General features: G+C 43.0%; 3 protein-coding genes across 6 annotated transcripts; 2 read left to right on the forward strand and 1 right to left on the reverse strand.

Moving 5' to 3' along the window:
- The first annotated feature begins 3,340 nt into the window (after positions 1–3,340).
- Positions 3,341–73,852, forward strand: myo15b (myosin XVB). Its single transcript, XM_034133125.1, has 68 exons — positions 3,341–3,948; positions 4,033–5,428; positions 5,624–5,800; positions 7,349–7,413; positions 7,673–7,736; positions 8,121–8,230; positions 8,396–8,470; positions 9,586–9,679; positions 9,774–9,877; positions 9,989–10,052; positions 10,280–10,393; positions 10,491–10,652; positions 10,818–10,931; positions 11,024–11,082; positions 17,084–17,207; positions 17,288–17,383; positions 18,017–18,148; positions 18,824–18,949; positions 19,034–19,111; positions 20,202–20,350; positions 22,234–22,279; positions 22,374–22,498; positions 24,166–24,280; positions 24,351–24,526; positions 25,124–25,217; positions 31,102–31,167; positions 31,783–31,845; positions 31,963–32,020; positions 32,128–32,252; positions 32,730–32,825; positions 32,904–33,139; positions 34,530–34,699; positions 34,786–34,858; positions 35,649–35,831; positions 35,933–36,042; positions 36,572–36,639; positions 37,025–37,097; positions 41,072–41,104; positions 41,249–41,305; positions 42,732–42,817; positions 43,132–43,347; positions 47,346–47,424; positions 47,986–48,108; positions 48,228–48,396; positions 50,191–50,281; positions 50,433–50,703; positions 50,862–50,968; positions 52,617–52,676; positions 52,784–52,859; positions 53,015–53,133; positions 55,523–55,638; positions 56,296–56,437; positions 56,576–56,687; positions 57,083–57,371; positions 57,470–57,533; positions 60,423–60,495; positions 60,589–60,665; positions 60,747–60,823; positions 61,408–61,538; positions 62,170–62,264; positions 62,361–62,438; positions 62,533–62,629; positions 63,435–63,583; positions 63,729–63,865; positions 64,916–65,049; positions 65,121–65,254; positions 72,722–72,862; positions 73,714–73,852. Exons 1-68 carry the CDS (start codon positions 3,341–3,343, stop codon positions 73,798–73,800), a joined length of 9,408 nt encoding a protein of 3,135 aa, XP_033989016.1. The 3' UTR covers positions 73,801–73,852.
- Positions 66,033–70,500, reverse strand: LOC117484706. 2 transcript variants are annotated; one of them, XM_034133133.1, is made up of 5 exons: positions 70,255–70,500; positions 67,753–68,709; positions 67,415–67,582; positions 67,155–67,250; positions 66,033–66,901 (listed from the first exon to the last, which is right to left on the reverse strand). In XM_034133133.1, the coding sequence occupies exons 2-5, from the start codon at positions 68,704–68,706 to the stop codon at positions 66,584–66,586; spliced, it is 1,536 nt and encodes a 511-aa protein (XP_033989024.1). In that variant the 5' UTR covers positions 68,707–68,709; positions 70,255–70,500; the 3' UTR covers positions 66,033–66,583. The 2 variants fall into 2 exon arrangements, with proteins under 2 accessions (XP_033989024.1, XP_033989023.1); XM_034133132.1 differs by having other exon boundaries at positions 70,250–70,500.
- A 3,726-nt stretch (positions 73,853–77,578) lies between the features above and the next one.
- tmem94 (transmembrane protein 94) lies at positions 77,579–103,748 on the forward strand. 3 transcript variants are annotated; one of them, XM_034133122.1, is made up of 32 exons: positions 77,579–77,682; positions 79,416–79,783; positions 83,706–83,828; positions 83,951–84,078; positions 84,606–84,742; positions 85,338–85,543; positions 86,301–86,452; positions 86,870–86,972; positions 87,061–87,147; positions 87,384–87,500; positions 88,654–88,710; positions 90,347–90,451; positions 90,918–91,091; positions 91,224–91,445; positions 91,809–92,115; positions 92,762–92,935; positions 93,311–93,413; positions 93,539–93,747; positions 93,847–94,028; positions 94,764–94,884; positions 95,442–95,557; positions 95,819–95,918; positions 97,096–97,204; positions 97,437–97,626; positions 97,711–97,788; positions 97,894–97,979; positions 98,068–98,149; positions 98,932–99,095; positions 99,187–99,281; positions 99,382–99,475; positions 100,297–100,467; positions 101,270–103,748. In XM_034133122.1, the coding sequence occupies exons 2-32, from the start codon at positions 79,760–79,762 to the stop codon at positions 101,340–101,342; spliced, it is 4,089 nt and encodes a 1,362-aa protein (XP_033989013.1). In that variant the 5' UTR covers positions 77,579–77,682; positions 79,416–79,759; the 3' UTR covers positions 101,343–103,748. The 3 variants fall into 3 exon arrangements, with proteins under 3 accessions (XP_033989013.1, XP_033989014.1, XP_033989015.1); XM_034133123.1 differs by having other exon boundaries at positions 83,709–83,828; XM_034133124.1 differs by lacking the exon at positions 88,654–88,710.
- The last annotated feature ends 6,967 nt before the right edge of the window (positions 103,749–110,715 follow it).

The raw sequence follows: 110,715 nt of genomic DNA on the forward strand, positions 1-110,715 counted from the left end.
TTCCCAGCGGAGTGAAGAAAACACATGAAACTCACGGGACTCACTCCTCAGTTTATACTGTGTTTTGTTTCAATTAATGTATCATTCAGTTACAAATATGTGATATATCTGAACAACAAAGTGGACAAAGATCATTTTATTCATTTATTGGAAACATTTTCATGATCGCTCTTTTCGTTTTACATTTTCATTTATTGTCATTTCCATTCAGTCAGTCATTAAGTGCTATTTAAAATGTTAATTTGCTACATATCCACACAAACAAACTAAGTGTGCAATCCAATGAATGTTAATCTAACTGGGTTTTGATAGATAACATATCTCTTTTTCTTCTCTGAATTATTTTATTTCTATTGAGCACTCTAATCAATATTAATCTAACTATTGTTCGTTTATACATTTTAAGAATGGCGTTTATCTTTTTTGAGAATGACTTATTTTATTTAATGTATTTGGGTCTACAACAGATGATACAAATGTTTATGTCAGTAAATGTGTACTAACAGAGGCGGGGGTGTTTGTGAAAATAATGGGGACAGAGCTGCTGTCAGACGAACAGCTGTGCAGCGTCATCACAAACGGACGTCGCTTCACGTGACGCTCCGGAGGAAAGGACGTCCCATTGCTCTTAAAACTCATTTCCCTGCTTCTCGTGGTTTCCTTGCGTCTCTCCATGCTTCCCTGGTGGGAGGGACTAAACGCAGGGAAACGACGCAAGTGAGGGACGCAAGGATTCCATTTAATCGAAGTGAAACGCACCCATGGCTAAAATGCATGATCTGTTTGGTATTTTGAAAAAAAAACTTCACCGACATGTTTTATATAGGTATGACCCTACAATATATTTAAGCAATAGCTCACGACAGGCCGTGGTATATGGCCATTATATCACAGTTAAGGGGCGTGGTTCGGCCCGACGCGAAGCGGAGGTCTGCCCAACTGTATACTGTTTATCTCAGACGCGGAGGGATACTGACTTGTTGTGAAAAGTAACTTACAATTCTACCCGTGGTATACGCTCAGTATATCACGGCTAAGAACCAATCAGATTGCTTGATTTGGCTTGTCCGTTTTATAATATTCAAATATAGCATGATAGGTCCACTTTAAAGTGTGTCCTTTACAAAACCTAAATGTTGTACTATTCTGGGAACCAATTATCTCCTGTTTCAGAGATGCCCCATCTTGTTATATTCTTAGAATACTGTAATACTGTACATTGCTGTCCAGGTTCAAGAGTGGGGGGGGGGGGGGGGTCTGCAAAGGCTAAAATCCCTGTGTTCCCTCCAGGGGGAGTTTCTCTCACACACACTCCCCCCTCCCCTGCCTGAAATGCCTCCATTGGACTCCTTTGTTTTACTACTCTAACATAGTGACATCACTATGTAACACTCAGGCTTCTATTGGCTAGCACTCTAACACATTGTAAGTGATAGGCTAAGAGGCGGGACATCTCTAAGTGGTTGACCAATCACAACAGAGCCGGCCAGCTAACCAATCAGAGCAGACTGGGCTCTGGTTTCAGACAGAGGGTGAAAAGAGGTGCTGCAGCACGAGAAAAATAAAGAGCTTTTTGAACATTAAAGCATGGAGACAGTCACAGTAGAGACACAACAAAACATGAAACCTGAAAATAGGCATTATAGGGCCCCTTTAACTTTGTATGGCAGATTGATCTCAACCAGTTTTTTATTTTATTTTTTTATTGGGTTTTTTCAACAGCATACAGTTATTCTATCAGAGCAATGAGCATGTATACAAAGTAGGTAAACAAATCTTCACTTTATAGAAAAATAGGTAGAGTAACAATGTAAATACTGCTTAACAGTTTATTTTAAAAAAAAATACTTGCTGGAGTACAAAGACAATTCAAAATGTTTTACTTTCAAAATACTTATGACTTCCATGGATATTTGACATGTAGTTGTAAGGCCTGTCCAGCATTCTGGCACACACTTATGGAATTTCCCTCCCAATAAACGGCAACGTAACAATCTCTCCTCTCCCTCCCCTGTCTTTCTGTCCCTCTCTCATCCATCAGCACCTTCTGTTGATCGCTCTGAGCATCTCTCCTCTCCCGTTTCCTCCGGAGTATTCAGCTGCAGCCTCATGAGCGGCAGCAGAGCAGTATGACCAGGTACAGCTGTATTATTCAGCAGGCACCTTGTGTGTTCACGAGCCAGTGCACACCAGCTCACCTTTGTCCACAGGAGCATTGTGTTTATGCAAAAACCACGCACAAACTTTTTGGGGGTGTGCATTACATATTTGGCTGCATGCCTTTTCTGTATAATGGGTGGGATATTGGTGTGTGACTTCCCTTCAGTGCTCCTGAGCTTGGGTGCATGTTTGTATCAGTGACACCAGCTCTTGAGGACAAGCCGGAGCACTTTGCAGCCCCCCAGCCATGCCTGGGTTTCACCTGAGAAGCCTGGTAAGCTATATCACACTGAAATGAGCTCTCACTGCTTTCCCCCCCAGGACGCACAGGCTATACAACTACATTTAGGCGGATCTACAGATAGCCTTTCACTGCCGTTTAGATTTAACATGCAGATAAGAGCTTCTCTTTGCTGTTAAAAGGAAACGGAGAGTCGTTATCATCCAGCATGGAAAAGAGTCATAGCTGCTGTCATATTGTTAAATGAATGTTGATGGAGATGCACTGTTGCACTCATACTTAGCTTGGCAATAACTGTCAGAATGCTTATCATTTCAGTCGTGGCTAAACTAGGTCTGACCTGGGTGTCTTTAACCTCAGAACGAGGATCAGGGACTTCAAGTGTGTAACCTGGTCTAGATGCTGATAGATTGAGCCAAGGACCTGGTTTCACTGAGTTTGACAGACGTGTTACTCAACTTACAGTCCTACATCTTTCTTTTTATTGAGTGGCTCACTTATTTATCAAAGTGTGTTGTTGATAGATTTCAACACTTGCCTTCAAATGACAAAATAAATACAATTTATATTGTGTTTGTACCCTAGGTCATTTCATCTCTGAAGAACTGATACAGTAGCATGTCACAGGTGAACTCCCAAGGTAAAAAACATGCTACGAAGCAGAAGGAAAAAAAAGAAAGTCAGCAGAAAAATGTGAGACAGAATGGTTCCAAAGCATCACATTCTCCCTCTAAAGAGCCGAGTGTGAAACAAAGAGTTAGAGGGGATTTACCAACTCTAGAAGACGGCAAGACATTGGAAGTGAAGAGCCACAGAAGTAATAAAATAGATCACAGTCAAACAAGAAGTACAGGACCAAAAGAACAAGTTGGGAGCACACTAGGAAATGGCAAAACTGCAAAAAGTATATCACAAACTCAACATGACAAAGATAGTAAGATGGGCATACAGAAGACCACCAAACTCAAGCCCTTACCAAAAGCAACTATACAAGGAAGGATCAACAAGAAACTCCCCCCTAAGCCTGATAACAAGAGAAGTGTGAAAGTGTCAGCGAGTGAGGAGGAGGACTCTGAAAGTGATACAGAAGACTCAGCGGAGGTCACTGAAGAGGAAATGAGTAACGATGAGAAAGAGGAGGAGCAGGGAAGTGACGAAGAGCCATCTGAGACACTTGGGAGTGAGGACAGCATTGAGGAGGAGGCTGAGGCGTTAGATACTCAAAGAAATAAAGACCGGACAGAGACCGAAGAATCGGACAAAGATCTTTCAAGTCAACCGGCCACATCCAGCGAAGAAGAAGAGGAGAGAGAGAAGGAAGTTAAAGTATGTCCGAAGGCTATCCATGATGAGAGCGAGGAAGACGAGATAACCCATGAGGACAAGTCTGAAAAGCCAACAGCTGATAAAGGCGGCAGACGACGCAGACAGGCTCCACATCCCTCGAAGCTTGCTCAAGGACCGAAAAACAAGATGTACAAAAAAACAAAGGCAGATAAGCAGGCGGAGAAGGCGGAGAAACAGAGAGCCAGCGCAGAGAAGAAGAGGTTAGCAAAGGAAGCCAAGCAAAAGGCTAAGGAAGAAAAGAAGAAAAAGAAAAAGACTAAAACACAGAAAGAGGAAAAACACAGTTCTGCAACGGAGGAGATTGAATCACCAAAAGGTAAAAGAAAAAGTACTCATGAGAAAGATGCTCCTGAAGAAACTGACCCAGATGAGGAAGAGGAGGAGGAGGAGGCTGAATCGACATTGACCAAAGCCATCAAAGGCCAAAACCGAATGATGCTTCTCAAAGAAAAAGGTAAAGACCTCAAGAACATTCTGAAGGTGGAAGAACAGCAGGACGCTGGACGTGTCGTCAAAGGGCTTCCACAGAGCTTGCTCTTGGGCAAAGTCAAGATGTCATCTCTCCAGCATAAAGCAAATAAGATGTTATCCAAACCGGAAGAGGATTCATCCGAGAGTGAGGCCATTGATGTGGGGTCCAGCAGACCCATGGAACGTTTGATAGCACGAAGAAAAGGTATGACCACTCTTCACCGAATGTCTGGTTGGCTTCAGAAAAACATGCCCCGGGGGTTAAACATGAAAAAGAAGCTTTCCGCTTGGACTAAAGCCATCGGTGTTTCCCATTGGCTATCTTTTCGGACCATAAAACAGAAGCAAGGGCCCAGAAAAGCTAAGGGCAATATTCTCAAACATAGGATGGCCATGAGAGTTGCCAGTAAAACCAGCCTGGCCAGTCAGAAAAAAAAGAGTTCCTCTGTGGACAAAATGGGTAAAGAGAGTTCCAGCCTTGTGGAAAATGCAGGAGACGGAGGGGAGGATGCGGTCCTAGCTGGGGAGAAAGAAGTAGAAGCCAAATACGCGGTGGTATTCCCCAGGATGAACAAACTGGGCAAGGCAAAGACAGCCAACGTGCCCCAGGCAGCTGCTGGACCCGCTACTGCCTCAAGTGCCACTGGACCACCAGGGGAACCCACTACATCACTGCCAAAACCCCCAAAACCAGGTGCCAGGCTGGTGCTCCCTGTTAAACCAGATCTCAGCCTCCTGAAGTCCATCAAGAAGACCTTGCCAGGAGCCTTACTGGCAGGTACAGATGTGTCAGAGAGGAGCCCTGGGTCCAGTGGTGCACCGGAGGCATCATCCAACACTGAGGATAGAAACAGGAGAGCAGTCCTTGACAATCAAGATGGAGTGAATGTGCTACAGGCTGCAAGAGGAAAACTGAACCCCTCCAAGATCAACCTGACTAAGATGTCCTTGTCAGGGGGAACAATCAATGGTGGTCCGACTCGGGTCAAGGGGCCAGACCCAGAGAGAGAAGCTGCAGCTGGGATTCCCAGGTCCACCACTCAATTTCAAAATGGGGAGGCAGGTGCTGTGATATCAGGTGTCCGGTCCTTGTATGAAGAAGAGGCAGACAGGGAAGTGGCCCAGCTGATGGGTGAGGGTGGTATATATACGATCGCCCAATCAGAGGTGCACTGGGCAGGTAACCCGCGGATGAGTGGGGACCCTCAGGTACGTGTCACTTTTCTGGTGGTAGGCTTTTCATTAGAACTCTGTTATGACATTTTGAATATAAAACCTCACTATGCCACTTGTACAAGTCATAGAGAATTAACAAAAGAGGGTGTGTGACAACATTTAGTACAATCTGCGTGATTCAAGACTCTTTTGAGATCAGTTTTCTTTCTTTGCTGTGTGTGGGATCAGAATTGGCTGCGTGCTGAGAACCTGTTGCCCCACCAAACAGTGGAGAAGCTAACCAAGTGGACAGTTTATGATGATATGGGCCAGGCCAGGACCGTCCCTGCTCACAATGGCAGGGGCCCCTGGGAATCAGAGGACCCCACCCAGGACATGCTGGAGAGTCGATTGAACAACACACAGGTATTGATACCGCATTATGAAAAAGAGCCATCACCTGTAGCAATGTTTATATTGCTTGGACTCTGACTTAACTGAAAACCTGTGAAATCCGGGGCTTTCTGTCATTTATTTCCATGTTCCGCTTCTTCTTTTAGCGGGACACTTTTGGAGTCATAAAGTCTTGAACTTCCCAATAGTCAAATCCAAACCTCAAAATCTGTTTTATACTAAAACATTTTCCACTCAGACACATCTGTGTTTCAGTTTGTGTCTTTTGCTAGGATAATTCCTTACGTGTTATTACCGTCTGTCAGTGAGTCCTTTGTGCAGAATCTAAAGAGCAGGCGTCCTGATCGTGGTAAACTCATTGGATTACTAAAAACAGCAATGAATCACTTTTTGCAGAAATGTAATTGAAGCAAAGACATATAAACTCATAACCTTAACCCAGGGTTTATAATAGTTAGACCTTGAACAAAGAACGTTGTAAGACTTTGGTAGGTGGCTCTTCTCTTGTTTTCCCACTGTAGCTAGCACTAGCTAAACTAGCTTAGTTAGATAGATGCATCAGTAGTTTGTGTAACATTAATTGGGAAAACTTTAGCAGCCTTATTTAAAAATGTATTCACCGGACAAAAAAGAACAGCCAACTTAGAGTTTGTAGTACAATGTGTGAAGCTAACAAGCCAAGTTACGAGCCCTGCTAGGCTACATGCTAATTAGTGCTAACATAAATAAGATGACATTAGAATTGTACTCATTGGGCTGTAAACATGTTTATTTCTGCTGTAAAGTTGGGCATTTTAAAGATCTATTGAAAGGACAGTTTAAAGGCTTGTCCTGATTGATATACGTTTAGTTGTAAACTGTTGTAGTCTATTTTATTGTTATACTACAATACATCAGCCTAACCAATCCTTATTGACAGCACTGCCGGCAACCCTTACCTGGAACTCCCAGTTAGTATCAGCTCTTGAGCAATGCCCTAGTAGCCTATAGCTTTGGGAGCTTTTTACCAAAACAGCCAGTTAACAGCGAAAAGGAAAAAAGAAACTGAATGATAAAATGAATCTAACAAAAAAGATTTTGTGTAAAAATAAATAAATAAGACAACATTCTTATGTCAGAATGTCAGCATATCAGTTCTACCTCATCACTTTTAGGCGGTGTGCAGAGAAGACAAAAGGACATAAAAGACTTGCTGGTTAATTTATTTCCTGGTCTGTGCTGATACAATAGAGCATAACACACACCTATGAGATTGCAGTATATCAGCTATCACTGCTCAACTGCTGCGAGAAGATTGGTTACCTGCTGTGGAAAAGTCAGGTGTGGAGAGGACCATAGGCAGAACAAACAAAACACTTCTTAAACCATAAAGGACCCTCTCTGGTGAAGGATCATTTACTTCATTTCATTTCATTTAATCCAGTCTAGAAGATGGCTGTGGACAGAAGGTAAGGGCGAAGTTATCTGAAGTTCATGGTACTGACTGAAGGGAGGGTTCAAATGGACGTGGTGAGCTTTAATATGTATATCCTCAGTGCTTCTCATGTCTGCATTTTCTAGGTGGTGATGCCTGGCAGCAAAACCTCTGTAGAGGTGGATGAGGTGGAGGACCTGTCCCAGCTAGAGTGAGTTTCTCCCTCCCCCCCTCTCTCTCTCACACACACACACACACACACACACACACACACACACACACACACACACACACACACACACACACACACACACACACACACACACACACACACACACACACACACACACACACACACACACACACACACACACACACACACACACACACACACACACACACACACACACACACACACACACACACAGTTCCTTCAGTATAAATATGCACTGTTTGAACCTGTCTCTTAGGGAGGTGTGTGAGAGCTCCGTGCTTCTCAATCTGAAGAAGAGGTTCCACCGTGACTGTATCTATGTGAGTTACTGTCCTCACACTATGATCTCAAACACCTCAAAGGCTTAATGCTATATTATATGTGTGAAATACCTTCATACTGCAACAACACATTTAGAATAAAGAGGTTTTTCAAAATAATAGTTTAAATATATTAGAAATACACAGAATAAAGTGAGCTAAAAAACCAAACCAATTCCATCAACTGAGAAGGTCAATGAGACATAGTGGAAATCTGCACAAAAAACTAGTGAGGGGGATAAGATATTGTAGATACATAAAAAGCAACAACCAAATTAAATCAGAGATAAATATCTGTTTCAGACTGTTTCCCCCCCGCCCTAAAACGGTACAACAATAATGCTTTTAGTGTTTATTATCTGAATGTCCTTTTCTTTTCCCCAGACTTATATTGGCAACATGATGCTGTCCATTAACCCCTTCAAGGCCCTTAACATCTACACAGAGGAGCTGAGACTCAAGTACGAGGGCAAAGAGCAGCAGAGAAACCCCCCGTGAGCAGACCCTTCCCACACTGTGTGCATCCACTTTCTTTGTTTCATTTTCATTTCAATTAGAGCTATCAGAATGTTTCTCCTCAAAGGTTTAAACCCATCGGAACGTCTCTGCCTGACGTTATTCTGTCCTAATGTTTGACCCTGTGTTGTTCTATGCTTCAGCCATGTGTATGCCATAGCTGACGCTGCTTTCAGTCAGTCTCAGGCCTCCACACAGGAGCAGTGCATCATCATCAGGTACTGACGAGGACACCAATATCATAATGTATCATTTATTTCAATGAGGTTTACACACAATTCTCGGTTTGACCTTACCGGCCTGGGGTTTAAACTTTAAAACCTGCTCTTTCCGAACCTCTATAATACAGAGACATATTATAAATATTTAGGCTGTTTATGTTTGATAGTTTTCTTATGGCCCTCATGCAATACAAATACCAAAACATCAATGAATGCATGTAATAACATGAGACTATCCAACTAAGGGATCCTATACCACAGACATGGCCAAATCAGGCCAGGGATGTATGGAAGCCAATGGCCCCTTCCCTGCTACCTACACCCCCCCCCCCCCTCCTTCTGGCAGCCTTGCTGAAACCTCACCCATCTGCAAACTCATTTTGTCTTCATTTTGATCTCAAATACACACCTGTACAGCATGGTGACGATTGACTTTGATGTAGATGCACTGAGGTCACAAAATGTCCACAGACACACACATACACACACACATATACTGTACACTGTCCAGGCTGGTAGCAAGTATTCTTTTTCTCTGTGCCACAGAGCTCTATTGTTGTTAAAACATCTTTTAAACACATCAATGAGCCACTCTGATTTACAAGGTGACATCTCCCTTCATCCCCATGAGCACACACTGTACACTGTCCTACTGCCAAATGAACCAAATGTGGATTTACCCACCACTGAAAACAGTCCCACACAAATGCTCTATATCCTCCTGTTCCAGTTATCATTACCCTAGATATACAGTGGCCATCTGTTTAAGGAAATGACTTAGCGTTTTGAAAAATGAAACTATATGCCTGTTTAAATTGTAATATAAAGATGTGCATGTTCATTCCTTCCTTAAAGGCAGAGATATAATACATGAAGAAGGATTCCACCATACACACCAAGAGGTTTTTTTTAACCCCTGCTCAACATCAGCATGCTAATGTTAAAGTCATTGTGATCATGTTCATGTCAGGATTTAGCTCAGCACTGATCTGCCAGCATCGCTGTACACTTTGAGTCATATTTCATGGTACATAGTATACAATAAACAATTAGCCGATTTCACCTAATTTTTAAGCTGTGACATATTCATGGTAATCTTAATTCTTGTGCAGTGGCCAGAGTGGTTCAGGGAAGACTGAAGCTACCAAGCTGATAGTACACTACCTCAGCTCCATGTACCAGGGCAGGAACAACAACCTGCGACAGGTACGAATCTGAGGAAAACTAGAAAAGAAAACAATTTAATTAAATGTAAAGTCTTCCACCCATTTTGTATTTGATATATTTCTATCTCCTCCAGCCCATGGAGGTCTTTCCCATCCTGGAGAGTTTCGGGAATGCCAAGACGATCCTCAACAACAACTCCAGCCGCTTCGGCAAGTACCTCCACATCCACATTCTCCAGTGAGTTCCCCTGATGGTAGACATATCTTTTCATGTTCCTTTGTTGCCCCCCTGAAGACATTGGGTGAGTTCTTTTTTTATGTGTCGTCTGTCTCTCATCTTGGTTGACAGTGGCGTTGTTGTGGGAACCTCGTTGTCCAAATATCTCCTGGAGAAGTCCAGGGTTGTGTTTCAGGTGAGGACATTGACTGATGTGTGCTGTGTGCTCAAACAGACAGACTTTCTGGTTGTTTTCAGAAAGCATAGGGCATATGGTTACCTTTTCTCTCATTTCATTTCATTTCAACATTCTTTCCAATGGGTTGGAGTGTAAATAAGTAAACAACACAACCACAGATTTGTATGTGTGGTTTACTGCTGTTGTTTATTGAAGGTCCTCCGTTCTGTTACCCTCCCCTGCAGGCCCATGAGGAGAGGAACTTCCACGTGTTCTATGAGCTGCTGGCGGGGATGAACGACTGGGACAAACAGGAGCTCTACCTGCAAGGAGCCGAGACCTACTACTACCTGAACCAAGTACCACACTCCTCCTCCTACTATTCTCCATCTCTGCTGTTTGTAATGTCATGTTTTCCTATCGATATACATGTCCCATATATAATTTCTCCTCCAGGGTGGTGCATGTGAGCTGAAGGGTAAGCAGGACAAGCAGGACTTCCAGCTGATGCTTCAGTGCTTTGAGACCATCGGCCTGCACGCTGACCAGATCTCCACCATCTGGGCCATCCTGTCCTCCATCCTGCAGCTCGGCAACGTCTGCTTTAGCTCCTACGAGGTGTGTGTGTGTGTGTGTGTGTGTGTGTGTGTGTGTGTGTGTGTGTGTGTGTGTGTGTGTGTGTGTGTGTGTGTGTGTGTGTGTGTGTGTGTGTGGGGGGGGGGGGGGGAGGCAATGAGAATTACACAGATAGGATATTGACATCATACATCATTTCTGCTTCAGAGCGAGTCGTTTGAGGTGGCGCGGATCTTCAGCGAGGCGGAGGCCAGGAGGGTCGGCTCTCTGTTGCAGATTTCTTCTGAGGCCTTGCAGACTGTCATCACTCACAGAGTCACAGTGAGTCTCCCTCATGGATCAGGCATGCCTCATGTTGAGTTGACATCCATATTTCTGAATGTGAGAACACTGATTAACTTTCTGGTCCACAGGAGACGACCTACGACAGGATCTACTGCCCTCTGTCTGTGGAAAGTGCCATAGAATCCAGGTGAGGACATTTCCTCAGATGTGCATACAGACTGGATGTGAGCACAAATAGCAGTCACGTTTCCCAAACCAAAATTGAAGTTAATTACCTGGACAAAGTGTTCCTGTCATTTGTTGATCCAGCTTCTTCCATACATTTTCAGAAGGTCCTTTTGGTTATTACCTAAAGTTCACCATTATAGGTGATTTGTGAAATGTAGATACATCAAGAACTTCCTCTACGGACTCCCCTCCCTCTCATGTCGCACCAATCGTCCTATTTATCATCTACCTCCTACCTCTCTGCCATATCATCAGAAAATACGCAATCCAATTTCACTGTTACGCGGATGACACCCAGCTCTATTTTTCCACCAAACCCACTTCCACTCTCCCCCCCACTACCCTTTCCGACTGCTTACTGGAAATCAAATCCTGGTTCTCATCCAACTTTCTCAAACTAAACAATGATAAAACCGAGGTTCTTTTAGTTGGCTCCAAGTCCACTCCAAAACTGACAAATTCGTCCTTACCATTGACAACTCCACAGTCCCCCCCTCCCCCCAAGTTAAGAGTCTGGGTGTCATCCTCGACAGCACTCTATCTTTTGAAGCTCACATCAACAACATTACTCGATCTGCCTACTTCCACCTCCGCAATATTAACCGTCTCCGCCCGTCACTCAAACCCAACAGCACCGCCATTCTCATCCACGCCCTCCTTACATCCCGTATTGATTATTGCAACTCCATCCTCTCCACAAATCTCTGCGTAAGCTCCAACTGGTCCAAAACTCAGCCGCCCGTATCATTACCAGAACTCCTTCCATTGATCATTCATATCACTCCGGTTCTTCAATAACTCCATTGGCTCCCCGTTAAATACCGCATTGACTTCAAAATGTTGCTCCTCACCTTCAAGGCCCTTCACACTCTTGAACCTCCATATCTCTCTGAACTCCTTCACACCTACACTCCCTCTCGTGCTCTCCGATCCTCCTCTGCCTTCCAACTCACTGTACCTTCTGCCCGCCTGACCACCATGGGGTCAAGAGCCTTCAGCCACTCTGCCCCCCATCTCTGGAACTCTCTCCCACAAGACATCCGCAATATGGACTCACTCTCAACCTTCAAATCCTGCCTGAAAACCCACCTTTTTAAACTGGCGTATTCTATATCATAATTCCTCTAAACTGATTGTTGTTTTTAAGTCTTTGCTTTTTAAGTCTTTGCTTTTTAAGTCTCGAATTACTGTTTGACCTTCTTTGTTGCTTGTTTTTAATTATGCTCTGTAAGGTGTCCTTGAGAGCTTTGAAAGGCGCCCAGTGGCGGCTCCAGAGTATTTGTGTTGGGTAATCTATGGTAGGGCTAACCTATACAGTGGTGGGGCTCAAGTCAGTATTTGCAATGTAATTACATACACGCTATATCGCCCCCCTTGACAGTGAAACGCCACGCGTGAGGTTTAGATTATTTCCCTGTCTCAATCCAAATTGAACTGTATGAAATAAAAAGGCACATTTGTCTTGTAGTAAATAAAAAGGGCGAACTGGAGCCAATCCTACAATTTCCCCACATGTGAAAAAGTTGACTTGCTGAAAACCCAACCCCTGCAGGGGGGTCTGGAGGGATACACATTCTGATTCTGGTACTAAAAAATAATGAATTAATGCCTTTTTTGTTACTTTGTTCTGAAAGCTGAACCTGCTGCTCCTCACAGAGAGAAGAGGGAAGAGGCTGTGTGAATTACTTTACATTGTGGATAAGGGTGGATATCCCCCATTGTTCTGTGTGTCAAAATGAAAGACACAGACACACCTATCAATCATCAAACCGTGGGGTCTTATTTCATTACATGTTGATTTCTATCAACACGTAATGTTGTATCCATGCATGGATATATAAAGAGAAGTTCTACCGCAAAATTATTCTCCGTCGGGACTTCCTGCAACAACACCATGCCGTTATCGTGATTCTGATTGGCCAGAAGACATTATCAAAGATGTTTTATTGAGAAGACGATCACTACGTGACAAACGTTTTCAAAACCGTTTCTAGTCTTCGGCATTTCCAGACAAGTGGCTGCCGAAATCAATCTTACTAGCTGCTGTCTGTGAAATGTACTCGGCGCGAGTTGGTGAACTTTTTTTTGCTTACTTTAACATAATTGTTCATGGTGGGGCTAAGCCATTTCTTGGTATGGCTGTAAGGCAAGGCAAGGCAGGTTTAGCACCTTTCAACACAAGGCAAGTGCTTTACAAAAATGAAAGACATTAAGAGCATTAAGAAACATATTATAAAATGATCTAAAAACACTCATTTAAAAGCAATGATATAAAATGACATTTAAAAACACTCATTTAAAAGCAAAGATAAAAAGCAAAGATAATAAAAGTTACAGTGCAGTTTAAGATATGAATATATCAATTAAAAGCCACGGCAAAAAGAAAAGTCTTCAGCCTGGATTTAAAAGTAGTCAGAGTTGCAGCGGACCGGCAGGTTTCTGGGAGTTTGGACAGATATTTGGAGCATAATAACTGAACGCTGCTTCTCCATGTTTAGTTCTGACTCTGGGGACCAGAGCTGACCAGTCCCTGAAGACCTGAGAGATCTGGATGGTTCACAATTTAGCAGCAGGTCAGAACTGTATTTTGGGCCTAAACCATTCAGTGCTTTATAAACCAGCAGCAATATTTTGAAATCAATTCTTTGACACACAGGAAGCCAGTGTAAAGACTTCAGAACAGGAGTGATGTGATCCACTTTCTTAGTGTTAGTGAGGACTCGAGCAGCAGCGTTCTGAATTAGCTGCAGCTTTCTAATAGATTTTTTAGTGAGACCTGCAGTGACACTATTACAGTAGTCGAGTCTACTGAAGATAAAAGCATGGACAAGTTTTTCCAAATCCTGCTGTGACATAAGTCTTTTAATCCTAGATATATTCTTTAGGTGATAGTAGGCTGATTTAGTAATTGTTTTAATGTGACTGTTGAAACTCAGGTCAGAGTCCATGACTATACCTAGAGTTCTGGCTTTATCTGTTGTTTTGAACATTGCAGACTGAAGCTCAGCGCTAACTTTTAAACGTTCTGCCTTGGCTCCAAAAACCATTACCTCAGTTTTATCTTTGTTTAATTGGAGAAAGTTCTGACACATCCAGTCATTGATTTGTTTAATGCACTTACTTAGTGTTTGAATTGGATCATAGTCTCCTGGTGAAATGGTTACGTACCTTTGTGTGTCATCCGCATAGCTATGGTAACTTATTTTGTTGTTTTTCATTATCTGAGCCAGTGGGAGCATGTAGATGTTAAAGAGAAGAGGCCCCTAGATGGAGCCTTGAGGAATCCCACATGTCATATTTGTCAACTCAGATGTGTATTTACCTATAGAAACAACGTTTTTTCTGTCCTTTAAGTAGGATTCAAACCAATTTAGAACTGTTGCCGAAAGTCCCACCCAGTTTTCCAGTCGGTCTAGTAATATGTTGTGGTCAACAGTGTCAAACGCAGCACTGAGATCTAATAATACTAACACTGAAGTTCTGCCACTGTCTGTGTTTAAGTGGATGTCATTGAAGACCTTTACAAGAGCAGTCTCAGTGCTGTGGTTTGGACAAAAGCCTGACTGGAACACATCAAAACAGTTATTTAAATGCAAGAAATTACTACTTTTTCAATGATTTTACCTAGAAATGGCAGGTTTGATATGGGCCTGTAATTGTTCATTACTGAAGCATTACCGTTTTTAGGAAAAACACCTGAGTGAAGAGACTTGTTTACTATATGAAGTAGATCTCAGGCCATGCAATGACATTTTTTTTTTTAAATCCTGTTGGAATAATATCAAGGCAGCAGGAGGAGGATTTCAGAAGTTGAATAATGTCCTCTAGGTTTTTATCATTAATCCGATGGAATTGTGTCATGGTGATTTTAAGTGGACACAGGGACAACACATTTGCTGTACCTGATACAGAGGCACTGACTGCTTGTCTAATTTTCTGAATTTTGTCAGTGAAGGAGGAAAGCAAATTCATTGCAGGCCCTGGTGGATAGAAATTCAGAGGCTACTGACACAGGGGGGTTTGTTAGTCTGTCAACGGTAGCAAACAAGGCACGTGCGTTGTTTTTGTTTTTGGCAATGATGTCAGAGAAGAAAGACTGTCGTGCATTTTTCAATTCCAAATGATAAAAGCCAAGTCTCTCTTTATAGATTTCAAAATGAACCTGGAGATTTGTTTTTCGCCACCTGCGTTCAGCTTTTCGACACTCTCTTTTTTCTGTTCTCACGGTCATGGCCTTTCTACATGGAGATATTTTCTTCCCAGTCACTTCCTTTACCTAAGTTGGAGCAATGGCCTCTATAACATTTTACATTTTTTAATTAAAATGATCTACTAGCTCATTTACTGAGATGTTAGCAGGGGCAAGTGTGGAAGAAAAATTCTGAGTAAACATTTCCCTAGTATTTTCAGTTAAATATTGCTTTGTGGTTACCTCTTTTTGAACATTTTTGTGAACAGAAATAGAGCTCTCAAAGAAAACACATGAATGATCAGAGAGTGCAACATCAGTCACCTCAACCCTTTGAGATAATTAAGTCCAGAGTGTGCCCCTTATTGTGCGTGGGCTCCGCCACATGCTGAGTCAGTCCATGGTTATCAAGAACACAAAACAGTTCTTTAGCCCCTCTGTCCTGGGGGTTGTCAACATGGATGTTAAAATCACCAACAATGACTAGACGGTCAAAGTCAATACGCACTATAGACAGCAGTTCAGTAAGTCATCAAAAAAGCTTGCACAGTATTTGGGTGGTCTGTAGATGTTTAGGAACAGAGCTCGAGAGGAGCATTTCAGCTGAAGGGCCACATATTCAAAAGAAGCAAAGTTCCCATAAGATGTCTTCCTGCATTGAATGGAATCATTGAACAAAATAGCAACTCCACCTCCTTTCTTATGCATTCTTTCCTGACTCATAAAACTGAAGTTGGGAGCGATTGATTCGATAAGAACAGCTGCACTGTTATTTTGTTCAATCCAAGTTTCCATTAAAAACATAAAATCGAGATTGTGCTCAGTGATAAAATCATTGATTAGAAACGTTTTTCCTGCCAAAGACCTGACATTTAATAAAGCTAGTTTAAGTTCGTTAAATACACTATCAGTCAGATTGTTTGTGACAAGCTGTGGCTGACATGGAATCACTGCTAAATTTGATAACCTCACACAAACGTTTGAGCGCTTCCTGTTTCTAAGCTGAGTCACCGCTCTCAATCTATTTCCTATCAACACAGATATCGGCAACGCTACTGGCAGGCAGGGCCCCGGCTTGTCCTGGAAAGAGTTGAGAGTGCCATATGCCCTTGAGCCTGGACCCAGCACATATCAGTTAGAGTTTGCTGCGTTTTGTACACACACATTCTTATCAGGCTTCGGAGACCGCAGATGCTGTCTTGAAGGGGGGGGGGCTGTAGCCTACCCCAGCCATACCCTGGAGCCGCCACTGTCTCCAGAGTACCATGGCAACCCATAAAGTAACCGAAGAGACACACTCCTAAGTCTTCTCAAAGACCGTAAAGCAGATCCTCACAGCTTCTTTTTAGGAGTGAAGAACTGTTCCACTCTTCTAGTACCACAACACACATCTCAACAATCGCCAGAGTGATAACGATATGATCGCACTCTACTTTTTCAACCTTAAAAGTAGACAAGTGGAATAAACGTGGATTCATTTCTCAAATTTAATTGAAGACCGTAAAATCAAAAGAAAATAGCTCATGGATTTTTATGCGTCCATAGAAATGTTTGCAGCAGAGGCTGAGATCAGATATTTAGTCATATGTAAAGGTCAAGCCTACAAATTCTGGATATTACTTCTCTTATAGTGAAGCTCGATAAAGTGTCTATTTTTTGTTACTCTACTCAGTTCTTCCAAACTCCACTCCCACAGTTTTTAAGGCAGGTTTTTCTGTAAAGCCTTTGCATTAAAGCTCCCCCCCCTCTCTCATCCCGGTCCTCTTTGCAGAGATGCCATTGCCAAAGCCTTGTACTCTGTGCTGTTTGACTGGCTGCTGGAGCAGATCAATGATTGGCTGAGCCCCTCGGAGATGGACAGCACGGTGGGCATAGTGGACATCTATGGGTTTGAGGTTGGTATTCACCCTGCACACCATCAGGAGAAGTATCTGAGCGTTGCCTGTGGTGATGCTGTGATCCCTCTCCTCTGCAGGACCTGGCAGTGAACAGCTTCGAGCAGCTGTGCATCAACTTCGCCAACGAGCAGCTGCAGCACTTTGTCAACAAGGCGGTGATCTCCCAGGAGCAGGTCAGTGTCCGGACAGGTCCATGAAGAACACCTGACCCTATATACGACACTGTTAAATAAATCATCCTTTACATACTAATAATCTGAGAGTAATGACTTTATCAATAGTGGATGAGTCATTTAGTTATGCCCTATATATCAGTTAAAAGCCATTACTAACAAACCTTTGGTTTGGTTGGAGAAAGTCCTTTTGACTGCACCCTCCTCCAGACACTCTTTGTCTTTTTAACTAGTAAGCTGGCTAGAAAAACTCCACACATTGACAAAACTCCAGCTTGGTGCTGTGACTGTGTAGTCATCACATAACAACAAATACCTGAACCGATTATACAAAATAGTTCCAACACCACCCACAAGATATGTTTTCTTCTTTTTTTATGCATTCAACTTTGAAATGTGTTGTATGTCGTACACTAAATAAAAAGGCGCAGATAACTGTTAATAATTCCATAATAAAGGATTTATTAACATTAAGAGGACGTAGTTTTAGCTTCGGATCCAGTCCCTGCGAAAGGCATTGTTAAATGTTAAGAAGTGCACGGTTAACAAATCAGGGAGAGCAAACCTTTTCTTTACACTGTGTGCTAGTGTGTTAGCAAGGAGCCTGAGAGCCAGTGTCTGTGTGTTCCTCAGGAGGAGTACAGTGCAGAGCAGATCCAGTGGTACCCCATGCCTCTGAAGGACTTCCACTCCTGTCTGGAGCTCATCTCCTCCAGACCCCACGGCATCCTGCGCATACTGGACGATCAGACCTGCCTGCCCCAGGTACGCACGCACGCACGCACACACGCACACACGCACACACGTGCACACACACACACGCATACACACACACACACACACACACACACGCACACACACACACACGCATGCACACACACGGACACACACACACACACGCACGCACGCACATACACACACACGCATGCACACACATGGACACACACACACACACGCATGCACGCACACACGTGCACACACACACACACGCACGCACACACACACACACACGTGCACACACACACACACACGTGCACACACACACACACACGCATGCACACACACGCACACACACACACACACACACACACACACACGCATGCACACACAGACTAACACAAACACGCATGCACACACACGAAAACGAACAGGAAAACCATAGAAAGACTAATGTTTGTGGCCGAGATACTCACCTGTTACTTTGCCAGGTACTGTGATCTGTTTTTATGACGTTATATTTTGTTTGTGACAGTATATTGTTTTCTCACTTTTTATATCCCCTATAAACACCTCGATGAGTTAAGGAAATGCCCTATATTCAATAACACTGCTTTGCTTGTATGGCAGTATGCCGTGGTTATTACATCTGATCTGGAAGAATTATAAACATTTAAGTGAATTTGTATATGTTTTTAAGTATTGTTCCCCTTTTTCAATCAGGCCACTGACCACACCTTCCTCCAGAAGTGCCACTATCACCATGGGAACAGCCCCTACTATGCCAAGCCTAAGAACCCCCTGCCAGTCTTTACTGTGTATCACTACGCCGGAGCTGTCACCTATCAGGTATCAGGCACAGCACACTGTACTAAATATGCAGCACATCTGCTGCAACAACCTTTGTCTCATAAACATATACTCTGTTTCCAGGTTCATAATTTCCTGAATAAGAACCACGACCAGTTCAGGACAGAGGTGGTGGAGCTTTTTGCCAGGAGCCGGTTAAAGGTGCACCATCGGGCATTAGACCCAAATAGAGTGCTTTGGGTCTTATTGTGTAGCTTAGCAACATGTGCAACAGCTGGCTTAAATTTCAAGTTTTTTAAAATAATATTATTTAATTGGATTACACAAGTTTGTAAATCAAACATTTAAACTATATAACACCTGTAGTTGTGAAAGTGCCACCAAGAAGCTAATAAAATATCTATATTTTATAAGCAATGTGTTTCTCTGTGGCAACATTTGTGAAGTTCAGAGTTTATAAAAGAATATCACAAATCTCTCCAAAATACCACATCAAGAACACTATAGGAAGAAATAGAAAGTCACGATGTGACCTGGTATCAAAGGTTTTTTGACATTTGACATGTATTGGATATTGGATAGTGAGTGCTGCTTTCCTGAAAACTGATCAGAAAAGCCCCTTATTGTCAATTTATATAGGAAAGCCGTTTATCATCTGAACGATTCCAGTCTGTAGTTTGTTGTTGTAAAGTTGTATGAGGCTGTGGTTATCCTAGAGGTCACAGCAGCTCATCTCATATTGAGGTCAAGTTTCAATGAATGGTCTTACTACAATGAAATGACTGCTATGGTGACTGGCGTCATTACACATGAAATCAATCGTGCGCATTGAATCCACTAGAGTCTCATATTTCAAGTCATTCCCAACTCTTGCAATACCAGGGACTCATGCTGCAGAAATAATAAAGTCATTTTTAGAGTTTGCATTAATAACACATTTATATGTAAAACCGCATGATTTGTAGAGAGGAGCCTTTTGTTCAGATACTGTAAAGTGAGAGGTTAAGATACTCCTGTAAATATGGCGACGTGACATTGGATTCCTTTAGTCTTAGTAGCTTCATTCCAGCTGTTAAATTGAGCCTGTGACAGTAGGGTCCCCTGGGTGGATCCCAAAGGTCTCAGATGGTTAGAACCTTTTCTTGTAATAATGCTTAATATAGGTTTTACTAGAAAATGCCTCTGTTTCTTCTTCTACTAAATACAAACGTGATCAGTTTAAAGATATAGATATTGAAGAAATCATAAAAAAAATCTATTTTTACAGTTTCCCTGTGATTGTGTGTGTCAGACGGTGTCGGAGCTCTTCCGGAAGCTTCAGGACGGTTACATCCAGCAGAGAGAGCTGGGCTGGAGGGGGAAGGGTCTCCGGCAGCAGCCCTCCACCGCTGCCTCTCACTTCCTGCAGTCCCTGACAGAACTCACCACCCGCCTGGAGAGGTACCAACACACGACACACACACTGACACACACACTGACACACACTCTGACACACACACTGACACACACTCTGACACACACTCTGACACACACTCTGACACACACACTGACACACACACTGACACACACTCTGACACACACACTGACACACACTCTGACACACACACTGACACACACTCTGACACACACACTGACACACACTCTGACACACACTCTGACACACACACTGACACACACACTGACACACACACTGACACACACACTGACACACACACTGACACACACTCTGACACACACACTGACACACACACTGACACACACTCTGACACACACACTGACACACACTCTGACACACACACTGACACACACTCTGACACACACACTGACACACACTCTGACACACACACTGACACACACTCTGACACACACACTGACACACACTCTGACACACACTCTGACACACACACTGACACACACTCTTACACACACACTGATCCAGAGCTGTGGAGCAGTGTGAGAACCTCTGAGCACACATGTCAAACTCAAGGCCCGCAAACTCAAACTCAATTTTTAAGGGTAGGGTTTCCTCAACTCAGAGCCTGAGCCCAAACATTGATGAACTTGCACCCGAGATGAGATGCCAAGTATCTGGCTTGAACTAGCATCACAGAGCAGCAACCTGAGTTTCAATGGAAGTTTCCTTCTGCACTTGTTTTCTCACGACAACAGGGCATGTTTGGTTTTTCTTTGAGGGAAATAGTTTTTTCGAAGCTGTTGTTGGCCTGTGGAGAAATGTAATCATAAGAAATGACTCTGGAAAAGCTGCAGATAGAGCCATAAGAAATGAATGCAACTGATTATTTCATTTTTAATGTTGTTTTTATAGGCAATAATTTAAGTTTAGTTAGTTCCAGGTTTAATATGTGCAATAGGTTCATTTCAATAAGTTCTGCAATAAACATTGAACCAGTCCGGCCCTCCACTAGTTTTTAATCTTGGCCCACTGTGTATTTGAGTTTGACACCCCTGCTCCAGAGCATCACCTAAAGTAATACTGTTCCTCTGAATTTGTGAAATATCAGATAGCTGTGGTCTGTGGAGAATGTGGGTTTAATAAATGTCATGGAAAGAAATATGGGGATTAGGAGAGCTGGTTAGTTCATCATATTGTCATGGTATGAATCCTCACTGAAATATGCCTGGTATTTGCAGTGCCTCTTGTTTGTGCTTTTTAAATATTCTTCTTTCAAATATCTGTATGATGCACAAAACTTTGACTGTGAGATATATGTTTATTTGTACTGTTTAGTTAATTATGTTTTCTGCTACTACTTTAAAACAGTATGAACCCAACATAAAAAGGGATAGTGGTGGTCTAATGGATAGTGAGGTGGGCTGAAGATTGGAAGGTTGTGAGTTCAAATCCCGCCTGGAACCCCACCATTAGTGTGCCCATGAGTAAGGCACTTAGCCCTTAGTTACTCCAGGGAGGATGTCCCTGTAAATGGTCATTGTAAGTCGCTTTGGATAAAAGCGTCAGCTAAATGAAATGTAATGTAATAAAAAGATTTGACAGTTGTTTTATTACAATATATGGATTGACAGTCTGCTGAAATAACTAAATGGTGATGCTGATTTATAAAATGTCTAAAATAAGATTTGTCCTCAAGACAGGGCACTTTTCAAATGCTTGTTTTATGGATGGAGTGATGTGACAGTATATTGTTTTCAGCGCCATTTCTGATTCAGCATTTCAGACATGAAATTCGTTTTTAATGAAGTGTCATCAGCTACGCACATTGCATTGTTAGCTTTTGTTATGAGTGTGTTATGAATAATGTTTGCTGAGGAATAACATGTGTGTTTTGTCCTTTAACTATTAGATGCAAAACCACTTTTATTCGTTGTCTGAAGCCAAACTACGTCAAGGTAACACCAGATTCTTTATACTGATGCTAACTTATATCCTAACACCTGCAACCACTGTATAACCGTGTACTTCAACTGTCATGTCATCGGTCAGCTCCCTGGGATTTTTGACGTGGACTATGTGTCGGCCCAGCTGAGGCATGCTGGGATAATGGAGACCATCCACATCAGGAAAGAAGGGTTCCCCATACGCATACAGTACTCCTTATTCATCGAGAGGTGCTGCTAACATACAGAGCATCACACCAGCATGATGTGTTTATCATTTTACCCCTTTTAGAAATACCAGTGTCTAATTTGTATTCCCCTTCTCTTATTTATTCTTCTTTTCTCCTGTATAGTTGCAAGATGTTCAGTACTGAGATGTGGCAATTCAGATTACCTTATTTCAAATTAAATTGGCAAAAAATGACAATTTGTGTTTGGCACCGGCAAATCAAACCACACTCCCCATACTCAGCAAACGGTTGTGTCTCCTGCCCATTGGGACTTTCAGTCTGATGGCAGCAGCTGGAAGGCTGGGTTGAGATGATGGGTGGGGTCATTGTATATCTGGATTGCCTTTTTGGTTTTGGATTGATAGAATAGGTCCTGGAGTTGTGTCTTCTCTTGTGTAATTGTATAGCGAGAATTGAGACGGTGATTCTTCTTTGAGTTTTTCAGTCCATGCATAGTTGAGTCATTTTTCATCAATTATATAATCTTTTTTTAGAGTGAAATGCTGCCTTTTTTGATTCATTAAACACATTTAAACTAAAGGCACAGACACCAAACCAACATCAAACAACAATCGTCGATGGAGACAGACTGTTGAATTGCCCTTCATAGACTGTCTTGCCCAAAAACTGGAGGCGAACAGCAAAGACTACAGTGAACTAGCATGCAAGCTAGCAGTGTTTGTCATTACTAAATATTTCAAAGTAAAGGTCTTGATGTATGATCCTGTGTACTGTTCTACTGTGCACCGTATGTTGTGGGTGGCAGAGTGGTGCATTTTATATCAGGGCTCAGTTTTGTCATTGTCTTCAAAACCCTCCACTGAATAAATGGCAGTTGATGAAGGGAGGGCAGCAGTGCTCAGTCTGTAGGGAATTGGCTTGATCACCAGTTTGAGTCCCAGGACTAAAAAAACGTTGTGTGGACTGGTAGCTGGAGAGTTGTCCGTCCACTTCCCGGGCATTGCAAAGGTGTCCTTGAGCAAGGCTCTGAGCCCCCAACTGCTTCCGGGCGCTGAAACATGGAAGCCCCTTTGCTCGGACACCTCTTTATACAAATGCATGTGTTTGTGCATGTGTGTATTTCACGCCATAATGTGTAGCAGTCAGTGGAGCAAGAAGTACTCGGATGATTTAAGTAGCAATCCTAGTCACAGTCCTGCATTCAAAATTGTACTTCTGGTACTCATCATGCGGAATAACACAAATAAGCACCATATATTTAAATGATTGTATTATAATGATTAATGTGGTTATAACTTCAATGTTGGACATGGTAAAGGTGTTTTTAAAAATATATATTTTAGCCTCTAATCAAATATAATAATGTATTTTATATTCATATTTTAATCTGCAATGTGACCAGTAACTTAATCTGTAAAATAAATGTAGTGAGTACAAAGTACAACAAAATGCCTACAAAATGTAATGGAGTATAAACTAGCAAACTGTGAAAATACTAAAGTAAAGTACAATTACCTCTATCTTTTTTTTCCAGTACTTAGTTTCATTCCACCATCGGTAGCGGTCCTGTTGGAGTGTATTTGTTCTGTATTTACTACATTTGTGAAAACTGAATTCCCCCTTGTGGGATTCTTCTTCTTGAGTAGTAAGATGAATTCAGCAATAAATCAAGACTAGATTAAGGTCATCCTCAGCTTGTGTTGACAGGTACGGAGTTCTGCTGAGTCAGCGTCAGAGCGAGGTGTCGGACAGGGAGCAGCTGCTGGCCCTGCTGGAGCTGGTGGGGGCCGAGGAGGGGCAGTACCAGCTGGGACTCACCAAGGTAACCAACTGCCTGTCATCACACTGGTTCAAGTCTGTACTGTACACATCAACATGTGTGTGTCTGTCAGCTGTTCCTCAAGGAGCTGCTCTACCAGCAGCTGGAGGAGAAGTGGAGCAGCACTCAGACGTGGGCGGCCGTCACCATCCAGAGAAACATCCGAGGCTTCATCTGTAGGAGGAACTTCAGGTTCTTCAGACAGAAGGCCATCGTCATCCAGAGCCACATCCGAGGACACCAGGCCAGGTGCAGAGGAGCAGCCATGCCTTATCAGTGTAGACAGTGAGGGACCTTATGATAGGCTCTTCAACTCTAGGGACACAATGAGGAATACAATGAAGGATATATTGTTTTACAAATGAAAAGTACTTGGACAAGAGTTTAGTTTTGCTTTAATATTTTTGTAATATTATATTTCAGTTTACAGTCAGTATTCTTCTTTTGTTTTTGTTAAAGTGTGAAGAAAGAAAGAAGGAAAGATTATTTTTTTATGATTAATAATGAAAACATGTAACGCAATTAATTCATGAACTATATAAATAAATACATTATAAAAGAGGGAGCTTAAGAAAATGGTGAAGGAAAGTGTAACAATAAATGACCGAAATATAGAAAATGATAAACATGGAAATATGGATAGAAGGAGAAAAAGATAAGAGAGTCTAGAAGAAAGGAAACTCAAATAAAAAACTGCACTGAAATGAAACAGTTAAGAGACCATGTACAGTCACACTCACTTCTCCCGACAGACGGAGGTAACTGAGGAATGCATCAGGCTGAATGAGGTCATGTGATACACCAACATGAGGCTCATTGTGTGTTGCTGCCTCCTCTCTTCTCTAGGAAGCACTACAAGCGTCTGAGGCAGTGCTTCACCCAGTTCTGGGCGGTGATGATGATCACCAGGGACACCATCAAGAGACGCCATTGGAGGAAGGTAGACAGACCCTGGCTGATGTTTCCTGGCAACCTTATGTTTGCTGACTTTATTACGCTATAAATCTTTGCTGCAAATCTCTTGCACAACAGCAGCAGCTTATCACCGCAGCCTGAGTGGTAATTGGAAAAATATGTCAGTGTCCTCTGAGTGACAACGCCCTGACATCCATGTTCAGGGTCAAAGTGTAACAACCATAAACTCTGTTTTTCATTTCCTCCCAAATGACTTTAACATTAGTGCTGCTTTTATTGTTGTTTCAGTGGTCTATTTATGATTTTTCTTTATTTCATAGAATGGCGTCAGGTTCTTCACCCAATAATTATTTTGTTTAAAAAAAAAGGTATTTTAATGTCTAGTTGTATCTACAAATTCAATGCAATATATATCCATCAAATAGTTTGTGGTACTCAAAACATCCAAAATAGGGTATTTAAAGCTCCTCATCAAAATGTTGAATGTGAAAAAAATGACAAACTCTTTACGCCTTTGCACTTTAGAAAATGGTGCTTTTATATTGTTCATCATTTCCTGTAGCAGACAGACACAGTTAGAGACCAGCTGCTGAACATAGTGGAGCATAAAACAGCTAAAAAGACAGATACGTTTTTAAAAATAAATAAATATATTTAAAAAGACTGAATATGTTCAGGTAACAGGTTTTCTCACCACATGGCAGAGACCACACCAGAGTTAACCTGTTAAACCCCACGGACCCGCCGAAGGGTCCGAAAATGCTACATCTGCTAGCACCAGTGTGATCTCTGAAGTGTCATTTATGAAACTATTAATGTTCCACACCCAGCTGACGGGAAGAAACTCGGCTAACTGACTATACAAAAAAAAATACAAAAATAATAATAATAATTCCCACAAGAAGCCTTTCAATGAGCCCTTAGCAAATACGGACTAATGCTATTTCTGCTCATAACTCACAAAAATGATCATTTATAATTATACTTTCTGCACAAACAACACATCATCTGAAAGCTGAGATTCCACAGATTCCATGGGTATACACCCCATCACTGCAGGCAAAAATTCACTGAGCTAGCAGCCAGAACATAGCAAATAAACAACATCAGTTTTCAAATCCATGACAATAATTAGCAGGTTAAATTTTACAATAATTTTTTTTTCTTTTTTTTTTTTTTTTTATGGAATGAATACCTATAGTGATGATTCAATGTTATAAAATGATTTTTACAGTCTGGTACCTGAAAAAGGTCAAATGGCACTGATGGAACCAGATGTGCCCATATGTGCCCAAAGCTTAGTCCGCCTGGACTTTTTTCCCCTAAATATCTCTAAAATATCAATTTTCACTTGTTTTGCCTCAATCTTGATACAGGGTACTTATTATATGTTATACTTTGGATTCCTAAAGCTTTTAGGCTACTAACCCATCATTCAAGGGTGGTTTTCACTATAAGTAATGGTTTTTTGTTAGGCGGAGGTAAGAATTTACACTTTTTTACTATGTTCCATCTGAATTCACTCTGACACAGAAACATCTATATTGATTCTGACACGTCTACATCCATCTCACAGATGTAACCTTGCTTTGAGAAAAAAGATTATTAATTTAACCCTTTTAGAAGTGAAGTTATAGTCATTTGTTCTGGGCATGTCATTTTCGAGCCTGAAACCTGAAAAACAGGCTTGGGGTCTAGGAGACTCAATGTTAGACCTACTTACTACAAAGTAAATGCACACAAACACATGCTAATAGTGTTCTGTCTACTCTATTTGAATAGGCAACTTAAAACAATAAGATGATGAGTTACTCTTTTCTTCAATTATGTAAATATATTGAAATGTTGGGTTTCTTTTATATAAGGGAGATCTGGAACTAGATTTCCAAAAGAAAATTAGAATGTAAATCATATAATCCAAGTCCTCCAGAGGATTTCCTTTCTAAAGTAATTGGATTGTTTTATCTGAAATGAAAACTGAAAGCTATCTAGGTAAATGTATTGAGGACTGCTGGGCCCTTTGTGTATGGGGTGTGTTCATTTACACGTTTACACATTTGCAGATACTTCCTTTAAAAGATCTGATCCCTTTCCTTTAACCAGCTTTCTTATCTTGCATTAATCATGTATCTTGGACACACACACACACACACACACACACACACACACACACACACACACACACACACACACACACACACACACACACACACACACACACACACACACACACACACACACACACACACACACCCCCTCTGGTCTTGGACTTCAACCCTCTGAGTGTAATTTGAAGCAGCAGCACATCTCTCCTTCCACCTTCTCTACCTGTCTCTCTCTCTGCTTCCAGTTCAGCCCAACAGGTAGGCTGCCTTCTTAACCCTTTACATCAGATCTCTGCTCAAATATTTTCAAGCATTCAGTTCATTTATACTAAACCGATCTTAGGGTCTGCTTCAGGTTTCCGAACACACAGAGACTCTACTATACTTTCAGCTGGTGTTCAGCTTCTGTGCCTTTTTGCCTTTCTCTGTGAACTAAATGTTGGTTATTTTGGCTTCAGTGTATCACAGCTCCATTCTATTTGGTGTTATTGTTTTATGGGGATTGGACTATGAACAGTGGAAACTGCCTCTGTCAGCTGTTAGCCTAGTTTGATTCAGTTAGTGTAAGTTACTAAAAAGCAAGATGACGTTGGGCTTAAGGTGACATCACATCTACTTCTGATCACTGTTAATGAGCATGGTGATTACTAGGAAAATAGAAAAGTGTTGACTAGGTTATCTTGGTTAAAAACAATCATTAATGTCAGAAGAGTATTTTCTGTGGAGTTGCAAATCACTGACAGGCACACATTTTCAATATGAAGAGCAATAACACACCAATATTTGCTTGGGTTTAAATGTGTGCAAACTAACCCTGATGATGACATAGTGACAGATTCATTCAATACAGTACAATACAATAGTCACTATTTGATCAGACAGTCCACAGACTGAAAGACAGTTACACAACTGTGCATGTGGAATTGGAAAGAGGGTATCCTCAACCAGGCTTAAGATGCTTTACAGTTGAGTTGCATTGTGGGAAATGTAGTCCAGGACTTTGGACCACAACTTTTTGTGCAGAACATAGTATTTGACTGATGTATCTGGTCCAGTTGGAACTAATCTGTACCACTTAATGTACAGTTTGATAACATATTCACTAATACTGTGAGTAAAAACTACGATATTCATCTCTGAAGTATATGAGTGCTTAGTTAGTATATAAGTGCTTTGTTAGTAATTCTATCGCTCGAAGTGGAGTTGAAAGAGATGAGTTTTTAGTCTGCGCCGGAAGATGTGTAAGCTTTCTGCTGTCCTGATGTCAATGGGGAGCTCATTCCACCATTTTGGAGCCAGGATAGCAAACCGACGTGTTTTTGCTGATGGGAACTTGGGTCCCCCTCGCAGTGCTGGTGCAGCGAGCCGTTTGGCTCGTGCTGGGGTGTATGGTTTAACCATGTCCTGGATGTAGGAAGGGCCAGATCCATTCACAGCATGGTACGCAAGTACCAGTGTCTTGAAGTGGATTCTAGCAGTTACTGGAAGCCAGTGAAGTGAGCGGAGGAGCGGCGTGGTGTGGGAAAGTGTTGGAAGGTTGAAGACCAGACGAGCCGCTGCATTCTGGATGAGCTGCAGAGGTCGGATGGCACATGCAGGTAGAGCAGCCAGGAGGGAGATGCAGTAGTCTAGGCGTGAGATGACGAGAGCCTGGACCAGAAGCTGCGTCGCTTTCTGGGTCAGGAGGGGACGTCCAGAAGCATGATGACAGAGGAGAGGGAGGCTGCTTTAGCAGTGTGCAGTTCCTCAGAGACAGCATGGAGACCAGTTTCTGTTGAGTGACCTGCCTTGAAACCAGACTGGTGCGGATCCAGAAGGTTGTTCTGATGGAGATAACAGGAGAGTTGTTTAAAGACAGCGCGTTCAAGTGTTTTAGACAGGAACGGGAGGAGAGAGACAGGCCTGTAGTTTATAACATTGGACGGGTTGAGAGTGGGTTTCAAACTTTCTTTAGGAGAGGGTTTACTCTTGCCTCCTTGAGACTGTTTGGAAAGTGACCAGAAGTTAGAGAAGTGTTGATGAAATGGGTGAGAAACGGTAGAATATCAGGAGCAATAGTCTGAAGGAGGTTTGAGGGGATAGGGTCCAGAGGACAGGTGGTAGGACGGGCAGAGGTAATGAGGGTAAGAACCTCACTTGGAGAGAGAGGGGAAAAGGAGGTTAGTGTGTGGGTGAAAGGAGGGTCTGGTGACCCAGCGGTGAGTAAAGGTGAGTCAGAAAAAGAAGAGCGAATATCATCAACCTTTTTTTCAAAGTAGTTAACAAAGTCGCTTGACAGAAGGGAGGAGGGGGAAGGGGCTCTGGGGGGGTTCGAGGAGGGTGGAGAAGATAGAAAATAGTTTTTTGGGATTGGAATAGGAAGAATGGATCTTATCTTGAAAGAAAGTGCTTTTTGCCTGAGAGATCGAAGCAGAGAAAGAGGAGAGGAGAGCCTGGTAGGTTAGGAGGTCGTCACGGTGTTTGGATTTCCACCGTTTCCGCTCTGCTGCCCTAAGGATGGTTCTATTAGCACGCAGTGAGTCATTTAGCCAGGGAGCAGGAGGGGACTGACGAGCCTGCCGAGATGTGAGAGGACAGAGAGAGTCCAGAGAGGATGAAAGAGTCCAGAGGAGAGTTTCTGCAGCAGAGTTTGGAGGCAGGAGTTGGAATGAGTCAGAGGAAGGGAGGGCTGAGAGCACCGATGAGGTCAGAGTAGAGGGGGAGAGGGAACGAAGGTTATGGCGGACAGGTGCAGAGTTAGAAGAGAATAGTTTGTTATGTTTGGAAAGGGGTAGAGCGAATGAAATGAATGGTTGCTGAAGATAGAAAACAGTGGCCCTCAAACCAATATATATTGAGACCCCATTTGGAGCCCAATGAATATGACCCCCATGAACATGTCAGTCTTTAAGAGCGGTGCATGCTACTGATAAATTAACAATGTATTACTCATATTGTTGAAGTACCCTGTTCATTTAAACAGAAAGCAATAGGTTTGTGTCAACAGTTGTGATCCAACCATAATTAAGGCTGACCAACATAGTGAAACACAGGATATACAATTGCGTATATGAGTCACTTTTTCCTAATGAGAATGACATTCTGCTTTAACACTGTTATCTCTGGGGGGGCACTTATCATTTATGTGTGCTGCCTCAAAATATTGCATCGCAGCGCCTGGCATCTAAATGATGACATGACATTTATCTGTCACATCTATACTCCTGATATGAGTTCCAAATGACATCGTTCTTACATGACACGTTTATAAAACAATGATTAAACTGATAAATTGGTAACATATTGTCAGGGTGTAGTGAGCCTCACGGTGCGTTTGGGTCCCTTCTGATTTGTGCCACACTTGTTTGGTTTGGGTGGGTGGGTCATTGTGGAGGTAAGGCAGGGTGGGGCTCTGTGTGTTTGAACAGACCCATTCTCTTTATTTAAGTGTATGAATACAAAATGGCATAAAAGAGGAGTATTTTCTGTATGAGTATGTCTGCACGCACATGTGTAATCTGAAATGCATACTTCAGGTTTGAGGCATTTGTCCGATACCTACTTTAAACAAACTACTCACCCTGTAAATACTGGGAATGACAGAGATGTGTTCATCATATGAATCACATCTGAGTGACGCTGCCCTGCTGCATTGATGGAACTCCTCTCTGTGAGCTGTAAAGCTCCTGATAAAAACACACTTTCTGGACTCTTGGAACTGCGTGCCCTGCTGTATGAGGCGGGGCCACCGCCTGTGGGAGGGGCAGAAGTATAAAACAGGACGTGTGTCTAAGAATAGGTCTGATTGAACACACTTCTCAGCAGAGAGGAGGGAGGGTTGAGTTTACCTGGATATCAAGAGGATTACTCAGTGAAACAAATAAGCTTCAGGTGAAGGACGCCAAAAATAGAACTATATAACTGTGGGGGAAACTTCTGTAGCAATGGAGAGTCAGGACTCAGAGAGGCACGAGGAGAGCTGGAGCTTTGATGGCAAACACTGACGGTTTATTTGGAGTTACGGCCGGAGAATTGACAAGACAGGTGGTGTGTCACGAGTTGACACAGCGGTTGCCAAACCAATTCTGAAGAACTCTTTCTGCAGCTCCAGGTTTTAACTAGTTCGGAGTGTAATAATCAACATTCTTCATCAGTGAGACTAAACAATGATGGACCTGAATCTAACTAGAGCCCTCGTCCATAGAAAAGTATGTGCGCCAGGGAACCTACGTCCCTGAACAGTAAACTACCTCAGGCGGCTTGTGCTCTGTCATAGACTGGCAACAACAATGCGCCCAAGCTGCCCCTCCTTAAGAGAGATAGCAGCAATACCCCAGGCCGTAGACCTATGCCATGAGAAAGGAGACAGTGAGAAGAGAACATGATGAACTGTGTCAAAGTTTGAATACCTAAGCAAATTATTCCCTAACAATAACTTTAAGATTATGAGAGGAAATCCTGCTGGTCACAGTGTGATGGACTGACTTTGCTGCGTGTCAATTTCAGGAATTTCATGAGAAGAATAAAGTGAAGGCAGTGACAAAGACTAAGAGTGTATCTCCAGGAATGGTAAGCAAATCAAAAGTATCCCATATCGTAGAGAGAGAGCCTGCTGTCCCAGAAATCTAAGGGCCAGCCCTCTGGATTCTCCTGAGGTCATCTTTGCTTTATGTGTGTTTCCCTCAGGATGTGGGGATGTTGGAGATCCCTGCTGAGCTGTCAGCCAGACTCCGCAGTGCAGCAGGTACGCTTTTAATAATCATCACATTGTATCAGATAACACATCACGTTAATCCTCCTGTCCTGCCACAGCGCTCAGTTTGTGATTGTTGTTCCCTCTCTGTCCACCAGGGCAGCAGCATGGCTCGGGGGTCACAGAGGTGGCCCCCCCTCAGGTGAAGGCCCAACACAAGCTCAGCCTGCCTCTGGATGTAGACAGATACCCATTCTCTCGCTATGCCAAGTCCATCTTAAAGGTGAGCAAAGGGCATGCACATACTACAAAAACATGTCTATTTAGAACATATTCAGGTATTTATTGCACAGCATTGTGTCATAAGTGTTAGCTAATGATCTACCAGGGACTTTGTTGACACTGTGTTGTTGTTGTTGTTGTTGTTGTGTTTTGGAAAGTATTTCAACATTTCAATCCACTCCCTTTATGTAAAAATGTAATAAATAAATGTCTTACAGAGATTTATGGAGATTCCTTCCTGGTTCAAGAAAACAAGGATTTTTATAAAAACATATAATAACAAGAATAATCTTGTACCAATTTATTTCTGTTTGATTGAGGCTTGAATATCAAACTCAATCTCAGATTACATTTACGTTGAAAGATGTATTATTCTAAACAAAGTTTATACAGGAACAGCCCTACACCTGAATGAATGAAAGGAGTGGGATTGTGTTTCCTGTCTTTGTGAGATGTCCTCATATGTTGTCCTCCTCAGGATACATGGTGCCAGCCTCAGGGACGCCCCCTCCAGAGATCCCTCACCCCCCTGGAACCTGAAGATAACAGAACTGCCCTGGACATCTACAAACTGGTACAGACTGATTACTTTAGTTTATATTTGTTTCATTCTCATTTGTCCGTTTATTATTTCCGACCCTTCTCTCCTCAGATCCTGCGGTTTACGGGTGAGTCGGAGCTGAGTGGCTGGCAGGAGCAGCTGCTGGGTAACTACATCGTGGAGAGGGGTCAGAGCCGGCCCCCCCTGAGGGACGAGATCCTGGCCCAGCTGGCCTACCACACCTGGGGCCTGCAGGAGGATCTGAGCAGCCTGAGGGGCTGGCTGCTGCTGACCTGCTGTCTCAGCGCCTTCACCCCCTCCCCCACGCTGGACAAGCCCCTGCTCAAGTAGGTGTTCCCCTTCTCTACCTACAGGGGTCAGTGGAGAGCACAGTGTAGTGCTACAGGGTGACCGTACTGCCACCATAGTCTCCAGCTACATGCGTTAGAACAGAAAGTACCCCCCCACTCATCTGTGATGATTGGCCTACATGTTTTCTTTTATTATACTCTTTGTATTTGTATTCAACCCAACTTTCTACTGACACTCCCGGCCTGTTTGGTGCACTGGTGCCGCCGCTGCAGATAGGTTGGCGTCATAGAATTATTCCTTTTAAATAAATCCATGAGAAATGTATTTCTCACTGAACTGCCGGTTGTAGCTGTGTGTTTATCCCTGCCTAACAATGCATCCATTCTTACCGCCACTTTACAGCTAATGTTAGCTTATTGCTATGTACGCTACTGTAGCGTGAACTTGAACTACAGTAGTGTTACAATCAACACCATCCTGGGAGGAACTGTTACTAGCGACACCAGGCTTATGAGAATGTATTTTGAAATGATTTTTGCTTTTGAAATGTTTTGCAATACCTAATCTTTCTTGCAATTATCTTAAGTACCCCTAGGGTTCCCCGTACCCCCGGTTGGAAACCACTGCGTTAGAAGACATTACAGCGCAACTACGTCACTTTACAAAGAAGGAATAACACCATTTTTGTATTATACATTTAAATGTTAGCTGCTGTTTCATGTACTGGGTCCCAGTCCAGTTTTGGTCCACTATGAGCAGTAGCTAATAGCAAACTGTATGGCTGTGAAACTAACATTTAGTCTTGTCCCTTTGGCCCATAGTTACATAGGCTCACTTAAAGCTGCACTTATTAATACATTTACAGTAGATGAACAATGGAACGACTTAGTTTAATGTGAAAGGGTTCTTTTATAGCAATCATTTACAGTATGCCGTTTCACAAAGCTCTGTGGGGCCTTTTTAGTTTCTTTCAACTGATAAGCACTTTTACGATTTTGCTTTCTGCAAAACAGCTTTCATAAACCCAGAGCACAACAGCAGCGACACACAGTCACTCGCCCACGAAGATAGTTGAGCATTTAAACTTTGGTTAAAGAGACAGATATTTCTCAGGAGTTGATGGACACCCAGTTTAAAGTGACAGTGATGCTAATGTTGCTCCAGGTCTGCTTTGCAAACAGGAAATGATTATGATGATGATTTGCTGAACATGTTCGCCTTTAACTTTGAAAATGTTGAGATTCTTGAAAGTGACTAGTGCTTTTCAAAATGCAGTCTCTTCTATTGTTAGTCTGACTCTTGCACTGGATTTTGTAGAAACCTTTTAAATCATGTTATGGATGTTCTCTTTTTGACCATGCCATTCCTTAAACCACTTTGAAACACTGTGTCTGCCATGACTCAGTCTGCTCTCTCTCTCTTCAGGTATGTTTCTGACCACGGTCCGGGGGAGTACCGCTCTCTGTGCCAACACAAGCTGCTGACCTCTCTGCAGCTCCCGGCCCCTGCTGCCCGCGTCTACCCCCCCACCCAGCTGGAGTGGACTGCCAACCAGAGGAAAGGCACCATGCTGCTGGATGTACACACCTACAACGGTAAGAAAGAAAACATTAGCATCATGAAACCTGACACATGATATCGGCAGCACAGTGTGAACCTAAACAAGCTTTGTTGTTTTCAGATGAGAAGCTGACCACTGAAGTGGAGTCATGGACCACAGGAGAAGAGCTGGCTGCATGGCTCCTGCATTATAGGTACTTCTGAACAAGCAGTGGATCTACCTCCATTTAAAGGTCCCATGACATGGCCATTTCTACGGATCATAATTCCATTGTTGAGGTCTACTAGAATAGATTTACATTATGCAATGTTCCAAACTCACATTGGTTTCTCATACAGCATCTCTGTATAGTATGTGTATTCACTCTCTGTCCTACATGGCTTGTTGGAGCTCCTGCCCCCCCTCCCTATGAGCCCACTGTGCTCTGATTGGTCAGCTCGCCCACTCTGTTCTGATGAGTCCACCACCGTTATAGCTGAACATCAGTGATTATGTGTTACAATGGCGTTTGTTAGCAACCAGGAAATGACACCAGTAATGACAAACAGATGAGAATGCTGCGTGGGGTCTGGGTGCCGTGTTGGCGGGACGTTGCGGGGCTCGCTGCTCCGCCCTTTGAGGTGCGAGGAGCGGACAGTGTGAGCTGGGTTACTGGTGTCGTTTCCTGGTTGCTGCGTGGGGTCTGCGAGACAGCGCATTGGTCCATTTGGACCTGGGTATCGTTACGTCACTATACTCAGGAAGAAAAAAATTGAAAAATAAAAATCTCCAACGAGGCGTTCTAGAGTTTTACTCGCTACAGGGTGTACTTTGAGGGTTTGTGACTTTGCAGACCGTTTACATGCAGAAAAAGCTACATAACACACAAGGGGACGGGTAATAACCAGAAAAGCATGACATGGGACCTTTAAGATTTATATGTATATTATTCCCTGTTCATCCTCCTCTGTGTGGTGTAACCCCCCCCCCCGTGCTGTTCTCAGAGGCGTGTCGGAGGCAGTGCAGGGCTGGTCGGTGTCTCTCCTGACGGATGAAGGCTGGTCAGATCTGGCCGGCTCAGACTTCGTCCTGGATCTCCTGGCTGGAGCTGAAGCTGAGGTGCTGCCCCCCCCAGGGACGCCCTCCTCTACACACTCCGACTACCTGTTCAGCAGCCAGGGGGACAGGTAGAGACTGAACTAACAGATGGTTTTTGGGTTTATCCGGGTTTTTTTTAAAGAGTGTGTTCTCGTAATGTGCTGCTCTCCCCCCCCCCCCCCCCCTGCAGGATGCCAGCTACAGACCTGGATGACTTTATTCCACCAGCACCCCCGATGCAAGCTCCTGGGCTGCCTGCTTTTGAGGGGACCTCCTGGGGGAGAGATTATCCACAGGAAGGTAAGAGGGATAACATGCTTCAGAACAAATGATGGCTAAAAGTATGGCCATTCTGTTCTTTTGCTTTAGAAGTTTTCAGATAACACTTTGCACAGTTTAGTTGTTTCAGGCAAACTCAAGCCCTTGTGGAATATCAAAGATGTTATCAATGGCCCCCACATGTCATTAGTACACGTACTATACTCCAGTGTACAGTAGATCAGTGCCCTGTGGCTTTATCACAGCTTGTGTGCTGAAACAGCTTTCTGATTCAAAGAGAGCCAGAAGCATGGCTAACCTGAACATGAGGTCAGCTGAATGGATGGACTGAAACCAAATGGATATTCAGACTGATCATTATGCTACTGGATCAAAAACAAGATTTAATACCTTTTAAATCGTTACGTTTATATCGTGTTCATACAGTGCATATTGCGATATAGATATATGTTATGTGTTTAGTTGAAGGTGATAGGGCACATAAACAGTAGTGTTGAGTTCAGTTTTTTTTTTCTGTCTTACCTTCTGATCTCTCTCCACCTGTCTGCAGGCCGTGGAAGACAGATGGATGCTTACGTTGATGACCTGTTTGACCCTGTACTGGACCAAGGACCTCCGGTTAGTGGTCATCAGACTGTGTCTGTCTGTCTGTGTCTGTCTGTCTGTCTGTCTGTCTGTCTGTCTGTGTGTGTGTGTGTGTGTGTGTGTGTGTGTGTGTGTGTGTGTGTGTGTGTGTGTGTGTGTGTGTGTGTGTGTGTGTGTGTGTGTGTGTGTGTCTGTGTGTCTGTGTGTCTGTGTGTCTGTCTGTCTGTCACAAACTGTAACTAATGTAAATGTTATAATTACGTTAGATTCTCCAGAGAGTGTTACGTTTTATACTCAGGGGGGATCGTGTGTCTGGCTGTATCTTATTACTGAGCGTGTGAAGTCTGAAGTCACTGGGTTCTGTTTCCTGCTTTCTTTCCAGTAACTACAGTCACTATGTGTGTGTGTGTGTGTGTAGGACATGGAAAGAGTAGCCATGCTGAACCGCAGGATGAAAGGAGGAGGAGGGATTGGACCCATGTATGGAGCTGGTAGGAAAACATCACATTACAGGTCAATTGTTAGACGCTTCTACATACATTCTGTGGGCAATCCCCACTGGAGCAATTTGGGGTGAAGTGTGTGTACACAGGACACAGGTACATGCTGACTGCAGAGGGGATGGAACCAGTGGAAAACCGTATTATTCTTCACATTATATCCACACGGTGTGGATCATACTCACTCTGCGTACTGTAGAGAAACGGTATACAACCTAGAACATTAAGTAGCCATATTGAAAGAGTAGCAATAATACTGCAGGTGCAAAGAAACACAGGCGGAGCCCTCTACTGGACTCTATGGGTACTATTCTCATCAATGATACACGAGCGTTCACACACTGAATTTGTATAAACGTAGCCGGCCAATCGGGGCGAGCCTACCTGAATGTGCACGCAGGCTCACAGTATATAAGGCAGCTACACCTCCTGACTGTCATCCTACATCCTCTTCAGCGAGCGGCATAGGAAAGACAGGGCCCCTAGGTAGAGGGCTCCGCCTGTGTTTATAGAACTAGGGTTACAATACGTAACCTATCGTTCTATCTCACACAGGCTCCGCCCTCTACTGGACTCTATGGGTACAGTGGGTGGAGCCCCGATGAATAAACGCCCTGTCGCCCCACAACATCGACCCACCACACTGCCCCTGACCGGCCTTTGGTTGACAGCCATCGCACCCCAACTTCCCATCACCCGGTCGTGACCGTGGAGAAGTCGGGGCCGCAGCTTACCTGGCTGGGTAGAGCTTAATCGATCTGAATAAGCCCATAGCTCCGCCCTGCAGGTGCCAGCGCAAGTGTCTACATACTGCGCACCCCGTTTCCAGGTCCCTAAGGAGCATGGGAAAACGTAAGTGTACTATGTCTTCCACACTCACGCCGTCGAACAAGGCTGTCTACACAGCCATACCTCGTGTAGAGTGTGAATGGACCTCAGTGGCCGTCTAGCTGTATAACCCTCGACCTGGAAGAACTCCTTAGGTTCTTGGGAACAGAGGAGGGGTTCGGTCTGAGTGTCGCCCCGCTACGGTCAACACGAACCAGAAGGCAACTCGGGTGCACCGATAGAGCGGTCAGTTTGCATACTCTCTTGGCAGAAGTCAAAGCAAGCAGCAAAGCTGTTTCTTTTTGCTTCTCTCTCTCTCTCTCAATGATAGCGCCTTCAGGGAGGAGAGCTCCAGAGGCTCAAACGGTTCTGTAACCAAAGCCTCGAGCACCAATGGCAGTTCTCATTGCGGGGTGGAGACATGCACCACTGGGCGCTGTCTCCTGATCCCCTGCAAAAAACGCTTCATAAGCGGTTGACTAAAGACTGGTCTGCCGCCAAATCCCTCATGACAGGACGAGATGGCTGCTGCATACACCTTGACTGTGGCATGAGCAAGCCCCTTGTCCACCAGTAGCTATAGCTAGAATAGAATAGAGCCCAATGTACCGGACAGAGGCTCTAGACTCCTTTCCTCGCACCAACGTTCAGTCTGCAAGCTGCCTGAAGCAGGGACGTCTGTCTGTTCGCTGACAGAGTGGCACGTAGCCTGCCCTCCTTCTCGATGGGGCATACACCTCTCTCTCGATGGAGGCGTACCCCTCGCTCTCGATGGGGGCTGCATTGAGCAAACTCCCCAGATACCCCACCTGCTGGTGAGGTATGGGACTGCTCTTCTTCGAATTGACCGCAAACCCCCAACTTGGTTAGGTGTAAGATCAATTGGGCTGTGTGGAACATTTACAAATTCCCTGGACCTGGCCATGACTATGAGGTCGTTGAGATAATATAAAACCCTCATGCCATGGTCGCGAAGCGGCTGAAGCGCTGTGGCCACACATTTGCTGAACGTGCGTGGGGACAGGGAGTAGTCGAACGATAGTCTGTTGTACTCAGAATGAGACGCAGCGGTGGAAAGGCGTAGAGCAGCTATCTTGGCCATGGCTCGTGTGCAAACGTGTCCACCCCGAAGGGTGGATTGTCCTGCCGAGCCAGGGAGAACCACCATTCATCTGGCAGGGGCCCGCCTCTTGACATGAGGCCGGCCCCACTGTTCTCCAGTCCCGGAATGTGGGGGGCCTTTAGAGATAAAAACATTCTCTGAGGCCCACAACCACAGGTTCTCCGCTGCGCTCAACAAGGCGGCGGAGCTGACTCCGTCCTGCCTGTTGATGTAAGCCACTGTGGTGCGGTTGTCGCTCCTCACAAGCACATGTTTTCCCTGTGGTAAGGGTTTGAAGTGCTGTAGGACCAGTACTACTGCCTGTAGCTCGAGAAGGTTGATGTGCCGGGTCTCTGTCAGAGGCCAGCCACCACCTATAGCTATCTCTAGGCAGGTCCCTCCCCTTCAGTAAATGCTTTGGGGACCCCCATTATCCAAGGTTGCCTTCAACTGAAGGGGGGGATGGTCACCAGACGTCGTTTGTGCCTCTTGGGATCTAAACGAAGGCTGACAAACCACCTCTGTAGGCGATGCACGTGGTGAGCAGCCGCCATGAGACCCAAGGTCTGCATGATGGTCAGGGCTGTTACCGTCGCCCCCCGTCACAGTCTGAAAACTGCCTGAAGTAGGGACGTCTGTCTGTTCCCTGACAGAGTGGCACGTAGCCTGCCCTCTTTCTCGATGGGGGCATACACCTCTCCCTCGATGTGGGCGTACACCTCGCTCTCAATGGGGGCGTACACTGAACATGCGTGGGGACCGGGAGTAGCCAAACGGTAGTCTGTTGTACTCGTAGGCTATCCCCTGGAAGGCAAAACGCAAATACTTTCTGTGCTTTGGAGCAATTTTGACATGAAAGTAAGCGTCCTTCAGGTCGATGGTTGTGAACCAATCGCCCGGCTGCTCCAGTTCCCGTAATTGTTTTATGGTTAACATATGGAACTTTTTGCAGGCAATGAGCTGATTCAGGTCTCTCTGGAGAATGCCGGGAGTCCCAGCCAGCCGTGGCGTCCACTGTGGCCAGGGACATCACCCGGCCAGCAGTGGCTGCCACACCATGGATCAGATTATTAATTTGGCTGATGTTGCGGTCCAAATAATCGCTCTGATCCGGTGAGGTGGGGGCATCTTGCGGAGGAGTAATCAGCGAGACGCCCAACACATCTGTGTCATTTGCAGCCGCGGCCATCCGCTCCAAGCCGGAATATTCTATCAAAATATTCCAGCGCTTTCCCTGTCATGCGGCAGCGGGGGCAGAGGTTCTCCGTGCGGCCCCGCACCCTCAGAATACCTACCATTCCTGCCACCGGAGCTCTCGTTTTCAGTGGCTGTTGCCACGACGCCTCCACACACTGCCAGATATCTGGCAACGGGGGCGAGACGAAAGCTGGTTGCGCCGGGCGGGCCGGACCGCAAAACCCCTGGCGGAGGCGGCCGGCTTCAGCGGCAGTGGTGGGGGGACAAAGTCATCTTCTTCCTCCTCAGCAAACTGAGCCATAACCCGCACGGCTAGGATGGCGAACGTTGGTGGCGTCGCCTCGGCCATATCCTGGTCTCCCACGTCCACCATCTCGAGCTCGTCTTCGGCGTGGCCTGGTCCCAGGCACTCGAAACAGAGCTGGTGGGGATCGGCGCCCGCTATTAAGCCGGGCATGAGTGACAGGCACGGGTTTCCTGCAGTGGCAACTCCATTTGCTTGCATTTTAACATGGGGGTCTATAGAAATTGCTCCTTTCTGCAGCCATCCCCTATCGGCCAATAGATGAACTGCAGTTTGTGGCACTTCCTTATGGGCTTCCCGGCTCTGCCCCAGAGTTTGCCGCTTGGTGTGAACGCTCGCGTATCATTGATGAGAGTAGTACCCATAGAGTCCAGTAGAGGGCGGAGCCTGTGTGAGATAGAACAGAGTTTGACGCTGGTAGTTTCACTTATAAAAACGTTTTCCTCTGTTTGTCAAATAATCAGATTTGAAGTCTCATTTGGGATTCATGTGTCTCTGCAAACTGTATTTATAACGGATCATTCTGTTTTTCAGGTATACCCATGACAATGCCAACTTATCCTATGGGTAAGTTTGAAGATTGATTTGAAGAATGACACTTTTTGTGTCCTATCGGAGTCTTCAAGCTTTGAATCCTTTTGAGTGGCAGAAAAGTGACTGCATGAGTTTTCTAAACTATGTTTCTTTGTTGCCTCTGCTCACAAACACCAGTTAACCCTTCCATTCAGAGCTATGGGGCTCCCATGATGCCAACCATGACAATGCCAGGTAATACACACACCTTTCATTCAAGTACTTGAGTAAATGAGAATACAACTGTAAATATTACGTCAAGTTTACATAATCCCATCAAAATGAAAGAAAAATTATTAATTGAAAAACACTTTCAACACATTCGATCACAATAAACTGGAAAATACAGAAAAAGGACCACTGGCTCCAAACATATATTTTAACAAAGCTGTTCTGGACAAATACATTTGATATAGGTATATATTATATACTGTATATATATATATTTGATAGACATTATGGAAATTAAATCCCCCACCCCTCAAAACTGTTTATTAGATATACTTTATTGTACCTATATTCGGATGTTTTTTTGTTACAGCAGCCTGTTAAAAGGCATTATATATATATATATATATATATATATATATATATATATATATATATATATATATATATATATATATACACATATATATGTATATAATACCAAATACCAAACACATCATTGTAGCTTCCCATAATCCCCTCTGTTTCAGCCCTGTTTCAAAAGCGCTGATTCTCTGTCTGTTAAAAAGAATACTGGTGCTCTAGGAGGAGATTCAGGTGATAAGGGGGGGGTGGGGGGGCGGGGTTACCTTGGTTGGTGATTGGCTAATGGTTACACAAGCCAAAACATCGTTATGATGACATCATAAAGTGATCTGATCAGCTCATTTTCAGACAGGTTTTTATAGAAATGGATCAGGACAAAAAGAGAGAGAATCTTTGTTCCTGAAACTTTCAGAGTCTCTTTACACATGTTGATGTAGAAGAGACATGAAGAAGAGGGGACACATGTTGATGTAGAAGAGACATGAAGAAGAGGGGACACATGTTGATGTAGAAGAGACATGAAGAAGAGGGGACACATGTTGATGTAGAAGAGACATGAAGAAGAGGGGACACATGTTGATGTAGAAGAGACATGAAGAAGAGGGGACACATGTTGATGTAAAAGAGACATGAAGAAGAGGGGACACATGTTGATGTAGAAGAGACATGAAGAAGAGGGGACACATGTTGATGTAGAAGAGACATGAAGAAGAGGGGACACATGTTGATATAGAAGAGACATGAAGAAGAGGGGACACATGTTGATGTAGAAGAGACATGGAGAAGAGGGGACACATGTTGATGTAGAAGAGACATGAAGAAGAGGGGACACATGTTGATGTAGAAGAGACATGAAGAAGAGGGGACACATGTTGATGTAGAAGAGACATGAAGAAGAGGGGACACATGTTGATGTAGAAGAGACATGAAGAAGAGGGGACACATGTTGATGTAGAAGAGACATGAAGAAGAGGGGACACATGTTGATGTAGAAGAGACATGAAGAAGTGTTTTTTGCATAATAAGTGACCTTTAAATCCATCTGATTCCTACCTGAATAACAGTTTGTCATGTCCCCTCTACCCAGCCATGATGCATGGGGCCCCTGTGGCTGACCCCCTGCAGATGGCAGCTTCTCAGCAGGCCCTCATCAACCAGCAGGCCTTCCTCATGGTGAGCACAGGCACACGATACTATTGTTACAACACTCTCCCTTTCCTTGCTCCTTCTCTGACCTCCTCTCCAACTCTTGTCTTCTTCCTCCTCCTCCTCTCCTCCTCCTCCTCCTCTCCTCCTCCTCCTCCTCTCCAACCCTTGTTCTTCTCCTCCACCTCCTCTCCCCCTCCTTCTCCTCCTCTCCCCCTCCTCCTCCTCCTCCTCCTCCTCTCCAACCCTTGTTCTTCTCCTCCACCTCCTCTCCCCCTCCTTCTCCCCCTCCTTCTCCTCCTCCTCCTCCCCCTCCTTCTCCTCCTCCTCCTCCTCCTCAGGCGCAGCAGATGACCATGCAGGCCATGACTCTGTCTCAGCAGCAGACCCAGGAGCAGCAGAGGAAGCAGAAGGAGAAGGAGAAGGAGAAGCATTGGAAACGTCAGTCCCAGCGACGCTCCGACTCACCCTCTCCTCCCCCTCGATCTCCCTCACCCCCACCTGCACGGCCCAAAGCCTTCAAACCCCCCCCCAGGCGCAAGCAGCCTGTACCAGAGGTGGGTTAATCAGCTGTGAATGTGTTGAGCTGTGCCTTCCAGTCCAGCCTGGTGGGGGTCCCACACTCCTCGAGTCTGTGTGGGTCTGGGTCTCAGCTTTCAAATAAAAGATGCCAGGGATTTCCATTTGGGAAAAACAGTTTGGTCCTCTGAAGACCTCTACCACGAGCCTCACCTCACTGAAAGACAGAGTGGGAGAAGTACTCAGATCTCGTGCTTAAGTAGAAGTAGAAGTACCATAATGTATGAATACAAGTTACAAGTAAAAGTCCTGCATTACTCAAGTAAAAGCATCAAAATATAGTTAAAGTACCAAAAGTAAAAGTAGTGATTGGTCCATTTCAGAATAATATATATGATATGTTTTATAATGATTGATCATTAAAGTGTTCTCAAAGCTGGTAAAGGTGCAGCTAGTCTGAATGACTTTGTATACTGCAGGGTAGCTTGTGAATTTACTCCAGGTGGAACTAAAGTCTGATTTAACACTTGATTATATTTCACATCATTCATCCACATCTGTAAAGGTATTAAATACATGTAGTGGAGTAAAAGTACACCATGTATCTCTGAATTGTAGTGGTGTAGAAGTACAAAGTAGCAGAAAATGAAAATACTCAAGTAAAGTACAAATACCTAAACATTGTACTTCAGTACAGTACTTGAATAAATGTACTTAGTTACTTTACACCTCTGCTGAAAGACCTAGCCCTAGCCCAGGTTCTTATCCTAAAACCAAAGAGATATATACTGCATTATTTATTACGTAAACGTAAACGTAAACAATTTAGGATGGATGAGACATGAAGCCTGACATAACCTTAACTTTAACGCACTCGTTTATAACTTTTCAGTAATCAATTAAATATGTCTACACACAATTTGCCCCTTCTAAAAATACAATTAAAGGCAGCTACATCAATCTGTGAATAACCATCACTAAGTCAGATGACCAGCGTAGACACTCGATAAGGTGAGGAGTCTCCTTAACTCTTACATTGTTGGTATCTAAGCTGGGAGATGTCAAATTCGGTTTGCTACTGCTCTAGTACACCTACTCAAGTATCTGCAAGATGGCGTATGTGAGATTGAGTCAAAATATACTTCGGTGTATATATTCTCGCTACAGTATATATTTTTTAGAAACATGTGTTGTTCTTTTGGCTCTGCACATTATATTTGTTGACAGTACAGAAAGAAAGTAAATCTGCAACCTTATTGTTTAACTCTCTTAATGTGAGGCAGTGCTATTAGTGGGCAGTGGTGGAATGTAACAAGTACCGTTACTTAAAGGGCCCATGTCATGGCCATTTCCACTGATCATAATTACATTGTTGAGGTATACTAAAATAGATTTATACTGTGCAATATTCCAAACTCACATTGGTTTCGCATACAGCATCTCTGTAAAGTATGTGTATTCAGCAGTATTCACTCTCTCCACTAAACGACTCGTTGGAGCTCTTGCCCCCCCCTCCCTGTGAGCCTAGTGTGCTCCGATTGGTCAGCTCGGCCACTCTGTTCTGATTAGTCAACCACCAGAGAGGCTTCGCCCATGTCTAACAGTGCTTTTTTCGGCTCGCTCTCGGAACATCAGTCTTATAATGGCGTCGGTACAGCGGTATATTTTATACGCTAACTAACCGAACTGTACCTACAACTGTTGTTATAGAAGAGTAAGTTATTTTTACCTGTAATAAACTACTACTGTTTGATGAGAAATCAAATCATGGTTTGCCATATATGAATGATATGTTATAGGAGCAAATAATTCAGGGAAGAAAGGATAGGCCTACTAAGTATTTCCATCAAACTTTATTTTTAGAAATGTACAAAATGAACATGCGTAAATATACATATATACACTGTATATCATCCATTCCTCCCCTTATAGGCGTTTTCGGCATCTTGCCTATCGCAGCTTTGTAAGCGGCTGCCGGGGCTTTTTAGGATGAGGCATCAGAGTGGGTCATCCCGTGTGTGTGTTGTCCACCAGATACGCCAGGAGTTTCCTGATCTGGCTGGACGAAATCAAATGCAAATCACAAAATATTAGAGAAACTTAGTTGTTTTAGATTCGTTAGTAGTAGTTGTGGTAGGAGTGTGGATCTATCTAATCCATCTATCTAATCAACACAGTAAGCTTGCCAGCTAATATGCTAACCTAGCTTTCTTGTTTACCTTGGTAGCAAACACGATATGAACGTTAGCTCGGAGGAACGGCAACTATAATGTAGTGTAATAAAACTACTATGAACAAAAGCTAGTGGTTCATATTAGGCTAGCAATAACGTGTTTATAATTGCAATCTTATACGGGTAGTCTGCTACGTTCGGTCATTCATTGTAACTGGCATGAATACGATGTTTTCCGCTAGCATGTATAGCTAGCCTCGTTAGCTAGCCAACTGTAATGTACTGACCGTACGGTAAATCACCCGGAGTATACTGTATGAGTATTCCGTGTGTGAATGCAGACATTCTCCTGCCATGACAAACATGTAAGGCCATCTGCTGACATTGTAGTTGATATATTTAAACGTTAGCAACGTCGTTAGCCCAGTAAGCACTGTGTCAAGTGTTTTCCCGAGCAAACCCATGTCTAGCTCCGTTGGTTAGCTCGGTAGCATACACGCTAGGAACGTCAGCTATAATGTAATTACGTTTCGCGACTGACCGTACGGTAAATCACCCGGAGTATACTGTCTATGCGTATTTCGTGTGTGAATGCAGACATTCTCCTGCTATGAGATACATGTATGTAAGGCCATCTGCTGATATTAGAGTTGATATATGGAAACGCTAGCAGTCCGACACACGTTTACACATTTAAACAGTCGTGGTAGATACCTTGTTTGATAAATACACAAATAACAATGCAAACTTACAGGTTGTGTACCCGAATCTTCCCCTGCTCAAAACGGTCCAAACAAACTAGGAATAGCATCGTCCTTCAGTTTCAAATGCTGTGCATATCCGGCCTCAAACTGGGCAATGTTTTGGAAGCTTTCGTCTGTGAAATGCCGCGCACACAGTAACTTTCTTCGAACCTCTGAAGGAACAGTGTTAAACAGAAATTTTCAACCACTGACTTCGTCGTGGTTCTTCCGTCGGTAGGACAAACAGCTCAGATTTCTCCTCACATTTCAGGAAACAGGTCCTTGGCATTGGCATGACTGGATCGATTGTGAACTGAACCAGAGCTTCCAACAGTAAATGTTAGGCTGGCAGAGGGTGCGGCCAGCGCCGCTGGGTGTGGCCATAGCTCTTCGGGATTGGTCCATTTCGTTCCGGGTACCGCATGACATCATGCCGTACCCGGAACTAAATGGAAGACTCAAATGGGCAGTGACGTATCTCCAACGAGGCATTTGGGGAGGTATTTGAGGGTTTTGAGTCTGCACACCGTTTACATGCATAAAAACCTTCATAACACACAAGGGGACGGGTAATAACCGGAAAAGCATGACATGGGCCCTTTAAGTATTGTACTTTAGGACCTTTTTGACATATTTGTACTTTACTTGAGTATTTCCATTTAATGCCACTTTATAATTCTATTCCGCTTAATTTCAGAGGCAAATATTGTACTTTTTACTCCACCTTATTTATTTAACACTCACAGTTACTATTTATATATTATACACATGATATACTGATATCATTCTAATTCTATAATGCAGTAATGTATGCTAAGAGTAGTTCAAGTATCTACATCTACTTTTTCACAACAAGTACATTTAGCTGATAATATGACTGTACTTGATATTATTCTGTAATGAACCATTATGCAGAGTGAGTACTAACTTTTTGTACTATATTTTGATGCTAATACTTTTGTACTTTACTTAAGTAACATTTAGAATTCAGGACATAACTTGTAGTGGATGATTTTAAGACCATAGTATTTGTACTTTAACTTAAGTAAAGGATCTGAGAACTTCTTCCAACACTGTCTCCCCCCATGTGTTAACACGTTGTGTGCCATGTGTTCTCCAGCCAGAGCGAGTGGTGGACCCCCCAGAGCCAGAGGACCTGCAGTCCTTCAGAGACAAGAGGAGGTACTTCCAGAAGATCGGTGAGTGGAGCTGAGCAACCTATACAAACACCTGGAGCTGAGCGACCTGTACACACACCTGGAGCTGAGCGACCTGTACACACACCTGGAGCTGAGCGACCTGTACAAACACCTGGAGCTTCTTTTTCTGCTTTTTACTGAACTATCTTTCAAACTGGCACATTTTCTGTCACACCCACACAAACTCTGATGTATCTCTTCTTGTGGATCTGACTTTGAGAAGAGTCGAACATCATAGTGGAAGAGATTTGTGTTCATCCTGTCATAAAACACAAACACTTATTTATTTATTTATGTATTAGTTTATTCCACTAATGGCAATTATTAAAAAACAAAAGATGTACACTTTATGCAGTTTTTGTAGCCCACGATGGACAGGAGCAGGGAGAATAAAATCGTATTGGACCTGCCCCTTATTCAAAAAATGTAAATAAAAGTAAATCAATTAAAATAAGGACACACTTATTAAGTGTCCTATAATCCAGGAGACTTTCTACGATATCTGAAAGAATATAAATGCAATTATTTTGTGTATATCCTCCATTCTCTGCTGTCCTCCAGGTGATCAGCCCTATGAAGAAATCCCAAAGCCTCGTTCACCCCCCCCCAGCACATCCAGGCGGCAGCAGCGCCCCCCATCACCGCCACAACCATCACCCCCCCCTTCAGCACCAAAGCCTGCAGGTAATAAGATGAAACAAGTTCAATGGACACGATAACATTTAGTAGAATGTAGACATATTGAGGAGAGCTGTCCCTGCTTTCTGTTGGCTTCTGAATCCTATATATCATATCTCCCACAGTGAAGCGTCTCGACACCCCTCCGGTCGCAAAAGCGGACCCCCCAAAAGAAACACCCACCCCAGCTCCTCTAGCTAGGCCTAAGCCTGAACCCACCTCCAACATCCGGGAAATCATCAAAATGTACAACAGCCGACCCGAACCAGAGGCCAAACCCTTCGAGCCCGTCAGGTCAGTCTCTCTCCTACAAAGTTTGATCTGACCTAATATCCTGCTGGATGCTGATTGATCCCTTTTGTCCCACATGTTGAATGGGTGTCACATCAGGCTTTGCTCAAGAAACATCAGAAGGCATACTGTCTGACCTTTTGAACTTTTGTGTGTTTGTTGAGGCTGGAGCCACACGAGGACGATAACGCAAACTGACCGCAATCGTTATCAAAAAAGTCTTCCGTCCACACGCAACAGGCACCAGAAACGTGTCCGTTCACACAAGACCGCTCGAAAGCACTGGAGACGCTGTAGTACATATGCCAGGCCTGTAAGTGGCGCTGTACTCCTACCACAAAAGCAGCGAAGAAGACTTCCCGCGCATGGTTGCCATGGTTGCCATGGTTGCCCTTCTGTTTATTCTCCGCTGTGGACGCTCTGGCTCTCCCTCCCCGAGGCAAGCGTTTGCTCCTGCTGTAATTCTCTCCGGTAGTCCACCAGCAGATGACAAACACCCACCTCTCCGCCTCTTCCAAGGATCGAGGGGACCGTGCAGCAGAGTTTCAGTTAGATTTTTTTTCGCCGTTCAACATGTCCGTTAAAGTTGAAATCTTCCGGACAAAATTAGAAAAGTGCCGGTCAAAGGTCTTCTTTGTTATTTATTGAGCTTTAAAACAAATGAATAACGACTCTATATAATAATATAAGAATAAAACACGGAGCCTCTCTTTTCCTCCCCCTCTTCTGAGAGCCCAGCAGCTGATCTCTGAGCAGGAGAGGTGGGAGAGGCGGGGCTATTGCTTCAACGTTATCAGGAAATGATCGTATAGGCGTAAACACGGAGCCGTTTTCCCCCCCAGAGCGTTTCGTTTGCAGATCTACCCACCTTGGGACCGTTATCGTTATCGTTTTCTGCGTTTCCATGTCGGCCTCGTGTGGCCGAACCGTCTATCTGATAGAGAACTGTAGCGGATATGACCGTTATCGTCATCGTGTGGCCGGGGCCTAAATTTGGCAACATTTGAGCAACTCTGCAAACATGCCACTGCAAACTCTGAGTGCAAAAACGTAATAATAGACACTAACAATCCAAGAGGAGATTCATGATTTGAGAATGTGATTTCACGTCATACTGGTTTAGTGTAAATATATATGGAGCGTTTTGGTGATGTCATCCTGCATCATCCGTGCTACATGAACCTTGTATCTTTCTGTATTTCTTTATCTTCTATGGTGTCACAAAGAGCTTGTTAGGAGATAACATTATGGTTATCAGGAGACTGCAGCTGGGCCCATATTGTAAAATATTTACACAGAGTAGGACACAAGCTCAACAAACCTCTGTTTATGGTGGTTACCAAATGATGTAGGATTATTATGTATGACATATATAAATAACTTTTACAGATTTCCTGACAGTTCATGAAAGGGCTGCAACAATAAGTCTATGGACAAAAATATTGATAATGGATTCGTAGCTACAGTAATTTTTAGTGTCAGAACATGTCGTTTTCAGCCTCTGAAATATTGAGATTGGCTGCTTCTCTCTCTTTTTGACACATCTGTTTATCCATTTATTGAAAAAACAATCGTCAGAATAATCAATAATTCAATAAATAATTCTTAGATGCAGCTCAGTTCCTCATCGGCAGATTTATAAATGTTTAATCTCTTGTAATACTTTGAATGACATTTTCTTACAACTTTCAGCCCCTGACATTACCAGGACTCCTTGAAGTTCCACAGTAACCAAAATGCACTACAAATAATAACTTGTGTAATGTTGGTGATTCACAGTTTTTATTCTCTTCACAGACCTCCGGCACGGAATTTTAAGAAGCAGAATGACCCCAAAGAGGAAGCTCTGGCCAAACTCAGAAGTAAAGCTCCAGTGCCACAGCAGCAGGTCAGGGGGGGGGGGGGGGGGGGAGGGGGGTCAGGAAGTCTGAAAACGTGTTGAAATGTGTTTTATCTATGATGTTGTCTCGTAATAAGTATCTTCATCTTTAATATATGTTTGCTCTATCCTCACATGTTCTATATCTTCCTGCTATCAGAGACAGTGGGTGCCTCCACCAGTCAAGCCTAAAAGGGAGCTGCCCCCCCCCATGAGCCTGTCCCCCCCGCCCTCCCCTCCCTCCATCAGGGAGGCCCGTGTCATCTCCAACAGCATGAGGCAGAAGCAGCGCTCCCTGGGGGACCTGTTCGGCTCGCAAAGCGCCAAGAACCCCCCACCTGCTCCCCCCGAGTCCCCCCCACCTCCCCCACGCCCTGCACTCAACATTCAGCACATCCCCGACCCGCCTCCCATGGCGGCCCCGTCTCTCGGTGGGTGCTGCTCTCTACATGTTCTCCAGATATTAAAGGCCTCTTATATGATGCATTTTAGCTGACTAGCTGCTAACTAGCATTAAACTGTGTTATAGAATGTAAGGTTAACATCAGTCAGTGACCCCCCCCCCCCCCCCCCTGTGAATATCCTGCAGATGTGATGCCAGATGGGGACGGCATCCGCTCACAGCTGCACCGCTTCTCTGCTGGGGTTTACTTCTCCTACTCCTATGTGCCGGGAAAACTGTTCCTGCGCAAAGAAGTAAGACACACACACACACACACACACACACACACACACACACACACACACACACACACACACACACACACACACGCACACACACACACACACACACACACACACAAAAATGACACTGTGTTGTGAAAGGTGTATTTGTTGAGGACAACTGTCACCAACTCCGCAGTTCCTCTCATCTCTTTGCATCATTGATCCATCTTCCCCATTGGGATGTGTGCTCAAGTTGTATGCTGATGACGTTTCATATTCCCTCTCTTGTTGTCCTGATCCATCTATATATAAAGGTAAAGGTATTCTGATTCTGATTCTGATTCTGATAAAAACCTGTCTGAAAATCAGCTGATCCGATTTTGGCCACTTTGTGATGTCACAAAGTTTTTTTGGGTTGTGCAACCATTAGCCAATCACCAACCAAGGTAACCCCCGCCCGGTGGCTGATATTGATATGTGCGACATGGCCGGTTGCCAAATTGGGTTGTCAAAACATTTTTCTATCGCAATATGCACGTAATTTCTTATAGTGTATTGTTGTTGGTGTTGGTAGAAGGCGGACGCCCTTATGACAGCAGGCAGCTGGGAGGGAAGGTCTCACACTCAAAGAAGGGCGGGGGGGATCTCAGGTCGCCTCATATGGGGGAGAGAGAGGGGGGCGGCGGGTACACTATCTCTATCAAATAAACACTTTCGATGTTTATAAAGTTAGCTAAATGTATCTCACGCCTCGAAATGCCACCAAAGTCATTCATACAATATAAATAAAGATTTATTTTTCTCCTGGCCTGGGTTGTGTGAAACAACAATGCGATGGGAGGTGCACCACCCAGGGCACCATATTAGCTAGAACCACCGCTGCCCCCGCCCACCTTATCACCTGAATCTCCTCCTAGAGCACCGTTGTGTGTTTTTTTTTTTTTTTTAAACCAATCACTTCTCAGAGGGGCATGGCCAGCAGCAGCTCATTCGCATTTAAAGCTACAGACACAGAATCAGCACTATGGGATGCTACAATGATCTGTTTGGTGTTTCAGCCAAACACTTCAGAGACATGTTCTGTATATCTATAGGACCTATAATATATTGTTGAAAAATAGTATAATACAGGACCTTTAAAGCTTACTTCCAGGTTTATTTTCCAGAGCCGTTTCTATATATCTGTCCTCGAAAATGTGTTCCTATTGTCAACAAATCCCATAAATTGACCTTAGCATAACTGGCAATTTTAGTTGGTGTATTACAGTTTGTTGGCCAGAACTTTGGTGTTTTGGATCAGTATCACAGCTCTCATTAAACTCATGTCCAGCAGCAGGCAGCTGTTAACAGCAGCTATGGGCTACTTACATAACACCAAGTCGGAGAGCAAAGACCTCAGCCGAGGCCAATTATGCATACTCCTCAAAAGGTTCATATTCCAAAGTTTGAAAACGATTATTCCAGCTTCCGTGTGTTTATGAGCTTTATGTTATGTGGAAACAACATGGGTACTACACGAAGACTTATTATATTTTATTGCTGACTGTTTCTGAGTTAAAATTAAAGCCCAAATGTCCTTTTTCCAATTATTTCGACACAACATGAATGCAGCAAATACTGTATGCCCTACTAGGACTCGAAATCTTGTGAGTAAAATCTATCATGTGTTTGTGTGCAGGTGTTTTACCCCAGAGAGATGTTCAACCGGCCCTACATCCTCAATCTGTTATGTGAACAGGTCAGTGTCCCATCGTGTTTAACCTGATATACAAGCCATCCTATTAGATTTCTCTACAGTAGCCTCGGATTGTTTGATAGTGTGCAATTATTGTTACATTTGTTCAGATCATGAAGGACACATACTCGGACAGCTGTGTGAGGATCAGCAGAGAGGAGAGGAGGAAGATGAAGGACCTGCTGGGTGAGAGGGACACATCGTCTTATAACTGATAACTGCTTTGTAAATGCATTCACAAGGGGCTGTTATAAATGATCACTGAATATACACTGTATCAATTCTAATTGGTTTCTGCATTAGTTTGCTCATCATCATCCAATTTTTCACATTTCTTCTAGCAAATTTCAACGTAGGAATGACTATAAGCACCATCCAGAACGACAACATGAAGAAGAGGATTGTGATGGCTGCTCGGGACAACTGGGAGAACTACTTCACTCGCCTGTTCCCTGTGAAGGTGAGACCGGAATGTAAAGCATCTCACTGTCCTATAGCTTTACCAGAATAAAGAATACATTGTGATTAAAACGGTTCAATAATTGCAGTAGAGGAATCCAACCAATCACTGGCCCAGAACAGCTTCTGTCTTTATTGAGATTTGAAGGTGGCTAGTGTTGGGGATCATTTCAGATCATCAGTTGGTTCAGCTAACAGCTAACAGCATACATTTGATTTATTTTAAAATATGTTCAACAAGAGACTGGAAAACAGTGTAAACATTTTAGAACAGCTGTGATTTTTAGAGTTCTATTGGATGCCAAATGTTAAAAGAAGCTCTGATAGGCAGCAGTGTTCTGAATATGTCCATCCTGCTGGGTTAAAGGAAACCTATCATGCTATATTTAAATGATATATTGTAGGGCCATACCTATATAAGGTATATTTATACGTTTCTGTTTTCAAAATACCAAACAGATCATGCATTTTAGCCATGCCTCATTTCGCTCTATGTGCTGTTTGCTGTCTACGGGTCTGATTCTGCTGACCACGCCCCCCTGCAGGAGAGGGGAGACGTGCTCTGATCAGCTGCTGGGCTGTCAGAAGAGGGGGAGAAAAAGACATCTCCGTCCTCCGTGTTATTATAGGCCTATAGAGTCGTTATTCATTTGTTTTAAAGCTCAATAAATAACAAAGAAGACCTTTGACCGGCACATTTCTAATTTTGTCCGGAAGATTTCAACTTTAACGAACATCTTGACCGGCGAAACAAACTGAAACTGAAACTCTGCCGCACGGTCCCCTCGTTCCTTGGAAGAGGCGGAGAGGTGGGTGTTTGTCATCTGCTGGTGGACTAACCGGAGAGAATTACAGTGCTTGCCTCGACGGGGAGGGATTGCATTGAATTAAAGCAGCGGGAGCAAACGCTTGCCTCGGGGAGGGAGAAAAAAAGCCACAGTGGAGAATAAACAGAAGGGTAACCATGGTAACCAAGTCTTCTTCGCTGCTTTTGTGGCAGACTACAGCGCCACTTACAGGCCTGGCATATGTACTACAGCGTCTCCAGCGCTTTCGAACGGCAATGGCCGTGGCTGTCTCCTCCTGATTGGTGGAGTTGGCCCAATAGCCGTAGCGCCACCGTCCTGACGTCAGGACAGTGTTCAAATCTGGATCAGTTTTTATCAGATCCGTTGCAGCCCCTTTTTTAGAGATTTGGGTATGGAGGAAAATAGAGAGGGTTGTGTTTTCTGACACTTGGTGAGTTCCCTGGAACACCGGGGACACATATTCATGTATAAAACACGTACAAAAGTGCATTTTGCATGATAGGTCCCCTTTAAGGCATCAACTATGTTTTTCAAATATGGACTGAACCTATTTTAAAATGTCTTACTTGAATCTCTAAAGCTCTGGTTACCAGCAGAGTAATACCTTTCAATCTATCATTGCTGCAAAATACAATGATTTCCATGATCTATGTATTTATGTAATGGGCATTTAATTGCTTTAGATTAGATTAAACGGTATTGTCATTGCACTGTAGCTACAGGAAGTCATTTGGTACAATAGCTGTCTGTGAAGCTTGGATAATAAACCTTTTTGTCATTTATGATTTGCTTTAGAGGGAGCATAAACAGGTTCTAATGATAGAATACTTTTGGCCATCGACAGTGAGGTTACAAATCAATCTTAATGTAACTGATTAACATACTTTTATTTGAACAGGTTCCAATAGATTTTGTGAGAATAATTATAATAAGAGTGTGTTACTCTTAAACAGAAGATTTCACTTATTTGGCTATGGACTTTTCAAAACCTTATATAATAAGGAAATCCGTCTGTGCTACAGAATGATTCAAGGGCAAAATGGTTTTAATGTGACAATATAATACAATATTTACAGGAGATTACTGGTTGTTTTATTTGAAGCATTAAGGCCAGGAGCTTGTCGTGGATCCGATGTAACACTCACAACATTAAATAATAAGACAAAGAGGAATCAATAAAACACAGACAGGTGGTTGAAGTCTGAGATGATATTGCTGTACAGCACTATAAGAGACACATTACCTTGCAACAAAGCAGTCAATAGCGTAATGTCCCAACAGTCTAAGTGAATCTCAGAGTTGATATGCTCCTCAAAACTGCATGCGTAGTTGAACTCTTACTGACCTCTGTCCCCTCAGTCTTTAAATAATCCCAGGTTCCATGAACTTTTTCTGCTGATACCTCACATGCCAATGAAGACAACTATTGGTCATAGAAATAGATCGGCCTCTTTCCTCAAAACTAAATGAGTAACCCACTAGTATGACTTGATTATATAAAACAGATTCTACAAGCTCATGCTGGATCACTAATCTCTTACTGCTATTAACATGCATCTTCTGTGTGTGTGTGTGTTGCAGCCGGAGAGTGGGGATGCTCAGGTGTTGGCTGTGTCTCATCGAGGCATCCGCCTGCTGAAGGTGGTCAGAGCGTCAGGCATCAACCCCAAACACCTCCGCCTGCTCCGGAGCTACAGGTGCACACGCAGCACAAAATCACTTCACATTCTTCTTGGTTTCTTCCAATGTTTCCACATAAGGTGGTTTAAGTCTCAGGTCAAAAACAGGATGTTTTTTATTTCTGTGTGATGCTAAATATTTTGCCCACCCTAGAAGCATTTCATTAACACTATAAATGTCTGACAACATGTACCATTAGCCCCATATTTAAACAATATGACATCTCTTCCCCGTGATGTGTCACTGTCCTGTCATTTCAAAATTCAGCTTGATACCTGAAAGCTACTATGAGCCCATGATGGGAGACTTGCAGAGTTGCACCTGTATATATTTTTATTGAGTAAAAAGCCACAGTAAAATAAAGAAGTTAAAGCGAAAATAAAGACATTAGTTTTAGTTTTCTTATTTAGTTTTGCTATTCTGGTAGCCTCTCCTCCTTTTGCCAATGCATTGCAGCCAGAATACAATTCCCAAATGAATCAGAATGATGTTATGCCGTGAAATGTAAAGTGAAAAGCTTTTCAACAAAATCTTCCTTAGTAGTGATGATGGTAGTAACACTGTCACAGGCATTGTCTGCTATTCACTCTCTAAGTTCTACTTGAACTGTTAGATCTGTTAGTCTCTTTCAGCTCACGTTGCTTCCTCAGATTGTTAACTGCGCATGATTGTAGTTTTGCAGAGCTGCTGTCAGTGGAGCTCCGGGGAACAGACAGGGTGGAGGTGGAGCTGAAGAGTGAGGTGTTGGTGCTGCAATCCTCCAGAGCTCCACAGATCACCGCCATGATCCAGCTCTTCCTCCAGGAGCTCATCAGGGTACTGCTTTGCTCTTGAAGCATCATCATTATTTTCATCATCTTTCACAATCGTTGGGCCATGTGACCCCCCAATGGTGATAGAGCTCTCTAACTTTTACTCCACATATCACCCTGACATGTTTTCGTTTCTCTCTAGGACTCCGGCCATATGGTTGCCCTGAAGAGTTATGTGACCGATGACAAGAGTCTGCTTAGCTTCAGCAGGGGTGAGGTCATCAAACTGCTCCCGATGGAAGGACTCCAGACAGGTGAGGTCATTAGAGTTTGTGGGAGCTTTTTTGCATGCTTGATTTCAGAATGGGTTACTGTGCCAAAAGTGTTAGATGCCCACCTGCAAAACATTATTCAATGAGATACATACCAAACAGGAATAGACTCAAAATGATAACAAAGAAACACAAAAAGACTACAAAGAGACCAAAAACACCTAAAGAGAGATGCAAAAGTGCTCCAAAGCTACACGTGGACCTACAGTGGTGATGAATAAAGGCCAAAACAGCAGAGACATTAAAAGGCCACAACCAGACACAATACAACAAAAGATGCAACACTATGGAGTGTGTATGCATTGCTCCTATCTAGGAGAGGTGTTGGTGCCTTCAGAATCTCCTTATCAACTCAAATGTTGTTTTTGCTCCACCAGGATGGAGTTTTGGCACCTTGGGAGGGCGCTCTGGGCTTTTCCCAGAGGACCTGACCCAGCCATCTGCGGCCCCCGATTACCACTGTCGGACCCTCAACCGCAAAGATGACAAGAGGAAGAGCACGAGGGGCGCTGCACCTGTCAGTCAATCAAACGGCCCGCCTCCAGGTCCATCCAGCAGAGAGGGCTCGGTTCTGGCCCGGAGGTCAGTCCAGAGCTCCCGGCAGGGCTCGGTCCTGGAGCTGGAGATCTTCTCAGGCATGGCTGAGTTTGCCATGAACTACTTCAGGTACGACAGAAGAATATGAACCATTCTCGATTATAGTCCGATGGTTTGGTTTTTATCACGTCATGGCTAATTTTGTGCTCATCATCTTTTTATTAAAGAGTGGGGACTACAGGTCTGCCAGCAACTGGAAGGAATTTTTCAGAGGCGGTTAAACACACAGAGGTAAGAGTGACCCGTTTGACATCAGATGACCTGGTCTACTCTTGTTCATACTGCCAGGATTGTACATGGACACATCCGTATCCATGTGTTCAACCACAGCAGACTTGAACCTGCTCAGAGTGCAGTAACGAGGGGTTACGTATGGTAACCCTTGTTATATAAGCACAGGCGGAGCCCTCTACTGGACTCTATGGGTACTACCCCTTGATCATATCATGCAACCATTCATCCACTGAGACTTCTATAAACGTAGCCGGCCCCGGGGCGGGCCTACCTGAATGCGTGCGCATCTCACCGTATAAAAGGAGGCCTCGCCTCCTGACTGTCATCCTACACCTCTCTTCAGCGAACGGCATAGGACAGACAGTGCCCCAAGTAGAGGGCTCCGCCTGTGCTTATATAACAAGGGTTACCATACGTAACCCCTCGTTATATCTCTCACAGGCTCCGCCCTCTACTGGACTCTATGCGTACAGTGGGCAGAGCCCCGATGTATACACGCGCTGTTGTCCAACAACACCGTTCCATCCCACTGCCCCTGACCGGCTTTCTGGTTAGCAGCCGCTGCACCGCACCCTCCTTTACCTCGGTTGTGACCGTGGAGGAGCCTGGGCAGCGGCTGACAGAGCACACTCCGACGCGCTTACCTCGCGAAAAGTGTGCTCGGAAAACAGTGCTGAGGGCTCCCCCCCCCCCCCCTGCCTATAGACAGACGGAGAGAGTCCCCAGTCCCGTATGGGCTCACTGTGCACCACCTCTCCCGAGTCCCTAAGGAGCACGGGGAGAGTGCCCCATGTCCCCCACACTCAGATACTGACCCCGTGTGTGTATTGATGTGTATCTTGTCATTTTGTATGTGATATGGACCTTGAGTCTGAAATAAAGATTGATTGTGTGGACTATAGTGTGGAGGGCTCTCCCCTCCTGCCCCTAGGCAGGCGAGGAGAGCCCTCCAGCCCTGTATGAGCCCAGCGCGCACTACGTCCCCCGGGACCCTCCAGGGGGCCTGGAAAAACATAAGCGCATTACGCCCGGGGAGGGGGTCAGATGCCCACCGCCGTGCATATGTCCTCTACACTCACACCGTTGAATAAGGCTGTTGACACAGCCACAGCCCGTGTACAGTTTGCACGGACCCCCGCGGGCAGGCTCTCCCCGCCTGTCCGTAGGCATGTGCAATGCACTCGCAGAGCCAGCCTGCCAGGCGTTTCTTGGACAGAGCTCCCAAAGCACACAAACAGCTGTGTGTCTAAAGGCAGCCGTGCGCTCCACATAACATGCTAGCGCACGCACCGGGGAGAGGAGGTGCAATTTAGCTTCTCTAGCCCCACTACAGGGTGGAAGACTAAAGCCTCCCAGCTGAATAGCCCTCGACCTGAACGTACTCCTTAGGCTCTTGGGCACAAAGGAGGGGTTCGGTCTGAGTGTCGCCCCGCTCTGGTCACCCTGAATCAACAAGCAGCTCGGGTGCACCGACAGAGCGGTTAACTCGGACACTCTCTTGGCTGACGTTAAGGCAAGAAGCAAAGCTGTCTTCCACGACAGTGCTTTCAGGGAGGAGAGCTCCAGAGGCTCAAATGGTTCTGTGACCAAAGCCTCGAGCACCAACGGTAGGTCCCACTGCGGGGCGGAGGCGCGCACTACTGGGCGCAGCCTCCTGACCCCCGGTAAAAACCGCGACATCAGTGGATGAGAGAAGGCTGACCTGCCGTCAAATCCCTCATGGCAGGACGAGATGGCTGCTGCATACACCTTCACTGTGGAATGAGCAAGCCCTCTGTCCACCAGAGAGTAGGACAAAATAGAGCCCAACTCACAAGATAGGGGCTCTATTCCCCGCTCCTCACACCATCGCTGGAATCCCAGCCACTTCGGCCTGTAACAGGCTGTGGTGGATTCTGCTCTAGCTGCTTGGATAGACTGAATAACACTATCAGACAATCCACCCTGTCTCAGCCTGTCCCTCTCAGGAGCCAAGCCTGAAGAGGACGGCCCAGAGTGGGTAACGCCCCGATTGCACCTGCCTCTTGAGACATCGCCCCCCCAGAACTGGGGAATCGCCCAGGGCTGGCCCACCTTCATCTGTGTCATCTCTGAGTACCACGGCACCCCGACGCGATCCGGATCCACTAGGATGACTGCCAGACGTTCTCGCCTCACTCTCCCCAGGAGAGGGAGAATGAGACGCAGCGGTGGAAAGGCGTATAGCAGCTTCCTTGGCCATGGCTCGTGTGCGAACTCGTCCACCCCCAAGGGCGGGTCGTCGCTCAGAGCCATGGAGAACCATTGGGCACAGTGGCTGTTGTGCCGGCTGGCGAACAGGTCCATCTCTGCTCTCCCGAACTGGACCCAGACCTGCTTCACCACCTCCGGGTGAAGCGCCCACTCGCCTGGCAGGGGGCCGCCCCTCGACATGAGGTCGGCCCCCCCCCCATGGCTGCTATTGGGGCCTTCGTCCTCAATGGCTGCCGCCACGTCGCCTCCACACACTGCCAGATATCTGGCAACGGGGGCGAGACGAAGGCCGGCTTGTGTAATTAGGAATTTGGTTTAATAGCAGAATGTCACGTTGAACATAACTAAACTAAATCAAATGTAATTCTTAGACCAGAAAATATATTGATACCACCTTCAAATCAGAATACATGAGAAATAAGTTGTATAAAAAGGTTTTCACTGACATCTACATGCATCAGCAAACCTGCCAACAAGCCAATCTTACAAATCTTGCTTGGATATTTAGAATCATGAGTTGGGCGGATCTCTGAATTGTATTGTTCTGATATATACACATGCCTTTGTTTTCAGCTAACTGTTAATGCTGATATTTTAATGTAACTGAGAGTTCCTGAACAAGTCAACTAACTGTGTTTGCTTTTATTCATCCAGGTTCCCATCCAGGAGTCCCTCATTCTCTACAATGATCCTGAGCTCAATGAGTTATCAGTCCAGTGCTTCATGAGTGAGTGCATCCACACGTACCATCCAAACATTCATGCACACTGAGACCACTGTACTCACTCTCTTCATCTATCTGCATATCCCTGTCCTCCAGACCTGATGCAGTTCATGGGAGGGATGCCGTTCAAGAAGGATAACACGCAGTCAGGCTGTCTGAGCCGCATCCTTCTGGTGAGGCCCCCCCCCCCCGTGTTAATCTGTGTCTTCGAGTTCCATAAGCTTGATGATATTTAAAGAAGAGTTTCTGTTCAGTTAGGGAAGGAGAAGGAGATGCTGAGAGATGAAATCTACTGCCAGGTCATCAAGCAAACCACCCAAAACCCAGCCAAGTGAGTGTCATGTATTGAAGTGTTTGGTAACATTTTCTGTGTATGAACGCTTTTCAAAAGATCCAAACCCTGGATGTGAAACCCTGGACCTGAAGAAGCCAAAGAGCTTCTACAGAGCTTTTCTGAACATCTTTAAGCTAATTCTTCTGGTTTTTGATCCGTCATCTTTACTGTTTTCTGTTCAAAGATGGGCTGAACTATCTGTAATTTACACTGCGCCACTGAACTCCATCTTTTGCCTTTAGAGTTATACTTGTATTTCGGGTTTCTCCTGTCCTGTATTCCCCCTCTCAATGAAACGCACAACTTTAGCAGCTGTCTCTTTAGGGCCACTCCCAGAAAATCCAGTCTCTTCTGATGATTCAGTGTTTCTGGATCTTCTGCATCGCACTCTTAGCATTCTGCAATGTCAATGCCAACAATGCCAACTTCCCATCTACTGTATATATGTATAGCTTTAACATCTCTAACATCACAGCTTTCCTGACCACTTATCTTAAGGCCCTGAATTGAGTGTGCAAAAATGCAGAAATCTAATTTTTTATAATCAGGTTGATTTCAATTGCCTTGTTGTCTGTCTCCAGGTCTTTCTGTACGCTGGGCTGGCGGCTGCTCAACCTGATGACGGGCTTCTTCCCCTGCTCCGACACTCTGCAGCCGTTTGTCACACGCCACCTGCAAGACATCTCCGAGGACTACCAGCACCCATACCAAGGTAGAAGAAACACAAAGCATGCAGACGGATATCACTAAGTGCTGGATTTCAGTTATTGTAATATCAAAATATGATATAATATAAAATGCTAGATATAAGCAGCTGATTCAAAATCTGAATCAGAATCAGAATACTTTATTTACCCCGGGGGAATTTGGGTTTTGTGCAAGCTGCTCGATTTAGAATTAAATAAATAAAACGATTTAGACAAAATACTATACTAAGTATACTAAAATAATACAAGTATTTATACAAACATATGAAGTTAGAGTAAGAATGTGCAACACCTTTTTTTAAATTAAAGCAAATAAAGATATTTATACAAAGATAAGAAGTTAAAGTAAAAATGTCCAATAAAACCTCAAATAAAATGAAACAGTATAATAAATTAATATAAACATAAGAAGTCTTACAAAGAATGTGCAATACAAAGATAAAATAAAATGTTTTATATAAACATAAGAATGTGAAGCAAAATGTCCAATAAAAGTTAAAATAATATATAACGTAAATATTGATATTAACACAAGACATTAAAGTAAAAATGTGCACATTATACTACAATATATAACATGTATATTACAATTGATATATAAATGGAATGGCTCTTCCTAACACCCCGTGTCCTCAGAGCTGGCGTGTGTGTGTCAGGAGAACATGCAGCGCTCTCTCACTTTTGGCGGTCGCCGTAACATCCCGTCACATGTGGAGATGGACGCCATTCTGGCAAGTTACCTACACACTGAAGCAAATCAAAACATCGAATAAACTGTTATATCCCATCATTATCAAGGCGTTTACATTTCCGCTGTTTTTCTTCAGGCTGGGAAAACTTCTCGACGTGTTCCCATCCAGCTGCCAGGAGAAGTGGAATTCCCCATCAAGATACGCAGCTTCAGTGTAAGATTTATATACGCCTACTTATGTATGAACCAAACCAGAGTCTTCTTTTATTTATTCATATCTCCTGGTGGTATTTTGTATCTTCCTGTAGTTGGCAGGAGAAGCAGTCACAGACTTCTGTAAAGAGATGGGAGTCTTAAACCTGACGGAAATCAAAGAGTTCTCCATCCTCGCCAACCGACGCCAAGGTAAGACACTCTGCTGTCTCAGGGAGGACTGAAGAGGGATGACTGTCAGGAGACACACCAAGGCCCACTGATGACTTTGTTTTCAAATGTTTTTACGCCAAAGTAATACATACACATTTAGAAATAAAACCATTTATCCCCAGAAAACAGTACACCCCTACTCTTAATAAAAATACACAGAACACAATATCAACACTTAAGATATGGACATTATTCATTGAGGGAACCTCTTATAAAGATGCAGTTAAAGGCAGCATGTTTAGTTTTGCAGCATTAAAATGTCTAAAAGAAAGTGACTAGTTCTATGTTTTATATATACATATATTTATATATATATTAGTTTTGTGTTGTGCACATACACAGAGAAATGTGTAATTTAAATGAAGGTGATGTTTCCTGTGATGACATCATATTCGTTGTCTACCAGAAACAGAAGTCATGTACTGTCTTTATATCCGCTTTAAGGCATATTTTTACCATCAACTTTTTAGATCTGGGTGCTTTTTAAACCTATATGTTTACTTGATGAAGAATTGTAATGATAGGACGTCTGGAACTGAAGTCATCAGAGAAACAACTTTGATTTATAATGTCACACCTTATTCACTATTGACGGTGAAAAACCCTTAAACCATGAACACTGAGGAAATCGTAACCAGGAGCAGAACTCCCATGATCCTACGCTGCTTCGTGTCACCAAACTCCGTCCATCTTTTCATTGTTATTGAGAGACCTCTAAAGGCAGAGAATGGCATATGTGTGTGAAAGGGTCAAAGTGACAGATTATCTGCTGGTCCTCCGTCAGATGGGACGGTGCGTCCCCTCCATGCTGAAGAGTATCTGTTCGACTTCCTGCTGGATGACGGCTCCATCTTCCTGTCCCTGAGGAGAGTGATGTGGAGGAGCCCTCTGACCTTCAGCAGTGACCTCTATGTGGAGTTCCACTACCAGCAGGTGAGAACAGACAGGAGCAGCAGAACACTGGTCCAGAATCTATCTTGTGTCATTTTAATGTGTGTGTGTGTGTGTGTGTGTGTGTGTGTGTGTGTGTGTGTGTGTGTGTGTGTGTGTGTGTGTGTGTGTGTGTATGTGTGTGAAGCTCCTGGCTGACTACCTGAGTGGGCACCTCCTGCTGGCCCCTGCAGACGGCTTCTCCTCCTCCTCCTCGGTGCAGCAGATGGCTCAGCTGTCCGCTCTGCAGCACCTGGGCCAGGGTCTGCAGGGTGAGCCCTCACTGTGAGTCACACACTGACACACTATTCTCATCAGTTTAGGTATGGATTCATTTTGGAGAGCTCAACAGAAAAGAATACAACACAGATAGCAGTAGTCAGGGGAAAGAGTCATTCCACCATTAAGCTATAGCTCATGTTTGAACTTTCAAATTCAACAGGTCATTTTGAACCATTCTCCAGACAATTACAATCCAACAAAACAGACGTTATGCCAAATGGTAGCAGAACACATCTCTGTCAGCCACAGCTACACCAAACAGAGCCTCAGCTGAGTGGACGGTCACTCTCACGTACGCTGTACACACTTCTTTCTTCGATTTACCTTTCTTAGAACTCCTCCCAAATGTCAGACTATTGTTCAGTAGGTCCTTTTGTACCATGTTATAGTAGAACATGTACCTCTTAAATAATCAGCAGTGTAAATTCAGTTCCCATATTGTTTTCTCCTTTCTCTAACTTTACATCAAGTTCTATCGTACCTTTACCAGGTAACATTATGTACCCTATAATCCATAATCCATCATGTGTATTTTACCGCACTGGTAATGTTGCATTTATGTATATTGAGTTTAAAGTCAGTATAACACACTTTTAATATTTTATTTTGTTAGTAGTCAACAGTACCACAATCAAAACCAAGTTGCAACACAATGCTAAGCTGTAACCAATGGCTCTTATTTAAAGACACATCAATTAGATAAATAATACACTATACACTTCATTCTTCTTCATTTCTGTACTTAAAGTTTCCCAACTTTTTGGAAGTCCAGATTTGTTGAATCCCTTTTTGACACTGGGCTACTGCATACAAGGTGTGAATGATTGCCTAAAGTGAATTCACATCAAGTACAAAGCACTCCATTATACTTGGCAGCATTGGTCAGCCAGTGTCTCCCAGTGCGCTAACATCACATTATCCTGATCATCTCCCCAGTAATACTGCTTTCTTCTGGTGACATGTGCATTATTTTAGTATCTATGTTGTTATCACTCAACACCTAACTTGACTAACTTTTTATACTGAACGTTTCTGATTGTTTTTCTCTTCAAGAGCGGAGATGAAGGAGTACCTGCCCTCCCTGGACGGCCTGAGCATCAAAGCTGCTGAGATCCAGACCTTCTGTGAGGGCCAGATCGCTGCCATGCACTCCCTCAGCCCTCAAAACGCCAAAATACAATTTATTGGTGGGTAGTATCTCCTCTCCCCTCCTCTCCTTCTCTCCTTCCCTCTCATAATAATTGTGGTTGTCTTGCAGAGTTTCTGAGCGCCATGCCTCTGTTTGGCTCTAACACCTTCCTGGCCCAGAAGGTGAGCCAGCGGGGCTGTCCCTCGCCCTGCATGGTCAGCATCAGTCAGGAGGGGGTGCTGTTCCTTCACCCCAAAACAAAGGTACCTTCAGCACTAAAACCTGACCACTTAATACAACTTCAACTGATGACATCGACATTTTTACATCAACACTACTTATGTAAATGTTTTTTAAATGTATTGATTGAGTACCATTTACTAGTAATTTCAAGTGACACAAACGTATTTTTAACTGTTTAGTTAAACAGTACTTAAGTTATTTTAACTAGGTATTTTGTTAACACAGTACAAATAAAAATCAAGGTTAACCTAAATATTTGTATTACCTTTTAAAAACATGTAGCCGTATGAACCCCACTATGTATTGAAAATGTTGCTTGTGTAGTACTCAAAACTGAATGTATATTTTTTAAAACTGATTACATAAATATGATGTAGTAACTGTAAGTAGGGTTCATACTTTTTCACCAATGATTTTCAATGACTTTTCCATGACCTTTACCTAATTTTCCATGACCAAACAAATTACTCTTTCTCAGCGGTACCACTGAAAATGGTTTATTTTAACATGGAACAGGAAAATAAGGTCTGCATATGAAACATGTTGTGCCTATCTAAAACAAATCAAATAGGCTTACTAGCTTCTACACGCTAAAGCAACTCAAATCTCTCACCAGCAAAATACCTCGTCAGTTAAATGCCATTTTACGTTTCATTACTATACAGTATTTATTATCATTATAGTATTACTATTTCGGCGATTAGATAAAATATAAATTATATTTGATGCAACTTTAGTTACATTTCCATGACTTTTCCAAAACTTTGGGAAAAATATTGTTTTCCATAACTTTTCCAGGGCCTGGAATTTGCATTATGAATTTCCATGACTTTTCCAGGTTTTTAATGACCGTAAGAACCTTGACAAGTAAACATTTTGAGTAAATAAGAAAGAAAACCTTTAACACAGACAATTTATATACAGGTCACTGTTTTATTAAGTAACCATAAACTATTTACCAAACAAGAATATGTATTGTTTGACAAATAGTTCACTTTAAAAAACAAAACACCTTAAAAACAGGCCTTGAGAAATGTCCAGAGCCACTTTTTGAACCATCACTTGCATCAGTCAAACACAATGTGACCTGCTGCTCAGTTTACCACATGGACCATAAAGAACAGGAACATATAGAAATATAAACCAACGTATGGGAACATGTTGTCCATACTATTTACACATCTACAAACACTCCTTCAAGTTGAAGCTGAACAGTAACAAATTCAAACTTCAAGTTGAATATTGAAACATTCAAAAGACTTTGTTGTAAAATAAACCGATATACAATACAGTGCTCTACGGTATGTGGTGCCTGTTAAAGTGCAACTTTGTTTGTTCATAGAGTGAGATTACTGCACTGCCAACAGGACATTTTTAAGGCTCAACACTCTTGGCCTCAGCTTCCGATTGTCCTGGCCCATCAAGACTTTCTGGGTGAAGTCAAAGGTGTTGGCCAAGTCTTTTGGGTAACTTAGATTCAGAGCATAGATCAGTGCATAAAGCAGGATGAATGCCTCAGCCAACTGGGGGAGTTCGAACACTCTGTTCCCCTCCAGTACCACAGCGATCCTCTCTGGGCAGCAGAGCGAGGTATTTTCTGACTTGGCACTGATCAAGAGAAGTCCAACGGCCATGTCATCAATGTCCGGTTCATCGGACTGTGCCACCTGGGGACAAGAACAGGGAAATGTTACCCTAACTGGCCATAGCTATCTCTAGATACTGACAGAATCCATCTTTGATGACACCAGGACCGTTCATTCTTTTCCAAACTAAATTCTTCGTTTATTATAACCTTTCACTATACAAATGTAAATACATTTTTTCCTGCGCTAGAGCTACTGAAACAATGTAACAAGAATAACTGTATTTTGTGATCATCCGTCACATACATTTGAAACAATTCTTATGCTGACTTACATGCCACGGCTTCAGAAACCTGGAGTCATCCTCATGCAGATATGCAGGCAGAGCCCGGAGGACAGCAGCACGGAGGACATGGACGTCGCCTTGCTCCTGGGGTGGAGAACATATATTTGCTTTACTTTGGATGCTAAACAGCATAGCAGCACAACAACTTATATCACAACAAGGGCCCTTCCATGACTGAAGAGATGAGCATTTGACAAAGAGAATCCACTCTTATAATGATCAAACACCAAGAGGCATAACCGACTCACCTGGAGGTCATAAGAGCTGAATCGCTGATCCAGACCTTCAGCTACTTTCCCTTTGCGTGCAGCTTTCTTTCTGAACAGGCTCTGAAGACGGGGGGCATGCCGATCCAACTCAGCATAGAAGTGCTTCTTCAGGTTGATGTTTGCAATCCTCTGAAACTCGGCACAAATCTGCAAATATATAAAAGGACTATTTAAGTCCCAGTACAATGCATATGCAGACTGAAGACAGCAGAGATGAACAGAAACGTAACATGATCAATCTGAGTAATAAGTCAAAGTTATCAATGACAAAGGCACACAAAATAATGAAATATGTGTAATAAGTCAAAGATGTTCACCTGTGACTCTATTTTCAAGGCAGGCCAGCGTTCCAGGATCTGGCCAACAGGTAGGCCATCATTGATGACCTCATTGCGCCGCAGGGCAAAGGTAGTCTGCATTAACTTTGCAATCAGGGGAAGGTTTTTGTCTCTCATCTTAACTTCATCTACAATTTGGAGTCTCAATCGCTCAAGGCTTGTACCATCTTCACCTAATGGGAAATTAGGCAAGAAATTCACCTCTGCCCTCTTTGGTCTTTTGATGTTAGTGTGGGGAGATTGTTTGTCTGGATTGTTTCTACTCCTCTTCCCAGAATTGACAGCTACCTCATGAAATCCTGCTCGACTTAACTTTGTGCGGAAGTTTCCCATCTTAAACTTCAGACTATTTCTCCAGCCGCACCATCCTGTCTGAGACCCTGGCTCTTTTAGACAAGGATGCTTAGTGACCAGTGCCTCTGCTACCATTGAAACCTCCTTATCATTGGGGTATGCCTTGAAGCTATGCATTTTGGTTGCAAGGTTCTCAAGGATGATGTGCTTTTGACCCCGAGAAATCTTTAGAGTTTTCTCTGTTCTCTCATATGTAAGATTTCCCTCACCGAGTATGTGTTCTACCTGCAAGGCAAACGTGGGCACTGGAAAAACAGCAGGCCATCCCTCTGCCCTCTCTGGAGTTATGTCATGGGGCAATATTGTTGTGTCCTCTGATGCTTCGGAACTGGCATCACTCTCAGACTTCATAACTAGCAATACAGCCTTTAATGGAAGCTCCTCGATGTCTACAAGGGAACATAACCTCCCGTCAAAGTCTGGATCTTGGTATGATAAGTTAAAGTCAAAGTTTAGCTTAAACTTTTCTTTTATCATGGTTTTTAGCTCATCCACAGATTCTGGACTTGAAGATAAAGTCATCTTCCTGATAATGTCCATTGAGGTATGGACATGAAGTACGTAGTTTTGAGCTGCCATTTCCTGTTATTAAAAAAAAAAGAGAAAAGAGGCAATATGAGGAACATTCAGTTTGGCAACACAAAAGTCAGGCAGTGTCTAGAGTTCAGTTTTGAATGAAAACTCCAATGAAAACTGCGCAAAAAACAAAACAATCATTAAGTCTTAGTCTTCCTAGGCTTGGCCTGTCATGGTGGGTGGTGGTGACACATACAGTATGTCCCCACTTCTAGAAACATGTAATCCTGCAAGTCTCTGATGGAAATACATATTTATTGTCAACTTGAAATGTCCATCCATATTGTATGCTGTGATACTTAATGTGTCATTTAGCTCGGACAGCGGATGCACAGAAAAGTTGTCTGAGGATGTCAGCTCAAATGGCCTTAAATGCTTACGGTACCAGCACTCTGAGCTTGAAGTCTGGAAAGACAGATTGAAGACTGCCTGTGATCACTTATTTTAGTCTGCATGTACTGGATGGATTCCTCTGTGAAATATGTCGACAACACCAGCTGCACAATTTCTTTAAGGTCTTTTAATATGGCCCATGCTTCATCTCCTTCACAGACTTTACTTCCTACCACAAGTGGTAACAACCTCAGCAAAGTGGAATTTTCTAGCCCATTCCCCATGTTGAAAAGTGAACAGGTAAAGAGCATCAAGGAAATGTGACTAAAAGGGAGCTAACTGCTGATGCCGAGCTGCATTAGGCAAGCTTTGCTAAATTACAAACAATTTGAAACAGGCTTATATTACTTAACAAAATATAACTGGAAGACTACTACTAAACTCTCAGGATTATGAATGAAATAACTTCTGAAAATGAACTTGATTGATTTTACTTTAAAATGTTTGAAGTGACCCTTTATTAACTGTATGAAAGTCAGGTTAACATACTAAGACCCGGGATAGCTACTGGTGCTTTGCCGTGACACGGTATTTTCCGCACTGATTATTACAAGCCTACATTTAAAGTGAGCTTGCGTTACAAAAATGCAGAATGCATGGTACCAACGCCATTGCATGAAATGAACGTGAAACCTCTGTGCTTCTCTGAGTTACTAAAACATGCCCAGACATGCATGGCAATAAAAACAAAGCCGCCGAATTCAAATCGAAATTTACCACAGAAGTGTTGCAACACAAACGTTCTACTTTGAGATATAACTTAGAACCATATAAACACACTGTCTTGCACGTATCAATCACCTTTGATATAATAGTAGGGTGATACAGAGTATGTCGACTATCCCTTTAAGAGAGAGAGGGGGGTAGGTGTGTGGCTCGTGCATGTGCAGAGCGTGCGAGAGTAGTATGTTTGTGGAAGTGAACCGGAGTAGCAGCATTGTTAAGTTTGTCTATGAAGTCTCAACCATGTCCCAAAGAAATACAACGGCCTCCTAAGGAAAAGCCTGCTTGTCTGCAGTATTCAAAAGTATATATAATGTAATAAATGTTGCCAACAAAAGCTCAAATCAAACATGCTGACAATAACACACCGTGCCACACTAAATGCATGTGATGCAGAAATGAACAAATACGGTGTAAAGACAATACGTACCTCACCAGAGTAGCGCGGCCAAAGAGAGCATCAATATTACGGCGACCAAGACTGGGGAAAGTTCGCTTAAAATTTGAGAAGAAATCTGCACGTTTAACCTCCAATACCTTCACTACTGGTCCCTCTGCGATTTTCCCAGAGGAGGAATACGTCCGTTTTCGGCTTTAACTTCCAAATATATCCGAGTTGTTTACATGCAGTAGAACACATGGATGTATTAAGAGAAGAGAGAAGCGTTGGAGGCGGGGCTTCGTTCATTCCTATGAGAGCTGCTCAGTGGCGCAGGAAGCCAAGTGGCGAAGTCCCTCCCCTTCCGGTGGACCTCCATGGGACCTTATTTCGGAAAAATTATGTATTGAAGTCAATGGAGAGAGAAAGATTATCTTTCGATCCCGTTTGAATTGTGCCACGAATTACACATATGATGTTTGTCAATTTAAAAGATAATTTTGCAAGTCAAAAAAAAAAAAGCAGTGATCTTCTCTTCCTCTCTGCAGCTGAGCGCTGTCAGACCGGACCATGGCTGTAAAGGAAGAGGGGTGTCTAGTTCCCCCTCGACACATAGGCGGATCTAGACAAATATTCATGGGGTGGCAAGAGGGTGGCAGGAGATTTTGAGGGGTGACATCCCCTGGCAGAAGTATATGCTGATTTAATCGCAGTCATATCAATCAATGTTAACTTGGAAAGCCACAATAATAATAAATTATAAATTATAAATTATAATAATAATTAATATTTTAACTCAATAACATAGGTGACATTATTGTGGCACATCAGTAAAGCCTTACATATAAATATATAAGGTGGCAGACATAATTTAATAAATTTGAACTGAACAATAACTGAATGAGTTTGTTTCACTCTTCAGCAGGGGAACCAAATCTATGAAGACTGCTGCAATAAGTACATTAATTAACTGTCTCATCGATGTTTGTCTGTATGAATATGATACCATTAACAATCATATTATTCCTATCAGCTGTCAATCACTGTTATGATTCACATATTCATTTATTATTGAATAAACTATATTTTTTGGAGGAGTTCATGATGAATGTTCCTCAAGATGCTTGCTCACCCTCCTTCAAATTTGAAAGACAAGTAATTACTATCATGTATCAAAATTCAAAAGATTCAAAGGAACAGTTCAGCGCCCCACGACTTTACTGCAAACAGTTACAACCTTGACTTTACATCAGAAAGAACAAACATTAAAGAAGTGACTAACTGCATCAGTTAGGGTTAAAAAACGTGTATTCAGCTAAAACATATCGCTGCAGTTATTATCCAGTGGAAAGTCCTTACCTACTGGCCTAGTTACATCAAAGTGGTTACTTTTTTTTGGCTGGGCAGTGTAGTTTTACACACTGTCTTATTTGACTTTCTCAGGACTTGAAACTGTTTTTTGGGGGCAGACCCCCACAAAGAAAAAAAATATATACACACATACAAGGTCATCATCTTAACAGTTTTTTATGCTCATCGAGTCATCCGTGAGCAGAGCATCAAGTTGGCATGTATTACAGCTGAATGCGGCGATTACCATGTTGTTCAGCAAAACGCCTCACAAACGTATTAAGATCTAAAGCTTTAGTGCGTTTTGATTCAATGCTGAGTACAGCCTAACTTGACAGTCTCTTCTCTGTCATTGTAGACCGCAAATACCTCATTCCTTCCGTCTACTTGGATCCGAATGGTTAAATCCTGAAATTGAACAAATGGGGAAATCTGGCAACGCCCTCTCAGGAAATAGTGGGAGGGCTTTAAAATCCCAGCCACTGGTAAACGCTGGGTTTTTGGTTGGAATCCGCTGGGTGGAGTCCTTTCTACATCTGTATGTAAATGCGTGACTTCAGACCACCATTCAGACCAGCGTCAGACAGATTACTGTAAAACATATTGAGTATATTCACCAATATGGACTTAAGTGGTTGAGCACTGTTTACTTAATATTACAAATCAGTTCAGATCAGAAAATTATCGGTGAATTACCTTTTTTAAATGTTTGAGTTACCACAACCCGTTTTCGTTTACTTTTACGGTCTTAGCCATCCCACTAAAACACTCTAACCCAGTGGTTCCCAAAGTGGAAAATATTCTTATCTACAAAAGGGGGCCCCTGCAGGAAAAGTTTGGGAACCACTGCTCTGACCATTGCTTCAATGTCTGTGTGTAAAAAATCATATACATTGTTATTGTTATATCAAAATGTAATATGTTTAACTTGTGACTGAGAACATATATTTTTTATTTAGGTTTTAGAATCATTGAAGGCCACAAAAGGAAATCTAGACGTCTTTCTTTTACTGTATTTCCATACTTCCTTGCACTATTTTTTCTATTTCAGAATTATTCAACATTTGTTGTCCTTTTTCAATGGGATTCAGTTTATTTTTATAGAAATAATTACTACATATTGATAAAGTCCTGTAGAATCCATCTGATGATTGATGTGTCTTTCTTCTGCAGGAGCGTGTGTTTCAGATTCCTCTGGCGGACGTGCAGTCCATGCGCACAGTCCGCCCCAAGAAACACGGCAAAGTGCCAGCTGTGGACATCAGTTATGGCAATCCGGGGCGACCCAAAAAAGTCACCATTCATCTCAAACAGGTACTGACAGCTGTCTGTGACTCCATGTTGTGTAGATTTTTTATTTTTAAGAAATACACACATGTTTAACAGATCTCTTTAACAAATTCAAACATAGCGTCTTGTCTTGCTCTTTGGATCACAAACCAAAATCGTATGTCTTTGCATATTTTTCACCCTTCACAGAACAACAACAAATCTATGAATTTGACCAATTTATTTTGTGACAAAAAAGTACATTTCCCAATCTTTCTGTCAGAGAAATAATCATAATCATAATTCCTTTATTAGTCCCGCAGTGGGGAAATGTACAGCTTTACAGCAAAAGTGAAAAGTGACATAGCGGATAAAATAGGCAAACAATAATAAAGATGTAAATATAGATAAAAAGCAGACATTGGTAATAAAAACCAATAAGTACTCATCCATGGCTAAAAATCAGTAGCAGCATTTAAATAGCTATTGAACATATTAACGTTTTGAGATATTGTAAAACGTATGTTTTGCTCATAAAAAATATTATGATTAATTCAAAGTAGAGAAGAACCCCATGACATTCTCTAAATGCCAATGAAGCGAAGGTCCCTTAAATATGTATAGAGAATTTTGACCTACACTGTCTGTTATTGTAAAGTTTGTATAACATAAAATATTTTCTAATTTTATCACTGCTATCATTAGTCATGTTCATCGTGTCACCTTTCTCAAATATGCAATCCCAGTTTGTGGCAGCGCTTAATGTCAACACTTTTCTATTTAGAGGGCTTTAAGAGTGAATTTCGCATTTGTTATAATTTTTTGAACATACAGTCGTTGGAAACAGCCATATTAGAAATTACCCTCAAGATGTAATCTGTTAATCTCCATTTCAGGCTAAGGAGTTGTGCCACATCCTTGCTCAGATAATGGAAGAGTTGATCCGTCCATCCGTCTCCAGCTCCATTTCAAGCCGCCAGTAGACGGACACACACACACACACACACACACACACACACACACACACACACACACACACACACACACACACACACACACACACACACACACACACACACACACACACACACACACACACACACACACACACACACACACACACACACACACACACACACACACACACAACACACACACACACACACACACACACACACACACACACACACACACACACACACACACACACACACACACACACACACACACACACACACACACACACACACACACACACACACACACACACACACACAGTATTGAGTTTTTGTTAATCACTGACTTCTGTAACATTTGTGATTACCTTTTTTTGTTAATTTATATATTTTTGTCTGTGTAACTTCATTTGTGTCATTGATGAAATGGGCTTGAGACATGAATATGGACACAAACACACACACATAGACCACCCAAGAGTGTAAACACATGTGGACTCGGATCAAAGAACATACTGTATGGGAATGCAGGAGGGATTCAAGTAATTTATTGTATGATCAAACAATGCTTTAAAAATACTTATTTTGTGCATAAATATTCCATAACATAATTTTTGAAATGTAAAGTTTGTTAATTCTTATTAGAAGTTAATGTTGCAATGATGTAATATAAGTGAATACTTTTGAGCATTAAAGATATCTGTTGATTAATTCAAGTCACTTGTTTTCATTTGTTGTAAGACACATAGAAGCTTCAGACATTCACCAGTGGGGTATTTACTGATGTATGTCTTAAAACAAACATGAACATCTCTACAGCTTGTGTTGACCACAGATCTTATTTCAGGCATCTAACCTAAAACACATTCAAAAAATCCCTGACTTTGTGACAAGGGAACTGGAAGTCAAATGCCAACTAATTCCCCAGTTTTAGGACTCATTCCTGCACCACCAGTAGTGAGTAGGCTCTCTGACCAAATTAAATTGTCTTTGGTCATAACACAAGTAGGCTTACAGGTTAATGGAAACCTCTGTATGATTTTCTTTGTCATTTTCTATATACATTTCCCCTTTCTGAGTAAAGTGGTACCTTTCTCTTTGAGCATGGTGTCATACACCATCATTTAAACACACAATATTCTGCCACTAGGGGTCTCTCAAGTAAAACAAAAAGGAGTCAAAAAGACAAAAGGCATTCTGAAGCAGTGGGATCGTGGGAGCTGTTCTCCTTGTTAGGAGTCCTTCAAAGTTCATGGTTCAGGAGGTTTTTCCATCTCCTCCTCTCCTCTTATTTAAAGCCAACAGTGAATATATCAGTTTGAGGTTAAAATAATTTCTCCCTGCACACTGTTCAGCTGCCACTAACGTTTTGTGTACTACTAAGTGTCTTTATTCTTCAGATTAGCAGACAATAATACAGATCTGAAAATATGTGTGGAATCAGAATGCAAACAACTAAAATATACTCTGCTGTGAGTTTTTAAACCTCTCAGGAATCCGCATCCTTATAGTTTGGGTCGGGATGGGATCACTGAGAGTCTCTGTTTGGTTTGGAATAAAACAGGGTGATCATAAGAAAGCAGTTTCACACAAGTTGAGGCACAATTACACACATAGACTTTGAAACATCACAGACTGACTGTAGCAGCAAACAAGGCTTCATGCTTTCTCCCAGGGTCATTTCCTATCCTCTCTTATCCTTCACCTGCACCAATTACACATACACACCTCGTTCTTAAGAAATGTTGATCATTATCACACAGAAAAAGGTAAGCTAGACTCGTTTTATGGGCTTTCCTGTATTTAGTAGTTGCACAGTAACCTTATCATTGTTCCTTTTGTAGAGCACCCTTGTACAGCCCCACCCTTTAACACAGAGACTCTGAAGTAGCCTACACTAAAAGCCTTGTTACATATATCCACAGATCTGAGTTATTATTCTCTTATGATTCAAATGAACACACAGGTTGTGCAAGTAATAATATGTAGTGTGATTGTAATAAACACATCTGTGCATTGACAATCTTAAAAAACCCAATACAGGAAACTGACAATTGTGGTTGTTACGCAGGGAGATGTCATGGAGTTGTTGTTATGGAGTACAGGAAGTAGAATGCTTTTTTAAAAAGTTTCCATCTCACAGCGGAGGCAGGTTTGGATGATTTTATGTCCTGTCCCAGTGTAGACCTAAAAGTAAAATATCAATATTCATTCTGCCATCTCAAAATTAAAATAACACAACAAACGATAGGTCATGTTTTCATTTTCAAATTCAACACATCCTTTTTATCCATACTCCAGAAAAGAACAATCCAACTGAGCAGACGTTTTGACTAAATCACAGGATAAATGTCAAGAAAATCTATCTCTACCTTCAACCACAGCTGCACCAAACACAGCCTCAGCTGAGGGTGAAGTTCTTTATGACTGAGTGTATGGTCACTCTCACGTACCCTGTAACACTACCATAGGGACACAGTACTTACAGTTCTTCAATATACCTTTTGTAAAACTGCTCCCAAAATATTGTTCAATAGGTACCTTGTACCTTGTTATATCTCTTAAATTATCAGCAGTATACATTCAGTTCCCAAATTCTCCTCTTTCTCTAACTTTACATCATGTTCTATCGTACCTACCGTTGCAGCCCACTGTATCAATACATAAACAAAAAACTGCAAGTTATAAAGAATAACAATGAATGGGTCGGATTCTAAAGATTTACCAAAAGTAAACCTTAAAGTTTACGAGATGTACCATTTTCATTATCATTTAAATGTTATTATGGGTAGATGTGGTCGGGACACTTGTTTATGTACCCTATAATCCATAATGTGTGTTTGTGTGTATGTAGAGTCAACACTACCACAATCAAAACCAAGTTGCAAGACAAGGTTAAGCTGTAACCAATGGCTTTATTAAAAGTGATTAGTCATTCATTATGTTCCTTGGCTTATATCCTACACCTTATTATCAAGCAGTGGTGTTCAGATCCTTTACTTAAGCAAAGGTAGAAATACCATAGTCTAAATATACTTTATACGGTTCTAAATTCAATATCTCATTATGTAAAGTTAAAAGTAAAATCACAATATACATGGGATATCACTATGTGATATCCCATGTATATTGTAATTTTACTTTTGTTGTTTTGTTTATGTTAGTGTTCCGTCTATCATAGACGGAACACTAACAGGCAAACACAAAAACAGGTTTGACTTTAAGATTAGATATTATATATTTTACTTTAGTTTTACTTGGGATTGACTCTAGTGCATTTTAACTTGCTGTCAAAGAGTAATGCAGCTGGTTAAAATATGCATTATGTCAGTCTAGCATACATTAACTTATGCTCTTTTCCGTTCCTGCTTGCTACACCATGACAGATATACTGTGAGTCTCGGAATAACCTTTCAATTTAGTAAAACTACAGATTGTATATATGTTACAAATTATTTTATCCATTTCTTCTAGTCCTAATATAAAAAGCGGACTAACAACCATACCGACAGACTAACGCAGCGCCCACTTCATATTTTGTGACACCGTAAATATTTGTACAGTTATATCTAATTTACGGATTTCATTACACATATTATATCATTATTGATATATTGTCGTAAATGCTTAAGACTTTGAGGGAAATTAATTGGTAGCTTCTCTTCAGTAAAGGTTTGAGGTTTCCTATTTCAAAATAGTACCTTAAACTATCTTAACTAACTCTTGCTCCAGCCAATCAGTGGATAGAGTAATCTTGCGCCGTCCAATAACAACACACTATTCCTTCTTCCAGGCAGAACGCTCCCCAACATGGCTGCTGCTGTACAGTAGAGGGTCAGCATTGTATTTATATAGGAAAGAAAACACACCATTTTAAAAGAATATCAATAACGACTGGAAATTTACAAGGTGAGCTCGCAGTCTCATATTGTTAATCGACGGGCTGTGTCTTTGTAGCGAATATTGCAAAAGTGTAAGTGTAGTTAGGTCGAAGCCTCTCCTCTGTTAGCATTATGCCTTTGACATCAAGGAAGAGGACGTTAGCCCCAATGCTAGCCATTCTTTATAAAGTATACGTTAAATCTTTTACGCTGAATGTGTTGGCACTGTTCCCCCTCTTAAAAAACATGTCTGACGAAATTATGTCATTTAAGGACAACATACAGGCTCGAAGACGTTACACCGAGCAGCACGAGCTATCATGTTCCACCTGTGAGGTGATGTTATCGTGCTGCTCTTTGTGAAATTGCCCACAATCGTTATGTGAGCATTTGAATGTGTCATTTGAAATGTAATGAAGAAGGAATAGTGTGTGGTAGTTTGACGGCGCTATACTCCACTGATTGGCTGAAGCAAGAGGGGGCAACGCTATGATCTTTTAAGATAGTTTATGGTATTATTTTGAAATAGGAAACGCTTACATGTTCACTGAGGAGCAGCTACCAACCCTCAAATTGGAATGGAAGTCATAGAAGTTTTAGGCATTTACAACAATAACTCAATAATGATATAGCATGTATAATAAAATCAGTCAATTAGCTATAACTATTACAAACATTTAAAATGTCACACAATATGAAGTGGGTGTTGCTTTTTCCATAGTCAGTAATTGTAGTCTGATGCATGGATATAATAGATTGAAATTCGTATCGGACATTTGTACATGTTGTTTTAGTTGTCTGAAGTCAGCTAATCATTAAGAGTGGATGTCAAATACGTATTAGAAGTTTCTACATTTAATTTCAGCACGTTCATTTTAAGTTTATGTGTAAGTGGTTTGTAGGCTGGCAAACTAAGTCTCTTTGCTCTATGCTCGGTGAGCTAGGATTAACATTAGCTGGCTAAATGAACTCAACTAGTGGTAGTAGACCTGTTTGGAACTGTGTCTCACTCGCAGCAGTCATTTGACAGTTGTAAACAGGAATGGTAGCAGTAGCTATGTGTGTTGCCAGAACCGGAAACACCTGCTTTGGCACTACACTGTTATCGGAGTTGGATTATTCAGATTAAGTGAGAGTTAAGCCTGAGATAAAAAGCATCCCAAATAGAAACGTCTGTTGTCAAACAGTCAGCATGTCACTAAAGCTTCTGTTCAGACCTTGATTGGCCCTTTTCACTGAACACATTTAGACACATTACAGCAGGAGACCAACAGGTGTGGCTTACTAGGGCTGTGTTGCATTACCTGTCCCACTGACTCTTCCGAATAACTGTTTTGGAGTTTAATCTAACTCGAACAGTCTAACATAGTGCACTCTCTCACCTTTCAGTGTGTCTGGCTCTTTTCTCTTCTGTTTGGCTGAGCCCTGTCCACTCTGTGCCAGTGAATGGAGACTGCTGACTCTGGATTTCAGTGGGTTGTTGTGCCAGAGGAAGCTGCTTGTGGGGCTGTGAGCCTGGTGTCAGTAGATTCAGGGCCTTGGTCTGGCTTTTAAAGAGCTATTATGCTAACACCTGGGTTTTCTACCTGTAGCCTAACAACATTCAACATGACTGCATTAAAGCTAACAGAGCAGCTTGAACTAATGTGCACAGGGATGGTGCTTCAGAATCTTAGTTGATCCTGTTCTACAATGCAAGGTAGGACAATGTAAGTTTCATTAGACTTAGTTTTTAATAGATTTGTGTTCTTTTATTCACAGGGCTCTACATGAATGTTATGAGGAGGATCCCTGTGCTGCACCTCAGCAACAATTAAACCTTGAAACATAAATCCCAGAGTTCCCTGCTCCTCTCTGCTGGCTCCTGCAGGTGTGGGCTTGCCTCCTGTCACACTGGCAGAGGAGGCGGGGCAGGAGGTGTTGCCAGGTGGGGGACCAAGGCTGCACCAGCCTGCCTTCTCCATCTTCCTCCGGTCAGATCTCAATTACTCCATCTGCAGCTTCCACAGGCGGCGGGCTGAGAGCCTCCGAGCGCCACTAACAAGGCTCTGCCAGGTGCCGTTGGCTGGTTAAAGAGCAGAGCATGTTGAGTGGCTGTGGTTGCCATGGAGCTGCAGGATAAGAAAAAGGTGAGTTTGGTGGCTCAGTTCATTATGTTCCTATGCGTTCTGTCACTGAGCTACAGAGTTGTTTACTGAACAGATAGAGCCCCTGGGACTGTCCGTCTCACAATAATTAGCTATGCTGCAGTGTATCATAGGATCATGCTTTTGTACTCCTCAGGGGGAAACAAATTAATTACTGAAACTGCGCATGTGTAAACAGTTAATTACCTTTCTTAAAGCCCCCATAGATAATGATTGCTATAGAAGGCTGTCTCAGAACAGCTTTGTCAATCATGAGAGCAGAGCCGCAGCAATAGGTACATTAAAGAGGCCCTATTCTGCTTTTTGGGGTTTCCCCTTTCCTCTTGTGTGTTCTATAGGTATCTCTGCATGTAAATGCTCTGCAAAGGCTAAACCCCTGTGTTCCCTGTGAGGGACTTTCTCTCCCACACACTCCCCCTGCCTGAAACGCCTTCATTGGACTCCTTTGTTTACTTCTGTTAAATAGTGACATCACTATGTAACTCTCACACGTTTTATTGGCTAGCGCTCCAACACATTGTTTGTGATAGGCTAAGGGGCGGGACATCTCTAAGTGGTTGACCAATCACAACAGAGCAAGCCAGCTAACCAATCAGAGCAAACTGGGCTCTGGTTTCAGACAGAGGGTGAAAAGAGGTGCTGCAGCACAGCTTTTAGAACATGAAAGCATGGAGACATGTCCCAGTGGAGACACAATATACCTTTATGAAAACTGAACATTCCCATAATAGGGCCCCTTTAATGAATTGAATCGGAAATATTATCAGCAATTAATCTGATAACCGATCAATTGTTTCAGTAATTTTGCAAGCCAGAACGTCAATCATCCAATGATCCTAGGCAGTCAGAGTTTGTTCAATACAAGATTTTAGATACGGTATTTTTTCAGTCTGCCTATTGGATTTTGAAGAAATGGGTAAGTATGTATACGTTTCCTTCTCGCTACACAAGTTCAACACCACCTCCTATCATACCTCCACACACATTGACAATCACTGCATAAAGTCAATGGTTGCTTTATAAGATGGCAGTGTTATCCTAACCAATAAGACAAATATTCAGAACATGAGATTCAAATCATGGCTATCTTTAATAGCTGGTGACTCACAGATTTGTTTTACATTCTTTGGTCTACACTGTGAATCACAGCATCAGTTCACCCTCTCCCATATTCATTTTTTTCATTGTTCTTGATCTTTTCAGTCATTTGGGTTAACCCATCTGAGGGTCAAATGATCAAACCAGTTCAGTTAATCAGAGATGTGAAGGAGAGACATTTCACAAGCAGCAGTAGGAACAGAAAGGTGGTTGCTCAACAGACTCAGAGAAAAGCTTTCCACCTCTTCTATCTCTGTTTGTCACCTATGAGCTGTGTTCTGTTATAATCATTCACTCACAACACTACTGTCAGAAGCATGAAGCCACCCTTCTAAAGGACATGAGTGATCTTGTCTTAGAGGGAGGGTAGACCTTTTCCTATTACACATTGGAATGACATCACATAGTGTTGATTGATACAGGGAACATTTCAGTTCTATTCATTCATATTTGTTTTGAAGGTATGATGGCTAAATAACACATGCAGAAACTCAGCAGGATATGCCTTCTCCTGTTCTTGTTTACTTAAGTGAGGAGACCATTTGAGTCTCGCACTGTATCCAGGATATTTCACTTCGTTGATAACAAGTATTGTTACCCTTTAATGGTTTTGACCAATCCACCAGCATTCAGCAAGAGTCATTGTAAATATTGTGATTGTTTGAGAGTTGCTTTTAGTGTGAACAAGTTCAGCAAATGCATCTGCTCATTGTCTCTTCCTTTAATGTCACTGCATTTCTTGTCAAACTGACATTTGAATTATAATCAATTTAGTGCAAGACTGTACAGTATATCTTGCTATTTGATCTGATACTGTGGGTTTTTCTCCGGAAGTTTTTCCTTGTACGATGTGAGGGTCTAAGGACAGAGGGTGTCGTCTTTTCTCATACTGATATTCTGAACAAACTGTGCTGTTGTATTAGCTGTACAATGTCTTTACTGTAGGATATCTTTACTATATGTACAGCACTTTGGCTCGACCAAAAATCGTTTATAAATATGCTATATAAATAAAACTTGATTTGACTTGATTTGGTTTGATACAGTCCCCTCCAAAACGATTGGAACAGCGAGGCCAATTGTTAGATTTTTGCTGTACACTGAAAACAATTAGGTTGGACATTAGAAGATGAATATGAGACAAAAGGTCAGTATTTCAGCTTTTCATTCCAGGTATTTACACCTAGATCTGTTAAACAACTGAGAAGATGGCACCTTTTGTTTAAACCCACCAAAGTGAGCAAAAGTATGGGAACAGAGACCTAAAATAGTGTGAAAAGTGAATAATACTTAGTATTTAGTTGCAAATCCTTTACTTGCAATAACTGCATCAATCCTGCAACCCATTGATATCACCAAACGTTTGCATTCTTCTTTGTGATGCTCTTCCAGGCTTTCACCTCTTTCAGTTGTTGTTTGTTTCGGTGGGTTTGTCCCTTCAGTCTCCTCTTCAGCAGGTAACATGCACGCTCAATAGGGTTTCATTCTGGAGATTGACTTGGCCAGTCTGAAACCTTCCGCTAAGCCTGCAAGAGAGGCAGATATTATAACCAGGCTTATACAGACCACTGACCTCTGACCAGAGACATTCTGCAGCATCTCTCTCCTGACTGTAGACATGAGCAGGCTCCAGTTGGACTTTATTCACATCCTTAGAACTAGTTTCAGACATGTAATGAGTCTTGTCACGAAGCACGGCTGCCGTTGGATATTACCCTTGTAACCCATTAGCAGAAATCCAGATTTGAGTGAAGCAAAGCAGAGCATGGTGTTGAATGCAGGCAAAGGGATATTCCTCAGTGTAAAGCCTCTTACTGTACAGTCAGTCAGATGTGATTGCATGTTGTTCTAATTCTCTTGATTTGTTGGTGAGGTTCATGGAGATCCTCCCTGGTTGTGAGCAGACTCTGCTTCACTAGTTTACTCTCGTTCACGTCTGTCTGGAGGATTTTGGTTCAGGCTTTGTTTCTCTTGGGAAATGGGGAGATATTTATAGCTTGCCTGTGTGGGATGTAGAGCTTGAGAGCTGAACTCTGTGTGCGTATGTTTGGGCATTTTTATAATGTGTATGTCTTTGTGTTGGCGTATGCGCATTGCGCAGGCCTTTTCAAAAACACACACATCCTCATAGTGACATGGAGAGTGGGAACAGTTTCTTTCCCACTAACACCAGATATAGCTTTACCACACATAAAGTATTCTCAAGGCAAAGATAAGTGTTCAAACCATCGCTTTGATTGATCAATTCTCAGAAAAGGAATTGATAACAGCATTGATTTCAAATTGAAGCCATTTAGGGAAAGTGATGGATAATTATTTTCTCCTGCAATGATTTAAGGCAATATTTATTAATTTGACATAAGAAGTAAGATCTTAACAAAATAGTCTTCATTAATATAATGTTCCTGGTGGAGCCGTGTACTGCTGTCAGTGTGAGCCACACACACACAGAACACACAGCTGGATGAAGCATGTGCCTTGGCAGTATTCATAAAGGACGTGTGGGAGCGTTTATTTGCTCTATAGACCGAAAACACAGAGAAAAAAAAACCCAATCACTCTTTAATTTCTCTCGCTCAATAAGGAGGGTCTGATTTTGAATCTGTCGACAATAGCAGGTTATCTTCATCTTGAAAACTCTTCAAATGTTATGCATTTGCTTCAAAAGGTATCAAAAAGTCTTATTAAACGGTTCTGTATGTGATATAATACACCTATTACCGGCTCATCAATGGTCAAACTTCAAGCTTTGGAAGAATCGAATTGAACGTGTGTGTGTGTGTGTGTGTGTGTGTGTGTGTGTTAGCAGGAGGAGGATGCGCTGCCTCTGGGTCTGTCTACGGGCCAGGCTCTGCTGAAGCTCCAGGACCAGCTGAGCAGCCTGCTGGAGCAGCACCAGAGGGCGGCACGCAGACGGGTCTCTGCCCAGGTACAGAAACACATCACAACCTACACGTTCATATCGGCTAATATCTTTCCTCCTAAATTGTTTTGAATGAGTTTCTTACTACATCATCCCTAATGCCTTGTTGTTTTGTTGGGTTTTCCTAGGAACAGTGGGTAAATAGCTTCCTTTACCATGGCAACCGTCACTCCTGTCTCCATTGGCCGGGAGCTGCCCTCACTCTACTGGTGGTGCTGGGACTCCTCTGTTGCCATGGCAGCCAGCCAAAGGGCAGGTAGGTGCCCTCTTTTGGCTGACCTGTCCTGTTCTGGAACATCTATGATATTTCACGCACAGCAGCAATATAAATCTTTGTCCCGTTTTATGTTCATTATTTTGTTTCTGTTTCACTTTTTAGCTACATGTTTTTATTCTTATTCTGTCAGATTAATCAAAACTACAAACTTTTCACAATTGATGACTACATGTTGCTCAGTTGTGATGCTATTGATGTGAACAATGTGTCTACAGACGTTCTTATGAAAAGAATCATGTATAAACCATCAGCTACACACCAAGTATGTATGTGACCTGATCAATACTGACTGACCAATGAAACACCAATGACTTTGGATATATCTGCTTTAAGTGTATACATGGTGGTTTCACAGAGGGATTCAATTACAATTCCTTTTAGAATGCTTGCTGTATCTTCACATTTACTTTTTATAATTGAGCATACAAGTCTCTAAGTGTGCTGAACCTGGTAAAGACCGGAGCCTTGAATTTCTATTGAATTTGTCACACGTGGCACCTCCACAGTTCTGGTATCGAGCTGGTGAACGCTGCCGCCCTGCTCCTTCTCTTCCTGCTCAACCTGCTGCTGGTGGGACGTCAGGAGCGGCTGAAGAGGACGGAGATGGTGCGCCGTCTCAAGGGCATCATCACACAGCTCAGCGGTGAGGCAACACCGGAGATATAGAGGAATCATGGCATACAAGAAAATCCCTGTTTATCTGTTGCACTTCTGTTCTTCCCTTAACATGAGCCAGGAGGGTTTTACCTTAAAGTCTTCCAATATCCATTATATTTGACAACATGTGGCTTATTAGGCTAAACTACTTTATACACTCTACCTTCAGCCCAAAGCATATTCATTTGCAGGAGCTTACCCATTTAGAGAAATAGTTGAATGTATACATTTGATCTGCAATATTGTTATCAGGGCTGATTTCTTATGGTTGGCATGAGTGAAAGCCACTGTCAGCTGTGACACACCAGCTGCCCACTCTTGTTTAAACTTTAACTTTTTCCGCATACATAGAGTAGTAAAACAAATATTTTCCTGCCGTCAGCACTGTCACTCAATTTAATATATAATCTTTGGTAGTACATTTTTGGACCGTGACAATTCTAGAAGCTGTCTGTAAATCAGTGAGCACATTCTGAGTATATGCATTTCTCTACAGTGTTTACATAATCACATTGATGTTTGTCACACTCCCCTCTTCCTCTCTCTAAATGTGTCCTCACTCTTTTCGCCTGCTCCTCCAGACTACCTGTCAGGGTGTGAGGGGGAGGTGCCGTGGTCTCCCCCTCAGTACCCCGATCTGTACACACCCTCATCCCCTTCGTGGTCCCTGCACTGGACCTACAGAGACTCCCAGCTGGTGAACCTGCCCATCAGTCTGCTGGTGGAGGGGGACATCATCGCTCTCAGGCCGGGCCAGGAGGCGTTCGCTTCCCTCAGAGGCATTAAGGTTAGTCTGTGTGTGGACTCACAGACATGTACATGCACACATGTTTTAAGATGAAGAGGAAGTCACATTTGGTACAGGAGGAAACTGCACAACATTTGTATTTGAATAACTGAACTTGATTCCATTATGGCCTCTCACAAGCTTCCTCTCTCATTAGCCCTCTGGTCATACTGAGTGCATTCAATTTGCCTATCACCAATACAGACTATTCATAATTCAACTTACAATACTCATTCATTAAAATGTTCAATTTTAAATCCCCAAATATAAACTGACCTTACAACATAAAACATTTGAACATTTAAAAAAAGAGTTCATGCTACTATCTCTTAAACATGGTAACAACGGAGCAGTAAGAGTCACAGCATAGGAGTCACATTCATGTATCGCCCTTAGTATCATTTACTCATCATCTTGTCTTAGATACTGTGGGTGAACCGATTGATGAAAACAAAATGGAACTACTTGTTGTTTTAAAGAGCTCAGTGATTTCCTCTACAATAAAATCCAGTGTTTGGAGTTACATGGTGACATCACTGCAGGACATGAATGAGCAGAGGTAAAGGTCAAAAGCATTCAGAAAGAACGACACACACATGTGTATGATAACTAAGAGGGTTCTTCCATTAGAACAGCAGCAGAAGTGTATCAGTGAGTTCTATTATCTCAATGTTCTAACTACGATACGACTGTTGGTGCAGAATGACCCATTCAAACTAAACTGTGTGGAACTCTAAATCTATTCCTCTCTCCTCAGGATGATGAGCACATTGTGTTGGAGCCAGGAGATTTGTTCCCCCCCTTCTCCCCTCCCCCTTCCCCGCGTTCCACTGAGAAGAGAGGCCCTCAGAGCCCCCAGCAGCACCGCCTCTTCAGGGTGGTGCGGACTCCAGTACTGGACATAGTCAGGTAGGGAACCTGCCGGGCTGGGGCTGGGTGTTGAGAAGGCATTGTGTGTTTTTCTTTGTATTTGTTGTTATTCATAACTGGCAAGTGATTTAAAAAAAATATATATATATATCTTCTCTGTGGGCCCCTTACGCATTGCTGTTAGAAGTTTATGTGACCTACACCAAAGACGACGACTGCAGAAACATCATCAGAGTTACTTTGACTTGTGTTTTGGACAAAGGGTTTACAACACAATTAAAGCTCTATAATATCAGCTCTCAGACCAGTAAGAGTATACTGTTGAAATACAAATGCACCATAGTCAGTAAATCGAGGTATCATTGAGTCTTTCGATTTTTCAGAGTTGAAGTAAATAACAGCAACACCTAGAATATGTCAGCTCCTTATGAAAAATGATGTTTTTGTCCCCCACAGTAACAGTTTGGAGATGGCGTTGGCTCGACCAATCACAGTGCTGGATAATGAGAGGTTCACAGTGCAGTCGGTTATCACCAAGCATGTCTGTCCAGTGGTTCTGGTGAGCATACAACAGAAAGTCTCTAAATATGTATAGGAAACCACGTTTTCCAGATGTAAGTGAACTCACTGAATGACCTCTCCTCTAGGTGGCGTTCCTGCTGGTCAACACTGTCCGCTACTTTATTGATGCACCCAGCCTCACCCCCGCCTGCTTCAATTTCTTTCAACTTCAGGTACAATCATACCAAAGTACAAATGTGTAGCGAACAACCACTGGAGTGTATACAGCATGTCTTGTTTGACATTGTTTATAGACAAAGCCATACTGTTTATATTTGAATTATAATCAATTGAAGAACAATTCAGTTATAAATGTTGGTAATTAATTAGAGATTTAGAATTGATGGTTGCAAAGATTGTATATCTGAAAAAGAGCGTTGTGTTCAGAGATGTGTCATTGTATGTGCAGTTGATGGGTGTCCTGCCCGTCCTGCCCCTGCTCTTCCCCGTCATGTGGGTGCTGCTGAACGCCTTCGGAGAGGCCAGGGTCCTCGCTGAGTTCAGCCGTGCATCTCCAGCTGGTCTGGTGAGGGACACCCACACACACACTTACTTACTTACTTACTTACTTACTTACTTACTTACTTACTTACTTGTTGCACAGGTGGTGATCTGCATAATATGTGCACTGGCTGTGTTTCAGCAGCGTGCCAGCTTTGGTCTGGTTCATTTTCTTGCTTTTCTATTTGTTTGAATGATTCTCTTGTGAATGGGATGTGGAGAAAGTAGTGTAGATACTTTTTTTACACCATTGTTTAACACTGTAACATAACATCTTGATTATTTGTATTATAATAATAGCTTTACTGGCCAATACTAGTGATGTTTAACCAATAATAATTGGTGTTGGCCTCTGTATTCTGCACTGATATAATGACTTAAAATGCATATTAGGTAACCAGTACTGGTTCTTTTTGTGTAATGTTCCCAACTTCTAGGAATGCATTGTTCAGAGTCGTGAAGCACCAACGTAACTACATTGCCTGTAGTTTTCAAATGTTTTTGTGCAAATGTTCCTCTCATTGAAGTTCTTTTGGCTTTAGTACAGAGAAAGGACATCTTTGTTATTGTCTTAATGTTAAATGACTTCATCAGAAGAAGAGGAGTGGTGCAGGAATGAGTTCTAAAACCCAGACATAAATCAGCATTTGACCACCCTCGCTTCCCTGCTCTCAAAGTCAATGGTCTCTGAATGAGTTTTTGGTTAGAAATAAGATCTGTGGTTGACACAAGCTGAAGAGATTTCAATGTTTTGTTGTACGACATCAAATCAACTTGAAATACCCCACTGATGAAGGTCTGAGGCCTCTATGTGACTAAATCAGACAACTCAACGTCATCACTCCAAACATTAGCCGCAATTAGCTTAGCATTGGTGATGCTCAGCCAGGTGCGATGGCTTTTAACTTCTGGTGATTGTATTTATTAAAGTAGTGTTAATATGTGGAGATTATCCAGCTGAACAATATGTATGGGTGTCTTTGCCACATATCTTATTTTCTGCAATATTCTGTAATCCTTACGATGTTAACTTCCAAAGATCCGTTATCCCTGCACCACTCTGTTGGTACCTTTGTATTCAGAAGAAGTGGTCACATCAGCCTAACCCTAACTCACATACAGAGGAGACACAGCCAGGCCTCCCTCTGTGTTTTAACTAGACTCTTCTCTCGCCCCAGCTTGCTAAGTTCTCTGAGGACACTCTAAGCAGCTACACCGAAGTGGTTTCCTCCCAGGTATAACCCCTCGCTGTCTCACCCCCCTCCTCCACTCGCTTGGCTCCTGACTCCACCTGAACCTGCCTGTCTTTATGCGCTTGCTGTCTGAGCCCTTTGCAACTCCCTCTCTGGAACCCCCCCCCACACAGCTCTAGCTACTCCCCCACCTCCACCCCCTGACCCTTAATCTGCATTACATCTTTGTTTCTAAAACATGGACATCTTCATGGACATCTGATCAGACCACCTCTCTGATTCTCCATGTGTTCACTACCTTGTTTTTTTTACTTTGCTTCAGTTTTTGATTGATCTCGCTCAACATGTTATTTTCTCTCATAATCATTTGGTTTTGATCACTTCATCTGTGGAATATGATTCAACACGTCTTGAGTGAGCACCTCTGGATGATTCTCCTCAGAAGCCTGTTGATTGATTAGCAATCAAACCTGTCTCTTTAAGATCATTTTCTCACCTTTTGGATGGAACTTCTATTCCCCTAACCTCTTACAGTTCCTGACAAAACCCAATCATTGTTGGGCTTTGTGCTCAAATGGAAACAAAGGAATCAGCAGCCGTCAGTAGATTCCCCCGATCTGTCTTTCTGAGATGATTGGAGACGGACTTTCACGTTGAAACTGAGCCTGATTCTCCACCTCTGCTTGTCTGCCTGCACTGCATGGAAATCAGCCCCAATACGACCACATGCTGCTCATTGTCTAGCCTTTCCTCCTCTTGGGTCCCTTCCTTATCCCCATTGAAATGATAATGAACATATGTTTGAATTGGTCCCACCATCACATGCAGATTGGGTTTTTATTTGGCAGAACAATTTGTAATAGTCACTTTACTTGCTTTTAAAATGCTAGGGCTACGGTTAGTTTTTGGTTATTTGAAACATCATTTTCTCTTGAAGTTGATTTATAAAGTTGAATAATTGAGCAAGCTACGTGACTGCACCTAATGAATGTACATCAGAGATATAAATCAATACAAATATTATTTAGAATATTAACAAATGAGTGACCCTTAACAGATGTATATGTGCAGTAGTCATATTTGCCATATACATCAGTGCACTTATCATTAGCGATCCAAACACTGATCGCACATGCACACTCTGATATAGTCAGCAGGGAATGACTCCTTTAAGGAACAATCTCATTTCCATCCAGGATAATGATCTATTATCAAATCCTGCAAACAGGATTTATTGGCAACATATTGTAGCTTTATGTGAAACCCCTAATTTACACTAAGTGTACCAGCCCAGAGCTGATTAAGTGAATCACGGATGAAAAAGAAAGGGGGTAAGGAAGATCTACTTGTGATTGTTTTTGGTTTGTCCCTTCTCGAAAAAAGTCATCCTGGATTCCATCCAAAAGAATCCAAATCTGCATGGATGTGTTGCAATGCTGCATCTTGCCCCAGGCTTCACCTCCTCGCCGTGTGCCTCTAGCTTTGTAGCATAGCATCTGTGTCCTTTGTCTTTCTTACAGCCCACTCTCAGAGCTGATTAAGTCTAGTTGGGCTTCACAGCTGATTTAAGATTTAGGCTAAGATGTTAAATCAATTTGATAATTCACTGCTAGTTTCTGTCCAATTGAATAACTGAACCACTTTATTTATGACAGTCATTGTCTGTGTGTGTGTGTAGGAGTTGCTGCGCTGTGTGTGGAGACACCTGCTTGGCGTCCTGAAGGGAGAGTCCCAGACCCTCTGTTACACTTCCAGCCTTTTACACACTCTGGGATCTGTCACTGTAAGTACTTCGGGGGAGGTTTGGGGATGATTACATCTATCAATTGTGTTTTATTTCTGTACCTTCAGGTCCACCTTGAATGTCTAACAGGGACATTAAGTAAATGAATCACATAACCAGATACAATCCCAAACCGATATTGTTCCCACATGAAGAGGACCTCAAACTGATGCGATTCCCTGTTGTTTGTATGAAGCCAGGAATTCAATAAAATACACTTCAGCTGCTTTGCTAATATTTACTTCACAGAATAAGAGGATGGACTGACTCACAGACCCAGATTTTGATAGAATAATTCAATACAAATAAGAATAAGAACTTTTGACTGACTGCTAACCATGGTTGTATACAGCAGTTCCTCTTTTTGTTGTGACAAATTAGCTGATAAATGAGATAGTGATATGCTATGTTTCCATTATTTGATGTGTGTAGGTTGTAAATCGTGTGTGTGTGTGTGTGTGTGTAGGTGCTGTGCTGTGTGGATAAGCAGGGTATCCTGTCGTGGCCCAACCCCAGCCCAGAGACGGTGCTGTTCTTTAGCGGACGGGTGGAGCCGCCTCACAACAGCCAGGACGATCTCAGAGACGACCTCTCCGTCAGCTCCTACTGCCGCATGGAGGCGGACGATGACCGGGATGAGGTGTGTGTGTGTGTGTGTGTGTGTGTGTGTTCTCAGGGAGTTTTAGTGATTGTTAGTTTAGTTACAGTGTTAGATCTGTTACTGTAGAATTCCTCCCCTGATGCACAGTACTGACTGTTGACTGCTGTCCAGGCCCAGGAGGCGGAGGCTCTGCTCTGTCTGCCAGCAGAGCCATCCACTCAGATGGGGGAGGGGCCTGAGCCCAGCGAGACGTCACATGACACCGCTCGCTCATCGGACACATTCCAGCAGCGGCGCGCCTGCCAGCCTGCACCCACTCGCACCAAACACCACTCGGGATCCAACGTGAGCTTTAGCCGCGACACTGAGGGAGGCGAGAATGACCCGGGCCAGGTAAGAACGGGAACTCAATCTTCTGAAACTTTTATAATGTCTCAACACAATCATTTGTTACTTATGTCACTTTTCTTTTTTTATTGCTGCTACACATTTTTAGCCATGGTTGTGTGCTGTTGTCTTCATATTGACTTGATTACTATTGTGTGCCTCTTCTCTATATTTAACAAGTTGGCTTCTTTATTATTGCTTGCCATTTTTACCTGCAATGCCGCTTTTGCTGTAACACTGTACATTTCCCCGCTGTGGGACTAATTAAGGAATTCTGATTCTCAAGTGTATCAAATAGTGGTAAAAATGGGAAGATTATATTTTATTTTGGTGTTGTTTGTCTTCTCATTCCGTCCCCTCACTCTGCAGGACTTTGGCTGCCCGGAGGCGGAGGCCGACGACTTTGTGTGCGACTACCACCTGGAGATGCTGAGCCTGTCTCAGGACCAGCAGAACCCGACCAGCATCCAGTTCGACGACCTCTCCTGGCAGTGCCACCTGCCGTCCCTCAAGCCTCTGGGCCTCAACATCATGCTGAACCTGTGCAACGCCAGCGTCACGCAGCAGCTCTGCCGCTTCTCCGACCACCTCTCCAACCTGGCCCTGCAGGAGAGCCACGGCTCCGTGCTGCCCGTCTGCGTGCCCTGGGGGCTCTGCGAACTCTCCAGGCTTATAGGTGAACATGGAGTCATGGAGTTTTTTTTGTTGGTTTTAGCTTTTTTACACCATGGCCCGATTCCTCCCTTGTTATGGGTTTGTGTTATACAAGATGACAGCAACCACATAATATTCTTCAGATGGTCTGGCCTTTAAATGTTTTTCTGAGGGCAGAAATCTGATCTGACTGTCATCCCACATTACATTACATGTCATTTGTTAGACGCTTTTATCCAAAGCGACTTGCATACATTCAGTACTGTGGACAATCCCCACAGGAGCAATTTGGGGTGAAGTGTCTTCAGGGACACAACGACATGCTGACTGCAGTGGGACTCGAACTTGGTACCCCCTGATTCGAAGTCCAGTACTCTATCCACTTAGCCACAGCCGCCCATAAACGTCTTATTAGCAAATATCTTCCCCCACATGGTTTGAATATAGTGGTGGTGTGTTGCTATCTTGCATTTAGGGCTGAAAACTTGATTGACATTTGTTTTTAAAGGCAATATGACCCTGTGCAATATACAAATCCCAAGTGGCCTAATATCTTTTAACGGGAACAATAACATTTGTTTTAAATACCATTGTGAATGAAGTATTGTAATGTGCTGCAGTGACCTCCTGGCCTACAAACTGTGTGTGTGTGTGTGTGTGTGTGTCAGGGTTCACTCCTGGTGCGCGGGAGCTCTTCAGACAGGAGAACCACCTGGCTCTGTACCAGCTGCCGTCTGGAGAGAAGAACAAGGAGATCTCGTCTCGACGCCTTCCTTACTTTACCAAGCGGCAGCCTCCCATCTCTCACCTCATCTCCCTGTTTGTACGGGACTCTTCCTCCAGTGAGTCCACACACACTTCAGGCTGTCATTCTGTCCATTGTTCTGTTTGGTTTCATTTTCTTCTATCATTTGAAAGTATGAAGTAGAATGTGCATTTCTTTTTTTCTGGATATTTTAATGATGATTTAATGAGAATTTCAGGCAAAAATGCAATAAATCCAAAAATATTCCATTCTTATGTTGAAATGACTCTATGTGCAAGGTAGAGAAAACTATTATCTTTAGAATGATATTTTGTTAAATTACTTAATTAAACGTTATATATTTCAAATCATTACTACCATGGTGGTGAAAATTACCCATGTGTCCCTTTCCCTTCCCTTTTTTTTTAATTTCACTATTATTTCAATCTGACCTCTGACCTCTCTGCTTCAGATAACGTCCAGATGCTGTCACATGGCTCAGCCGACCTCATCCTCGAGTCCTGCACTGACTTCTGGGATGGAACTGACATCTATCCCCTCTCAGGCTCTGACAGGTGCAGCAACTCTCACACTGAATCTTTTCAACCTGTTTCAATGAAAGAATCACGATAATATCAGAAGTGGATATCTTCCATATTTCCAGCGGTCTTTAGTTGAACACTCCCTTCTCCTGTTACAGAAAGAAGGTTCTGGACTTCTACCAGCGGGCTTGTCTGTCAGGGTACTGCTCAGCCTTTGCCTACAAACCCATGCAAGTATCCCTGTCCAGCCAACTGAATGGGATGTGTGTGGAGCTGGCCCCCAGTCCCGGCCTCTTCTCCGGGGTGGAGCTGCCCTCCACCACCCCCATCAAACAAAACTCCTGCAGGAACAGCTGGAGCTCTGACGGTACAAGTTAATGACAGGAGACGTGTAGCTAAAGTATGATTCAATTTGATTTCAACTTGATTCTCATCTTCCTTTTATCTCTCTCCCCCTCGTCTGCAGAGGGTATAGGTGAGGGGGTGGAGCGGGAGGACTGTGTGCAGGCCCTCAGTGGGCAGATCTTCATGGGCATGGTGTCGTCCCAGTTCCAGGCCCGGCTGGACACCGTCCGACTCATCGACTCCCTCGTCACCGCCTGTATCCGCTTTGTTTACTTCTCCATGGAAGACGAGCTCCGCAGCAAGGTGAACGCACATGAGCTCCTCCGAACATCTAACCGTCTCTTGGACAGAAATTGGGCCGCTGCATTCTTTTGTCTTTCTATGTCTCTCCGGAAGCACAATGGATCTTCCATTATAAAGTCATTGTGCAATCCAAATATGCAAACGTTTCCAAGTTTGCAGTAATTGCGACGGAAAAACGCATTAGTGGTTAGCAGTAGACCTGTGCCATAGTAACAACCTCCCATCCTTCAAAATAATTATGTATAACATACGTCGTTTAAGTGAGAATTGTTCATGAGGAACATGTACAAAAAAATAGAAGCTACATGTGTTGGATTTCACGAGCAGTGAACTGTACATCATTAATTGTGTGTGTGTGTGTGTGTGTGTGTGTGTGTGTGTGTGTGTGTGTGTGTGTGTGTGTGTGTGTGTGTGTGTGTGTGTGTGTGTGTGTGTGTGTGTGTGTGTGTGTGTGTGTGTGTGTGTGTGTGTGTGTGTGTGTGTGTGTGTGTGTGTGTGTGTGTGTGTGTGTGTGTGTGTGTGTGTGTGTGTGATGTGTGTGTGTGTGTGTGTGTGTGTGTGTGTGTGTGTGTGTGTGTGTGTGTGTGTGTGTGTGTGTGTGTGTGTGTGTGTGTGTGTGGTGTGTGTGTGTGTGTGTGTGTGTGTGTGTGTGTGTGTGTGTGTGTGTGTGTGTGTGTGTGTGTGTGTGTGTGTGTGTGTGTGTGTGTGTGTGTGTGTGTGTGTGTGTGTGTGCAGGTGTTTGCAGAGAAGATGGGCTTGGAGACAGGCTGGAACTGTCACATCTCTCTGACTCCAAACGGAGAGAGTCCCTGTGACGGAGCTCCATCCAGCCCCACGCAGGGCTCCATGCATGAAGGTACCTCAGTCTAAAACTCATTCATTTCCATCTAGCATAGAGATGGACCATAGAGACGCTTTTTCTACGCACTGCAGATTTCAATTGGCCATTAGTACGAGTTCTCAAGGTTACTCTGGAGGTGTAAGGACATAAATACTTGAAGGGAACATTCAAGGAGGTTACCCCCTCATCTTAAACTGCCCGTCTGTTTTAAGTCTAGTGCTTATTAATATGTTGTTGATATTTCCATCTGCATGTGAGAGTATAGTGATGTGATGCCTTTACTACTCGTATAAAGATGTGTATGTTTGGAGAGTTTATAACAGATGGGTTTTCATTTAGATTTTCTTCAAATATGACATTTCTTGGAACAGTGAGCGTGCCGTTAAATCCAAAGTAAACAGAACCCCTCCATGTTTGTTAAAGCTCTGTGTTGTTTCAATGTCCTTCCTATAGTATGGCGTGTGTTCCTCAGATCCATGTTTCTTTAATCCAGCCTCAATCCTGGTAAAGCTTCTTATAGAATGTGACTTTTGAAATGTCAGATTTTAGACAGCTCTCTTCACATGTGTCAGATTCTCGTGATGAAGCTGAGGGCCCCCTGCTGACAGAGGAGGAAGCCCACTCTGACCTGGCCAGCTTCCAGCCCACAGACAGTGATGTGCCCAGCTTCCTGGAGGACTGCAACAGGGTAACAACACCGCTTAGAAAATCAATGAAGCTTTAAATACAATGTGCATGCCTTTTTATATAAAAGTCTTCTATTTTCTTTGTCTGTACATTTCCCCCTTTGTGGGACGAATAAAGGAGTTCAGATTCTCACTACTGTCTAGCAGACTGCACCAGCAACAAAGGATGTATTGTCTGTGTGTGGGCCTCTACATTTGTCTTATACAGAACCTAAATGAGTGAATGTGAGTCTCAACAGTTTCTCTTTTCTGTTCTCTCTCAGGCCAAGCTACCTCGGGGTATCCACCAGGTTCGTCCTCACCTGAAGAACATTGATAATGTGCCTCTGTTGGTGCCCCTCTTCACTGACTGCACCCCTGACAGTGAGTCAACCTCATTCTGCCTTATTCCCTTTTGTTTTGTACATTTTTGTCTTAAAGGGGACCTATCATGCAAAATGCACTTTTGTACGTCTTTTATACATGAATATGTGTCCCCGGTGTTCCAGGGAACTCACCAAGTGTCAGAAAACACAACCCTCTCTATTTTCCTCCATACCCAAATCTCTAAAAAAGGGGCTGCAACGGATCTGATAAAAACTGATCCAGATTTGAACACTGTCCTGACGTCAGGACAGTGGCGCTACGGCTATTGGGCCAACTCCACCAATCAGGAGGAGACAGCCACGGCCATTGCCGTTCGAAAGCGCTGGAGACGCTGTAGTACATATGCCAGGCCTGTAAGTGGCGCTGTAGTCTGCCACAAAAGCAGTGAAGAAGACTTGGTTACCATGGTTACCCTTCTGTTTATTCTCCGCTGTGGCTTTTTTTCTCCCTCCCCGAGGCAAGCGTTTGCTCCCGCTGCTTTAATTCAATGCAATCCCTCCCCGTCGAGGCAAGCACTGTAATTCTCTCCGGTTAGTCCACCAGCAGATGACAAACACCCACCTCTCCGTCTCTTCCAAGGAACGAGGGGACCGTGCGGCAGAGTTTCAGTTTCAGTTTGTTTCGCCGGTCAAGATGTTCGTTAAAGTTTAAATCTTCCGGACAAAATTAGAAAAGTGCCGGTCAAAGGTCTTCTTTGTTATTTATTGAGCTTTAAAACAAATGAATAACGACTCTATATAATAAAACACGGAGGACGGAGATCTCTTTTTCTCCCCCTCTTCTGACAGCCCAGCAGCTGATCAGAGCACGTCTCCCCTCTCCTGCAGGGGGGCGTGGTCAGCAGAATCAGACCCGTAGACAGCAAACAGCACATAGAGCGAAATGAGGCATGGCTAAAATGCATGATCTGTTTGGTATTTTGAAAACAGAAACGTATAAATATACCTTATATAGGTATGGCCCTACAATATATCATTTAAATATAGCATGATAGGTTTCCTTTAATGTTTTAAGGTGTCCTCTTTTCCCGTTCTCTTCATCTGCCCCTCAAGATGTGAAATGTATTAAGGCCTTTTCTATGGAAAGAAAAGTTGATCAGAATGACTCCCTCTGTCCTGGATACACTTTGTCTTTGCTTCACATTCATATTGACGCACATGTGTTTTCCTCACAGCCATGTGTGAGATGATGAAGATCATGCAGGAGAACAGGGAGGTCACATGCTGTCTGGGAAGCTCCGCCAATTTCCGCAACAGTCGGCTGTTTCTACAGAGTAACCTCAGGTAAATACACAGCATTAAAGTACACCCTTCAACATGTTACCAGCGCCCTTCTGTGATTTGGACCTGTTTCAATACATGGCAAACGCAGACAACACAATTACTGAGTAGATTTAGGTGAGAGGTTTTTTTTCAGGCAAGCTGAATAAAATAATATGGTTATATTGCCCCATCAGGGCAGAGAGGTATAACCTGATGGTCCCATACGTGAATGTCCCCTCCCCTCCCTCCACAGCATCGCTCTGGACCCTCTGTACCCCTCGCAGTGCTCCTGGGAGACGTTTGGATATGCCACAGGAGGATTTAGCGACAGAGATGCTGAATGCTTGTCTCCTCTGAGGCTCTCTGGTCAGCTCAACAGTCTGGGCTGCTCCGTCACCTTCCACCAAGGAGAGAGCGTCAGCATGGTCAAGCTCATCGAGCAGGTCAGACACGCTCACATACACTGAGACACTGAGTCTGAGAGAGGAATCACACGTATGAATGAATCTGTCTTTAATCTGCCTCAGGCACGACACACAACCTACGGCATCCGCAAGTGCTTCCTCTTCCTGCTGCAGTGTCAGCTCAGCCTCGTCATCCTCCAGGTGAGAGAGTACTCCATATCTGGATATTTACGCTGCACTAGGCTTCATTTTTACATTGAAATACAGCTCGTTACGTACATTTATGATAAATGTGTTTTCCTGCAGTTCTTAGCGTGTCTGGCTCAGCTTCCTCCTCCCATGAACACCACTGACATCCTGTGGATGTCCTGCTTCAGCTGCCCGCTGCTGAGGTACACACAAACTGTACACACTCATTATACGCTTTTATTTTGCTGTGCCATACACCATTTCATGCTTATGACGTGTTTGTGTTGACAGTGTGTCGTTCCTGGGGAAGCCTCCAGAGAGCTCAGTGATGACGGTTGCTACAGGGAAGAACATGGATGCTATTCCCAGGAAGGTAGGATCACACATCAGTGACACCTGTCAGTCTCCTGCGGATCACTATTGCTTAAGCTTTGAGAAACATACCTTCCTACTATTGAGCTGCAGTGTCTTACTGTACAAAGTGCATAGAGAAACACCTTTATCATGATAGTGCTGATCAATAGCAGGTAGGCCCTTTGATACATCTTAATGTATACATACAGGTCTATGTGCATTCCAAAAACATTAGGATTATTTACAATTACTATGATATCTTTGCACTGCTACTAGAGTGCTTTCTAAAAGGGGATTTGAATGGTTCTTTAATATGCTGCGCAAAGAAATAGCTTTTAAAATGCCTGTACACCAGTATTAACTTAAATGTACTTAAGATTCTTAAAAGCTTGAAGTATGGCAAAGCTTTTGTTTTAGATTGTATAGCGGCGTCTTATAAAAAGCAATGAAGTAGTGATAATGTTTACAAAATGGTAGTATTCTTGTTAACATGATTTTTGGGACACCTTTGGTGAGAGACCTGTTTACATTTTGACTTCACAGCAGGAAACCACATACTATAAAAGGAATAATGGCTGTGTTGATTTGGATGTGAAAGAATGATGCATGACCACCGCTCACTGAGACACTAATGGAACAACCATCTGTAACACGTGTGATTTTTACTACTATGACAAGTCAACATTTCCGCTGTTAAGACAACAATAATCAGTGTAAAAGACAGCTGATAAATACAACAGTATTCAGAAGACTGGACAATCTTATGTGTGAGCTGCTCATCTTTTTAACCTCTTTAACCAGACCCAGAACTACTTCCTCGGGTGCTTCCTGCTGAAGTTCGGCCTGACAGTGTGTGCATACCTGGTGGCCTTCGGCTTCACCCTGCAGGAGTTCTGCTGTAGTAGCTGCAACTCCACCTTAGCTGAGAACACCACCGTCACCTGCCTTCATATCCTCACAGCCAGGTAGGAGAAGCAGCCTCAGGCTCACTTCCTGTTGACAGTGATTTCATGGTATCGCAGTAATAGAACATTGACTGTTTGTGTGTGACTGCAGCTCTTCAGTGGATGCTCCTCACTGGTTCGGGGAGCTGTCAAACGGCCTGCTGCTCACTCAGAAGGTCATGGCAGGGTTCCTCGTCTTACACACAGGTACACTAGTGAATCACTTATGAAAGCAGCATTACTGATGTTAAAGTCATGTACGGTTATTTACCTGAAGCCCTTTCTTGTGTTTTTGGTTGATCCTCAGTGGTGATCTCCCTCAGCTACGTCCACCGCTCGCAGCCTCTGTGGAGGAAGAGTCCCTTCAGCAACACCTGGTGGTGTCTCACTGTACCTGTGGTGTAAGTCATCACCTGTGGAGATATACTGTCTGAACTGTTCAAATATTAAATGTGTACACACGACATCTATTTCCTGCCTGTCTGTCCTTCATCTGTTGCTTTTCTAGAGGTTTCCTCCATATTTTCCCTTGTTAAAGTTTCCCTTTCAAGGATTCAGAGGCTATTGGGCTGCGTCAATAACATTTACTTTCCCTGACTTGAGTTATACTTGATGTATGGATTTAAAAACAGTCCTGTTGACTTACAACAGTTTTTATTTATAGTTCTGTGTCAGATTACATCTGTGAGCAACCTTCAACATGAGGGGGTGTATTGTATGCGATTAAGCTGTATCCTACTTTATTATAATCCACTGGTTAACTATATTTTCATTCTTACGTTCACATTTAGATATCAGGTGATGCTAGGCTAAGTACTTATAGAACTGGAGTTACATCCAGATAACTGCTGTTATAACTGAATGGAAGACTACTGCCATGTAGTCCCTGTTTCTCTGTTGAATGCCGGCGATTGTGTGAAGCAGAAGGATATATTTGAACTGATAATGACAAAAGATCTCACTTTTGTCTTCACATCAACAACCTTTACTGGCATCAGAAAAGTCAAGCAGACAAGCTCTAGATTCTAGAAGGTTCTTGTGGTCTCTACATGGTACTTCTGTAACCCCCTAAACCACAGCATGCTGTTCCATTACAACTCAATGCAATATCATGCGTCAACACACTGCATTTGCCCCAAAAATATGTGCAAGTGGACATTCATGGATCATTCTGTTCACACTCGTCCAGAGCTAACTCCCTCTCCCTCTCTTCTGCCTCCAGTCTGCTCAGTCAGTTGGTTCAGGCCACGGTGGATTACCAGTTGTGGCGTGACCGTGGCAGCCTCCGGACCTTTGACCTGGGGGACATCCCCCTGCTGGCCTGGCTGCTGGTCTCTCTGTCCCCGCTGCTGGTGGTGGTGGTCAACGAGGTGGTGAAGCTGCACGAGATACGGTATGACATCACACACAGGATGAACACATGATCGCAATGACTTGAACTCATGGGGGATTCTTAAGCAACACGTCAGAAAGAAGCAGGGATCAGTGGGGATTATTCTGGATCATTTAGTAGTCAAATCCTTCTTTCATTTTCCTTGGTGTTGTGCAAAATCGGCATGTGTTGTGTAGTACAAAATCTACTGCAGATTATGTTCCTGTCTTAACAGAGGTTGTAAAAGTACTCAGATATTTTACTCAAGTAAAAGTAGAAGTACCAGAGTGTAGGAATACTCTGTTTCAGTAAAAATCCTGCATTCAAAATGTTACTTAAGTAAAATTAGAAAAGTATTATTATCAAAATATAGTGAAAGTAGCGACAGTAAAAGTAGTCATTGTGCAGATTGGTCCATTTCAGAATAATATATATGATATGTTTTATAATGATTGATCATGAAAGTGTTCTCAAAGCTGGTAAAGGTGCAGCTAGTCTGAATGACTTTGTATACTGCAGGGTAGCTTGTGAATTTACTCCAGGTGGAACTAAAGTCTGATTTAACACTTGATTATATTTCACATCATTCATCCACATCTGTGAAGTAACTAAAGGTATTAAATACATGTAGTGGAGTAGAAGTACACCATTTACCTCTGAATTGTAGTGAAGAAGAAGTACAAAGTAACCAAATATTGAAATACTCAAGTAAAGTACAAGTACCTCAAAATGGTACTCAAGTACAGTACTTGAGTAAATCTACTTATTAAGTTACCACTGTGTCTTATTCATCAGCTCTGATTTGTCCCGTCTATCCCTTTAGGGTGCGAGTTCGCTACCAGAAGAGACAGAAGCTGCAGTTTGAAACTAAGCTGGGGATGAACTCTCCGTTCTGATGCGTTCCCTGAGAGGAAATGGTTGCTGTGGCGATACTGGCAGCCATCTAGTACTGGAAACCAGAGGAAGCAGGGTGCAAACACTGCAGAACACTTCAGCCAACAGCACTGAACCATGAAGTGAAGCAGGTATCAACCAAATGCCACAGTGGGGGCTTTACACACTGACGCAAATGTTTAACTCCATGAGGGCAGGGGAAATCCAAAGGACTCGTTTTCATTTCAAACAAAAAAAGAGCCAAAAAAAGGCAAATATTTATTGTCTGTTTTAGTTTAGGTTTAACGGCATGAGGAATGTTTTCTGAAGAGGTTTATGCTTTCTCACTATCACTTGTGTTCTCCATCTCTGGGAGAAGTGTGCATGGTCGCTCTCATGTGAAGGACTGCCCCCCCCGTCCCAAACACAGACTGACACACACTGAGTCTGATCAGTTCCTCACAGGAAAACACTTAACTGTGTAGCCCTAAAGTGTTCATTATTAAATAACTGAATCTGTCATTATATAATAGATAATCACATTTTATTGAAAATATAAATGGAACAATCCAATTTTAAATTATTTCAGAAAAATAAAACGGATACAAAAAACATGTCTATAATGAAACAAATAAGATTCCCAAAGAAACTCTTTCATTATTTGGCACATCTTTGGCTTATTTATATATTTTACACTATTTATTTGTATGATTATCTATTTCATACTGCTTTTATGATTTAATACTGAACACTCTATATGTAACAAGGTGTTTGTTCACCTGAATTGGGTGTAAGACTACCTCTGAACCATTCGCCTGTTGAGCCACATTGAAATCTTCCCTGATAACCTGCCAACGGTCCCTTTTGTTTTTATTCACTTTTAAACAAATGTTCTTTGTTGGTACCAAATTCCTGAGCTAAACCGAGTCTGTTGTAACACAATAAGGGCTGAAGATTAAAGATTGAATTGGCTTGTTTTCTACACACATACCTGCATTAGAATATATACTGTAAACTCATCTAAGTGAAGAATATGCCAGCATGCTGCTTTGAACGCACGCATCTGGCTGTGCAGTCATCTGTGATCAGTGAGTAACTACTGCATCAATAAGCCTGTTTATTCTGGGATGCTCACATGCCAGAGTCTTGTGATAGGTGCTTCACATCAGTCAGTTGCCTTTCTCCACACCTCCACAGACAGGAGCTCAGGACACTGTTTGTTTGAAATGATAGGAATTTAAGTAGATTTCATCTATTGCCCCAGATTTAATATTTGAACTGCTGAACATCATATTTGAAGTGTCCCCATTGATGTCCTGTGTTCAGTAATGTGAAGCAGCAGACGTCTGTATCACTCGAGGTCTTTTTCAATCAGACCAGCCTTCTGTGTGGTGCTGTCATGATTTTAAATAGACCGGATTTGTAATGTTACTACTGTATTCAGTTGGATGATGCCATTTCTTAGTATCACATTACTCCAGAAATTCAATGCTTTTATGCCACTCATAAACAAGTCATTCTTGTCAGTGCTGGATAAAGAGTTAAAGAAGGATTTAGCCAATCAATTTTTCAGAAAAGGTATAATATCCTGATATTTATATCAATATTGTGATATAAAATGATATACTGTAATTTAGTTTATTTTGACTGCTTTCATTAATGTGGGAATCACGTCACATTTCCATATTATGTTACAATTTTTACTTCACTTTTATAATCTTTTATCGCTCACCCCAAACCCAAACAAATCTGCAGTCAATCAAATAGAACAGAATAATTGACAGATGTCCTGAGGGATGTTGCTTTTTCAGCCTTGATTCTTGTTTACTTGTATTCTTAATGTCAAAATGGCATCAAACATGGAGTCCTCGGTATCTTCAATATTCTGCTTAACCTCTGCTCCTTTTGATCTCTGTGCCTGTTTTTAGCTGTTCCACTCATACAAATGCTTTTTTAAGTTCCACATTTAAAGTGAGGGTGTATGTGAAGAGGTACAAGTCATTGAGTGCAAAAGCACAATCTGGTTTTACGGCACTACTCGTGATGACTTGACAAAAAGTCAGCATGAAACTACTGAAGACAATATTCATGGTTTTATTATTTGTCATACTTGTGGACTATGCTGCATGAATAAGACCCGGTGAATGCTCTGTCTTGATCAATGTACGTGTACTGTGTAGTTCTACTGTTCTGTTTCTAACACGTACTGTTACCATGCCTCTGGTACAGCTGCATCCTCACGCACATGCTACGAGCTGAACCTCTGTCAGATGATTAGGGTGGAGGGGGGGGGTGATGGACTATGATATAGTAGTTCACAAGATACATAAATGTATATTTTGTATTTTTTAAAGTGTCTATGTTCAGGAATTTTGAGAAATGTAATTGTATATTGATTATGTCATGTTAATAAATATGCTCTTTTATGAGATTGTTTTGTCGAAATATTGTTGCACACAACATTTTAGTACTCTGATTAAAAAAGAGGATGGTGAAATGAAAGACAAATAAATACTACTGGGTGAATTTAAAATTCTATATGTTGTAAGGAGAATAAGTCTCAGTAGCAGAGACCATTTTGGATGAGTGGACTAGAAACCTTTATTCATGTTTCAGCCACCTTCTCGAGACGCAAACATAGCCAACAGAAACAAAAGAAATGAGGGCAAAGAGCCCACCCCACCTGATTGATTGATTGCTGTTGTAACCCAATTATCTGAAATTGTATTCTCTTGAAATTGTTATGAATGTATGACTCAGCATAAAACAGCACAGTGTGAGGCTGACCGTTGAGCGGCCCGACCAAGCAAGGAGGCAGAGGCAGAGAGTTCAAATATAACCCGGTGTGGGCATTTATTAAATCATAGGCACATGATTCACAGCCTCAATATGACTTACCCGTGAACACAGTCACCAGCCACAAGGATCTCACCCACACTACCTGTCCACTGACAGGGAAAACAGAGCCTAAATACACACACACTAATCAGGCCAATAAGACACAGGTGGGGGGGGGAGGAGACAACACAGGGCACCAGGTGAACACAATCACCAGCCAGAGACAAAACGGGAGGGGGAACACTTTCAAACTAAACCACATGTGCAATATTACAAGGCCCGAAGCCGTCAGTCCACAGTGAAGTTACCTTCGTCACAATCAGAAAGGGGCGCAGTGCATCATATCAGAGACGGTATAGAAAAGTGACTTAAAGGTCCCATGTCATGGCCATTTCCACTGATCATAATTCCATTGTTGAGGTATACTAAAATAGATTGATACTGTGCAATTTTCCAAACACATTGGTTTCGCATACAGCATCTCTGTAAAGTATGTGTATTCACCTGTATTCACTCTCTGTCCTAAACGGCTCGTTGGAGCTCTTGCCCCCCCCTCCCTGTGAGCCCAATGTGCTCCGATTGGTCAGCTCGGCCACTCAGTTCTGATTAGTCGACCACCAGAGAGGCTCCGCCCATGTCTAACAGTGCTTTTTTCGGCTCGCTCTGAGCGGAACATCAGTCTTAAGGCCGCTACACACCCACCTGAGACCAAAGAACGCGTACCGTAAAGCCAGCTTTATAATGGCCTCGGTACAGCCGTATATTGTATACGCTAACTAACCGAACTGTACCTACAACTGTTGTTATAGAAGAGTAAGTTATTTTTACCTGTAATAAACTACTACTGTTTGATGAGAAATCAAATCATGGTTTGCTATATATGAATGATATCTTATAGGAACAAATAATTCAGGGAAGAAAGGATACTAAGTATTTCCATCAAACTTTATTTTTAGAAATGTACAAAATGAACATGCGTAAATATACCAACCCAGTCTCACGCCATTTCGTGTTATAGTCACGAAATTAATTTAATCTATTGATTGGTGTTCACCAACACGATTTTCGCATTTTTTTCGTGTCACACAGAACGATTTTAAAAGCAATGTATTTCTATTGGTAGTATGTTTCGTGCCTGCACCACGTATTTTTGTCCGGTCGGGTCTTGGAATACCAGAAGCTGTGTGGTTCATATAAACATTGTCTTACTCAATATCTTACCCTAAGCCTAACCCTATCCCTTTTATTTTAAATTGTATAATGTCTGAGTTTTTTTGCCGTCCGTGAGGAAAATAAATACTGACATCTGTATTTTTTGTCATCTCTTTTTCGTTCTAATTTGTTATTATTTGGTGCAGGCACGAAACATACTACCAATAGAAATACATTGCTTCTAAAATCGTTCTGTGTCAGAATACTGAAATCTGTATTTTTTTTAATCTGTTTTTCCTTCTAATTTGTTATTATTTACATTGCTTTTAAAATCGTTCTGTGTGAAACGAAATAAATGGGAAAATCGTGTTGGTGAACACGAATCAATAGATTAATTTCGTGACCATAACACGAAATGCCGTGAGACTGTGTTGAAATATACATATATACACTGTATATCATCCATTCCTCCCCTTATAGGCGTTTTCGGCATCTTGCCTATCGCAGCTTTAAGCTGGTGCTGGGGCTTTTTAGGACGAGGCATCAGAGTGGTCATCCCGTGTGTGTGTTGTCCGCCAGATACGCCAGGAGTTTCCTGATCTGGCTGGACGAAATCAAATGCAAATCACAAAATATTAGAGAAACTTAGTTGTTTTAGATTCGTTAGTAGTAGTTGTGGTAGGAGTGTGGATCTATCGAATCCATCTATCTATTCAACACAGTAAGCTTGCCAGCTAATATGCTAACCTAGCTTTCTTGTTTACCTTAGCAAACACGATATGAACGTTAGCTCGGAGGAACGGCAACTATAATGGAGTGTAATAAAACTACTATGAACAAAAGCTAGTGGTTCATATTAGGCTAGCAATAACGTGTTTATAATTGCAATCTTATACGGCTAGTCTGCTACGTTCGGTCATACAATGTTTCCCGCTAGCATGTATAGCTAGCCTCGTTAGCTAAACATGCTATCAGCGTCGGAGGAAAGCTAACTGTAATGTACAGTCCTTTGGGGGTCTGTGAGTAGGCAAAGAGAGGGGATTTCCCCGTTGTCTCTGCTGGAAGTGTGAAATAAACTTAGTTGTTTGATGTTCGTCAGTTTGCCAGCTGGATTACAATGCTAATCTACGTTTGCTAGTTGTTCAGTTGTTCAATATGCTATACTATACTATGAACAACAGATAGTGGTTCATATTAGGCTATCAAGCACATGTTTACAATTGCAATCTTATATGGGTAGTCTGCTACATTCATTGTAGCTGGCATAAAAAAAATGTTTTTCCGAGCAAACTCATGTCTAGCTCTTAGTAGCCTTGTTGTTTAGCTCGGTAGCATACACGCTACGCCAGCTATAATGTAATTACGTTTCGCGACTGACCGTACGGCAAATCACCCGGAGTATACTGTCTATGAGTATTTGGTGTGTGAATGCAGACATTCTCCTGCTATGAGATACATGTATGTAAGGCCATCTGCTGATATTACGGCCCGTCCACACAGCAGCGTTAAAAAAATCTTGGAGGTGGGCGTATCTGAAGCTTGAGGATTTTTTGCGAGCAAGGCACCAACAACCAATCACATGAATCTCCCGCCCGCGACATACGAAACAAAAAAGCCCGAAGTAAACTGGATATAAACTCCCCAAACAGGCGAAAACCTACCACTGTCTCTGCCACCTCCCTCCATGCCTGGCTCCTCCGGTTTATATCCCGGTAGGTAAATAGGGACTGGTCATAAAGCACCGGGTGATTCCCTACCGCTAATTTCTCCTCCATTTTTTGGAATATGAGGAAATGACCTGCGGTATGTCTCTCCCAGCATACACACGGTTTGATTGGCTAGTGCTTGAACTGTCAGATTTGCGTACACGGGATTTGATTGGCTGACGCTTCCACCTCAGCCTCAAAAGTTGAACATTGCTCAACTTTGAATCCTGAAAATCCTGAAAATCTCCGCTCGCCTGCCCACAATGCAGTTCGACGAAAAGTGAGGGAAAGTGACGTCACCCCATTCAAAGTGAATGGGCAGAAGCGTTTCAAGATTTTTTTAACGCTGCTGTGTGGACGGTCCGTTAGTGTTGATATGGAAACGCTAGCAACTTAGTTAGCACAGTTAGCACTGGCTTAGCAGTCCGAAACATGTTTACACATTTAAACAGTCGTGGTAGATACCTTGTTTGATAAATACAAATAAATAACAAATAACAATGCAAACTTACAGGTTGTGTACCCGAATCTTCCCCTGCTCCAAACGGTCCAAACAAACTAGGAATAGCATCGTCCTTCAGTTTCAAATGCTGTGCATATCCGGCCTCAAACTGGGCAAAGTTTTGGAAGCTTTCGTCTGTGAAATGCCGGTTCTTCGAACCTCTGAAGGAACAGTGTTAAAAAGAAATTTCAACCACTGACTTCGTCGTGGTTCTTCCGTTGGTAGGACAAACAGCTCAGATTTCTCCTCACATTTCAGGAAACAGGTCCTTGGAATTGGCATGACTGGATCGATTGTGAACTGAACCAGAGCTTCCAACAGTAAATGTTAGGCTGGAAGAGGGTGCGGCCAGCGCCGCTGGGTGTGGCCATAGCTCTTCGGGATTGGTCCATTTCGGTCCGGGTACCGCATGACATCATGCCGTACCCGGAACTAAATGGAAGACTCAAATGGGCAGTGACGTATCTCCAACGAGGCGTTTTGGGGAGGTATTTTCTGTGTTAGAGTTTTACTCGCTACAGGGTGTACTTTGAGGGTTTTGACTCTGCACACCGTTTACATAAAAACCTTCATAACACACAAGGGGACGGGTAATAACCGGAAAAGCATGACATGGGAGCTTTAATGGGACCGATGGTATCCATGACATTTGTTATTTTAGAATTAAAATGATCAACTAGCTCATTTACTGAGATGTTAGCATTGGCAATTGAGGGAGTAAAAATCTGGGCAAACATTTCTTGTGCATTTTCAGTTAAGTGACGTCTAGTGGTTACCTCTTTCTTAGCAATTGTATGGACGGTAATAGAGCTCTCAAAGAAAACACAGGAATGGTCGGAGAGCGCAACATCAGTCACCACAAGCTTAGAGATGTTCAGACCCTTTGATACAATTAAGTCCAGGGTGTGCCCCTTATTGTGCGTCGGACCCTTGACATGCTGAGTCAGTCCAAAATTGTCGATAACACAAAACAGTTCTTTAGCCCCTCTGTCCTCAGGGTTGTCAACATGGATATTAAAATCACCAACGATGATTAAACGGTCAAAGTCAATACACACTATAGACAACAACTCGGTAAAATCATCAAAAAAGCTTGCACAGTATTTGGGTGGTCTATAGATGTTTAGGAAAAGAAACATATTCAAAAGAAGCAAAGTTTCCATACATAGTCTGCTTGCATTGAAATAAGTCATTAAACAAAATAGCTACTCCACCCCCTTTCTTATGTAGTCTTGCCTGACTCATAGAATTAAAGTTGGGAGGAGTTGATTCTATAAGAAAAGCTGTGCTGTTGTTTTGGTCTAACCAAGTTTCAGTTAAAAATATAAAATCCAGGTTGTGCTTGGTGATAAAATCATTGATTAAAAATTATTTACCTGCTAAAGACCTGACATTTAATAAAGCCAGTTTGAGTGTGTTTGACATACCACCACTCTGACTGTTAACGATAGAACGTGGAGCACGTGGAATCACTGCAAAATGTGATACATTACATGATTGAGGATGTGGTGACCGAGCAGAAACAGCTGGGCTCGGAGAGGATTTTCTTGCCGGCTCAGGGCCCGAAAAGCTTCCCGAGTGTCTCAGCACGGCCTCTTTGAGGAGTCTACGACGTGAAGAGGTGGTCGCTGGACGGTATGAGGGACGCCGAGTTGACTCCACAGTGGCCTGGGAAGCAGCACAAATGCTGTCGGCTGCCGGCGCAGAAGTTGCAGAGGCGGTAGGGTGCAGATCTGGACGGTTCGGTGCCGCGGGAGCATCAGCTGGACGGGCCGGATCATCTGGACGGGTCAGTGCCGCGGGGGCATCAACTGGATGGACCGGATTGTTGGACAGGGCCGCGAAGCGGTTCCGAAGGCCCAGGCGAGGCGGTGAAGTTACCCCATTCAAAAAGCTCTTGCGCACCACTTCAGACCACGACTGCTGGTGGCCAGGTGTCGAGCAGTCGGAAGGCCGCAGGTGGAAGGATTCCACAGAACTGTGTCATGGATAGTTGCACTGAACGAGGCAAGCTGTTTAGACTGCACCGATGCTACCTCCATGAGACCGGACACGAGAGACTCTTTTTCTTTCAGCTTGTCAGAAAGCTGTCGGATATCCTCCTTAAGGTCTGTTATCTGTTTATTTGCTCTTTGAAGTAGCACATCATCCTCAGGGTGTTTTGATGGCATTCTTGAGTGTGAAAGGTTTAGTGCAATTACTGTCCCATGCACCAATGCCAAACTGCGTCAAGATGTTGTATAACCAGGGATGGCTAAATGTTTGTAAGCAGGAGAGCTAGATGCTAACAGATGCCAGATGCTAACAGGTAGTGGGAGCCTGTAAAAATTGCGACTGCCTCTATACAGCATCATTAGTATACTGTCTATGAGTATTTCATGTGTGATTGCAGACATTCTCCAGCTATGAGATACATGTAAGGCCATCTGCTAACATTGGAGTTGATATATGGAAACGCTAGCAACTTAGTTAGCACTGCTCGCACACACACAGACACACACACTGCTGGAGGAGCAGACAGGCTTGGCGATACAGCTAGAACAAGCCAAACTCATCCTGAACACACACAAACACTCACAGCCGAAGTAAAAACAATAAGTGTGGCTTGATATTGAGTAAGAAAAAGGTTTATAACGCTGTGAGCATGGGTCTGCGGAGAGCATTTCAACGTAGAAAAACGTTTACCCATTTAAACAGTCGTGGTAGATACCTTGTTTGTTTTAAACATCATAAATACACAAACAACAATGAATACTTACAGGTTGTGTACCCGAATCTCCCGCTGGTCCAAACAAAGTAGGAACAGCATCATTCTTCAGTGCCCTACGCTGTACATATCCGGCATGAATCGCTGAAAGGTTTGGGAAGCTTTGTTTCGTGAAATGCTGGCAGAGGGTGCGGCCATAGCTCTGGGCGTGGCTACTGGGTATCCCTACGTAGCTATACCCAGGAAGTAAACAATGGAAAATTAGAAATCTCCAACGAGGCGTTTTGGGGAGGTATTTTCTGTGTTAGAGTTTTACTCCCTACAGGGTGTATTTTGAGGGGTTTTGACTCTGCAGACCGTTTACAAGCATAAAAACCTTCATAACACACAAGGGGACGGGTAATAACCGGAAAAGCATGACATGGGACCTTTAAGAGCATGGTTCATCATACGACACAAGTGTCAAGTGACTAGAATAAAGAAGAAGACTT

The sequence above is a fragment of the Trematomus bernacchii genome, unplaced genomic scaffold (assembly GCF_902827165.1).
Source record: "Trematomus bernacchii unplaced genomic scaffold, fTreBer1.1, whole genome shotgun sequence".
Lineage (NCBI taxonomy): Eukaryota > Metazoa > Chordata > Actinopteri > Perciformes > Nototheniidae > Trematomus > Trematomus bernacchii.

Excerpts from the sequence above, each read along its gene's own strand:
- myo15b (XM_034133125.1), top strand. The coding sequence starts at position 3,341 with ATGGGCATACAGAAGACCACCAAACTCAAGCCCTTACCAAAAGCAACT. Across the intron at positions 43,348-47,345 it reads GCAAGCAGCCTGTACCAGAG|CCAGAGCGAGTGGTGGACCC; the intron begins GTGGGTTAATCA and ends TGTGTTCTCCAG. Across the intron at positions 65,255-72,721 it reads TCCTTCACCCCAAAACAAAG|GAGCGTGTGTTTCAGATTCC; the intron begins GTACCTTCAGCA and ends TTTCTTCTGCAG.
- LOC117484706 (XM_034133133.1), bottom strand. The coding sequence starts at position 68,706 with ATGGCAGCTCAAAACTACGTACTTCATGTCCATACCTCAATGGACATT. Across the intron at positions 67,251-67,414 it reads TCAGCTCTTATGACCTCCAG|GAGCAAGGCGACGTCCATGT; the intron begins GTGAGTCGGTTA and ends TCTCCACCCCAG. Across the intron at positions 66,902-67,154 it reads GGTTTCTGAAGCCGTGGCAT|GTGGCACAGTCCGATGAACC; the intron begins GTAAGTCAGCAT and ends TCTTGTCCCCAG.
- tmem94 (XM_034133122.1), top strand. The coding sequence starts at position 79,760 with ATGGAGCTGCAGGATAAGAAAAAG. Across the intron at positions 84,079-84,605 it reads GGCAGCCAGCCAAAGGGCAG|TTCTGGTATCGAGCTGGTGA; the intron begins GTAGGTGCCCTC and ends GCACCTCCACAG. Across the intron at positions 84,743-85,337 it reads CATCATCACACAGCTCAGCG|ACTACCTGTCAGGGTGTGAG; the intron begins GTGAGGCAACAC and ends CTGCTCCTCCAG.